Source organism: Phalacrocorax aristotelis, chromosome 8 (assembly GCF_949628215.1).
Source record: "Phalacrocorax aristotelis chromosome 8, bGulAri2.1, whole genome shotgun sequence".
In the NCBI taxonomy this organism is placed as follows: Eukaryota; Metazoa; Chordata; class Aves; order Suliformes; family Phalacrocoracidae; genus Phalacrocorax; species Phalacrocorax aristotelis.
The window spans coordinates 32,563,397-32,704,759 of record NC_134283.1 but is presented as its reverse complement, the minus strand read 5'-3'; the positions used below and the strand labels follow the sequence as shown (position 1 = coordinate 32,704,759).

At 52.6% G+C, this 141,363-nt stretch overlaps 1 protein-coding gene and 1 long non-coding RNA gene across 3 annotated transcripts; one reads left to right on the top strand and one right to left on the bottom strand.

The window, feature by feature from the left end:
* Positions 1 to 44,936: 44,936 nt before the first annotated feature.
* On the bottom strand, positions 44,937 to 46,108 carry LOC142060779 (uncharacterized). The gene is made up of 3 exons (XR_012661917.1): positions 46,039 to 46,108; positions 45,159 to 45,215; positions 44,937 to 44,982 (listed from the first exon to the last, which is right to left on the bottom strand). It is a non-coding gene; the product is annotated as an uncharacterized LOC142060779 (long non-coding RNA).
* An 8,871-nt stretch (positions 46,109 to 54,979) lies between these two features.
* PCDH1 (protocadherin 1) lies at positions 54,980 to 107,293 on the top strand. 2 transcript variants are annotated; one of them, XM_075102268.1, is made up of 6 exons: positions 54,982 to 55,126; positions 60,922 to 61,736; positions 63,331 to 65,523; positions 82,296 to 82,515; positions 104,550 to 104,592; positions 106,455 to 107,293. In XM_075102268.1, exons 1-5 carry the CDS (start codon positions 55,063 to 55,065, stop codon positions 104,573 to 104,575), a joined length of 3,318 nt encoding a protein of 1,105 aa, XP_074958369.1. In that variant the 5' UTR covers positions 54,982 to 55,062; the 3' UTR covers positions 104,576 to 104,592; positions 106,455 to 107,293. The 2 variants fall into 2 exon arrangements, with proteins under 2 accessions (XP_074958368.1, XP_074958369.1); XM_075102267.1 differs by lacking the exon at positions 104,550 to 104,592 and having other exon boundaries at positions 54,980 to 55,126.
* Positions 107,294 to 141,363: the final 34,070 nt, after the last annotated feature.

The following is a 141,363-nucleotide window of genomic DNA, read 5'->3' as shown; positions in this document are numbered from 1 at the left end:
AAATTTCAGGAATGTGTTATTTAGGAGACCTGTGTGTCTTACTCATTTAAATGAATACTGCTTGGTAATATTGCTCTTGTTTCTCCTTTTAAATAATTTTTGCTAGCTTTCTGCAAAACTGAATTTTTCTGATTATTTTTTCAGTTAAATTAGGAGAACACGTTCCATATGACGCTAGTCATAGTGCATGTTCACAGGGTGATTTTGCTTTGCTCCATCCATCATGGGATGCTGCAAGACCCAACATAGGATGCCCTGAGACCCAGAGCCACTGAAAGCATTATGGGACATCTCATGTAAAAAGGTTTTTCTTTATTATATGACTTTCTCCATGTCCTGTATGAAAGCAGACAGGACATGGCACCTCTTATATTTTCCCAGCAAATATCAGCCATGGGCTCAGTGGTCCAGGGCACTGCAAACACACATATAACCCCATCCCCAGCACAGGTCCAGTTTAAGGCAGGTTGAGCTCAGTGCAAATGTGCCCATCTACATGTCTGCAGAGCAGCACTTTGTGCAAAATGTCTGTCGGTGATGGGAGCTGTTCCCTGTATACATGGGAGGCCTGACCTTTGCACGCGTCCATGGCCTCCAGGGCCCTCCAGGAAGCCTTCTGGTGATGTCTTCTAAGTCAGAGAAGAAAATGCAATGAGTATAATTCTTGTCTTAAAATTGTGAAGACCTTTAGGACTCAAAGCCATTTTTGCAAGTACCCTGAGGGCTGTGAAAAATTCAACCCCAGCAAAATACTGTTTTCACACTGGAAAGTACCTGCGAATCCCTCACAGTTGGTTCTTCTGTTTACTCGCTCTGTCAAGATTATTAACGAAGGTGTTAAACAAGCAGACGTAGCACTGGTCCCTGTAGTTCCCCCGACACTGCCTGATTTTTATAATTGTCCTTTGTCCTCAGCTTTGAGGATGGTTAGAGCGCCTTGCTGGCACAGAGGTATTGGCAATTTCACGATCAAAGACTTCCCAGTGGAGATGCAGATTTTGTTGCTACAATGTGGGCAAAGTTTCTGCAGTAACTGTGGCTTTGCTAGGTAGGATGACCATCCGTGTACCAGTGTCTCCATCCCTGGGGCTGTCTGGAGGAGAGCACTGCCTTGCACTGTCGTTGTCTAAAGGATGGTGTTCACGTGGCACCTTTCTGGATCTCTCTGCTGAGTGGAGTCATCACATCACTGTGTCCTGTGAGAAGATAAGCCCTACATCTGCCCTTCTATATGTATCCATGCAGGACACGAGGAGGTGGTGCCACATGGAGTGGGGCAGAAGCTGAGGAGGAGTGAAGGGTGTCCTTTCCTGAAAGTGACTCTCTACGGCAGCTCTGGGGCAGAGAGGGACCAAGCTTGAGGTCTTCTGGGAATGAGAGAAGTCAAGCGGCTGTGGGCATGCATCAGAAGACTGGGAGATAAATTCAGCTGCGTTCCCATGGCATGATCCCTGGCTAGACTGGCTGCCCAACACCTGGGAGTCAGCACCTCTCCATCCCAGGCAGTAGCTCTTTGCCTGCATTCTTGGCTCCAGCAATCAGCTGTGATCTTGGGAGCAGGAGGGGAAATCCAGGATGTGCTTGTTCCACATTCCTGGTGCATTTGCTATGGGATGGAAGCTGGAGACCTCCATCATGTCTCCACCATCGATGTCCTCCTTGTGGATTTGCCCTCCCTTCCCTGCTCAGGTCCTCCAGCCACCATGGGAGTCACTGAGCAGCTACAACGTACTCTAAGGGGGAAAGAATGCATCTCTCCCCAGGGGTGCCAACACCCCATCCCTGCTTCCCCGTACCACTGCAGCCTGAGTGCCAGGGCAGTGCTGGGAAGCTGCAGCCAGCTCCTGGGCTCATTAATGTGGAGAGCATGCGTGCCCTGCTCCCCGTGCATCGATCTGATAAATGAAGAGCCGCCAATGATATTTTCTACCCTTTTAAGTGTTAAAATAACATTTTAGTGAAATATGAGCAGGTCAGAGTCGAGCTGCCCCCTTTCATTTCACAGCACAAAAGCAGGCTGCCTTGGGGAGGGGTGTCTGTGCATGTGGGTGTATGCGTGCTCACACATCTGTGGAGGAGGTTCCCAGGTCCTGAGGGTAGATGCATATGCAGCTGTGCACAGTGCCCTCTAGTCTGTGGGAGAGGATGAGAAGTAAATGTAGGTGTGCAGGTGTCAGTGAAGGCAGGATGCTGCACATGGACAAGTGCAGATGTCAGGCTGTGCATAACACTTGGCCACAGGACAATGAGGAAGACCCATACCCATACATACCATAGTGCAAACTTTCACAGGTGCAACGTTCTTACGGGTGCAGAGTTTTCTGGAAACTTTAGCAACTCATGGCTGCTCCTTGAATCTTTCTGGGTCTCCTTTTTGCAATTCCTTTGTGGAAACGCAATGATGTGTTGGGGATTGGGCAAATGAAATGACATTGTCCTTGAGTTTGGCTCTACTCGAAGGGGCCCCTGTGCACTCAGCCTCCAGCCACCACAATCCCTGCCTGGCCAAGGAGATGAGGGCTGAATGCAAGGGAAACCAAACCCCACATGAAAAATGTGGGTTTCCAGCCTAGTTAAACTAATCTATAAAATGGATTGGATGGCGGGGGGGAACAAATGCTCACTGGACTGTGAAATGATACGCTGAAAATTGGAGTATGATACTGACAGTTGCTCATGATGGAGTCCAATGTGTCAGGAAAGGAAGTGGTAGTGGTAGCAGGTTTGGCAGGTCCTGGTGGATCCTGCCCTGTTCCTGGAGGAGTGACAGCCTGACCCACCTCATCTGGGCTAGCCCGCCCTTTCCTGGCCTGAGGATCAGCTGGACCTGGTGACTGCAGGGCGTGAATGCCATTTTCACACCCTCAATCTGAGTGGCTCCTTCAATGCCCAGGATTTCTGTGCATGCCCTGGGGCCTGGCTGGAGTTGCCTTGTGCATTCTTTCCCTGCCCATCTCAGGCATCCATCCCCTGTCCATCGCCCCTCATGGCCCTTTGGTTTCCCCTCCTTCCCCTACCTGAGGGGAGCAATTCTTCACGAGGTCTTGCTTCCCTTCTCCCCAGCCAGCTCATCCTCAGGCCCCAGCCCCCCTTTCCACCCTGTTGCCCAATGTCTTCCTTCGCCACATCTCTGGAGTATGATTACACGCCCTGGGTGAGAGCAAGAGAAATATATGCTGAGATGACATTTTGGTTATACATGATGCTATTAAAATATGATAAGAATGCTATTAACATTAATAATCCTTTTCATTGTATCATTTAGGGAGCAAAACAAGCCATTAAATATTACGGAGTCATTGGTGCTTTGATGGCTTCAGGGAGGGGAACATTTGGCCGTATTTGTCTACATGCACTCTGAAAATATAACATTATCTCTGGGAAATGGGTTTCTCTGGGCTCATCACTTCCCTGTGGCTCAGTGGATCCAGGGCAGTATCTGATGTGTTGGGATGGGCAGGTGTTGCAGAAGGGGCAGAGGAATAATTTGAATTGCCCAACGTTAACCATGTGGTCCAGGCCAGAAGCTCTCAGGCAGGGCTCAGCTCTTGGAGCAGGCTGTTCCATTTGCACACTGAGTCTGCTGCTTGGTGCTCCCAGCCCTGTCAAACAACCTTCAAGCTCACTACAATTTGCCAAAACCTCAGCATAAATCTACCTACTCTCACTGATGCCTTGCTCAGCCCCAAAGTTCATCCATGTGGGAGTTCCCTGGACACTGAAGCATTAGCTCTTAAATGCTCTGAAAGGCACCTCACTCCCAGACAAATCCCCAGAGAAGACCTGTCTCTGCATGCCTAATGCTCTGCCTACACTGGTTATGTTCAGTCGGAAGCCTGGCAGCCAGAGCTGGTGACAGCAGTATCCCCTTTCTGCACAGTCATCCTCTGGTGAGAGGGCAGTGGGGCTTTTTTAGCCCTCTCTTTGGGACAGGTATCAAACGCCCAATCTACCAGCTCCACTGAATGCCTAATGCTGGACAGGAACCAGTGCCAGCTCCTTGCCCAGCCTGTCCCCAGGATCAGTCCACGTGAAATTCAGGCTGAGAAGTGGCACCATGGCACAGGGCCAGCGTCATGCCCTGGTCTCAAGCGCTGGGCAGCACTTTGATACCCACAGGCTCATTAGTGATGCTGCTGCACAGGGCTACACCAGGGCAGTGGGGCAGACAGACAGACTGTGCTGGGCTCAGGAGGCAGCCATGCATCCCCGGGCTCACCAGTGACCACTTGCTGTGCTAGGCAGGGACGTTGCAGCCAAGCCAAGGCCCCTGAGCTACTCAGATGCCACCAGGGTCATTGTTATCTGGATGTTTCCCCATGGTGACAGCAGCAAATGAGGGAGAGAGCTAAAAAATGTGCAGAAGCTTTTGACAGGACTGTCAGAGCACCGAGTGAACGCTAACAAGGACAAGTGTGGGCTCTTTAAACAAATCACTGTCATGTTGCAGGCATATCATTATTTAACACAGTCACCACAAGTCACCAGAAAAGGTTAAAGCAAGAATGGAAGACTTAGTCCTAGGGAATGTGTCACAGCCAGGCTGTCCTCAGGACTGATCGCTTCCTCCCTGTACCCCAGCTGGCTTCAGGTCTGGAGCCCACAGTCCTTGGAGCATCCTTGGGATGGACCTGCCACAGTGCTCGTTGTTGGAAAGACTCCCCTGTGCAGGTGTGGTGCTCACAGAGGGCATACCAGCAAAAGCAGCTGTGCTACACCTATTCCCTCTGCCCTGCACTGGTGAGGGGCTGGGGAAGAGGCTTGGTCCCGTGCAATGACAGCCAAAAGCAAGCATGTACCTGTAGCAACACTCCCAAGGTGCTCCAGTGATGTGACCCAGACAGCTCTGGGAAGGACACGCTCTCAAAGGCTCAGAGCCCCCAAGGTTTGCCTGAAGAGTCCTCTTTGGTATGTCTGACTTGCAGTTGTTCAGGAAGCCTTAGGTGGCTTCAACATCATGGGCTAGCTGGCTTCTCCATGGGGACCAGTGCCCTGCTCACAGCTGTGCATGGCTCTGCAGGACCAAGGTCTTAGGTGTGTGACAGTGGGATCCTGTTGGCAGCTGGCAACAGTCCTGCTCCATCTGTCCTATCTGTGGGGAAAGGAAGGGAAGATGTGTGAAATGGGCAGGGGGATCCCTAGCGAGATGAGCTGCTGCAAACCCAGTCCAGGAACAAACCCTGCTGCATTTCCCCCCCGACACAGCAGTTCAGTGGGAGATATGAAGGTGTGTCAGTCCTTGGAGACTTTCATGGCTTAGCTAGGTGTAACCATGGTCTGAGCTAGTGTTGGATATAGTCCCAAGAGAGGATCCGGGACTTCTAAAAAGCCTTCCCACCCACTGTTCTAGGATTCTGTGCAGGGGAAATATCCCAGTAATATGGGCCATAACACTTTTTAAAGTGTAAGAAATGAAATAACTGAGGTTGCTCACTGACACCCAGGGTCACTGCATGCAATTCGTGAGAAGCCACTCACTGCGCAGAACCAAATGTTCCTGTATATGAAAATCATATGCCAAGGTCACATAAGCAATCCGGACACCGACCTTAGCACTCTGCTCACGCACAAACCATTAGACATGGAAATATATAACAAACAGCCCCCAAAGATCCTAAAGGTCCTACACAGCTCCTACGATGCCTAGCAAGCCTGCTCTATCCATCACGTAGCATCTCCCAGAGCAGTGCATCAAACTTTAATATCTTACTCTTAGTCACACAAAGGCTGTAACAAGCCTGGCCTTTCATGCTACACAATCCACCAAATCAAAGGCTCTCTGACAGAACAGAGCACCTGAATATAATCTTTCTCTCTCATCTAAATCTCATCTATTTCAGGGCTCTGCATACCCCCTCGTCGCTGTGATACACATCAGCATTGCCAAAAAGCCCATTTTCCTACTGTGTAAAACAATTGGACATATTTCTAATTAGACAAATATCATTAGACATAAGGCTATTGTACAGAGATGAAGGAAACCCCTATGTGAAATCAGAGCCAAGCCCGCTGTGCTCCAACAGCAATCACTTCTTCCTCCATCCCTCCTTAAATGTGATGCTATGGGACACTTTGCCCATACTTCCAAAGATAAAAAACACAAAAAGCCCACTCCTAGGGGTGAAAAATGTTATAGGGAATCCAGGCTAAAAAAAAGAATGCAAATAGAAAGATGTGAAGGAAATGTCTTCAAAACGGCTGCAAGATAACAACGCTAAGACCAATTCCTGGCAGGCAGGGAATTCACAGCTTAAAGGAGATTTTATAGAGGAAAATTTGGCAGAGTGGCAATGACAAGTATGTTTCCCTACAAGAAGGAGTGGTGTGGGTATGTGTGTTGCTGCCGTGGCTGGTCACTGCGCACCCATGCTGGGTGGTGAGGTGCTGCTGGGTACCCCCGTGCCATGTGGAGACTGAGGCAAGCAGCCCAACCCCTGATGTCAGGATTTTCCCCTTGGACAAAGTGTCCAGAGTGAGAAGATGTGACTCAAACAGGTTATGACCTAGTGAGGGGCTTTCCAGGCTGTCAGCTGCTTTTGTGCAAAGACATGTCCTGTCCTGTAATCCCTGGGGCAGGAGCAGAGAAAGGGATGAAGTGGGATTGGTGTGTTGGCTGGGGTCAGGGCATCCCACTGCAGAAGGCATGTGCTGTATGGTACAGTTTCCAGTAGCCTGGAGATGCTTCCAGCTCCTTGCCTGCCCCTGTTGTGCCCACAGTTGCATGGGTGAAGCTGGCTCAGAAGCAAGATGCAAAGAGGGTGTTGCACAGATCTTGAAGGGTGTGCCTGGCAGAACAGAGCATCCCCTGCCCTTGGTGTTGGGTCTGGAGTTTGGTGGAGCTGCCTGGCCCTGTTTTCCATCCCACAGACAGGACACCCCATGGCTGGGGATGTCCTGGAGCCCACACACAACCTGTGTCCATGTACATCCATCCCCTATACATAAGTCAGTGTGGATCAGCTCTGGCCAGGAGGCTCTGCTTCCCATCCTGGTCTCCAGAGGGATGTCTGGGCTCTGTGCTCTGCCACAGGAACCTGGGGGTTTCGTGTTATGTGGGCATCTTTGCCTGTGTAGTGCTATGGCTTTACTTTCCTGGGCTCTTTGCTGGGTTCTGGGGTCCAGGGAGGGAAGCGGCAGGACTGGGGCAGTAGCGGAGAGCAGAAAGACATCTTTAAGATTCACTATCTGCATCCATTCCCATTTAGGTCCCCGCACAGAAGCAAAGTGTCTGGATTTGTGCAGTTGGCAGAGCAATCCCATGATTGCACTGAATCAGAGATTATCAAGGGGGGAAAACTCAAGGCTTAGGTGGGATCAGGAAGAGAAGAGGAGGATTTGGAGCTGGTCTGATGGGTTAAGTCATTTGTACTGGCTGAGATTAGGCAAAGGAGGAGTCTGATTTAGATGTGAAATCTGCTGCCACCTCCTCTGAGCCTTGCCCATGCATTCCAGCATCTTGTGGTGCAAGAGGGTGACAGCTTGTCCCAAAACAACAGCTCAAAGGGCAAGAGTGGGACCTGGAGGCTCTCCTGTGACCTCTCCAAGGCTCCTGTGAGTGGTTAGAAGTGTTCCTTGCTGTACTGCCATCCTCAGTGATCCCTTGTCTGCTATTGGTCTTGATGTCTGCCCATCAGGTTCTGCCTCTCCTCTGCTCTGCCCCTCTCCCCTCTGGACAAGCCCCTTGCTAAGCCTGCAGGAGAGAAATGCAAATAACTGGCATTTAGTGCTTTCCTTTCCTGCAGGGTTCCATCACCAGTAACATCACAGTTTTCTTTTTCATGTCTCCAGCCTTGTCCAAGAAAAGGTCACCTCCATGCCTGCTTCCCTCTTACCCAGGATGGTTCCCTGCTCCAATGGGGTCCAATTCACTTCTTGCCTTAAGTACTGCCTGTCTGAAAGGATGGGAAGCACTGAATTAATCTGGGAGCCCTGGGTCCCACAGAGATGCTCTGCTGTCCAGGGTTGCTACTGTTTGCCATGACCTCCAGTCTCTTCTTGCCTGGTTGCTTGGCCAGCGGTTGTTTCTAAAGCCCTCAGTCCCTCAGATTTGTTCTGCCATGGGATCTCTGCTGGGACCTGGGTGCTGCCACACACACCTCTGCACCTTGGCATTTGGCTGCTGGGGCACAGCATGGCACCCTGCTGGCTTTGGATCAGAGACAGGGCTGGCATGTGCCCTCCATTCCAATGGGTGGCAAGACCTTGGAGATTTTCAAGGGTGAAGATAGGATGAAGGAAACCTAAAAAGAGCCAGTGATGTGAAACAGCCGCTGAAAGCAAAAAGAGCAGTCAGTAATGACAACACCTCCTGGCGCATTCCTTTCCATGGTGCTTCCAAGCAGTGTCCCCCCAGGCTGCTGTGCAGACACTTCTGGGAGTGGGTCCCAGGTGCCGGGAGCATGCAGCAGCTTCCTGTGGGTGCTGGGAGAGGAAAGCAAAAGGGACTTTGTGTAGCTGTGAGAGGCAGCCTGGAAAGGAGACACAAAATCAGTCTCTGCAAGCAGTCCTTGTGCCTGGTGGTGGCCAAGGGTGGCAACACAGCCCTGCACATAGCCACCATCTTCAGTCACTGATGAGCACAGTCAGGAGACAGCCTGAACCCTGGGCTCACCCCTGCAAACTCTCTGGAGAGGCAGGAACCAACATAAGAGACCTCAGCATGCCACTATAGGAGGCTCTGGGCGGCAAATCACAAGTGCATCCCTTGGCCTCCTTTTGGACTTCCTTTGCATTCCACTGCTCCTGGAGGGTGGTGAACGCCCTTGTCCTGGCACACTGGCACTGCCTGGCAGCAGGGCTCTCATGAGCATGTGGAGGAGTGCAAAGAGAGCCAGGGGGGGTAAAGAGTCTGATTTTAGTTGTAATGAAGCCCCAGGAGTGCAAGATAAAAGTGCCAGCAGCCCTGAATGTGCCGCTGGTTCCCATGCAGTAAGTGGGACCGCATGGGTAAAGGAGGGCAGGTGATGGGCATGGGGTAATGCTGGTCCTGGTGGCTTTGCATCATGCTTGCCCCCTCTGTATACCCTGGGCATGGAGAGCTGTCCTGCAGGAACTGGGGGCTATAGGGCACTTGGGCGGGACAGTGCTGGGATAAATACCATCCAACCACAAGTTACCAGCCCAGAGCAGCACCCCACTGGTGACATCTCCAGCCATCAGCTGCGTCCTGAGAAGAAAATTAATGTCTCCTTATGGGGAGCAAGAGCACCAGCAAGATCCAGTAGTAGGAGCTGCATGCTTTTATAGGAAGGAGACCTAATGAGGTGCTTTATTAATTGCAGTGTGAACTTTTCCTTTAATGATTTTCCCCGCAACTCCCTCTAGTTAAAGCTAATGGCCTGTAGCATGTTCAGCAGACGGATTACTCATAGGTGCCCAGGCAGCTGGGCCCAGCTGATAGAGGGGTGTGTGGGGGCTGCCAGCAAGGCAGACACATCACCTGCTGCTCCCTGGCTTCCCAGGGCCCCAAGGTAATGCAGGGGCATTGCTGGACCCCAGGGGTAGAGGGGCTGCTAGGGCACCCTGTCCTTGCCCATGCATCCAGTGCAGCAGCCTGTGGCAGTGATGCTGGTAGCAGGATCTCCCTTGAGCCCTTGGTGGTTGAATGAGCAGGCAGCAAGACAGGCTTCCCCGTTGCTGCAGGTCATGGTGTTGGGGGTTGCTAGGCTTCATTGCCCCATGGCCTGAGTGTGGCTCTGTTTGGGCCAGCTCGGTCTGTGCTGCAATACAGCTTTCCCTTCTTTGCTTCTGCACAAGGCAGAGCTTGGCCTGGAGATGGCAGGAAGAGCCCCATCTGGGAGCTTGCAAACTTGGGTGCACAAGGGCAGCAGGGTGGTACTTAGTGGGCAGCAGCTAGCCACCTCCACTCATCCCGGGATACTGGTGTGGGGTCTTCACAGAGCCTGTTTGGGTTTAAAGTGGGGACTCAGCCTCATTATTTAAATTAAACTATAGTGGATGCTCCCTGGAAATTACCATATGCCACCAGATGATGCTGATGCCGTGCCATTGAGAACAGTGTGGGCAAATGGTTTGTGCTGCCCCATCCCATGCTGACCCTGCAGAGCATGATGGCCTTTCCAGTAAGTCAGCAGTCCACATGCTACCACACAGATTATACAGTGCCTTGTGAGAAGATATTGATTTCCATCGCCTGTGGGCTGTAGGGGTCACAGCAACCAGCTGCATTAAGCACTGTGCATTAATGAAACGTGGCCAGCCGGCTGCCTGCTGTGAAAGCAGAAAGCTGTGTTCCATAAAAACTCCCATGGGTGCCATGGCCAAGTTCATGATCCAGGAAAGGGCCACAGCAGTGTAGTGTGGCCCCATGTGCCTGCCCAAGCCCTGTGTGGTTTAACCAGGGGCCGTTCTTCCCTGAACCTTCCTCGGGTACCTCTCCATCAGATAACCCTGTGTTTTAGAGTTGCATCCTGCCCTGCATCCCTCCACAGGTGTTTAGCTCTTTCCATGCTCTCCCCTTTTCCCCTGCCCCTTCTTGCCACACTCTCCTGGCATCAGGGCTCTTTCCATGGCATTCAGTAGAGTTAAGGGTGGGCATGGGCAGCACTGGAGCTGGCTGCTGGGGCTCATCACACATGCTGGGGCATGTCTGCAGGCTGAGCAGCAGGAAGGGGAATAAATTAGCAGCTTCAAGTGGAGCTGGAGGTTTCCACGTGGGAGTTTTCTTCATTTTTAAAGCAAGTTCTGGTGAAGGATCTGCATTTCAGCCTGTCCACGTCCCATTAGCGAGTAACATGGATGTGTTTGTATTTAGTGTTGGCATTAATTAGTGATAGGAGATGGGGTGAGTGTGAGCTCTAGCTCTGCGCAGATGAGGTGACTCATCGATCCCCTCTTCTTCACCACGACTTTCTGCTGTAGCTCCATTAGCCTCAGCTGCCCCCCTGCACCTGGGGAACCTCTGCAGAGCAGCTCACACATGCCCACTGCTCCCCTGTGGACCATGCTATGGTGAGTGCCTGATGCAAATTCCCTTTCCAGATCCAGCTGTTGCTACATGATGAGCCTGTTGCTTTGCTGCCTGAGTCTGCACTGAAAGGTGAGAGTATTTTTAGCCTTTGACCGATTTTGCACAAACGCACCAGCCTATGCTGTGGGCCTCATGTAGCACCAGGTCACTCTCCTGTGTCTAGGGCTCTCCTCCGGCTGTGTCAGGGTGTTGAGGACTGCAGAGGTCCCCAAAGCAACGCCCCCTTTGAGCCAGGAGCCCTGCAACCAGCAGGAGCCTGACATGCTGCTGCTCCCCAGGTGCTGAGTGGTTTGCCCCTAAGTCTGTACTGCCACAATGCGCACCCTGGTGTTTCATGCAGGCACACAGGGCAAGGCATAGTTCAGATGGCTGTGGAGATGCTGTGGGATGTCTGGGCACTGCCAGGGTCATGTCAACCCCCCTGTAACCATCCAGCCTGCAGCAGCCCATGGTCTCTGCTAAGCACCCAGATTGTAAGTGTGGGCTGGGTATAGGGAAGGGATGGGCAGGATCGCTCAGGCTGGGGGAACTTGTGGCATGGTGGGTCTGGGGGCTGCTTGGAGGGGCAGGGAGCCAGCAGGGAGCTGAGGGGGGTCTGCCTTGGTGCAAGGGAAGTGACATTTGTTGAGATGGAGTTACAGGGCCACAGCAGATGGGGTAGAGGGGCACTTTATAAAACAGTATTTCTTCTGTTCTGCCTCTCCGTGAGGTCTCTGTGCCTGAAGCCAACCTAATTTCTGTTGAAATGAAGCCTGGCATTGAAGTTTAGAAGCTCTCTTGGTCATGGAGGTGGACAGACCCACTGCCTGGGTGCTGCAGGGCAGGGAAGGGCTGAAGGATGGCTGCAGGGCAGCAGGACGGCCAGGCTGTGGGTGTGGGCTGGCATCCACGCCACTGTCCAGGGGATGAGCCAGGAGTGGACTGAAAGCAGGCTTGGAGAGTGCCCTCGGTGGAGGCCACCATCCAGGGTCCTGTGCAGGTCTGCTACAGAAGCTACCCAGAGCCAATGTGAATGGGGACCCCTAAACTCCCCATGGTTTCCCAGAGACCCCCTCCAGAATCCTTGTCTGCCATCCACTTGCCCCTTTTGTGTCCCCACCACCCCTTTTTAGTGGTTGGGGGAGGCTGTAGGACAGCCCAGCAGCTCCAGGTGGCCATGGTGAGAGAGACCACCTCTCTGCAGTGGACACTGCGAAGCACTTCCCCAGACCAGCTTTTTGCTTGGGCCACATCCTCAGAAGGAGCCAGCATGCCTTAATGACACACAGCTTGTTGCACACAAGGACATCCATGGTGACCAATGCCATGTCCTCTGGTGTGAAGCTCTTCCACAGTGCAGAGCTCGTCTAGGCTCAAGCTCCCAGCCATCAGCAAATGCAGAGCTGCAGAGGATGCTTAGCTATGCCCTGCCAGGGAAGACCACCAGCCCAGAGGAGCTGTCTGTTGCTAGCCCAGGAAAGCCAAACCCTCCTGGCTCAGTGCTTGGCAGCAGAGCAGAGCAAATCCCACCCAGCCATCTCCATATAAAGGGAGAGGGAAAGCAGGGGTCGTGGGCGCCAGCCCAAGGGGCCCTTCTTGTGCATGTGTCCCATGAGAGTCTGTTTCCTGCCTTTCGAACACAAAGCAGCTAGGGTTTTTTTTTCCCCTCTTGTAGCTGGAATTTTGCTGCATGTTTTGTCCTGGATCAGCTGAAAATAGCTCCAGTCAATCTTAACAATTCATTAGCTCGTTTTTGTCGTGAAACTGTTGTTGCTGTTGCTTGCACAAGAGGAGAACAGCTCCAGTAGTGGCAAAGCACTGTGCTGCTGAGAGCTTCCCTACAGACTGTTGTTCGCTGAGGCTCTAGCTTCAAAGGCAATTTCCACGGGTTGCACTTGCCTGACCCCAGCACTGGCATTTATTATGTGCTCATTTGATGCAATGCAATCCAAGGCAATTAGCTCACCCATTATCCTGATGCCTGTCCAAATACCAGAGTGGCACTTTCCCAGCTTGTGCATGGGTACATTTCCTCGGGGAGTCTTTCCATGGGAGCCCAGGACAACACTATGATCAGCACCCTTAGCATGGCGGGGTGGGTTTTTTTTTTTTAGTTTTTGAAGCATCTTGGTCTAATACCATCAATTCAGAGCAGGGGTGAGCAAACCCAGCACACACTTTGCTTCTGGCCTTCCATTATCGCCATTCAGCTGTGCATTCTGAATGAGCACAGCCACTGTTGATAACTTCATAGCTTCAGCTCTGTGTCTCCCCATTTCCCGCATGGGGACCAGGGGTTTCATTACCAGCAATGTCCTCTCCTGGCTGCCCGTATATTTATGGCAGTCCTTCTTTTTTATAGCCAATTTTGTAGAGTGCCCAGCAGTTATCTCAACTGCTTCCTTTCATTTCTGCATTATTGCCAATTTCCTGTTCCACAGACTAAATTTATCACATATTTAATTGTTTGATAACTCCTAGAACCAGGTTAGAGTCATCCTTCCCTGTGCTGGCCCCATTCCCTGTGTGCAGGCTTCATGCTCCCATCCCCAGCACATGTCTCAGACCCCTCCCAGCACATAGCTGCAGAGAATATTCCAGCCTGAGAGCTAGTCTCAATATCTCTTAGGAGCTTTTGGCCTCCTTTCTCTCATTTTAATTTGCCAGTCCCAGTCCCAGCCTAGATCAGCATCCATACTTTGGTCCATTGTCGGTTATCCTGGGGGTCCTTGTGGTGTGCATGCGTCCGTCTGAAGGTCTTCCCCTTGCCAGCAAAGGCGGCGTTATCCTACGGACATTTGGTCTGAGCTATGCCCTTCTCAGCTCATGCCTGTCCCAGAGCAGATGCAAGGACTTCTGCCAGGTGTGAACAGCCTCTGTAATGCCTCCAGTTATTGCTTTAGTTTTGTTTCAGTTCTTCCAGCCTTCTCTCCACTGGCGGTATTTCTGAGCGCTTTCAGGTGCCCACTCCCTCCTGGTGCCACAGCACCACTGCTGAAGCATGGGTGAAGTGATTGTGCATGGTGGGCACATGCATGGGTGCACAGCCTCTGAGTCGTGCAGCCTTGGACCTCCTTCAGCAGGGTGCCAGCCTCCTAGCATAGGGTTGTGTCCTGGTCCCACGTGCCTGTCCTCAAAACCTGCAGCAAGCCCTCCACCCAGGTGCTGTGCAGGCTGGGTGCCTGAAGCTCACCCCCAAAGCTGAGTCCCACAGCTTTTTCAGTGGCCTGGCATGGAGGTTGTGTCTCTGTGCCCTGAAGAGAGAGCTTGTGGGGCCTCCAGGAGGGGCAGGGACAGTTTGAAGGCATCAGAGTGAACAGAGGCTTGCAGGGCAGAGGCAGATATGCCTCTGTACTGGGTTACCCATTTCAGGGGCTCCACCCCATGCCTAATCACAGCTCAAAGACACCAAGCAAGTATCATGCCAAGACTTTCTGCTGAATAACATCCAAACATCCCAAGCACATGCCCCACTGCTCAGCAGCCTGGCTGTGCTATCCCAGAGGGGCTTGAGCATCGCCTCTGTTCAGAGCCACAGGAGCACTGCACCCTTGCAGGAAGGATCCCTGTCCCATACAGCATGCATCCATCCATTTGGGACCAGTTTGCTGTCCTTGTTGCTTCGGGCTGGCTTTAATGCATGAATTAGATGAGTCTCAGTGCTATGCCCCATTTACACCTAATTGTGTGACATCCCAAAAGCCCGGGGGTGGGGGGAGCAGCTGGTCCTCAATCGAGGTCCTGCCCCAGCCTTTATATCAACCCTGAAGCAGCCCTAGCCCTGGAGGCGCTAGAGGTGACTGGTACCTTTTAAGGGTAATTTGGAGCCACAGAATTACTGGGGGGCTTCACGCCTTGCATTGTTAGTGCTTGTCAAATATTTATGAAAAAAACAATCTGAGGATAATTAATTCAGCAGCAATGGCAAAGCCTGGCTGAGATTTATTTGATGGATATGATTAGAGCATGGACAGAGCTCTGCCAAGTCCAGGAAAGTGTATCGTCAATAATAGATTTGTCAATAGATGAAAACATCATCAGATAAGTTAGCCTTGAGTGCCACCTGGCCAGCACATCCCCACAGTCATCCACGGCCAGTGCCTGAGAGATGGGCTCCAACCTGCCCTGGCAAAACAGCTGCCCCACAGCTCCCAGTGCCACCTTTCTGGGCTGGAATCTTGGTAGCCAGTGGCAGGGGACCAGCAAGAGCATCTCCAGGGCAACTCCACACAGATGGCCCCACAGGGGACAAGGGGTAGAACACAACCTGCTGCAGGGGGGAGAGGTTGGGGGTAAAGAGCCCCAGTGCTGGCCATGTGCCATCATTCCTCTGTTTGGTGTCACTGCCGTCCCCAGGGAAGCCCCTGCTCTGGGATACATGGCACAAAGGCAACCTTGAGCACTGGGAGGGCCATGCTCTTTCCCTGAATAGCTGCACCGCCACGCCATACCCGTGGGGTACCCCTGACCCTGGGCCCTCCCGCCCAGCCATGGCTGGTCTGGGGCTGAAGTGTCTTGCAGGGGGCTGCACACACTGAGCTCATTCATCCACCAGAAAGGGGTCCTTGTTCCCTGCAGACAGGCTGCAGGGGCCAGAGCAGCTGCGGCGGCACGGGTCCACCAAGGGCAGGACCAGCCCCAGGCACTTTGCAGCCCGGCTGGCTCCAGCAGGGCTGGTTGATGAGCTATGTGATGTTTCCCACTTCTGGCAGCTTCGGGCAGGGGTGCAGGCAGGGCTCCTCAGCCTCCAGCACCCACTGATCTTCCAGGGTTGGGACCGGCTGTGCTGGGACATACAGTCCCATTCCCAAAGCACCAGGCAGGGACAAGACCCTGCTGCTCCACTGAATCCAGGCAGGCAGGGGACCGTCCCCTTCCCTTGGCACGTGCCACACAGGGCGGTCACGGGGCAGCACAGTGAGGAAGCACTGCAGGCTGGCAGTGCTGGTGCTGCTGGTGGAAGCAGAAGGGATGCCAGGGGGCTGATGTAGTGATGACCCCATCCTGTCCTGCAGCATCTCTCAGCCATTGCTCCTGCTCTGACAAATCCCAGCACCCTGCAGCCTCTGGCACATGGGGCTGTAAGTAGGGCACCTTCCATGGGGCATCCCTCATTCAGGGGATGCTGGGCCTGACCAGACCCAGGGGGCCATGCCAACCTGGGCAGGGTTTTCCCTGCTCCCCACAGGCATTGGGGCTCCCCAGCCGCCTGGGTCGCTGGCTCAGGCTGCTTCTCATCCATCTGCTCTCCTGTCACATCCCCATCTCCCTGATTATTTTAATGAGGATAATGATTCACACCTGGGCAATTCAAACCCGCTAACAATAACAATTTTAATTAGTTTCCACTACAAATCTGAAATGTCGTCATTAACATTTAAAATGCTTGCGATTGGCAACTCCATATAAAGCAAGGCCTGGGTGGGCTGGTGGTGGGGTGGGCAAGGCTCAGGGGTGCAGGTGGGATGGGGAACCTGCTAGCAGGGGCAAGGCTAGACATCCACACAACATGGCCCTGAGCTGTTCCACTCCACCCCAGCTAGCTCAACGTGGGGGCGGGTGGCAGGGAAATGCATCACCCAGGCACTTCAGTGAGTGCAGACAGGGACCAGCACCTGCCTCTTGCAGGGGCACCTACGTGCCAAGCACATCAGGTAGCTGTGCCCATGCTGTGCACACAGGGCACCAGGAGAAGGGGGCATGTCCCAAAGGCTCACCTCACTTCCCCAAGACTCTCTTGAACCCCAGAAAACCTCCGCTTTGATACAGACTTCCCACTGCACCACAACCTCTGAAGACCATCAGCACTGGGGTCAAGCCTGTGTCAGTCCTACATCCAGCTGTGCGCCCCACAGAAGCTGCTGGTCCCTCTCTCCCCAGGCAGACCTGTCCAGCCCCAGCACAGCTCTGTCCAAGCAGCCCTGCAGAAGATGGGGAAGACCTTGGAGGAGACCAGGCACAGATGCAAATATTCCCCTCCCTCAGATAAGGTGTAAGACTGACTAGGGGAGAAGTGGTGGTGCCTTGAAGGTAGACAAAGGGGCCTTTTCATGGGGGTGGGAAGAGACAGTGCCCTGGAGTGCAGAGAGGGGTTAAGCAGGCTCTGGCTGGTGCGATCTATGTGCAGATCATCCATCACACATGAGACTAGAAAACCTTTCTGACCCAGGTTCTCCAAGCTCACCCTGCAGTGTACCTCTTATCCCCAGGGGTCCTTCTTACCCAGGGTAGAGCTGCAGCTGGCAGGGTAAGGGTTTGGGGGCTCTGGGCAGGCTCTTGCAGTGTCTGGAGTATGGGCATCACAGGCCTGGGGCTCTGGAGGAACTAAGAGCAGAGCAGGGTTAAATACAGCTGAAAAGGAGACCTGCTGCTGTCACCCTGCACGTGCTGGGGTCCTGTGGTCCCTTGCTTTTTCCTCTGCACAGCGGAGGACTGCCTGCTTCCCCTGACTCCTCAGCAGCCTGGCAAGAGCTAATGCAGCCCCATGTTCCCCATACTCTTGCATCTGCCTGTGGTCTTTCATCTACTGGAGACTTGCTTAGCTTGCTCAGGCATGTGCGGCAGGGGACCACACTCCAAGAAGTTGCTCCAGGCACTACAGGGAACAAGGGGAAAAGCCAGTGCCAATGATGCTTTGGTCCAGCTGCTGCCTCTGGGATGTGGTGTGCATGTCCTCTAGCATCCTGGGCTCAGCTTTTCCTCGACACCACATCTGCCTTTACAAAAGGGAGCCCTCTCAGGCTGCTCCTGCAGCTCCTGGCGCTGATTCTTGCCTGTCCCTGGAGGAAGCTGGAGGAAGAAACACTTCCACAGTGCCCAGCTCAGGCAACCTGTCAGCGATCACATCAATCATTCAGCCAACCCTGGCCTCACGGGATGTGTTTAGCAGGAGGATCTGGAATAATTCTGGGCAAGGATGTCGAGTGGCACATGTGAGGCCCGCGTGCGCATTGCCGCAGTGGCAGGTCAGTGAGATGCTCTCCCAAAGGCAGCAGAAACAAGCAGCAGAGCTGAAGCTGCAGTTTCAGGGTGATGGGGACTCAGCAGTTCCCTGAGGGTGCCCCAGTGATGGGGGAGAAGGCAGGGCTCCTCCAGCCCAAGATGTCCTGCTGGCTGGGGTGGCATGGGATGTGGGAGCTTGCAGGGTGCAGGATGGAGACTGTGGCTGCTGGCGGGAGATGTGACAGCTGCTTGGAGAAGGGTGACCTACAACCTGGTTGGGGACCTTGGGTTCAGACTGGGGACAGGATTGGGCTCCTGAGGCTGTCTGATGTCCTTGGAGCTGTCTCTTTCCAGGCTTGTCCAGTCCTTTGCATGCTGATCAAGGGAGCTGCCTGTGTCCTGCCTTGCTGAGAGCTTTCCCCCAACATGGCAAGCCTGGGGATCACCAAGGCTGGAGCTTTTTCCCTTGTGCCTGCCCTTGCCAGTTCTTGTGCAGGGACACAAGGGGCTCTCCTGGGGCTATGAAGGGGCCTGTGGGCTTGAGGTGCCTGTTGCCACAGTAGTGCAATGAGGGGCACCCAGGTGGGAAGGGGACAGGGACTGTGTCTCTGCAGCAGCCCAAGGCCACCATGGGCCAGGACAGGACCTGCAGCCCGTCACTTTCTGGACCCCCATGCTGGTGGGAAGGGCCAGTTGTGCTAGCAAATCCCCCACCCCAGCTGGATCCCAGTGCCAGCACTCTCTTTCTTGGCATGGTGAGATCCTGCCTGCCTTGTGCCCAGGGTGCAGTTGTCTCCAGCCCTGGGACATGGAGCAGTAAAGGGCTGTGCACCTTTCCTGCATCTCTTGTAAACAGGAGGTGCTGCGCAGTGGGGAGCAGCTTTGTGGGCAGGTCTTGGGCATGGTGAGTCCTTTTAAGGCCCTGACCCTGCATCCTTCCCCTGGGTAGAGATTCCCCTTTGCTGCTTCCCTCCAGGACCCTATGCCCAGGGAGCTGTGGAGACCAGCTCTTTTGCAGAGTGGACACTGGCAGGCTTAGGGCAGGGTAGGCAGTTGACCCCCTTGCCCCCAAGAGCCCTTTAGCCTCAGCACCATGCAGGGGACCCCTGGGCAGACTTGAGTGCTGCAGAGCATTCTGCCCTCACTGGCCCATAGCAGAAAGGAAAACCACAGGAGAGATGGGATGATGAAGCCAACACATTGGACTTGAGATAGGGTGGTAGCATTGCTGCTGAGAGCCCTGGACCATCCTTGCAGCCAGACACTGGCCAAACCCAGGTTCAGCAGCTTTCTGAGGGGCTGGCAGGCAGCAAGCTGCTGGGGCAGAAAGCATAAGTGAAGATTACAGCCACCTCCTCTCTCTCCCCCAGCTACACCGGCTGTTGTCTTAGTGTAAACAAGGTATTTAATATGCAGAAGCACTCATTAGCATCTCCTGGTTTCAGCAGCGCAGTGTCTGCAGCTGGACTCATGGGACATGTCACAGGAAATCTCTACACACAACTTTTAATTACAGACAAATGGGTGGACACGTTGTCATTACCAGCTCCCGGTGCTTCCTGCCACTCCAGCTCTGCCTCATCTCCAGAGGAGCCTGTGGCCAGGCTGGGGCTGCATGAGCTGTGGGCGGGTCCTAAGACAGCAGCAATGGGGTGGATGCTGGTGGTGGTGGGCACTTGAGGGGGTAAACAGAGACTTTCCACCAGCAGAGGTGCAGCCATGGCACTGTCGGCTTGCTGTAGTGTTGAGCTAGGTGTAGGAGACCCACCCTCACTTTTAAGGCTGGGGTCTTGGCAGGGTGGGTCAAACCCTTGTGAGCACATGGGGAGACATGGATGGAGTCCCTTCTTCTCCTGGAACCTCACAGACCCTGCTTCAAGGTGTTTAAGCCTCCCTGTCCTCCACAAATGCTTGCTGGACCACAGCCATGGACTGCAACCATCCTTGACCCCTTTGCCATTCCTTTGGGTCCTATGGCTCATGATGATAAGAGGACAAGGAAATACTCAGCCCTTTGCTAGGCTCAAACCAAAGGATCCCAGGATGGACCCTGTTTGTCCTAGTATGCCAAGGGGGAGGCAGTTGCATGGGCTTGAAGCTCATTGTGCAGACAGATGGCCACTGGTCATCCAAAATCAGAGGTGTTGGGCCAGACTGGACACTGCAGCACCCCAGTGCCTGTGCAATTCCAAAGCCTGGAGCTGCCCATCTGCAGTGAGATGGGTAGCCAGATCCTTTTGGCTGGCTGCACAGAGAGAAGCAGGAGGGAGAGGGTGGCTGGCTATAAAATCTGTATCTGCGGAGGGAGCAGTGTGCAGGCAGGTGCCAGGGCTGGTGCCGAGCCACCTCATGTGCTGGGGACAGCAGCCCTAGGCTGACCCACAGCCTGGAGCCCACTCTTCAGCCATGCATCTGCAGAGGGGAAACCAGGGGAGCAGCTGGATGGGGACCCTTCCTGCACAGCCCAGCTTTGCTCTAGTGCTGCTGGAGAGCACGCAGACCTCCTCTTCTCTGATCCTGGTGTCAAGCACGTTCCCAGGGCAGTGGTTTGGCCCGGGGCACAGGCAGATATGTTGATCACTCTTTCCATCACGGAAGGAAACCGTCTGAGCTCCAGGGCTGGTTTCTGATGCTGAGGTGGTTTAGAAAGCAGCTACTGTCCTCCTGGGTTCACCTCTGAGCTCTGGGACATCAGCCAGCTCACTAGCCCCTGCTCAAGCAGGGGCTGCCTGCTTAAAAGCAACAATTTTTGAAAGCAATCTCACGCAGGTTTGCTTTTGCAAGCAACTAACGGCTGATGATTTCTCACTTGCTTTCCCTTGGGGATGCTTATGTGCTTGAGGGAGGGTGGACAGCAACATGCAGGCATTTTTGCACACAACCTTTGGATGTTTTGGAGGCTGCAGTAATCAGTGCTCAGGCTGGGAGGTGTAAAGTGCACTGACACAGGGTGCAACAGATAGCTGGCACCAGCGACTGCAGCTGTACCAGGGCCCTTCACTGCACAGGCTGCTGCTCCCAGGTGGTTGCCTCCCCAGGGAGGCAGCCAGGCAACAGCAGGTTAAAATGCCTCTTTCTGCAAAGCTTTTAGCAAAAGCCATTTGTTAGCTATTGGAGTTATCTGCAATACCATCCCAGCCATGAAATAGTCATCCTGAGGTGGACAGCAGGCAGCAACCAGCAGCCTTCCAGGTAGCTGAAAGGATGCCCCACTCGCTCTGGCACCAGCATTCCCATCCCAGTACATCCTGGACAGCTAATGCAGGCTGGGATGTGGGCTGTGGGGTGCAGACTGGGATCTGTGCAGCATTGCAAGGAAGAACCAGCTCATTCACATGTAGTTTGGGCATCTACACATTGCCTGGCATGGGAGCAGCTGTGCCTTCCCCTTGTTCCTTTGGAGGGGCCAAATGGGGGGCCACAGAGGGACCAAAATCTTGAGGCTGGGCTGAATTTCAAGAGTCACACTCCGTGAGAGCACAAATCACCATCATTATGAGCTGCGAGGCCAGGGGGGTGTTATAGCAACTTCCACACAGCACACCCCTAAACACCTATGGCACACCCCTAAACACCTACAGCACCCCAGCCTTTGAGGGTACCAGCCACATTTGTCATGCACCTAGCCCAGACCTTAGAGGGCACCTCTTCCTCCTCGTCAGGGCTGAGCATGCTGCTGGCACCATTTTGCTGCATCCTCCCCAGGGACCACCAAGCAAAGTGCAGACAGAGCTGCTCTCAGGCTGGGGGTCACTGGAGGTGAGCAGAGAAGTGATGTGCAGGCATGTGTCCTCTCCTCCTGGTGTAGCTGGGTGTTCTCCCATTCCCTATCACTCTCCCCTGACTGTGAAGTGAGCTGGGATCCCCTGGAAATGTCAGAGATGCCAGATAAAAGGATCCCATCCATCCGCCTGCTCCTTCCCCTCTCCAAACTGCAGTCTGCTGTCCCTTAAATTGCACTGGCCCTGCGGATCCTCACTGCCAGCCACATCACAAAATCAGCTGTCTTAAAAATAACTGTCCCAAAACCCCAGCCTGGCTTGGCACACGCACAGCCCGGGGCTGGAAGTGAACAGAAGGAGCCAGAATATCTCTGTGCCCTCTTGGCTGCCTGGATGGGTGTGTCACTTCCCTGTATAACCATGCACTTACCTCTGGGTTTTCTTCACCACCACAGGCTTGGAGCTGCCATTTCCTCCCCACAATGCTGGCACTGGGGCCATGTAGCCACACTGGTGCCAGGGTGACACTTGTCCCCATCCCAGAAGAAAGGCAGGGAGGGACAAAGCAAGGACACGTGCCAGCCTGGCAGAAGGTGGGATTCTGGGGGCAGTGAGATGGGTGTCTGTGCAGGGGCGCCTGGGTGCTGGCTGTTTGGTGGGATGGCTGTGGCATGATTGGGTGGGAGCACAGAGAGATGAGGACTGTCCCAGGCAGGAGGAAAGGAGGCGTGATGCAAGTGAGGCTGGGAAAGTCTGAGAGCATTGAGAAAACCAGTGGGTTTGCTCTGCATGCATCAAGAGGGCAGAAGCCATCACGTGGACTTGTACACAAAGGCAGAGGTGTCCTACCTCCACCAAGAGCCAGGCAAGAAGTGCCTCCCTTGGTCCACGTCACTGCCACTGCCGACCTGGATTTCTCCCTGAGACATGAGCCGGTGACCTCAGAAATAAACAAAGAAGTGGAATAAAACCAGGGCAAGATAGATGCCTGTTTTATAGGCTCTTTAAAAGCTTTTGACTCATTCTGGCAGTCAGGACTAACCTTAAATTGCTATGTGATGGAACTGGTGGAAAATCATCTGGCAACATCGAAGCAGTGTACCGATCCATCAAGTGCAGGATAAAAATAAACAGCATGCAAATGGGCTCCAGGGGTGGCGGGAGGGGCAGGACCCGGCCTTAACCTCCATACCCTGACACAGCAAGCACCCTCCCTTCGCCCTCAGGGCCAGGGCACACTGCTTCACAGGGCTGAGCATCCTCATTCCCCTTACATACAGGAGGGCTCAGACCTGTGCAGAATGGGACCCGAGGGCTGGCATCTCCCCTCAACAAGATTCTCCACTGGCAACATTCTTGGCTGGGATCCCACCACAGCACCCAGGCCTCTGCATTGCCCTATGGGACTCAAAGCTGGCATATTTTCTTCCCTGGCAAGGTTTATAAAATAGACCCAGGGTAAACGTCCTTGCCCTGAGGAATGAGGGGGAGCATGATTCCTGATCAGAGCTGGGATGTCTGCTCTGGAGAGGGGGCACATCCCAGCTGAACCCATCCTCTCCCAGGGCCAATGCAACAAGGAGCATTGCCTAATGTTCACTCAACATCTGGCTGAAAGAGTGGAGCAGGAGAGTCCAGCCCAGCAGAGATGGGCTCTATGAACTCGGCATGTCAGAAAGCCAGACAGAAACCCAATCCCATGAGCAAGCCTGGCTGTGCATAGTGAGGGGCCAGCACCAGCTACTCCTGGCAGGATGGCAGCATCATCTGTCACCTCCCCATTGGGGTCCCACTGCCCTGACAGCAGCATTCCCAGGAGAACTGACCTGCTCCTAGCTGCAGCCTCAGGTCACAAACCCTGTGTGCAACCCCAGACCTGATCTGTCCCCAGCACCCACGGATGATTTACCCAGAGCACCCACACCAGACCTGCATCAAAGCAAATGTGCCAGGGGCTGGGACCTCCGAGGAGCTGACTGCAAAGGCAGGTCCAATCCCTTGGCACCCTCAGTGTGCCTGTGGGTGCTGGCAAGCGTGGCTTTTTCCCAGGATGTGGCACTTTTGTTGGGGTATCCAGAGCCAGGGTGGATGCACAGTCTTGGTACCAGCCCGCTGGCAGTGTGGTGGCCAGTGAGCCCGTGTCACCCTGGGGACATGGAGCTGGGAGCACCCATGTGACTTCCTGCTTTGCCTGCCTTTCAGTGGAGAGCATTTGCAGCATCAGATGTGCTGCTCTGATCTGAAGGGCTTTGAAGCGGCTTCTAATGCATTTCTAATTCCTGCTTATCACTGGAGCCTGTCGGAGCTTGTCTCTGTGGCTCTTCTTAGTGCGGTGCTCTAGCTCAGCTCTGTTACAGGAATATCTCAGCTTCAGACCTGCGGTTTTTGCCTGGAAAATCTCCCCAGAAGTCCCTGCCCCAGCTTGTACTGTGGTGAGGGAAGCTCACACCACATCAGCTCCGTGCCTGCCCCTCTCTCACTCCTTGCATCCCTTGGCACTGGGTGGGACGAGGTCCTGACCCTTGCCAGGCCCTATTAGCATCTCCAGGCTGGCAGATGTCCCTCTGCTCAGCTCATCACACCGTCTCTGTCCACAGGACAGGTCACCGCTAGGAGCTGCGGGAAGCACTTGCAGTATGAACCTTGCAACCCATCTCCAACCCCAGAGTCCCTGAGAGACCTTCAAGGGGTGACAGAAAGTCCCTGGTGGAGAGGACAAGTGAAATTGCACCTATGCCAAGGCACTTTCTCCCCCAGAGCCATGGCTGTGCAGCGGGGAGCTGAGTCCCAGCCCCTGAGACCTCCCATTTCAGCCCCTGGCCGTGCTGGGGGGGGCAGTGGAAGGAGCAGCCTTGGCATCCCCGCACCAGCCAGCACTCCCAGGTAAGGTGCTTCTGCGCTCCTCATATCTCACGTGACAGGGAAATGGCTCGGTGCAAAGTGCTCTGAGGCTGTGGATGGGAAGTGCCCTCTGCACTGTGCTGAAAGCTGTTATTAGCACTAATGGCTCTTTTGCTGGGGATATTCAAATAGCAACCACTCCATTTTCATTGCTAATCTTTTTCCCCTCCCTGCTCTTCCCCTCCCCCCTCAAGAGGAAGACAAAGGCTCCTCACTGCAGAGTCCCAGCAAAGCTGCTCTGGCTGAGGAAGCCTAGCTCCCAGGGACCATCAGCACTGCCAGAGGCCAAGCCCAGGAGGAGCAGGCTGCACATGGCCTGGATGTTTGCAAAGGAAAGGTCCAAAGCAGCTGCTAAACCAGCACTGGGGAAGCAAACAAAGCTCCCTTGTGCAAGGAGCAGATGTAGTCAGGCAGAAAGCAGGGATGGGGGAGTGTGCACAGACCATCAGGGCCACGGGTACTGGCAGGCGTCAGAAGCTGGCAGAGGCAGTACAGAAGTGCAGAATGTCTCCCCTCTGTACCCCACAGCAATGGGGTGGGATTGGGACTGGGTCCACGGTCAGCAGCAGCCCTGGGGCAGATGGCGACCCAGCCCATGTGGCACTGAATACTGTATTTGCGTTTCTGGGATTCACAGAAAATGAAAGTAATTTTTTTACTCAGTAAGCAAAGAGTTTATGTTAGTTGAAAATTGACTCAATAAATATTTCAGCCAGTATTTTAACTGCATGTGCAGTCTTCAAAGGCTATTAGGGGAACAGCTTTATACAAACAGGCACTGAATCACACTGGCCATAGCACATTATGGACTGAGGTATGAAGACTGCTCCCAGGGGAGCTGTTCTTGCTGCTGTCCAGTTTGGATAAAGTAACTTCTGCAAACTGGTAGGGATGGGACCCAGGACTTGCACATGTGGAGTGGATGTGCCAGTGGACACCACTCACTGGGGAGGATGCTGAGCTGGGGATCTGCAACATGAGGTGTAAGCCTCAATGCTGCCTTGCTCTGGGAAAGCTGATGTGACCAATGCCTCTGCAGGTTGCTTGAGACCTGTCACCAAGTGATGAGGAGACCTGGGTGCTGTTATGGGGCTGGGGGGCCTGAGGCACTGGGAGAGCCAGGAGCTGCTGCTGCCAGGGTGCTCCATGGTGCTGCAGAAATGAGCTAAGCAGTGGCAGTGGAGGGCGCGAAGCCCTGGGGGAACTGTCTTCCTCCTGCCTAGCAGGGAGAGGGAGGCAATTACTGCTTGCAGAGCCCTCCCTGTCTGCCTGTGCACTGAAATGGCCCCATGGGCAGGCTGCCAGGCATGGGTGGCTTGGCCAGCTCAGGCTCTGCAACTCCTAGCATTGCTCATGTCCTGTGCTGCTTCAAGCAGCCTCAGCCCAGCAAGGCACAGCTGGCCGCGCTGCGAAAGCAGGAATCTTGTTTTGGGCACCTTGACACCCCTGCCACCCCCACCAGGCCCTTTGTCTCCGCTCCCTGCCCGCCTCCCCACTGGTGCTGGTGCAGACGTGCATGCTGGGGCCCAGCAGACTTGGAAACGCTCACAGCCATCCAGGCAAGTGGAAACCACTCCTCTCCATTCGGAAATTAAATGAAAGCTTTAAATATTGCTGAAGCCAATCGATGGGGTGGGCAGGAGCCCAGCATAGCCCTTGCCAAGAGCTGTCCAGCATGGAGGGAGAGGGCTCAGGTGCCCAGCTGCCTCAGTCCCAGCATCATCACCTTGTATGTTCCCAGCCCTGTTCTCCTCAGCCAGTGCATCCACACAGCTGCATGGGAACACCCCATCATCCCAAACCCTCCCTCATGGTGACAGCATCCATGGGGTGACAGCTAAGAGTGGCCCTGGTCCATCAGTGCCCCAAGAGGGTCCACCCCTGACTCACAGTGCAGATCGCTTACAGATCCAGCGGCAAGCAGGGGGCAGGGAGCTGTGCACCAGGATTAGAGCAGTTTGTTCTGGGATTAGAGCACTGTTTAGCCATAGCAGGGTGCAGTAACCCAGCTCTGCTTTACTGAGCTCTGTGGGATTAATACTTTGTTTCAAAGGATTAGGGCGATTAGGAGTGTTGTGGGGAGTGCTGCAGAATGCAGGGTTGCTTAGTGGTGCCACACAGCAAACAAGCACTGAGTCAAAAGATCTCAGTCCCTCAACTGGCTGGGAGCACTCCAGAGATGCCCCAAACTCATGCTCCCATCTCTGAGAGCTGCAGGTCCCTCATGGGTTCCAGCCCAGGGCATCAGGGCCATGCACAGAGCTGCAGAAAACGCACTCTGCCTAGCCTCCTTGGTGGGATGCAAACCCACCCTGTACCATGCCAGCCGAGCCCAAGCCTGGCCTGATGCCATCTTCCCCATCCACACGTCTCAGCTGCTTTTTACCCAATTTCTGCACAGCCTTGGCCCAGAGACGCATGCAGCAAGCAGGAAGAAGAGGCAGCAGGTGGGAAGCCCTCGGAGAGCAGGAAAATGTGAAAAAACATTATGAGCCTGTCCTCAAGTCCCCACGTCCAGCAGGGATCTGTCATCCCTGGCACATTTGCCAGCAGCTTCTGGCCCTGGGATCCTCTGTACCACCATGGCACCACAAACCAGCTAACCTTGCATACAGGCTGTGTCAGTGCAGCAGCTCCTCTCTGGCCCTACACAGCCCTCAGAAAGGATGCTGCAGCAGGCAGAGCTAGCACCTAAATCCCATGCTCACCTCCTACCACTCAAGGCTACTGGGCACATGAGGTGCTCTCTCTGCCTGGTTTCCTAGTGAGCTGAGGTGCTCCTGTGAGTCCGTTGCTTCCCTAGCTGTCCTCAGAACCCCAGTTCCCTCTCTGAAACACTGTCCTGAGGTAGGAACTGCTGGAACCCAGCACAAGGAAATCAGCTGGGCTAGAATCTGGGCCAGAGGAACAGCTCTCCCCCAGTCTATCAGTGCAGGACTGAAGCTAAGACTGCAAAACCCACCCAAGGTTAGAAGCTGGAAAAGCCAAGGAATGGCAGCTGGAGACTTTGACCCTGGGTCTTCATCTGGGTGTGATGCTCCGTTTAACTGGTGCAACAGCAGGCAGCCCTACACAATGGTGGCAGTGCCAGGGACAGTTTCTGGGCTCCCACGTCTCAGCCCTCTTTCTGTGCCAATATATCTCTTTGCCACATTATGTTGCAGCCCAGATCACTGAATTGATCCAGCTACAGAGGACTTGGCTCCATTCCTGGAAGCCCCACCAGTGGCATGGCCAAGGGCAGGCGAGAGGCTGGAGTGAGGGGGGGGGGGGCAGTGGGACCCTCGCCCTGCAGCTCCTGATGGCTGATGCTCCTAGGCCAGCAGCACGAGAGCTTGGGCGGGCTGCAGGGAGTAGAGCAGCCCCCAGACCTCTGCTCCTTGCCTGCAGCCAAGATACCGAAGACACCAAGCTCTTTGCTCAGGTCCCACCACCCTCTTCTCTCCCCTTGCTGCCTCACAGGTAATGCCGTGGAAGGGGGATACAAGCTCTTGATGGCCCATGACCCATGTTGCACGAGGTAAGGCTGTGGGATTTGGGCTGGTTTATCTGGCCAGGAGGTAGCTAACAGCAGCACAGTATGAACTACCTAAAGAGAAGTGGTAAAGATGTTGGAGGTGAACATTTCCGTGGTGGCAGATGGTATCCCAGGCAGCCAGACGTTGCATCTCAGCAGCTTGTGCTGGATGTAAGGAAAAAATTCTTCCCCTGGAGCATGTAGTTAGAGAGGAGGGAGGATCTGCCTCTTTGGAGGTTTGGCCAGGCAGACAAGGGCTGACCTTGCCTGGTGCTGGCAGTAGTACTGTGCACAAAGACACACAGGCAGCACACCCCCAGCACATGTGTGCATGCAGGTGTGCACCCCCAGGGAAGTTGCATGTGTAAATTCACACTTGCATGTGAATTTGCATGATTGCACGCACCGAAGGAGAGGCATACACCAGCACACACACTGGGAAGCACACATGTGCAGTTGCTGTGAGTCTCACTGACATTTTGCAGAGGGATGAGTTGCATGCAGGGGAATTTTCTCCTTTGCAAAGAAAATGTGTAAATTCTGCTTTGGACAGCCACACTTGGGCCCCAGAGCAGACCCAGCAAACTGGGACTTCAGGCCTCTCCCCTGGTGACACGTCAGTGCCCAACTCCTGACGAGGGCCAGCCCATTCCCAGCCACTTCTTTGGGAGACGACTGGTCTGTGCTGGGGACCAGCCATGCCTGGAGAAAGGAGATTTGCAGGTCTGGGGTTGAGCTGGAGAGCATCTGCAGAGGAGGGAGGATTGGGTGGGTCAGGGTGGGGGGCCACTGCCTGCGCGCTGGGGTAAGTAGAGATGGTTTTCATCCTTTCCCCGCCTCCAGCCTGTAAGGAGAGCTTTCTCTTAAGTCCTTTTCCGCTGCTTACTCCCCCTGAGCTCGCACTGTGCTAGAATGGTTTAATATTGAAGAGAGACAAATGAGTGACTCATGCACATATGCAGAGGATAAAAATACTTGGGCCCCATGCATCCCATGGTCTGGACCCGTGTGGAGTAGCTGTGCAGAGCAGGGTGGCGAGGTATGTCAGAGCTAACATGCCCACTCTTGTGAGCAGAGGGACAGGACTTGGTGCTCCGGAGACTTGGCAAGCCCTACCGATGCTGTTTCAGTGTTTGGATAATGACGCTCTCACCCCAAGTGGCTCCAGCTCTGCTGGCCATGAACGAAGGGGATCAAGGGCCATGTGCTGTGTGGAGCTGACTGGGACTCATGTGGACTTTGTGTCCTTCATCAAGCAGATGAAGATGTAGCTTTTGGCAATGATGCAGGATCCCACTGCTGTGTGAGCACCAAGCCACGTGGTACGCTATGTTGAGAAACCAGCAGCATGTACACATACCCTAGCTGCAATGTTGCATCCAAGGGATGGCCACAGGGCAGGATCTTGTCTCCTTTGGCCTCTGGAGGGGTAGAGAGCCCCTTTGGGCAATGTCAGCAAGGTGTGCCCAGCTTTTAATACCACCCTGCCTTGCCAGATTTGCTTAGCCTGGCATGTGTGAGGGTCAGACCAGAGAAGCTTGTACTAACCATGGCTTTCGTATTCCCAAGTGGAGGAAGGAGGTTTGAAAGCAGAGACATAACTTTGCATTTCTTGTCTTTTGCATAGTCACTTTTGAATGGGATATTTTGCAATGGTTTTGCATGCTTTATGCTGCTTTTTGCATGCTTTATGATGAAAGACTCCCATGTTTGTGAGCACACACTGCTGTTAACACCCCAGGGACCATTCATGCCCATGCCTCCTGTTTGTTTGTCTCTGGGTGCAGAACTGGTGAGTGACAGTTGTCCTATTTCCTTGCAGAGTTTGTTGTTGGGTGTGTTTGTGTCACACAGTGGCAGGATTGGGAGGGGACATCACCCAAACATCTCTGGAGGCTGGTCAAACCTTGTTGAGCTTCAGAGCATGGCACTGCCCAGACAGTGGGAGCACACAAGACACAGAGGAGTTTGCCTGTGGGGTAGTTTGTGCAGGTCTGTGTGATAGGGAATGGGCAGAGAAGTGTCCTGGGAACCGGTGCTGTGGCTTACAATCCCTTGATAAGCAGTGATCAGTACTAGCTTGGAATGATGAGAACAAGGAAAAATAGGAAAAGAAGAAAAACCCTTGACACAGTAGGGTATGTCACACTGGTGAGAGGAGGAGATGCCCCTTGGGTGAAGGTTTCCATGACAAAGCCTGGTGGAGCTCTGGGCCAGAGCATGGCTGGTGGCAGCTGGTCCTCTGCTTTGCACTGCTGCATCTTCCCTGTTGGCTGAGGAAGAGGATACCAGCAATAGGAGCTCCTGCAGGTGTCCCTGTGGTGCCCCAGGGTGCATGGGTGGTGCGGTAGGAGTCACTGGTGACACCGTGCTCTGTCCCCAGGTCCACACAGCATCTGACTTCCCATTGGGTTCCCTGGGCCCACAACCTAGGAGGCAATGGGGGGGCAGTGGGGATGTAGGGATGGGGTCTGAGCTTCCCACAGTGCCTGTGCCTCATGCACTCAGCCAAGTCACCCATGTCCTGGGCGTTACTTGTCCAGCTGGTGGTTTTCCAAGGAAGAGGATGACCACCACTGTTTTGCCCTGGGAAATATTACACAAGGAGCAGGAGACCCTCCTGGCTTGGGTGTGACCTCAACTCTCTTCAGGCTTTTTTAGGGTCCTGCCCCATTCTGCCCAATGCCTCGGAAGCATGAGCTGCCTCCCTCTGCATGCCTGACCTGCTGGTGCCCATCAAGGGGTTATTGTGCAAGCAGCTCTGAAACTCAGCAGGTTCCAGTGGGTTTTGGTTCACCAGAAAGTTCCCAGGCACGGGAAGAGGGGAGGCCCAGGTGCTCATGCCAGTGGGGCCACTGGTAATACACCCCATGGTGAGGCATGGACTGCACCAGCTGCTCCTTTGCCTAGCTGTGGGTGATGGCATGGGGTGGCAGGGGAAAACATCCCTCCCTGTAACCTGGCAGGCTCTGAAGATCACGTTTCTGGCATTTAGCTGGAAGCTGAAGTGCAGGAGACAGGGCTCTGGCAGTGATCCCAGCACTCTCCGCTTTACTGGTAGCGGGGTGGGGAACTGCTCTGGCTCGGCAGGAGGCCAGCTGGGGGCTGGGGTGTGGGGAGGAGGATGCTTTTGCAGGGATGCAGCCGTGGTAGCTGGCTGGAGTGGGAGAGGGCAGAAAGCAGGGTGGAAAAGCAAGGAAGGGTGCCAGGCAGGAGCAGTGACTGAGGTGGGAGCCTGGCTCAGTGCAAGGCTGCAGTCCGCCTCGGGAGGCTGTGCAGAGCTCAGGCACGTTAGCAGATGCAAATTGCTCCAGCCCTGTTCACCCTCTCTGCTTAGCTCTCCTACATGGCTCTGTGCACACGCCTGTTCTCCCAAAGGCAAATGTGAGAAAGCAGAGGCTGTTTGTCATCCCCTTTAAACCTGTGTGCAAGTGAGCATGGCGACGTGCTCTTGGGCTGAACGCAGCTCACCTCCATCACAGAGCCCTGGCTGGAGGAGACTGAGCAACAGACTGCGAGGGGGATTCCTACTTTGGCTACAGTGTCTTCACGATTTTGTGGGTCCCCTGTGGTGGAGGGGTCCCTCTCCACTGCCATCCTTGCTCACCCCACTGGCAGTGCTGACAGAGGTGTAATTTCCTGCTGCACTGGTCCTGAGCAGGCATGAACTGAGCAGGGTAGGACAGCTCTGGGCACTCCTGCTCCTGGTTGTGCGCTCCCAGGGAACATCAGCCTGGTTGGCTAGGGGTCATGCAGGGAACCAGCTCGCAGAACTGAGCCAGGTTAAAATACATGTGTATATATGGCAGAAGAAAGGGTTATTTTAAGCCTGAGTTAGTTCCTGGATCTGGATCTGACACCCCTGGCAGTCTGCACAGCTGCACCCAAGTGCTGGGTGGTACTAGGGCAGGAATGAGGGGATGTGGGATGGGATACCCTGACCTGGCATTGGTGCCAGTACAGGCAGGATACACACCAGAACACAGGGTCGCCTCCCAGAGGCATTCACACCAAGCTTCAGCTTGCCCAAGCCAGCTGGAGCACTAGAAGGGGCAGAGCTGCTCTGCGACCCCATACCTAGCTGCATTGTCCTGCCACCCCAAATCATGACAATGTGGACATGAGTCAGTTTTGTGAAGAAAAAAAAAACAACGCCTCTTTTCTCCTTTTCCCTTTGCTGTATCGCTTCCTAACTGGGTAGCTTGCTGAGTTGTCCGCTCCACAGCCTCCCCGTGGCCAGTGCCAGCACAAGGAGGGAGTGAGACTGTTCTTGGGGCAGATGGACATGCTCTGCAAATGGGAGTATTTCTGCAGCCTTTTTCCCTAGGGCTATATCCAGTAGCAACACTCCCCACACTGCTCCCATTGGTTTCTTGCTCTTCAGGACACATTTACCTGTCTTTCACGGGAGCTTAAACCCATCTTGGCAGCCAGGGAGTGGCCAGTGCTCCAGCCTCAGAAACACAGGGTAGGCAGAAGCCTCCTGCCTGGAGCACCAGGCAGCTGACAAAGAAATCCATGATACATTTGAGGGCACTGCATCTCACGTCAGCTGCTTGGCGTGATCTGTGCCCCTGCCCTGCTGTGCCCGGCTCATCAGCAGGTTGCGGGACTATGCATACCCCTTGACCAGGGCTGTTCTGCCAGGGCGAATGCTCCTGCGAATATCTACCCTGTCTTTCTCTGTGGTATGACTACCTCCTCTCCAGGGAGGGGGGGTTACCGGTGTGGAGCTGGGTGCACCTTTGGGAAAGCCAAGAGCTAATGCTGCGAACCTCACAGGCCCCTCCAGCAGGGGCTGAGGCTCAGCATTTCTTAGCACATGCATGAGCCATCCACAGCTGCTCTCCTCCCCTCTGCTCAGGACTACAGCTGCCCTCTCCCCAGTCCTTGCAGGGGTGATAATGCTCACTTGCTATGGCTCCTGCATATTTCTTCTCAAAACACCAACCTCAATTTGGCAGGAACAGCCTGCACTGCTTGTTCCTGGTTATAACTCTCAGCTGGTTGTATTAAATGGAACGGTTGGATCAGCCTGTGCTGGTCTGAAGACTGCCATCTCTTCATCACTATTTACTGCTCTGCCAGGCTCATGTGTCAGCTGCAAATATTAGCAGCAAGATTTTAGATTTACTTCCAGACCACTGATGAAAATGTGGCATAGCAATGAACAGCACTTTTGCTGGTTTCCACATCCTCTGAGGAGGTGTCAAGTGTGAGCATTTCAGGGTGCAGGGGTGGACTCACAGGTTGAGGGGGCCACACCTGCTGGTGGGTGTGACACCCCCCACCGCGACCACCCTGCCGGGTCCCATGGGTGCTCCCACTGTGGGGTGACCCCGCTGCCTGTGCAAAACTGCTGTATGGCCATAAATCACTGCCCAGCATGTGGAGGAGACCTGACATCTGTTTGTGGTGGCTGTCCTCTGCTGTGGCAGTTCAGCATCTGCTTCAGCAGCAATGCAACCAGTCTGGCAGTGCAGGCAGAGGGTGGAGCAGGGACAAGAAACACTGCCCTCAAATTAGCCCACCTGGGTGGTGAATCAGACCCTTACCTAATCCCCACTATTCAACTACTTATTGGTTGAATAAATATGCCATAATAACAGCTCATAACCTGTAATGTGGCACCCATTATGTGCAGGTACCCTGATTCCAGAGCAGATAATGGCAGAAAGCATCTTGCCTGCTCTGTACCTGGCGAGGAAACTCTGCAGGTAAGAAAACCTCCAGACAGCAAGGTGAGACTCTTACAGGCTTTACAGAGTTGAGCCTTGTCCCAGAAGGAGTCACACTGGTCCTCACCGTGCCACCAGCACACACGTCAGCGTCATCACTGTGTGAAAGTAGGGAAAACCAAGTCCTTGCTTTTTTTTTTTTTCATGTCCATTATATTTGACATGAGACAGCAAGAAAGACTGTATGACTCAGTTCCTTGCAATGCAGCTTCTCTGTGGCTTCCTGTGTCTGAGGACTGCCACTGGCTGAGGGTTGTTACATCAGTTTTGTCTTTCTAGCTAAATTCCTCTTCTCTGGGAAATGCAGGGTCCTCCGGGCTTGACTTCCCCTGGGCAAATTGCCTGTCCTGCTGGAGGATGGGGTGAGCTTGCATGAACCCCCAGATCTCACAAACACAGGCAGCAGGACACAAAAGCCTGAATCCATAGAGGATGTACCGGGGAAGAGGGGTCACAATTGGGAAGTGAAATGCAGCCCAAGCAAAGCCATCCTGAGCAAGAGCTTGTCTGCAGCTTTGCAAGGGGCTGTGGGTCCTGCTTATCTGGTGATCTGGTGCTGCTGCAGGAAGCCATGGGCTTTCTGGTGCTGATGGGATGCATGCTGCTCACTGGGGCTTGCTTGCATTTTCTCAGCATTGGCATACAGAGCAGGTTTGCTATGTGGGTCTGGTGTGAAGCATGGCAGGCATTTTCATGCACTGATAATCTGTAACAATAGGGTGAAAATCTCTCCTGCATTGTTGTCAAGTTTCAAATCTCTGATGGGTTGGAACAGAGACAAAGCTCTTCTGGTTTGCTCCTTTTCCATCTCTAATCATTTGGGCTGAGTGGGCAGATCTCTCCAGAGCTAGGTAGGCAGGGGGCTGTGAGATGTTTTCTAGTTTCATGCTCTTTACACTGTCATGTGTCCTCCAGGACCTCTTGTTTCCGTTTTATTGGATGAAAGGCAGCCTGTGGCCCATTGCTCCCCTTCAGAACCATTCCCTGAGGTCCAGGTGTTTACCTGAGCAAGGGGAGCTGAAGGGAGAAGCTCCAGCATACCCAGCCCTTATCTTCCCACAGCTCCTGAGGTGCTGCCTACCCAGAGATCAGAGGAGTTGCAGTCTGTATCAGACATCCCTGAGAGTCCAGGAGCTTTCAAAGTGGGAAGCAAACCATGCTCTTTATGGGTACTTTGATGAGTAATGATTAGAGGATGGTGGGGAAGGGTTGAGTTTGCAGGATCTTTCTGGGGACAGGAGTGCCATGCAGGGCTGGAACCAGCAGCTCCTGCTCCATCTGCACCTCCATGTGTCTCCATGGCTACCCATGCTGCCCATGCCTCCCTGCTTTGTGGGTCTCCGCAGGTCACCAATGCACTTTCAGGCAGCCACTGGTGGGAATGGGCCATCTCCACCACCTAGAACCGGGGATACATTGTCCAGGGTGTTGTAGGCTCAGGGGCATCTCCCTGCTGTTCTCGTCCCTACAACCCCATCATTGCTGGTGCTGTATTCATCTGCTTCCAGTGCAGAACAGGCTGCACCAACGGAGCAAATGTCCCTACCCTGACTCTACAGCAACGTCTCCCCTCTAGACCCCACTGCAATGACCCTATCCCATCAGCAATGTCCCCCCACTACAGCAGTGTCCTTGCCAGCTCCCCAGCCCCTCTGCCATCAGCCCCAATGACCTTGCTGATGCATTTCTCCCTGGCCTGGCAGTTCCTCTCTGCCACCCTGGGGAGGAGGCAGGGAAGGATATAACTCCCCTGGTATTTTCCAAGCCTGTCTCCCCAGTAGCTGCACCTCCCGCGGCATCTGGAGGCAGTGTGGCGAGCTGCCAGCTGGGCTGAGATGCCTGGGCACTCATCTCCACTGTGAGGGCCATGCCGTGGAGCCCATGCCAGCAGCACCAGGTCACGCTGCAAGACTAATTTATATTCCTTAGTGTGCAGTGGGTGCCTGTCTCTGCTCTTGGTAGTTCTGGCTCTCCACTAGCAGGTGGCCTGCTGGGGTTTGCTGGCAGCCGTAAGGGGAGGATATTTTTAGCTTTCCACTCCCTCTTGCTGTGGGCGGTATGTGGCGTTTATTTGTCATAAAAGTTTTTCTAATTAGGGTGGCAGGCTGTTTACACGGCAGGAATGATGGCACGGAGCTGAAATGCACTAAAGGTACCATCACTAACCTCCAAGCTCCTGGGTGCTGGGGAAGCAGACCTGCACGCTCTCCCCACTCCTGTGCCCAAAAGTCCAGCTGACTCTCCTCATGTCACAGGGGAGCTGCATGGCTTGGTTAGAAATGCAAGAGACCCAAGCCAAATGGTCATCTGTTGTTGGTAGAAACACAGGTGGACTTCCAGGGTCACAAATCCATCCCTGTTTAGCACAGGCACCACCATCAAGGCTATGCTCAGGCTCTGTGTGAAAGCATTTTGGTGATCTGCTTCCCCACACACCCTGGAGATGCCATCTCTAATCAGGCAAGAGCTGCCTCCTCTTTCTAGCCTGCATGTGTTCATGCCCTGTTTGAACCCACTTTTTCTCATGCCAACCCTTTGGCTCAGCTCCTGGTATTCCCAGGCCTGCATCCAAACTCCCTGCCTGCCTGTCCTGCTCCTCTGTGCCTGCCTGTGCACCTCCTGCACACGTGTCTGGGGAGAAAACACCTTGTAGCTGTGAAATGGTGCCCTGCAGGAAAATGCTATCTAACCTGTTGGAGTAGCTTTCTGCAGGGAGCCCCGTGCCCTTCCTAAATCTCTGCAGGCTGCCGGAGCCTCCCTGGCACATGAAGGCCTCGCTGCAAGGATCACACATTCCCTGGCATAGGGGACAGCCCTGCTGGAGGCAGCTCTGGGGCATGGGGCCAGGCGTAGCATCACGCTTGCTGGGAATCCGAGCAGGAAGCACTGTGCCTGCACATGGAGTGCATGCAGGCTGCCGGCTGCACCAGCTTTGTCCTGGTGCAGGGCCAGGCTACCGGGCTGCAGGCAAGCCCTGCACTCTGCAGCACAGTGTGGAGGGTGAGTCCAGCCTCTCTGACAGCCTTGGCACCTTCTTGCACAGGAGTCACACCTCTCGCTCCACTGACTGGATCAACACATGCTGCTCCCCCTCCATCCCCTCTCTCCAAACCTGATTGCAGGGGTTGAGTCCTTATGAGTGCACTGAGGTGAGGTATGTCAGAGCCAGACTTTCAGAAGCTGGCACCAGCCCAGGTTTGCTGCTGCAGCTCCTTGTGCTGGCATTAGAAACCCAGATCAGAGGCAGGGGGAGCATTAACTGGCGTTTGCAAGAGTACCAGCAGCGGGAACGGTGTGGGAACTGAGCACTGGGGAGAAAACAGAAGATGGGAAAGCAGATGCCAAAATGAACCTTGGAGATATCTACAGGAGCTGAACAGGAGGATGGTCTAGTTGTTTGCCTGCCCTGGACCTGCTGTTGCTCCCCCCATCTATGTGCAAGCATGCGCATGTGTCTGTGTGTAAGCTCACAGGTATCTTCCCTGCAATGACACAGCTCTGGGGAATGTCCAGGCATGGGTACCCTTCTTAAAAAGGATCTGTTGCAGCAGCCTGTCCAGTGCCTGCATGGCAGAGAGCCATCACAAAGTGACTGACTCACTGCAGGTCCAGACACTGTAGGAGGGTTGGTTTCAGGTCCTGGCTCCACCAGGCTTCAAGTATGACCAGTGACAGCTTCTGGCTGTGCCTATACCAGCAGCTGTAGCAGGAACCCAGGTTCAAAGGTGGTACCTCAAAGTCACACTCTTTGTATGGGGCTCCACCTAAAAGCCTTCATGTTGCCTAGGAAGAATTGAGGGCAAAATCCCTGCCATACGGTAGTGCATTTGGCCTCTGCATGTCCAAACGGTATCCCCACATGGGTGGGAATTTATGCCTTCATATGGATCCATGTGCGTGTTTCCTCAGGACCTCAGCCAATGCTGGTGCCTCAGCAACACTAGTGCCTGTATCCACACAGTGGAGCAGCAGAAACAGAGGCATGGTCAGGGCAGGTTCCTGCATGTTCCCAGCAAGCCAGGCAGCATCACAGAGCAGTCAGGCATCACGAGCAACAAAAGAAGATCCTCTCCCTGGAGACCCTTGAGCCTCCTGCTCTTGTTGCAGCTGGGTGTCTACAGCACTGGGTCTGGAGTGATACCCCCAGGTGCTGGGTTATGGATGAGCAGGCAGAGAAACCTTCTTGATGCAGGGTGATGCAGTAACCGTGGATACCAGAAAGGTAATTGGTGAGAAAGGAAAAATCTGAAAAGGCACCTGCTGCTGAATTCAGCCATTGTGAAGCTCTTTGAGGTGGCTGCCGATTTACATATCAAAAGAGGAAACTGAGAAAAGGCTGCCCAAAGGTTGCAGCTGAACTGTGCTCAGGTCCTCACCTAGATGGCTACTGGCTTCAGCAGATGGGGTAGGATGAGTCCCTCCCTGCTCAAACTGCCTGCCTATTGAGTCTGCTCTGAGTTGTCCCTTTATAGGCTGTGGGAGAGATGGACAGCTCTGGAAGACAATTTGTGACATTCTCGGGTAGCAGTTGAGGTCTCTCAGCTGCTTCTGGAGCAATCCATGAACACAGATTCTGGGGCTTGGCTATGTGAGAGAATGATCAGTGGGATGGAAAGCACCACTGCAAAGTTTTTATGGCCAGGGATCCCACACATGTTGGCCAGACAGCCACCATCTCTGATGCCTTAGCTGCCTTTTGCCTTGTGCTTTGTGTTGTAGCCTTGTCCCAAGCTTCAGAGAGGGATGGGCAGTGAAAGGGGCATTCCCCACCCAGGGTGCTCATACCTACAAAATACCATAGTCCCTCTCTTGCCTTCCCACCATCAAACGTTTTCAAGAGAGCTGGCACCATATGCACAGCCCTAGCAGATCAGGATGAAGGGGGATTGCTTTCTGTGCCATGGAGAAAAAAAGCTTTCTGAAGGGTTGACTGGAATCAGCCAGATGTTGCCACCAGGTGATTATAGTTTTGCAGGGCAAAATATCTTCTCTGGACCATAACCATCACCAGTTTCAGTTATAGCCCTTTTTTCTGCTCATGGAGTTGAGCCTGGAGGAGGAAAAGAATGGATTGCAGAAGGAGAAGGCTGAGAAGCAGTTTCACAAGGGACCTCTCCTTGAACCAGCTTCATCCTGTATGTAGCTGGGCTGGTAACAGGGTGGAGGCTCAGCTGCAGGCCTGGGCTCAGCAGCTCTGGCTGCAGCACTCCAGGATGACAACAGCAATTTCCATGGTGTTTTTCAACCTTGTCAGTGGGGCAGATTGGCCCTTGAGGTCCTGCTGAAGGGGACAGGCATCATGTGGTCCCCACCTACTGTTAGGTTTGTCCATCCAGCTCCTGTCTTGTCTTGTTTCCTGGCTAGTCTCCACACACACTGGGCTTTGGACCTGCAGCCCTGCCTTTGCTGGGCCCTCAGGAGGCTGTTGTCCACCAACAGCCTGCACTGTGCTTTTCCAAAAGCCAGCTACCAGGAGCAGACAGACAACAGCTTCTCTGGCACCAAGGGTGAGGCCAGGGTGAAGCCTCCTCTGAGGTCTTGGTGCTTGCAAGGGATGCACCTTTCTGTGCTCACCCAGCGGCCCCTGTCAGCCCTGGCTATGGCATTTCCAGTGAGCAAGCATCGAAGAAGCTGTTGGCTAAGTGCAACAAAACCAGTGCAGCTGATTACACCGGCTTGTCCTCCTCCAGGGACGTAGGGGTGAGGAACAAATGTCCAACACCAGCATTGAGAGCCTGCCTGTCTCACGGTGCAGGGAAGAAGGGAGCATCCTCTATCACCCTGAGACCTTCTGCAGCTGGTCAAAGCCAGGAGACCTGCTCAGAAACTGGGGCCAAGGTGGACATTTCAGCTGCTCTCATGGACTAGAAGGAACAAAGTGGTGGCCTGGTGAGGCAGAAGCAGCAGGCAGCTGGCTGGCCCCGGCCTTGGATGCAGCCCCCATTAGCAGCCTGCCTGGAGTATGTGTATTAGCCATGAATTAATGTCCTGCAGAGACTGGGAACCAGGATCATGCAGGGATTAAAGAGGCATTACCCTTTTGTTAAAGCTGATGTTTTTGGGATAATCTGGAAGCTTTAGCTAATACATTATTACAGAAACTCCTTCAATCACAGTGGCAGACAGTAAGCAGATTTGGATATTACTGCATCACTGTGCGCAGGCCTGCTGCTGCTATTCTTTTCTGCCCAGGCATCATCATGGCACAGCTGTGTGTGTTCTGCCCTGGGACCTCTGCAGAGACCCTGCGGTGGCCTTGTCTTTTAGAAGAGATCCCTGCCTGGAGATGCTACGTGCACAACCAAAGGAAGGCTGTGTCCTGGCCGGGGTGTTCAGGGCTCCTCTGGGGAAATCAGCAACTTTGGAGCCACTCAAGAGGCTTTGTCTGTGAAGAGCACTGGGAGCTCCAGCCTGGTTAGACAGCTCAGCCCATCCAAGCATCCATTAGCAGTGCCATTCAGCTCACAGCTGCAAAGAGATGGAGGTGGCTGGGGCAGAGGCCATGGGAGTGCCAAACCTGGCAGCCCTGGGAAGATGCCCTGGCCTGATGCCTCCTCCTACCTGACAGATCAGCACGGTGCAGGGCTGGGTTTGCAGTGGAGAGGCAGCTGGACAGCAGGATGCTGTTCAGAGGAGGCCAGAGGGGCCTTGGATCCCCAGATCAAGCAGGGAAAAGCATCTCTGGAGCAGGGGGAAGCTGCTGCTGGCAGCACACATCTCCCCTTGGTGCTGCTGCTCCATCAGATATGCTGCTGCTTGGATCCCAAAATTGCTCCTTTCTGTTTTCTCAGGAGCCACAGCAGATCTAATACAAGATAGCCTTTCTTCATCCCAATGTGGACAGCAGCACCAGTATCTGGCACTTGTGGAAGAAGCCACTTGTCCATGCTTCCAATGGTCCCAAGCGCTCAGGGCTTCACAGGTGGCTTCTTGGCACCGCATTCCTAAGCTTCTCTGGGACTTTTGTGGAGACATATTCCCAGTTTTCTATTATTCCATCAATATTTTATCTCCCCAGGTGTGACCCCACAGGGCACAGAGGGCTGCCAGGGATGCTTTCCTAACTTCTGACAGTCTGGGAGGGTACGGGAAGCTCGTGGGTTCAACAGATCATCGCTGACCTGTGCAGGTGGGGCCAGGCCCTCAGGTGCTTATCAGCAGAAATCATGGGAAGACACTGATGATCTGCAATGTCAGTCTCCTCTGGCTCAAGATGCTGATGTTCTGCAAGCAATCTGTCTGTGCTGAACACAGCCAGCCTCCCTTCCTGGGAGCCCTCCACCCTGCACAGGTTCCTGCCTGCTGGCACACTATCCTGAAGCTCAGCACTCCCCATCCCTCCACAAAGGCTTATGGAAATTGGAAAGTCATGGGGAAAGATCACAAAATTCTTCTGGGAGCAGTCCTCTGGGCACATGGCATCGTCTCTTCAGAGGGGCATGTGGGGCAGAAGGCAGGCAGGTTCTGGCAGTGCCTGTAAAATAAGAAGACGCTTCTGGTGGAGGTGGGAGGAAACAGCAATTGCAAGAGCTCTTCCTGCCAGGGTCTCAGCTTGCTGCTCCAGTACTGTCCATACCAGGTGATACCACCTTCCCTGCCTGTGTGCCCCTGTGCACCCACTTCCGAAGCCTTGCCACGCCACCTCAGCTGGAGAGCTACACAGGGCACGCCATTTATACATTGTCAAAGCTTACCCTTGCCCTAGCATCAGCATGAGCCCAAGCCCTCTTCCTGAGGACGGTGGCATGCCCTTTCCCTTCCCATGGAGGTTCCAATTTATGCTGTCCTTCCCTGTAGGTCTGTCACAAGCCAGAGCCGGGTTTAACCTCAGTCCCTGCTTGTGACTTTGCCTCTGATCCTGCCTCTCAGGGATGCTGTGACTTGCACAAAGCAATCCTGGAGACATGGAGGCATGTGATTAAAGCTGCCCATGCCTGGGATTGAAGGAAGGGCAGTTCTCACTGTGACACATCGCCTAGGAGTGGTGGATAGAGATGAAGGAGGCTCAAGCCTGGCCCTGCAGAACTGCAGGAAAGGCAGAGACGCAAATGTGGCAGTGTGCAATGTGATGGGACTGGGGCTCTGGCCTGCTCAGCAGTGCTGTGAGGACAACTAGGAAGAGAAACAGTTCATATTGCTTTTAGTGGCAGATGCATGGGATTGTTTGAGCCAAATGTTGAGAAAATAGATATTAACCTCCAGAGAGCTAACAGAAAGAAAGTGAAAATGCAGCGGCGGGTAAAATGTGGGATGGAAACTGGGAGGCAGAGATGGCTGAGAGCGCACACAGCCAATGCAACGCATGCACAGGGGAGCCTGCTGGGGACCACAGTGTGGCAGAGTTGTAGGAACACCCAGCCAAACAGGGGGGCATTCCAAAATGAAATCCTTGTGCAGAAGCAGGAAGCGGTGTTCCCAGATTAATTTTCAGGCAGGGAAGCAAAAGGCAGAGATGGAGGATTCAAAGCTGTGATGCTGGAACACACAAAAGGTAGCAAATTCCCAAGCCCGGATGACACATCTGGAGTCCTCAAAGAGCTAAAAACCAAGTGACTAAGCTCTTAGCAATTACACACAAATTCACATCCTTCAACTATTGGACCGGGGGCAGTAAATGCTGGGCCTACATTTTAAAGAAGGCCCCGGGGTGTGCTAGGGATTACAAACCAATAAGCTTTGCTTCAGCATGAGGAAATGGTTGGAACAATTATGCAGAAACGTAATTGGAAATCTCGTAGAGCAGGGGTTCCTGAGCTGCCATATCCAGCCACTTCAAATAAGTGCACATCACCCGAGCAGCTCCTCTTTTCTAGGCCAGGTTATTCATAGGTCTGATCCCCTCATGGACACACAGGTTGAGTCTGGGCAACAGAAGGCACAGTTTGGGGCCAGGATGGAGGGGCTGGCAGCAGGCAGAGCTGCCACCAAAGCTGTGAGCAGACCCCAGGACCTCGGAGGGAGCAGGACCCTTATCAGACAGAGGAATTTAGAACCTGCCAAGCTGCTGGCACCCACTCTAACAGCAGCAGGTCAGACCCAGTGTAGCCCAGGGCATGTGGCTTTTCCCCTGCACTCCGAAGTGTCACCTCCCTCTTCAATTCCCCAAGATGCTGCACCCAGTGCAGATGCTCTGCACAAACAAGGGAGTGCTTGCTGGAAAGAGCACATTCAAGCATGGAAGGGAACCTACTGTTCATGCACAGACAAGGAAGAGGATGTGGGAGCACTGAGCAGCTCCATCCTGGTGTTTCTGCATGTCTGGACATCAGTATCTGGCTCCTGACTGAGAACTGGCCCCTGCTGCCGGCACTGTGGCTCAGGGGTACTACAGTGCTGGGAAGATGCTGGCAGCCATCAGGAGGTTGCCATTCACTCATGTTGTATCTTTTCCTCCTTCAGGGCACCTTTTGCACCTCCCCATATCCAGCCACCAATTCTGGGGATGCCTCAAGGAAGGTAAATCCTGCAGAGGTCACCCCCATTGGTGGAATCAGCCAAAATCTGATTTCTCTCATTCAATTAATCAAATTCATCAAATGAGTTGCCTCATTGCCCTAGAAAACTAGGCTGAAATATAACAAACATAAAGTAAACACCCAAATGACCAAATAGCCATCAGCCCCCTGCAGCCAGCCAGGGTGTCTCTGAGTAGGCTGGTTTCACGAGCTAGAATTGGGTGTGCTGCCTTCCATTGATGCTGTTTTGGGTCATATTTTTTCAGTGCTAACAATGGGATTGCAAAAAATATATATATTATGGGATACGTTTTATCACTTCCTCCCTTCCCACTTTTCCAGCTAGGTGGAGGGACATGGAAAGGTCCATGGGGTTTTAAATACCTGACTCAGATTGAAGAAATCTCACCCAAAAAAACAGCTGAGAAAGACTTTTCTGCAATGCCTTTTGTGACAAAGCCCCCTGCAAGGAACCTCAGGCCTCAGGACCCATCAGTAGAGGTCCTGACGCTCAGAGAGTACCTCTGTGTGCTCCAGTCCTTTGGAGCTCAGTGTGTCCCCAACCAGCCCTGCTGAGCCCCCCCTTTGTTATGAGGTGGGGGTACAGGCAGGCAACCAGCACAGAAGAATGTTTCTGCCCTGGGCTTTTCTTGGCAGAAAGAAGAGCAAGCACCTTCCTCAAGGGCCTCCTCTGCCTGCCTTGTGCCCCAGGGCGTTCATGTACCTTTCTCTAGAGCATTTGCATGGGGCACCACAGAGACTGCAGGCGGGTCTGGAGGGACACTGGTCTGGAAATCCCCACTGCAGCTTCCCACAGCATATGCCAAGGGGCTTGAGGACAACAAATCAGAAGGGACCCCCCCTCCCCCCACCGCTTTTAACTGTTGAAAAAGTAGGACAGGTCTCCCAGGCTCTTCTGTGCTCCTTCCATCGCTCCCAGCATCTCTCCAGTTCACTCTTGCCTAACCTTGCCCTCTCTTGCTGTACCAATGTAATCTTCAGACTCAGTGGGGTCCCCAATTTAACTGCATCCCCTTTGAGCTAGGCCTGTCTGGTGTCTCACTGGACAATAATACTGCAGGTGTGGAGTCACAAAGAGCAAAAGAAGGGCAAAGAAGAGGAACACATTGCCCAGCCTGGGAACTGCCCCTTCAGCCCAGCTAAAACTACCACTGCAGGCAGCTCAGGAGCCTCTTGGTGCTCAGTGTGGCACTAGTATTCCCAGGTATTCCCAAGGCAGACCACATGCATCACCAGGCGGTCTGGTGCTGGTGTCTATGCGGGGCTGGTGTGGCAGAGTGATGGTGTTACAATTGCCCTGTCCTCCCCTTATCTCCTCACCTTCCTTAGTTGCACTATCACAACCGTCTGTGGGGCCACACTGAAGTGGAGTGGGTTTTGTACAAGGGCTGATAGCTGAGCTTTCACTTGGGATGAGCCCCACTTCAGCCTGATGGGCTTTGAACCCACAGAGCAGCAGCCCCTGCATGGAGTAGGGGAGCAGGGCAGGAGCACAGGGTCCTCTTCTCACTTGCATTTCAGCAGCCTGTGCTTCGGCTGTGTCTTGCATCCACCCTCCCTGTGCTGCTGTTTCCCATCATGGAGCACCCTGGTGTCACCGGCATGCTGCCCCCTTCAACTTCCTCACCACTCATGAGGGGCTGACCAGCTCCTTGCACCACTTCACAACGCCTTTTGCGTACAGCTCTTCATCCCACTCCAGGTCCAAGTGACACTGCTGTAATCAGGCCAAGAGATTTAATTTTGTGAGCAAAATGTAATGCCATCAGGTTCACTAAAAACATCTGTGAACCAGGCCAACGTTCTCCAGTGTTTTTCCTTTCTCTGCTCATCTACCCCTTTGCTTGATAAAGTGTATCTGGCATGCACAGCCCTAACCCCAGTGGTACTTACCATGCTTGGCTCCACTTGCGTTGCTTTCACGTCTCATACACAGAGCCATTGAATTTGCTGGGTGGGAGAGACCACGGTTTCTTGCCATGCAGCACTGAATTCACTTTCCTACAGCTCTTGCCAAAAGCTGCATCACCCTGTGACATCCCTCCAACAGAGCCATCTCCATGCTCAGGCTTGGGATGTCATGATTTCTAAAATGCTTTCCTTGCTGCCTGGTGTCTGGGTCATGGTTGTCTTGCCAGGGACCTCAGCTGGACGGATGGGATCCTGTTATCCAAACCTCCCCATCAAGTTGTCTGAGTATATTAGTTTTACTTCTTGCTACAGAGAAGACCCAGACACCAAAATATCTTTTTCTTCTTGGCCCCTAGATCCTGCAGCTCAAAGGCTCTCGTGATTAAAGCCTTGATTACTCCGGGTCAGGATGAGGCTGGAGGGCTGGGGCAAGGCTCTGGCCACAGGGAGGGTAATAGGAAGAAGGTAACCCCCGTGGTTGTGACTGTTCCCATCATTCCCTAAAGACAGACAAACTGCCCCAAGAGCCTGGTCCCTATCCTCTTCAGTCCCCATGAGGCTTTTCACACCCCGCTTTCAGCCCATCCCATCAATCTCTCCCTCTTGTACTTTCTCATTTCACAGCTCTCAAACCCGGACACACTCCACCCATTTCCAGAACAAGCCCCTGGGCTGTGGAGCTTAAAGCTGGGCACAGCACCTGGGCCGCTGTACCATCGCCCCTACAAAAGGCCACACCAGGTGTGCTACGTGCCTCCTTCCCAGACCTTGACAAGGAGACACCTCCCCATCACCCATCACAAACCCTGTCCCGAGTGCCTGGAGGTGGCCACCCCATTTCCCAGAGGCTGAGATGGCCTACCTCTGGGTCACCCCACACCATCACTGGCCCTGGCAGAGGGCAGGGTCCAATTCCAGCAGTGCAGGGCCAGCTCCTGTCCTGTGCCAGGCCACCAGTGATGCATGCTGCAGGCAGTGGCTGTGGACTTGTTTGCCTGCCTTGTTCTCTCACCCCTTGCTTGTCAGGCTCATATACACGTGGGTTGCAGTGCCTCTCAGGGGCCCTTGCACCATGCCAAGGGAGCTTTTCTTATCTTCGCAGGAATGAAAACCTTGCCCAAATCAAAGTGCTTATGTGGCTTTGAAGAGTTTTCACTGGAGATGAAATAAGGCTGTTTGCAAGCATGAGCTATCACTGCTGAAACTGGAGCTCCTGGTGGGACAGTGACTGGGTTACTGGTGTGCATGTGTTACTGGTGAGCATTGGACCAGGTCAGTCGTCCTGCAGCTACCCCAAGCTGGGCACTTTGGTGACTTCAGCAGGCTTGAAGCCAAAGGAGCCATCCTCCAGGCTGAAACTTTCCCCCTCAGTCAAAGCCCACCAACACAGGGCTTGACTAATTCATTTGTAACTGGCTGCACGCTGGCAATTGTGTGGCATGAAAGACAATGAACAAAGGAACACTTTAGAGGAGTATGTGGAGATGCTATAGATGTTCAAATGGCACCCTGTGCAACAATGTGCTGCACAAATCCTCTAGTGCCCAGGACCCACAGGGCCTATCTGGAGGGGAAAAATAAAGGCAAGGGCCAGTGCAGCAAACAAGTCTGAAGAAAGCCTCACCTCCTGGAGGGAACTACCCACACTAGGTTGTTCTGCTTTGAGATGCTGGATGAATGCTGCATATGGAGGGACTAGAGACAGTCTTGCTGTGGGCTTGGGGATAGGCAGAAATACTTATGTGATCTGGGACTCACCAGCACAGGCTGTACCCACCAGCATGCCCCGGGGAGCAGAGAATGCCTGGGAAGCCAGTGTGCATGTAGATTATTTGTTGTTTGATATTTTCCTTTAATGATTTTGTCCTAAAATAAATATACAAAAGTTCAGGGCCCTGCAGGTTGTGTCTGTTAGCAAGAGAAACGGATGACTGAGTCAGTTATTGCTTTGGAGCAATCGATGTTATTTGTTTACCAGGATGGGCAAAATCTAGTCTCCCTGGACACATCTTGCTAACAGCTCCTCATGAACCTGTCCGAAAACTGTCTTGCCACCCTGCCCACACAGTCCTGCCACCCCTCCTCTGCCTTCTTGGCCTTCCTGCTTGTGGGGAGAGCACGCTTATCTGTGTGGCAGCAAGCAAACTGGCTGACATGTTGCTGCACAGGCCAGGGAGTCTCCTGAGCTTTGGGGAATAGAAGTACTTTGCCAAGGGGCAAGAGGGGTGAAGTTTCACACTGGATCCCAGCCTGGGGCAGTAATTCTCAGGGGCAAGGGGAAGCAGGATGTGCACTCTTTATCGGTGATGTGTCCATCATCCTGGGACTCGGGCACAAATGGGGAGTGTAAAATGGTGGACCCCAGTTCAGAGCAGAGCGCACCACATCCCCAGTATGCCACTCACTGCATCCAGCTGATCCCCACACCAGCACAGGCACCCTGGCACAGCCACCATTCCCATGTGCCCCATCCCCATGTGAAGAACCCAACACAAGGATCTCACAATCCAGACCTGCAGACCTCCTAGTTCAGGCTTGTTCTCTCCCTGGGGATATGCCATTTCTGCATGGGGCTGAATCAGGCCCACTGTGGCCAACTCTGCTATGCAGGGTTCCCACTGCTGTGAACTACATCTCTTGTGAGAGAATCTTGGTTAGACTTTTTCAACAGAGCACAGCTTGTTGTCACTTGTTTATCACTGCATTCCCCTTGGAGCATCACTCAAGTGTCTCTGGATTTTGCCCTGGAAGAGTGTTGGCTCTGCAATATTGCAGAGCAAACAAAGAGCAGAGATAAAAGGACAGCATGATCCCATCAAAGCAAACACAACTCTCCAACCTCCATCCTAGTGACTACAAAGGCCATGCAGGTCCACCACTGCCATCACCTCCCACCCCAGCCCCTTGCTGGCCCCAAGCCTCTGCCTGTGCTCCTGCTTGGTGGTGAAGGGAGGCGATATGCCAGCCCCAGCAGGCAGCACACTGACCTCCCACCAGACACTGTCCGCATGGCCTCAGTGCTTCTCCATCCCCAGCCTGTGCTGTCCTGTTCTCCTCCATCCATGAGGTCCTAGTGCCAGGGCTGCCTGTTCCTGCCTCCCATGTCCACAGTGATCTTGTTTCTGCCCTGCTGATGCTCATGGCACCTCGGGGTCCCTGTCTACCTCCCTTTTCCTTTGCTGTCTCCATCCACTAACCTTGCCTCAGGCCCCTGCCTCTCAGTCTGTCCCTGCCATCTCCTGCCAAGTGCCATCTCCTGCCAAGTCCATGCTGCCCCCGAGATCTCCATCTTGTGGTGTCCATGCACATAGGCTGTCTGCCCCTGCCATTGTCCCTGCCCCATGGTTGGTACCTAGCACCCTCCCTGCCATGATGCCTGCCCCTGATGCAACCCTGAGCCCTACAAAAGCATGCTTGACAGCACAGCTGGCCTGGGCTCCCCGGGATGTGTCTGCCTTTGCAGGAGCAGGCATGAGGGGAGCCCAGCCTCTCCCTTTCTCTGTATGCAGAGCAGCTCCTCTCTTGCCCAGCCCAGTCTCTGTGGGCAAGTCAGAGCGTGAACCAAGTTTCCTGCTGTTGTGTCTTCCGTCCCCCGTGTAAGTCACGCTGGGCAGGTCTGATCTGGTCTCCTCTCCCCAGGTTTCCTCCTGCCTCCCTTACACTGCAGCCAAAAAGGCAGAATTTGGTGGGTAGAGGTCACAGCTGCCCCAACAGCTGACAACTCCTGTTCTGAGGATGTGAAAACCTCCTTTCACCGGTCCCTGCTTGGAGAGACTGTCTCCAGGGCTGGGCCATCTCCCAGCAGCAGCTGGAGGCTGACTGGAGGTGGACTTACAAGCAGGAGACTGTTGGACCCTAACAAAATCAGGAAATGGGTGTAGTTCTCCTTGCAGATGAGGTATGAATAGCAGATTCCCCATGGGTGGTGAGGCCAGCTTCGAAAGCAGCAGGGATGTGGTAGATTCAGCTGATTCCTTGCTAAGTTGTACTTCCAGACAGCTTCCCTCTTCCTGCTCGTCTTCAGCCTCTTCTCCCTTTGGGCCACCTCTGCCAGACCTCAGCAGCTCCCACTCCTAGACCTGCAACCTGCCAGATCCATTGGTGTAGGGGTGGAAAGGCAGCAAAGGGGGACAAAGAATACCTCATGCATAGCACAGCTCACTGCTTCCTACCCAGGAGCCCCTGTGCTAAGCCCCACAAGCAAGAATTTGAGTCTGTAGGGCAATAAACAGAGTGTTAGAGGCAGGGGATGGGAGGGAGGCCACCACAGCCCAAGCCCCTGACATAGGTGCTGGGAACAGCAGGAGCTGCCCCTTGGGGGTGGCTCACAGCCTGGGGAAGCTAAGCATCCCCACGGGCTTCCAATAGTCTGATAGTCTCTGGGAAGCTCCTCTTAAGTCTGAATCCCAAGATCAGCTCTTCCTTTGAGCACCAAATCTCAATTCGCCAAAAGGGTTTAATTTTTGGTGCTTTGCTCCTTCTACTTGGAGAAATCTCTAGTGCCACAGAGGATGGGTGGAGATTGGAGAAACCTTCCTGTTCTCTGCAGAAGTCCACCTGAACCCTGAAGTAAGAGATTGATTAATCATTGCTTGGATAATTGCAGGGCATTGCAGACAATCTGTTCCCAACAGCCTGTGAAGGGAAGGGATGAGGTGGACGATTGGGCTCCTGTGAGGCCAGGGGCGGTCACTCATCCCAGCCCATTCACACGTCAGCCTCAGAGTTGCTCCCAGAAATTGGATTAAATGGTTTCTTTTTTTTAAAAAAAATCTAATCTCTTTACAAATGCTTGAGCAATGTTGTGAGCCCAACATCTCCCTGGGAAAAGCTCTTCCAACCTTCAAATGCTTTCACCACTAGGACACTGGCTTTCAATTCAAGGCTGAATCTGCCTCTCTTCAGCTCAAGCCCTGCTCCTATTACACCTTTCTGTGGGATTTAACGGTTCCCCACTGTCTTTTCCATGTGGGAGGACACAGACCAGGTCCTCCCATCACCTGACAACATACCTTTTTAACAAGCATCACATCATTAGGCCTGGCTTTCCAGCCTGTGGTCAGGTCTGTGGTGCTCCTTCAAGCTCTCCTGGTATTTCCCTGCCTTCTCCGAGTGTGGGTGCCAGACACAGTGCTTCAGCAGTGAGCTACTTACTAGCCCTCCCATTTCAGGAGCCCACAGCAGAGTGCACCAAGTTAATTTTGGGGTACCCGTTCATGCTGATCCCTAATTCCTCTTCCACAGACAAGTTGTCATCGCTGGATGAGGCATATACTCCTGGGAGGGCTTCAGATGAGGTCCCTTGGTTGTTGGTTAAAAGCCAGTGTTCTCACCTCCACCCTTTATAGGCATGCCTAGAGTCATTGCTTTCCAAGATCTAGCCTGCAGGCCTAACATGCAAGCTCCATTTCCAGATATATTCCTGTGTTTATCTGTATTCAAATGCACCCTGACCATTTAACCAGGTGATTCAGCATGAAACCATCCTTGTTCATTTCTATCTCATCACTCTTGGTGTCATTTTCAAGCTTTACCAGGAAAGATTTCATATCTTCATCTACATCATTGATAAATATGTTTAATAGTAGTGGACGAAGAACAGGTCTCTGGGGGGAGGTAGGTAGAAATAGCACTACTTACTGATATCAACCCATTAGCAACTACCTCTGAGATTTGCCAGGGAAGCATTTTTAATCCATCTAATATGTGCCCTGTTAATTCCTTATAATGCAAGTTTTAATCAAAATGTCAGGTGGAAGTAAGTCAAATGCCTCGGAGAGATCCGAGTGTACTATATCAACACAATTGCCTTTCTCAACATGACCAGTAATCCTGTCAGAAAAAGACAACAGGTTTGTGTGACAAGCCGTGCCATCCATGCCACCACACTGGCTGCAGCTCCTGATTCTGGGTACCTAACATCACCATTTGTTCCTCGACCCAGGGATCCACATGTGGACCGAAAACCCACCAGAGACTAGCAAAACCCCCTGAGCAATACCCTCACCCCTTCTCCTAGCTTATACCCATGTTTCCTCCTCATTTGCAGTAATATTTTGGAGACTGTGGTCCCTGAGGAAGGAGATGAGATTTCAAGGCTGGACATGGAGGTCTGTGACATTCAGCCTCAAGGGTCCATCCCAGGAGGAGCTTCCAGCCTGGAAATGGTGAAGCCCGTGCAGCCCTGAGATGCGAGGTGGGCTGAGCACCGTGGGAAGACCAGAGCTCAGGGGCTTCCCCGGCTTGCAGAATCTTTCATTCTCCGTCACCACAAAGCCAGGCCAGATCTGCATTTGCAGCAGCCCACAGAAGCTGCCTCTGTTGTCTTATTTTTGTTATTTTTGAGAGGATATTTTAGCACTGAGCACATTCCCTCCTGTTGCCATGGCAGCCATGACAGGGGTTATATACCGTGAGAAAAATACCAAAATTAATGAGTGAGTGAAAGTGCAGCCGAGAGAAAAACAAGGTTAAAAAAAAAGAGTTAAGACAGTAATAAAAACAATCTCCCAATAATTTGGCTGCAAGTGTCCCACAGGCAAGACAGGCAGTGACCATCCAAGCCGTTCAGCCCCTCCACTGATCCCGGCGCGGGGTTCAGCTGTCTGCATCCCGCGGCCAGCACATCTCCCAGCTGCGCTTACCAGTGTGGCATGGTCCGAGGGATGTGCCTCTCCCACAGCATCCCACTTACGCTCCAGATCCGGATCGGGCTGAAACTGCCCAGCCCCTTCCCCTGCAAATCTGCAGCCCTTCATTATGCGGTAGTCATGCGGAGGAGCAGTTCTTTAATGTGCTCATTTCCTTGCATTTGGGTTTTGAGGATCTTTTTGTTTTTAATTGTAGAAACAAGCAAATTGTCAGAACATCTGTGTTATTAGCATTTGCTGCCCAAATCCGTGCTGCTGCTTCTCCTGTGGAGCCCAGAGCTGATGAGAGAGAGAACAGAAGAGCCTTTGAACTCCTTGCAGCAGACGGCAGCCAGGTTGCTGCGTATGTGTGTTGGGGAGGGGGTATTTATTCTCTTGTAAGGTTCATTTGCTCTCCGTGTTTCCCTTTCTTCTCACTTTCCCAGAGATTTAGCTGGATGCTCTTCCCTCGCAGGCTTTGTTCTTCTGACAAGGCCCCACTGGCATCACGAAGCAGCTGTCTCTGCATGATGCCAGAGCATCCCGGCACGGGATACCCACTGCTCGAGGCGAGCCAGCACCTCCAGCAGCATCTCCAGGGTCGGTGGCACTGTCAGCACTGGGACAGGTGGGTGGGAAGGATCTGGAGAGTCTTATGAAGTAACTGTGGCCAAAACTGCAGACGGTTTCCCATTGCTTAGACTGGCCCTGCTTTCTAGGAAGTGGTGAAGACAAGGTAAGGAACAGTGACTCATACTATAATGCCCAAGCAAAGGGTGGACAGGGAATGGCAATGATGGCATCAGGCTTTCCTTGCTGTCGAGGGCACTCTGGGAGGAGCCTGGCCACTTTCAAAGGCAGTAGGCAGAGGAGGAAGGTAGAGGCAGACAAACCACCCCTGGGATGCCAGGCCTCTGGTGGCCTGGATGAAGCGTCGCTGGCTCCCCTGGCCATCAGGTGCTACTGGCACTGCAGAGGACTTTGCCAGGCAGCTTCTCTGGGCTGCAGAGAGATGGCTCCTGAGGCTGGGACACTTTTTCCCCCCATGCTCTTAGACCCTGGATCTGCCTCTCAGAAATGTGCCTGAGCAGAGGCTGCATACAGCAGGCAGTGGCCCCCCACAAATAGGTGGCATCGAGTAAACTGTGTGCATGCACAGCTTCCCTGGCTGCTCCTTGTGCAGCCTGTCTATCAACTACCTGTGCCTCTTGTGAAATGGAAACCTTTGGTCACCAGCAATCTCTTAAGTTTGCCTTCACTGCTCCACAGACAGCCTTGGATCCACAGGGTCACTTCCTCAGTTCTTCCCTTTGCTACAGCTCTCCAGCCATCCAAGGAGGGCTGCCAGTGACTGATAAATTAAATCTCACATTGTCTCCAGAGAGTTTAATTCCCTCTCTCTGTCCAGATCCTCAGGTCATGCTGTATCAGTAGGGTAAACCCTGACAAACCCCACAGCTCCTTCCCCTGCCATTCCATGGTGGGCTTTGACCTTCTCTGGGTTCTCACTTCTCATCTTCTGCTAAATGGGCTTCATGAGAATTGACACCCAGAAAAAAAAAACCCCAACACACAGACGCAGAGAAGCCGACATCTCTGCAGGAGCAGAGATGGCCTTGCTACAGGGAAGTCTCGAAGGAGAGCAGGGTTTTCCAACCATAGGGGATGACTCTCCAGCCTCTTTCTCCTGCCCAGTAGGAAGAAGCCCTACCAGGGGCTGATCTTCCTCTTGCAGGGGAAAAGCAAAACGATCTGGGCTGAGCTTGGCAAAGCCAGGGCTCCTCCAAGCAGGCCAGCGCAGCCTCTAGATGGTGCAGTCATCGCAGCCGAGCTGAGCATGTGTGCAGTGAAGGGAGCTGCGCAACAGGTTGGCGTAGCTCAGCGGGAAGCAATGCTCCCATCCTCACGCTGCGGCGAAACAGAAAGGACTTTCCAGCATCCTGGAGAGAAATCTGCGCTGCAGCTGGCCAAGAAGGCGGGTGCTGCTTGGTGAGGGGCCCTGCAGCCCCGTGGGGTGCCCAGTCCTTGCAGGGTGCCTATAACCACCCCAGCATCTCCATGTGAGAGCTGAGGCCTTTGGCAGGGCCAGGCTGCAGGTGCAGCCTGCTGGCAGGGAGCACTGGGTCTCCTTGCAGTAACGTGGAGGCCAGCGGAGGCATCGAGGGAAGAGGCACCCCTGGGGCATGTTGTCCCCAGGCTCCCTGGGACTTGCACTCGCCCATCTGAGGTCCCATGGGGGCCAGCAAGCGAGGACCCAGGTGAGGTTGCACAGCTTGCAAAGGCATTGCAAGGGCAGCCAGGAGCTTGTAGGTGCTTTTGGGAGCTCGCAGGTGCTCTCTGCTCCCAAGTCCTGACACCCTGCAATAAAAGCATGATTCACCGAGGTATGATGGGAGGGGACAGTTGCTTTTCCAGGCCCCACTCCCTCACCTGGGCAGGGCTGCAGGAGCCACTGCTTGCAGCCTGCCAGGAACCCTTCTTGGCTGGGGAGATCTGTCCAGGGATGGGCACAGCACCCCAGTGGGCTCCCTGCCACGGAGGGGTTCTCCCCTTAGCACAGCAGGGTCCACTGCCAGCCGGGCGCCCTTTCCCAGTGCAGCGAGGCTGCAGGGGTATGAAGCACCGGCTGGAAAAATAAGTAAGTGAATAAATAAATAAGAGCACCGGGAGGGGAGCGAAACGGGAGACCCGTCCCAGACGTGTGCGGGCGAGGAGTGGAGGGGTCCCCGGGGTAAGGGCGTCCCGGGAGGCTGCAGAGACCCCCCCCCCCTCCACTGCCACGGGGCTTGGCGCGGTGCCTGCAGCCCGGAGCCGGAAGGTGCAACGGGCAGGCGGCTCTGTCCAGCAGCCGATACCCGCTCGTCCCGGCCCGGCTGGGCTCGGGATCTGATAAGGAGCCGGAGCTCCACCTCCCCGTGGTGGCAGCGGGAGGCGGAGGCAGCGGGCGGGGGGAGGGGGGCGAAGGGGCCGTGCCTGCGCTGCGCTTCCCTTGCACATCCTCACACACACCGAGGGACGGAGGCGGGCACGGACGGAGCTGCCCACCGGGGCTGCCGCCAGCCCTGCCGCCGCCGCTCAGCCGGAGGAGCCGCAGCCCCGGCCCGGGGGAGGGGGGCGGTTCCCGCGGGAGATTTTTTTTTGCCCCCCCTTTCTTTTTTTCTTTTTTTTTTTTTTTTTAAATTTGGTTTTCATCCGTGGATAACAATCGAGAGGAGTCGGGGGGGTGGGGGGAGCCCGGTCCCGGCGGGGAGAAGGCGATGCAGACGCCGCTGGATCAGCGCGCAGGGGGCCAGCGCGGAACGCAGCGCCGTCCGCACCCAAGTAAGAGCTGCGCCAGGGCCGGGAGCCCCCGCCCGCGGCCGCGGCGAGCTGCGGAACGGTGCGGGGCGGTGCGGGGCGCCCGGGGCGGGAGCCTGCCGCTGTGCGGGAGCGCGGGGCCGGGCGGCAGCGGGAGCGGCTCTGGCGAACATCCTGCGCCCCTTCGCGCCTCTCCGCGCCGGGGTGCGCGGGCGGCGGCAGCGGGGCGCGGGGCTCCGTGGGCAGCGGCGGCGGGCGGCTCTCGGTTACCGGTCCCGCCCGGCGCTGCCACTTGTTGTGCGGCGCGGAGCGGGGCCGAGCCCGGGCCGGGCAGTTTGGGCGGCTTGGGGTGGCTGTGGGTGTGCGGCTGTGTCGGGGTGAGCGCGTGGGTTTATTTTTTTCCTGTGGGGGGTGGCTCTGGGTGTATGTCCCCCATCCACCCCGGGGTGTGAGCGCAGCTCGGGGTGCGCGGGTGCGTGGGAGCGAGAGAAGTTGGGGGTGAGCTGGGAGCCGTCTGGGAGCGGGGCTGTGCGTGTGCGTGTCTGTGTGCGTGTGTGCGGGCGGAGCGGGGTGAAGGCGGTTGGCCGGTGTGCCCGCCTGGGTCCGTGGCAGGGTGCCTCTGCGTGTGTGTGCGTGTGCCATTGGGGTGCGGGTTACAGGAGTGGTATGCATGTCAAGAGCGGGCTGCGTGTGCGTGCGGGGAGTGGAGTGTGCGTTGGTGTGTGTTACAGAGGGGTGTGTGCGCGAGTGAGAGTGTGTCAGAGCGGCGTGCGTGCCTGCGCCTTAGAAAATCCCTGTTTCTCTGCTGGTACGCGAGGCTAAGTGTGAAGCCGGTGCCGGGAGAGCGGTTCCCGTGTGTTTTCCGCGGGTGTCTGCGTGTATGTGTGCGTGTGCAGTGTGTGTGTGCGGGGCTGGCGGGAGGCGCCCCGTTCAAGCCCGGGGCTCGCCGGGGAGCGGCGGAACGGGGCGCTCCCTGTCCGGGGCCGGCGCTGCTGGGGCGCTGCCGGCTGCGGGAGCCTCAGCCCGGGCAGCCCCAACGGGGTCCGGGTAGCCTCGGCCGCGGCGCCCGGGGAGCGGGGCCCGGCCTCCATCCTCTTCTCCCAGCTGGCGAGGGCGGATGGGAGCCGGGAGCTGCGGCTCCCCCCGGCACCCTGCGAGGTAGGGACTCCTCTATCCTCCCTCCTCAAGGCCCCCCCCAGCCCCTCCGGGCTGCGGTCCTGGGGAAGGGCCGCTCTCGCTGTTGCCGGCTCCCTGCGGCCCTGCCGGGGCGCTTCAGGCCCGCGACAGTTTTACTTTCCCCCAGGACTCCCCTCCAGGCCGGGGGTGGCGAGCAGGATGGTGGCGGGGGGGGGGGGCAGGAGCTCGCAGGAGACCGGAGGGTCTGTGGGGGACCCCCGAGGTGGGGGGATGGAGGCTGCCGCCCTGGGGAGGCTCTGACAGGTCTCTGCCTTGCTGGCTGCTGGAGTTCGAAAGGTTGTAGAGGAGGAGGCAGGAGCAGGGAGGGCCCTGGGTTTCACCCTCTTTTCATCACATTGCAGCTCCTAAGACATAATTTTGGGGTAAAGCTGTTCACAAGCGAGTGCGGTTCCTCGTTGCAGGGTGCTCCAGCTTGGGGTGCTTCGGCCCAGCCTGCATAAATGCTGAGCAGCCGCAGTGGCAGCTGGAGCTGAAGGAGACCGTGGGACTTGCCACAAAATAGTCAGGATTCAGCCCATCCAGATCGTAGAATCAAGACTGAACATTGGTGGCCGTTTTTTGGACAATATGGTCCTTGATCTCAGCCCCTTGAGCAGACTAGAGCTGGTGGAGCTGTGATTAGCATTTGCTGCTTCCTCCAGTGTTGCTCCAGCTCTGAGCATCAGAGCAGAGTTGAGGGGGGTGGGGGGGATTAGTACTTGTGTGCAGGGTTTGGATAGACTTCCAAGCATGGCTTTGAGCCATGCCATCAGCCGTTGGGAGCAATAAGAGGGTGGACTTTGGTGCCCGTTCCCGGAGCGGTGCTGCTTTTTGTGGAACAGGGCCAAGGGGCTGTGGGAATCACAGGGTGCACAGGCTTGTTCAAGCAGTTGCTTAAATTCTTGGTGCTTTGTAATATCTCTCTCATTAGGGCTTGTTTTTTTTGGGGGTGGATGGCTGAATTCTGTAGGATTTTGCATGCCACTGTCCTCCGAGATCTTCCCAGTCATGCATTAAGCAGCGTGACTAACGCCTCTCTCATGTGGTTCAGTCTCTCTCACACTCTCCCCGTAGGGAGAATTGTGTGTCTATAGGAATAGTTGTTTTGGGAGGGGTTTTTATTTTTAAGTGCTCTGTACTCTGCCAGCAGGTCGGAAAAAGGTGCCTGGCACTGGAGAAGAAAGTGTGGGATGGTCCTTAGATCCCATGGGAAAATAGCCTGATGCCTTGGACTGGCCCCTGGGAAGCCTCTGTCTCCTGCACAGACGTGCTTTTCCCCAGTGGTGGAGGCTTCCGCCTCCTTCTCCTCCTCACGCCCAGCTCTGGGCTCTCACGTCTGTGCTGTGTCATTCGCACCCCTAGGCGCCAAGCAGGATTCCTTACCCCAGTGAATCCAGGACCCCTCACGCCCACCGGCAGTCCCTTGTGGGACAATGATCCCACTCAGGTTCCCAGCCCCTCTCTTCCTCCAGCCTCCCTGCTTTGGAGGTTTCCTTCACCTGTGGGAACGGGGCTTGGGTTTAGGCTCCAGCCCCTTTTTTGGAGCAGAAGGCATGGGTTCTGGGCACCCTTGGGTGACTCCCTTCCTCCTCCAGGCTGGCACAAGGCTCCTGGCATTTCCAGCTCCTGGGGCCCTCCCTCGCAGCCCAGTCAGGGCCACGTGAGGCATCGCCCCACAGTGGGACTTTTACCTTTACCTGCGATCTTCCACCTCACTCAAGGCTTAGTCAGGACGGCGCTACGTCATTGGCAGTCATGGCCCAGCCTAGTGCAAACAGGCTTGTGCAAACAGTTCAGTGGCAGGTGTGGGTGCCTTTCCTGGCCAGGACATCCTCCCAGTGGTCAGGGCTTTCCCTTCTCATCCTCGCCACACAGCCATTTCTAAAGGCAGCACAGGGCAATGGGGTGATGGAGCTCAGTGTGGGTTTGGACATGCTGTGAAGGCAGGTGGATGGCGGGGGGGTCCGGTGCGAGTACACGCACATGCTGCAGGCAGGCATATGCATGACCCAGTTGGGGCGTGCACACACACACGGTGCAAGTACCCCTGCACGGGGTGACATCACACAAATGCACACCCGGTGGCGACAGGGGCATGCGCAATATGCTCCCCCGGCGCAGGCACACGCGTTGCTTGGTGCACACACACGTGCGCTCGGTGCAGGAATGCAAACTCGTGTCTCGTGCACAGGCTCTCCTGGTGCAGGCACAGGTGTGCTCCTCGCAGTGCATGCATGCCTGCACACCCTGCTAGTGCACATGTGTGCACATGTACACTTTTTCCTACAGTCATGCTCTGAGCAGGTGCACATATACCCAAATGCTCATGGTGCACATGGATATGTGCACTCAGTGCAGACACGTGTGTGTGCATGTACATGCATTGCTGGGCTTTGTCTGTATTGATGCAGAGATGTGTTGTGCTTCTGCTCAGCTTCTTACCTCCTCCATCCTCAGCCCTGTGCAGGGATGGAAGAAGGCTTGTCTGCCTCTTCCCTTCCTCCTGGGGACATACATCTCAGAGGTATCTGAACACAGTGCCAGTCTGGACTGTTATACGTGCCCTCAGCAAGGTGGAAATACCTCTTCTTTGCATGAAGGATGCTTGCAGGACAAGGGAGCAGAGTCAAGCCAGGCTTCAGGACTATAGTTTCATCTCCAGAAAGAGATGTATTTTCACCCATGGAGGGAGAGCCCTTCTCTTCTGTGCCACCGATGAGGCACTTGTTTATGGGGAAGTGGAGGGGTGGAGGGAAGGAGAGCTGCTGGCTTGCGGGAAGTATCAAGGTGGATAGTCCAGGATGCTTCACTTGTTGAGGATCTGTACAATGATGGAGTAACCAGGAATTAGGCACTTGCTGTGTGGCATCACAGAGAGGAGATGGTGGAGGAGTGCTTAGCCATCCTACAGGCTGGGTGCAGAGTGTGGAGAGAGTGAGCAATGGGAGTGGCGAGAGAGGGTTCCTGCTGTGGGGCCATGGCAGCTGCTTGTGGCTGTTGATTTTAGGGCATCCAACCACTGGGCTTTCTGGGTGCTGGTGAGCTGCTCTGCATCCCTTCATGTTCATGGCTCAGCAGAAGCTGCATGGGTGTGCCTGGACCCTGGAGGAAGGTGTGTTCTCAGAACAGAAAGCGGGGCACAGGAAAGCTGCTGGCCAGGCACAGCACTAGGCAGAGGCTTGGTGACAAGGCATGTGGCTTGGCGCAGAAAGAGGCAGTCTCTATGGGGCTGGTGGTGTACCTGTCACTGCCTCTGCAGCATGTGCATACTGGGAGGTTTCCAGTGGCTGGGTGCCTGCAGTGCAGTGTGTGCAGTGTCTCTGCAATGCAGGGGGGCAGTACTTCTGTCACTGCCTCTGCAGTGGGTGGAGTGGACATTGGCACTGGGTGGGTAGTGTGGGGCTGTCCCTTTGGGGCAGGATGGACACCCAGTGTGTGCGTGCAGTGTCCCAGTCTGGAGTGGGAGGGAATGAAAAGGAACAGTGTGTCTGCAGTGAGCAAAGGGAACAGTATTTGCTGGCACAGGGTGTGGGGTTGCCTAGTGACTGTGCAGCAGAGGGGAGATGCTGTGCCTACCATTGCAGTGTGCTGGGATTGTGCAGTGCTGCTCCTCAGGAAGACACGTGGCCTGTCCTGTGGGGTATGTCTGCACTGCAGTGCAGGGTGGGCAGTGGGTCTGTGTCCCTCTAGTACAGTGGTGGGTAGTGCCCCTCTTTCTGCAAGGGGTGCAGATGGATGGCAGTGCCCTGCATGCAGTGCAGGATGGATGATGCACAGGGCTCCTGCATCCCTGCAGTGCTGGATGGGTGGTACCTTTGTATCACGCAGTGCAAGGCTGGCAGTGCTGCTGTGTCAGCAGTGCAGGGAGGGCAGTGCTGCTCTGTCCCTGCCGTGGCAGTGCCCTGTGTCCCTGCAGTGGTGGATGGGAGGTAGCTCTGTATCCTGGCAGTGCCCCGTGTCCTTGCAGTGCCGGGTGGGTGGCAGCCCTGCATCCCTGCATTGCCCTGTACCCCTGCAGTGCCAGGTGGGTGGCAGCCCTGCGTCCCTGCAAAGCAGGCAGAGCCCCTGCCCCCGTTTTCATGCTCCTGTTTCTGCAGGGCTGGCAGACGCCTGCAGTGCCTCTGTGTCCCCACCGTGTGTGGCAGTGTGTGGCACAAAATGCTCCTGTGTTTCTGTGGTGAGAAGCTGTCTCTGAGCCTGGCTGGCTCCCACCAGGTTGCTGGCAGCAGGCTGCATGCAGTCCGCCCTGTTAGTGTGCCTCATTGGGTCTAATTATAGTTTGTGTGGGGATGAAGAGGGTGTACAGTGGCAGGAGTGGCTTCCTGCAAGTGACAGGAAGCCACGGCTGAGGTTTCGATGACTGGGTTGCTCACCTGAGCAGGGTGTTGAGGAACTTCACAAGCCGGGACCAGTCCTCCCAAGCACTTGCTTGTGGAGGCTGCCAGGAGACCACGGCTGGGGCCAGCTCTGCCAGGCGAGCCCTTGAAGCCCCGTTCCCTTTGGGGGGCTGCTTTGGCACTGTGTTCAGTCCTGTATGGCACAGGGGGTGAACCCAAAAGGATGCACCACGGAAGTGGGCTGGGGCGGAGCAGTCCCCAGGGGCCTGGGTCTGCCTAACCTCTGGTGTCTGTGTCTCTTTCCAGCTCCCCTGCAGCACAGGATGAAACTGCTGGCATCCTACCTGGCCCTGTGGCTCCTTTTCCAGCTCCCTGCCCTAGTCTCTGGGACACGTGTGGTCTACAAAGTGCAGGAGGAACAACCCCCTAACACCCTCATAGGGAGCCTGGCCTCTGACTATGGTTTCCCAGACGTGGGGCACCTCTACAAGCTGGAACTGGGGGCCCCATACCTACGTGTGGATGGCAAGACTGGGGACATCTACACGACAGAGACCTCCATTGACCGGGAGAGCTTGCGTGAATGCCAGCACCTCCTGCCTGGAAAGCCCTGCTTCCTAGAGTTCGAAGTGTCCATCACTGACCTGATCTTGAACAGCAGCCCACGCCTGCTTGAGGGGCAGATAGAGGTGCTCGATATCAATGACAACACCCCCAACTTTGCCTCACCTGTTCTCACCCTCTCCATCCCTGAAAACACCAACATTGGGACACTCTTCCCCATCCCTCTGGCCATGGACCGGGACTCGGGCCCCAACGGTGTTGCCTCCTACGAGCTGACAGCTGGTCCAGAGGCACAGGAGCTCTTTGGGCTGCAGGTGGCAGAGGATCAGGACGAGAAGCAGCCGCAGCTGATCGTCATGGGGAATCTGGACCGGGAGCTGTGGGACTCCTATGATCTGACCATCAAGGTGCAGGACGGAGGCAACCCGCCACGGGCGAGCAGTGCCCTGCTTCGCATCACCATCCTGGACATGAATGACAACGCGCCCAAGTTTGAGAAGGCCCTGTACGAGGCAGAGCTCTCTGAAAACAGCCCTGTGGGGCACTCTGTCCTCCAGGTGAGTGCAGGAGCCGCCTTCTCCTCCCCAGCTCCCCTCCTGCCTGGCTACAGCAGGGACAACCTGGGGAGCGTTTATATGGCTACTTGCTGCCACGATTCCTCAAGAGAGGAGGGAGCCTAGAAGGGTTGCAAGCCATAGGAGCCCACAGTGTCACTCATCCAGGGCCAGCAGGCAGACAGGTCCCTGGGATGTCACATCTGCTAAAACAAGGTTGGAAAGGCTGCACAGGAAGGCGCAGGCAGAGCAGGGGCTGCAGGACACAATTGAGGGGCAGCAGCAGGGCTGGTGGATATATGGGAGCAAGGGTCTGGGTTACAGGGAGGGCTGAGACCTGAGGTCCACGGGGAGTCTGGCTTCATGCCAGACCAATCTCAATGCTGCCTGCAGACAAGACATAGACCCTTTCATAAGTTGCATTCCCTGGGCTGCTCCATGGAAACACAAGCTTGCACTGGAGATGGGGGGCAGGCAGCATCCCTGCTGCCCATCTGGGGGGGCTGCCCATGACTCTGGGGTTGCCCTGCTGTCTGCAGGGGCCAGGGTCTCTGCCCTGTCTCAGGCAGCAGTGCAAACTGGCTCAAGGAGCCCGAGGGGGTGGATCTCGGTGGATTTGGCTTGGAGGGGGCATCGAGATGATCGTAGCCGACATCTGTTTATCTGCAGCTGCCATCTTAATAAGCAGAGCATGGCCAGTTCTCATCTGCTTGCTAATTCTGATGTGAATTTTTTTTTAAGAATTCATTTTTCACTGTTAAGAGAATGGAAGTTGGAAGCAGATAAGGATGCTGCACGGCCAGGAGGAGAATGGGCTGAGATGCTGCTGCTGCCGTTGCTCAGCTTTTATCTTTCAGGGGGAAAATGACTTCCGCCTTTTTTGTGAGTGGAGGTAAAAGGTGGAATTTACATTTAACAACTTTCGTTCTCCATCCAAATCTGCTGAGCAAGATAACGGTGGAGCAGCAAATGGTGCAGAGAAGAGGCTGCTCGGAGAGCCGATTAGGGAGGCAAATGTTAGACAAACCTCATCTTCTTTAGAAAGCAAATAATAGGTGCAGAGGCAGGTTTATACGAACACAGAGCTCCTGACAGGCAGGCGGGGATGGCTGGTGCCGTGCAGAGCTTAGGCAGCCCCGGTCCCTGCTTGGCTGCATACCTGAATGCTGGGATGGAGTTGCTGCAGCTCTGCACATCCTCACCTCCCTCCTCATCCTCGCCTCAAGCCCTTATTTGGGGAGGGTTTTGCGGAGCGGGTGCAGCCAGAGCTGTACCTCCACATTTCTGCTTGGGTCATGGTGGTGAGGCATCCCAGAGGATTCCCTGCATGCCGGAGCTGGCCAGGAGGGGAGCATGGCCAACCGGCCTAGCCAGTTTTGCTGGAAGAGCAAGGAAAAGCCTCTGTGCCGGAGGGCCACTCCCAGCTGCTCTGCCGGTCCCAGGCTCTTTGCCCATAGTCATTGGCCCCAGAAGAGGAAATCCTGGTTTTTCCCCACCAGCCATCCCCAAAGGAGGCTGCAGCAGGCAGCATGGTGGCTTGCGGAGGGGCTCGCACTGCCTTGCCCTCCTGCTCACCGTTTCTCCCTCCATCCCGCAGGTGAAAGCCAACGACTCGGACCAGGGTGCCAATGCCGAAATCGACTACTCCTTCCACCAAGCCTCAGACATGGTGCGCCGGCTGCTGCGCCTAGACCGCACCACGGGGCTCATCACCGTGCAGGGCCCCATTGACCGCGAGGACGTCAACATCCTCAAGTTCTCAGTCATGGCCAAGGACAAGGGGGCCAATCCCAAGAGTGCCCGCACCCAGGTGGTAGTCACCGTCAAGGACATGAATGACAACGCGCCCTCCATAGAGATACGGGGCATTGGGCTCGTGACCCACCAGGATGGCATGGCAAACATCTCGGAGGATGTGCCAGTAGAGACAGCAGTGGCTCTGGTGCAGGTGTCTGACCGAGATGAGGGTGAAAATGCTGTGGTGACCTGCGTGGTGGCTGGTGACGTCCCATTTCAGCTGCGGCAGGCTAGTGAAACCGGGAGTGACAGCAAGAAGAAATACTTCCTGCAGACCACCACGCCGCTGGACTACGAGTCGGTCAAGGAGTACACGATTGAGATTGTGGCAGTGGACTCGGGGAACCCACCCCTCTCCAGCACCAATTCTTTGAAGGTGCAGGTGGTGGATGTGAACGACAATGCGCCTGTCTTCAGCCAGAGCTTCACTGAGGTGGCCTTTCCTGAGAACAATGAGCCCGATGACCTGGTGATGGAGGTCACTGCCAGTGATGCTGACAGTGGCTCCAATGCCAAGCTGGTTTACTCCCTGGTGACGGACCCCTTCTCTAAGGGCTCCTTCACCATTGACCCCGATTCTGGGGAGATCCGGGTGAAGGCGGTGCTGGACCGAGAGCAGCGGGAGCGCTATGAGTTCTTGGTGGTGGCAGCAGACAAGGGCAGCCCCAGCCTCAAGGGCACAGCGTCTGTGGCCATCAATGTCATGGACAGGAATGACAATGACCCCAAGTTCATGCTGAGCGGCTACAACTTCTCAGTGATGGAGAACATGCCGCCCCTCAGCCCTGTGGGCATGGTGACAGTGATCGATGCTGACAAAGGAGAAAATGCCCGCATCCAGCTGTCGGTGGAACAAGACAATGGGGATTTTGTCATCCAGAATGGCACTGGCACCATCCTCTCCAGCATCTCTTTTGATCGGGAACAGCAGAGCACGTACACTTTCCGACTCAAGGCAGTAGACGGTGGGGATCCTCCCAGGTCTGCCTACGTGGGGGTGACCATCAATGTCTTGGATGAGAATGATAATGCCCCCTTTATCACTTCACCCTCCAATGCCACCTACAAACACATCCTGCCCCACACCAGCCCTGGCCAGCAGGTGAGCAAGGTCAAGGCAGAGGACATTGACTCTGGTGTCAATGCAGAGCTGACCTACAGCATCACAGGAGGCAACCCCTTTGAGCTCTTCCAGATCTCCCCGCACAGTGGAGACATCACCCTGGAGAAGGAGATTCTGCGCAAGCACCATGGCCTGCACCGCTTGGTAGTGCGCGTCAATGACAAGGGCAAGCCCTCACGGCATGGCACGGCGCTGGTGCATTTCTATGTCAATGAGACTCTGGCCAACCGCACACTGCTGGACACACTGGTGGGGCACAGCTTGGACACACCACTTGACATAGACATTGCTGGAGACCCTGAATATGAGCGCAGCAAGCAGAGAAGCAACATCCTCTTTGGAGTCATTGCCGGCATCGTGGCTGTCACCCTAATCATTGTGCTAGTCATCTTGGTGCGCTACTGCCGGCAGCGGGAGGCCAAGAGTGGCTACCAGGCAGGCAAGAAGGAGACCAAGGACCTGTATGCACCCAAGCAGGCCAGCAAAAGCAGTAAGAGCAAGAGCAAGGTGAAGAAGAGCAAGTCCCCAAAGCCGCCCAAGCCTACAGAGGATGAGGAGGAGACGGGGCTGCAGAAATCGCTCAAGTTCAACCTCATGAACGACTCTGTCAGTGACAGCCCCCGAATCCACCTGCCCCTCAACTACCCACCGGGCAGCCCAGACCTGGGTCGCCACTACCGCTCCAACTCGCCACTGCCCTCCATCCAGCTGCAGCCTCAGTCACCCTCTGCCTCCAAGAAGCACCAAGTGGTGCAGGACCTGCCGGCCACCAACACCTTTGTTGGCACCGGGGACAACAATTCAACAGGCTCTGAGCAGTACTCGGACTACAGCTACCGCACCAATCCCCAGAAATACACCAACAAGCAGGTAGGAGAGCTCATCCTGAGGCCGGCAGTGGCCCCTCCCCTGCACCGGGGAGCCATCTGGACAGAGGTGTGGGAGTGAGCGTGGACTGGCCCCCAGCCCTGCATGCGTGGCCTTGAGGGCTGGCGAAGGACTACCCTGGAGCCGAGCCAAGGAGCCTGGTTGTGGGGCAGGGAGGGGATAGGGGTGGTGTGGGAAGGCCAAAACTGTCAGAGCCCTTGTCAGAGCGCCTGGGGCTGGGTCCTGGTGGCGCTGCCTGGGTGACGGTGATGCGAAGGGCACTGCATGCGTGTGCCTCTGCATGTGGAGCTCTGGGGAAGGAATCTCACCTGCCTAGGTCCCCTTTGGGTACTGGCTTTAAGAGCACTGATGAGGGCATGCCCACCCTCCCATCCATCCTTCTGCTTGGGCTGACTCATGGGGAGGAGAGACTGGTCCTGCTCCTGCCACAGCTCTGGGCAGCCAGGTTCCAGCCCTGCCCCTGTCTGGGGAGCAGTGAGGAACGCACTAGCCTTGCTGTTGCCTGCCCAGCTCTGCTGGTACAGCTGAACCTTTCACCATCCTTGTGCAAAGCCGCTCAAAAGGGAGTTTTATACCCACTCTGGCTGCCCAGGCAGGTGGAGCTGGGTGGAGGAGCAAAACTCTGCCTTTTTCCCAGGCTCAGGCTCTGGCTTCCCCCAGGCTTGGGCCCTCTGCCATAGGCAGCATGGTGAAAATCAGGCTTCCCTTAGCGTGAGCATCGGGCCTGGAGCTATGGCTCTGCAGAAGCCGTGCTGCAGCCGCTGCGGAGGAGGAGAGCAGATCCTGGCAGCCAGGGTGCTTCCTCCAGGTGGCATGGGTCCAGCCATGTGCCGGGGCTGGAGCTGGGTCTCGTGCTCAGGGCTGGAAGAGTGAGGCACTGGGGTCTCTGCTGTGTGCTGCAGTCAGGTCACTGCTCTTGGTCTAGCTGGGGGTTTCTGCTGTGTGCGGGGCAGGGTGGGGGTAGGTCTTGGCTGCGACTGGGAAGGGATGCTCGCTGGTGTGCACTGGAGCTTGGACTTCTCCCCAGAGGTTGTGGGATGAGCCTGGAGCTTGCAGGATCCTCTTTCTTTGGGCTGTCTGGCCAGTTAGCTTGCATCACGTTTCTGCTTTGGCACCCGTCGGGTCTATCCTTAACTAGCTAGGAAGGGAGAGGGGGGATGAGTGCCTGTGGCTTTGCCTTCCTTCTGGGGCCCCGTGGGTGAGGACCACCCACTCGCCCACTGTGCTGTACCCTCTGTGCCCTGTGGAGACCCCTGCTCCCTTCTTTGTATCCCGGTGAACGGCAGGCTGGGCTACTGCCGTGGGGCTGAGCTCAGCTGCCCTGTTGGATTTGACTTCAATAAAGTTTTCTATTTTTGACCAGTTGTGCCTTATTTTCCCTCTTGCCCGTGAAGATGCTCTTGCTCCCAGCAATTTTCCAGGCACATTTTCCATGTCCTCAGCCACTGGAGCACCCAGGTTCCCCAGCACCTAGAAGTGATGCTCACATGGGCCAGCCATCTCCACAAGCCCTCCACCATGCCCCAGCGTGGCCAATCCAGAGGCCTCATGGTACTGACCTCCCTCCCCCGATTGACATCTCCCATCTCCAGTCACTACCTGGTCCTCTAAGGAAACCTCTTCCTCCAGGACATGGTTCACAACACATGCATGTACATACACACACACGTACATGTGTGGACATGGAGGCAGTCTGAGCCATGGACCAGCCAGCCCAGCTTTCTTCTACCCCATCATCCCCCTGCATAGCTTCTCTTGGTTCATCCCCATGTTGTTTTGAGACTCACCCATGTCCCAAAGCCAGTGCACGGAGGAGCAGATCTCTGCTGCACAGTGCCTGGCTAGCCTGACCCAAATCCTGCTGGTGGGGGCTGGAAGACACCTGCCTCTCGCCCGCCGCAGTGCTGGAACAAGGACGCATGTGATTGCAGATGGAGACCCTGTGTGTCAGCAGCACCGGGGGAAGCACATGAAGCAAGGTGCTCCCCCTATCCCAGGATGTGATGGGCACATTTGCAGCAGAGGTCCTCCCAGGCGGGGTTGCTGGCAGCGGCAGGGCTGCAGGATGGAGCCAGGTGGCCACACTCCCAATAAAGATGGCTCTGCCCCTCCTGGTGTGCAGGTTGGGGGTGATGCTGCTGCTGTGGGGCTTGCTCAGTCTCTTGTCTCCAGTGGGCTGAAGAAAGGATGGATCTTGGTAGGCAGGAGCAGTGCAGCACCCCTTCCCCAGGCCCTGGATGGGGCTGTCCTACACCCCCTTCTCCAGCCAAGCATTACATCTCGGGGCCCCTCCCCAGCCATCCCTTCCTCTTTCTCACGGTTTTTTCTTTCAAACTGGGACAGACATCCCTGCACCCGTCATGCCAGCTTCACCTCTTCCTTAGGGGCTCCAACCAGCTGCACCAGGCTGCAGGAGAAGAGGAGCTCTGATGCTGGGAGAGATTAGATCTTCTGGGGAAACCAGTGGTTCTGGCTTTGGTGGTTTCAGCCCTGTGCCAGCCTTGGCTCTCACAGCCTCCTAGTTTGTTTTGCTAACAGCATAAGGTTTTATCTTGAACTGTCCGGGAAGTGTCTGGGCCTCCTAGGCAGGCAGGCCTGGGACCTGCGGGAAGATACAATGGCTGCAGAGGAGGAAAGGAGACACCAGCAACCACCTAAATAAATAGTCCCTGCAGGGCTGGGCAGGGCAGTCTGGGGGCTTGGCTCAACGTTGCTATCTGCTTCCCTTTGGGAACTTTTTGAGAGAAGTTTCCCTCCTTTCCTTGTCCCCAGCAGCTCTTTGATGAACCTGGGGCGAGACTGCAACCTCTCAGAAGCTGGCATGGGGAGCGTCTCTTTCTTCTGCCTGTCTCCTAGGCTCCACCCTTTGGGGCTTTTTTATACCTGGGTTGGGGGCGCTCTGCTACATCCTTTCCTGGCCGCACAGACCCAAGACTGCCCCGGGTCCTTACAGCCCCCACCATCTGAGAAGCTGGCTAGAGCGGCGTTAACTTCAGCATGCTACTGCGAGCTCAGCAGAAGTGCCTGCACCTGCCTGCAGGCTCAGGAGCACACTGCAGGATTAATTACTGTCTGGGCGGGGCTGGGGATAAGAGGAATATTATAACTGTAATGGACAGAAATGAAATTGTCTTGTTTTAGAACTTAGCTTAGAGTCTCCATAAATTGCAGGTTTAGGTGCTGGCAGGTGTCTGGGAAAGTTTTCTGCTATCCTGGGTCAGTGGATTTTCTCAAGGTTGTTCACATGGATCTTACAATGAGCTGCAGATGGAGCTGAGGGTTCATGGGGGAACCTGCCCTGTTTTTCCCCAGTTTCAGAAAGACACTGTGCTGGGAGCAGTTCCCAGGCACTGGAAATCAGCTGCTGCTCCTGGGATCAATTGCACTCAGTTCAGATTTGACACTGGTGTGCAAAGACCAAATGAGGGAGCATGTCGGTAACGTCCCAGGGGCTGCATTGTGGGGGCTGAGCCCTAGCTGTGCTGGGAAGAGGGGCTGGGCTCTGCAAAATAACTATGAATACACAGCAGCTTGTAAGGATTAATGGGGAACTTGTGGCGGGGGGGGGGGGGCGGGGCACAAGAACGGGTGAGGAGTGGGTTGTACACCGTTCTGGCTTCTGGGGAGTTGGTGAGGATGCTGAGAGCCCCACAGACAAGGCAGGAATGTGCAGTTGCTCCTGGAAGATCTGTGCTGGGGTCTTCAGTTTATGGCAGGGAGGGGTGCCTATGCCTGGGAGAGCACTGTGGGGCTTTTGGGGCCTCAAAATGAAGAGCTTCAGCCACAGGAGATGAGCAACCCCGTGGTACAGTCTGGCTTGTACAGCCAGAGACAGCCTGGGTGTGTGCAGGCTGTGCTGCAGGGGCAGGTGACAGTGGGGTGTACTCAGTCTGCGCTCCGTGCGTGGGAGGTGACAGGTAACAATGAGATGCTCTCAGCCTGTACCCCATGGAGGGGTGGCATGGAGATGTGTGTAGTGTCTGTGGCAGGGGGTGGCGGAGGCATGTGCACAGGCTGTGCGGCAGGGGTAGGTGATGCAGGGGGGTGCAGCCTGCGTCTACTCTGGACAAGCCGTGTCCCAAGAGGAGGTGGCATCGTGGTATGTGCAGCCCGTACTGCAGTGGGAGGAGGCACAGAGGGGGTACACAGCTGGAACCACAGGGAGGGGTGGCACAGGGTTATGTGCAAGCTGTACTGCATGGAGATGTGGCAGTGGGGTGTACACAGCCTGCATACAGTGAGAAGTGACAGTAGGGTGTACATAGCGTGCAGCCTTGGGCAGGTGACGACTACTCTGTAAGCAGAGGGTCTGCAAGGAGGCAGTAGCACTTACTGTCCTTATCCCATTGAAGAGAGCATCCGGTCTCTCCTGCCAGACAGTCCCTGGCTCCACCATCACTTGAGACCTCATTCTTTGCTTCCTTGCAGGCTTGCCCAGCCTGTACTACCTGCCTGGGGCTCCTCACATTGGGCTGGGCTGCCCGGGTGGCTAGCAGCTCTGGCCAGTTTCCCTCTTCCCACCTTGCTGAGCCAGGCGCTTCTCAGACCCCCAGGCTCTCCCCTGCCTGATACCCCTGGAGCCATTGCTGGTCTGTGATGAACACAGTCTTTCCTAGCTTGAATCTGGGGGCTTCTCCTTCCCCCTGCCCACCCTTCTCTTTCACAATTGTATCTGCTCCCTTCTATCCCTCTCTCCTGATCTCTCCCCCTGCTCAGCTAAGGCAGCAACCTCCCTCTTTCCTGTTGTTTTCCCCTCCCCATCAGTCTCTCCTCACCGGCTGTCTGCTGGCCTGGGTATGGAGGGATGCTGAGCCCTCCACAGCACAGGGCTGAGTCCCTGGCTGGCTTCAACAGCAGAGCTGTGGATCCACTGTGCAATGAAAGCGCTGGCTGTGTGGGCAGCCGCCTGGTCCAAGCCATGCTGATTGATATTCCCAGCACTGCTCTGCCCGCTCGGCTAGGCTCTCAGCTGCAGTGCTGTTCCCTGCATGCACAGACCAGCCTGGAGCAGGGCCCAGCCCTGCAGCCTGCTTAATCAGTCACCCAAATCCTGGGGCAAAGCTGTGACAGGGTGTGTCCCAGGGCACTTTGTGGTCCCTCCGCCCAGAGAGTAGTCAGGAGGCTGTGGATGGGGTGAAGGGTAGAGGGTGGGATGCAGCTGAAGGGGGTGGAGGGTGTGGTGCTCCTGGATGAGGACAGAGCTGGAACGTTCTGGGACAGGGTGGAGAGGAGGCTGGGGTAATGAGAGGGTGCATGATGTAGAGCGGGATGGGGTGGGGTGTTGCTGGGGTGAGCGAGGGTTAAAGGATGCATGGAGCAAAGGGGGCAGAGCCACTCTGCCTAGGAACTGCGTCAGCTCAGGGTGGGGAGGGCAGCCCCAGGAGGGCATGGGGCAGCAGCAGAGGTGGATGCTGTGCGCTTGTGTCCCTGTCCCTGGAGCCGGTGTCCACCTGGCACCCCTGGTGTGAATAGTGTGCAAGAGCCATGCAGCTGTGCGTGGGTTGACTTATGTGGGGCGGTGCCAGGGTGGGTTGCAAAGAGCAGGAGCTCCCCTTCATGGTTTGTGGGGTCTTGAATCTTCAGCCCCTGCAGTACCCTGCCAAATCTTTCTCTTGCTGGCATGTTCCTTTGAATGCTGCCCCTGGAGCTAAGCCCTGTTCCAAGCCCAAAGCACCTTCCTCCTCCTCCACCCTCCATCCCCACACATACCTGTCATGTGACAGCACATGCCCATGAAACCCCGGGCACAGCCCATCTCCTTGGGAGACCTGTGCTCCTATGTACTGCCCTGCAAGCTGGTCCATCCAAGCTGCAGTTACACAACCCAGCTCTGCTCTTGGGAGAAACCAAGATGGTCAAGGGAGATTACTCCAGAAGGGACTCTTCCCACAGCCCTCTGCTCCTTCAGTGCCCCAAGAAGCAAGCAGTCTGCTTGGCTGAGGCAGAGAAGGGTTGAACATGGGTGAGCAGGAGCAGGGGCACAGGCCAGCTCTGGCATCTTGGTCCCCCTCTTCCTGTCACTTCTGATGCTAGCTGCAGTATCCATCAGTCCAACCTGGATGAAGCTTGGTCTTGGTTTCACCTCTGGGAACCAGGGTCACCCGCGACTCACACCCACTCAGCCTCCCCTCAGTAGGTTCCCCCGTTGACTTTTTCTTCTCTCTGACTTTCTGGACTTCTCTGGAGGTCTCAATCTGCACTCTTGAGGACCTGCTTTCCATATCTCACCAGTATTATACGTTGATTTTCCTAGTGGGGTTCCAGACTCAACACTGTGGTTGAGGGCACAAGAGGAAGGGGAGGTCAGACAAAAATCCAGAAACAAATCAACTCCCCAAGATACCTTAAAAATGTTCCTAGTTGCTTTGCATAAACATCTTCCTGTGGTGTAAGCTGTTTGCTGCCTCAGTCCTTCAGATGCTCACAGGAAAGAGTGCGTGGGAGAGTAGGTTTGTGGCAGTGACCTGCTAGGAGGGCAGAGGAAAGCTCATACTGGTACATTATCTGATCATTTACATCCATTTTGGCATTCACAGCCAGTGTCTTGTGGATCCTGCCCAAAGATCCCCAAAGATGCCCCTGCCTGGGGAGGTAAACATCTTTCTGATCCCCTTTTCACTTGCAGAATACCTGCCTCCTGCTCCTGATCTACTATCTAAACATGGCACAGCTGGGCAGCCATCGATCTTGGCAGGTTTCATCAAAGCTGTCTTTGGAGCCATCATTTTGGGGGGGCAGAAAATCACCACATCTCCCTTGGAACTGATCGTGGTCCGTAGTGAAGTTGTGAGAGCAGAGTGCCCTGATTCAGCTCCTCTGAGACATCTCTAAAGGCCCGAGCAACCTGAAAGCCTGGAGCTATTTAGCTCCCACATGGACTGGTTTTCACATGCTCTAAACTCCCCTATGCTCTTGAGCAGCTGCAAATCTGCTGCCAGGGAAAGTCTGACAGATATCCATCCACCCCTGCTGTGGGGGGAACTTCTTGTCTGAGCTCGGGACTGAGATCGTGCTCTAAATGTCTTGCTAATGTGATGTCTGATGTTCCTCTTACACTAATCTGTTAATCTTTCTGCTTCTTCATCAAAAGCACTCAAGCCCAGTAGAAAGCAAAATCAGTATTTCAGATGTTTGAAGAGCCCTTCGTTATTATACAGGCTGGGCAAGACCTTATGGGGTATTGTGATTCAAGGCCCTGGGAGTGCCTGGAGGAGATTGGGCTGTTTTTTCCAAGGATTTCAAGTAGATCACAGTTTATTAGGGACTATCAGGATATCTCTCACCCAGAGAAGAGAGCTCAGAAACCATCTCTGATGTTCAGGAAATTTTTCCTGAGCCCCAGCCTGCAAGATCTGGCCCAAGGACTTGACAGCTCACCCAGGATTTGAGGACAGAGTAAAAGAAGGCTGTCCTCAGCTCATCCATACCAGAAGTCCTGTGCCAGTAAGAGTGGTAATGCCAGACCAGTGCAGGCAAGATAAGTGGCCTTAACAAGCTTTACAATATTACTTGTCTTACCTGTTTGAGTTCTCCAAATGAAGGCTTGTCTTACCCAGTATCATCATTCACCATTAGGCGCAGGTTGTTGCAGACCACGAAAGTGAGGGCTCTGCTGGTGTTTAGAGCATGTTGGTGCACAGGCTTATGGAATAGACGCAGTTCCTCAACCAAGCAGGAAAAGATTCGTTTCTATGGAAGTAGAGGTGGCTAGAAGACAGGGTTGCCGTCAAAGAAAAATTTTCAATTTGAAAACAAATCAGTGAGAATTTACTTTTTTTTTTCTACTCAAGTCAATCAACAGATATAGATGCATAAATATATATATCTTAATAATTTCTAAAGGCACAATTCTGACTGACCTTTTTTGAATTTAGCTTCATATTTAATACTTGGCTTGAATTCTGAAGTGAAAGTTACCTTGCAAGAACATAATTTTTTCATTTTTACGTGTCAGCAAAGATATTCCCCTTGCCCAACTTTGAAACAAGAAACTCACTTGAAAAATGATCTGATTTCAACAAATTGACATTTTTTTCTGACAATTTTTCTATCTTCCGTTAAAGCATTCCTAGTTATCTCTCTTTTTTTAGAGTCCTGACTCTGTGGCTTGGGACCCACTGCTCTCTCCCCAGAGCTTTCAGTACTATCTGTCAGTTCTACTGGGTGCAACTGGGAACCAGATTAGCTTATTATTTTCCCAGCATTATTTTCCCGCTCTACAGCTGTTGGATTCCTCGAGGGCTTTATTCAAGTGTTACTCCCAGTCCTGGAACCTTTTTCTCCCTGGGATTTTCAGATGGTTTTAATGGGATTATGAGACCTCCTTCTGCATCCTGAGCAATTTCCACTCTATACCAACTATCTAAAAAATGGCTCTATTATCAGCTTGAAGATGATAGACATTTCAGGACACCATGGTCAGTCCAATTTAGACATTATTCCATAAAGATTATGACCCCTTTAGATTTTATGATTCACCCTTCAGATGATTTATTTCCATATTTTCCTTTCCAGTCTTCATTTCAACCGAAGAAAAGCCAAATTGCACATCACTGAAGGGCCCAGAGCTCTGATAGGCTGAGAGGTTAGGCAATCTCTGTCCTGAGGCTGTCTAAATGGGTTTCTAATTGCGTTAGATCTTGCTATGAGTTAGATAAATTCGATCTGACCAGGCAGGTTGGCACCAGGCTTTGGCGGCTTCTTTGAGCATCATGCAAATTTCAGGAGGCTTCAGGGCACCTATGTGGAGTCAGCCCACATTTTACCCAGATTTATTCATTAAATAGTGCCTTGGGATCTGATGTCCATTTTAGGATGGCTGTTCTGCTATCATTATTTCACCAGGACTTGTAGCACCTCTCTTCTGACTGCAAGGTCAGCACTTGCTAATTGTCAGTGGTGGGAGCCATGCGAACAGCCAATTAGAAGAGTTGCTTTTCAGATAATACCTGGTTTTGGGAGGTGTGATTCACCTGGATTCATGTGCATCTTTCTTCCAGTTGTGGATTCCTTCTGTAGCTTCATTTGTCAACAGTGAAAGAGCTAAAGCATTGTTGGGAACAACCCTCACTTCAGACACTGGGATGGGGATGGACATAAGGATTTGTGGGCAGAGCACAGCAGTCAAACGAGACCTCATGAACATCAGATGTGCTAATGTGCCTCGTGCAACCAAGGTAGCTGTGATCAAGGTGACCCCAGCAAATCGTCAGACTGATAGATCAGAAAACTGGGCCTTTAATTCTGCTAGTAGTCCTGTCCAGAACTATCAGTGCTCATTTGGAGACACCACCTTCAATGGCAAAATTTTGTGAGGGTCTGAATGATTTTTTTGAATGCAGAGCGGGTCTTACTGGTGTGCATAGACCATACCTTTGCTTAGAGCTTGTCTAAAGTAAGCAGAGCCCCTGGGACCAATTTCCTTGCTCTGTACCCGCTCTTTCTTCAGTTCCTTCATGTTGTGCTAAAAGGGAGCAATCCAGTACTGCTGGGAACTGGAGCTCTGGCATGGTTCACTCCACTTTACGAAGTGATAGTTAGCCCTTGTGCCTCTGAAAATCTGGACCTGGAGACAGTGTGGTAGGGCAGGGGTGTGGGGCAGGCAGGATCCCCAGACCACAAAGGGGAGCAGAGGGGCACAGAAGGGAGACGCACAGTCCTTGAGGAGCAGAGGGTTACCATAGGTGCCAGAAGGCTGACACCAAGCCAGGGCAGCATTTGCCTTTGCTGCTCATATGCAGACACTCTCCCTCGTCATGCTGCTCTGCCTAGTGCCATGTAGGCAGGTGAGCTCTTCAGATCATGTGCAGGTATGGCAGCCCTGGGTGTGAGGGTGGGTGCAGGAAGAGTGGGGGATGCTCTTGCGGGGTCTCTTCTCCAAAAGTCAGTGCAGCAGCCAGACAGCATACTGCTGGGGTAGCTTGGGAAAGGACGGGAAGAGCTATCTGCACTGACTCTGTCCTCACCCCAAAACACCAGCAGAAGCACATGCTGTTGCCCAGACAAGCTGTAAAATGGTCGACTGTTTATGGCCATGAGCTGAGCTTGTGTCCTATTTCCTAGAGATAGAGTGTTGCCCTGGACTGTTCTTGGCAATTCAGGTCCAGCTTTCCTCAAGGCTTGCCCTGGTTTCCATGGGCATAATATTCCCTTCAGCCTCCTGCTCTGAAGCCTGTGTTGCATTGCACTGGAGCCATGCTTCTCTCCAGACATGACACTAGCAAATAAAATAATTGCCACATGCAGCAAAGCCTCCGTACGTGAAAAGTTGGATCTGTGTAGTTTGGAGCATGGTCCCTCGGCGTTTTTGGTGGTTTGTTTTTTTTTTGTTTAGTAACCAGGGATGTTGCATAGCTCCAGGTTGGTTTGTAAAAGAGAGGGGTTCATGAATTAATCTGAAGTTGACTAACTCATGTGCTACAATGGCTCCCTTGTCACTTATTTTTATATTCTGGGCATTGGGTCTGACATTGCCTTTCACTTTCAGCCTTGTGAGTCGCTGCATTGTGGTGGCTGTTGAGGAAGCAAGCTCCTTTGGCAGCTGGCTGAAAGGCCGTTGAGGCTTCTGGCATGTGGGGAGGTGCAGGAGCAATTGGAGGCTGCCAGATGAGCCCATTATCCATGGATCCTGCTTTTGGATCAGCAGCGAGGTAGTTAACAATTTGGATATTTTCACCACTCCAGCGTTAATCGGCGCTCGGGACTGGGGGGAGCAGGGTGGCTCACCTCTGTGGGAGCTATTGCACTGCACCATTTCTGTTGTCAGGAAAAGGGTGCCTGGGGCAGATTTTAAGGTTTCCTTTGTGAACAGTGAAATTTCTGATCTGTCAGATGGGACCGCATCTCCTGCTGTTTGGTCCATGCTGTCTGTGCAGGGGGTGATGCTGTGTGTTTTGGGGGAGATGATGTGACACCCTGCAGCCTTGTTCCCTCACAGTGCTGCTCTTGTTTTGGCTGAGTTTGTTTTCCCTGTGTTTAGTCAGGAGAATCAGCTTGGTGCAGGTCCTGATGAGAGCCGGAGATGTTTGCAACGAAGGGAAGAGGCAAGAGGGAACAGAGGGGGCCTGAGGAGGGAGGTGGTACCCTTAGTCCCCCTCCAGCATCCGTGGGTGCAGACCCTCATTGTAGAGGGCATCAGGACAGAGTATCCCCTTGGCAGGGACTGGTGTTGGGAGTTTTTGGGGTGTGCAGCCAGGACCAGACAGGCTGGGGAAGGCTGTTGGGGAGAGCCCAAGAGAATTTCTCATCAAAACAAGTCCCTGCTGTCAGATGAGCTCCAAAACTGGAACCATGGGTGTGGCCCAGGCTCCCCTGTTGTGGAAAGGCTGTGGCAGAGCCAGAACAGGCACAGGGAAGGGCAGCAAAGCTCTCCTGACCTGCCCGGTGTCTGCAGGAGGACAGGCTGCATATACTTGCGTGCTGCAGCTTGCAGAGGACACAGCAGAGCAGGATGCAGTGCAAATCTGTGAAATTGGAAAGGAGTAGAGCAAGGAGCAATTACTCATGTTTTCTCATAACCCTGCAGGTAGGAGAAGTTCAAGGAAAAATTACTAGGCAGCAGATGTAAAACCGAAGGGAAGTGCTTTTCCATGTACCACATGGGCAGAGGGTTCATTGCTGCGGGATGCCAGGGGGACTAAAAGCAGGCATGGACTCAAAAAGGCATGAGAGCACTTCACAGAGGATGGGGGGTCATTAAACTTATGAGCTGCGAACAATTCCTTGCTCAGGGTAAAAACCTCAGCTGCAGCACAACAGAAACCCACAGGATTTACCAGGGGGTAACGTGAATGTCTTCATCAGAGCATCCACTGTTGTTGGAGGCAGCCTCCGGTGTCAGTGCTCCCTGCGGAAAGTGGGGGACAGGGGCTTGGTTTGCTCCTCAGATGTACAGGCTGGCACAGGCAGGTCTCCCCATCAGGAATATAAGAGCAAGCATTGGGGGGTCTTTGAAAGAAATTTTTTCAGAGCCACAATTCCTCAGCTAAGAAAATAGACAGCTTTGCCCAAAATCCCATTCCAGTGCAGTGGCAAAGTGGAGGCAGTAGTTAGAAATAGAAAAACAATAAATACTGGGGGGAAAAAAATGGGAAAAAAAGGAGGGAGTGTATAGCAATTAGTAGAAATGAGCAGTTATGAAGTATAGAAAATTGACAAAGCCAAAAACATTGGGGGAAAATCAATTTTGACAAGCTAAACACAATAAGGAGTACTTTTAAAAATGTGCTAGGAAGTGGTGGAATCCAGTAATTGTTATTTCCAAATGGAGATTGCGAAATTGTTAATTATGTAGAAAAATGCAGAAGTATTCAATAAATAGTTCTAGTAATTTGGACTGAGACATAACAATGTAGGATGCAGTACCTGCCAATGTATTGGTAACAAGCAAAGACATTAAAAATATAATTTCCTTGAAACAGTGATATTTGAAATAATTCAAAGCTCTGGAGCAGGAGCTCTCTGATCCAGGGTATTAATGGAGCTGGGAACCCCAGGATGGGCGGGGAGGAGTGGGAGGGCAGTGATACTGTGAGCCAGCTGGAATAGTGATGGGGATGCTGTGTGCACTGCACGCTGGCCTTGCCAGCCCCAGGGAACAACTGGATTAATAGTTTAGGCAGGAAACTCAATGATGGAAATAGCATTGACGTCAGTCAACGCAGTTTGATGAGAAGGGTTACTGGATAGTGTCATTACATGATAGGTCCAGCTCTTTAACATTTCCTTAGGCATCTGCGCCTGGCCACTCTGAGGAACACAGTCTGCTCAAGGCATACCTATGGGTCTGAAGCAGCAGAGCTGGTTTTATGTTGGTGTGAGATTACAGCATGCAGCTGATCAACCTGGAGTTTGATGAAGAGGCCAAGCTGATAATGTGTTACATTACTATTATTATTATTACTATTTTGTATTAACACTACTCATTATGAGTAAAGCATTGTTAGATAGATGAAGATCTGGTTTATCAACAGCTTAGTGAAGAAAAGCAGTGGTTCGTTGGGAGCCCTCATGGAACGAGAGTCCCTTGGAGGAGCTCTTCGGCAGCTGTACTGTACCCGCTGCCATTCAATGTTGCAATCAACGATCTGGAAGTAAATATAAAATCACTGCTGATAAAATTTGCAGCTGACACGGAGATTGGTAGAGTGGGAGATCATGACGAGGATAGAGCAGTCATGCAGAGAATCCAGATTGCTTGGTAAACTGGGCCCATTTAAACAAAGTACATTTTAACACAGCCAAATGCAAAGCTGTACATTGAGAAATAGGGAATGCTGGTTTATATCCTGGAAAGCAGTGACTTTAAAATGGATTTAAGGGTCACACCACATGAGCATCTCAGTGTGAGCATTTGCTGTGCTCCCACCAAAGGGCTAATACAGTTCTCTGATGAAAAACCCTGAGAGGTAGGAGGAGAAGCAAGGCTTTGCAGAAAGGCCTGGTGAGATGGCACCAGCAGTCCTGCAGGGATTGCCTCTGATGAGGAATGGGGAGAAACTGGGGCAAGGAAAGATGAGGGCCACAAGACTGATTTGCTGGCTTGCTGGTTGAGACATAAGGAACCCAGTTTGTTTAACTTCTCAGAAAGAAGATTGAGGGGTGTCTTGATTGCACCGTACAAGCAACTTCTTGTGTAGAAAACACTGTGTGCTGAAAGGCTCTTTAACCTAGCAAAGAAAGGTCAAACAAAACCCAATTTCTGTAAGTCAGTGCTAGACAAACAGATTCAGTGTCTTTCTGTGAATCCAGAACAAGGCTGTCTGGGTGGAGAGCTTCAGCCAGACACAAGGTACTATTATTTTTGAAGTGCATTGGTCATAGCATGGTGGGGACTGTGCAGAGTAAGAGGGGGGCACTTACCCCTGTCAGTGCCATGCTGCTGTGCAGGGTCAGTTGGAGGGGAGTGGGGTTCAGTGTGGGCTGCCTTTGCCTTGCAGTGAGGCAAAGAGCCCTTTCAAGGGCTGCCAGGCAGGATCTGACATTTAAAGGAGGTGTTTTTTAGGTAAAAGTGATGCTACTTGGAAGAAGACCCCTCAGGAGAGGGATAGTAGCTGTCACAGGCTGGGGTTTCTGAGGCTGTTTGTTTGTATTATTGCAGGCATCCCCAAGGAGCCCTGGTTGTTTGTCTGGGGTTTACAAGCACGGTGGCAGAGGAAAGCAGTTTCAGACAGGCAGTCGGGATGCAGGAGGAAGCTGTAGAACAGCATTGCCCAGCGTGGTGGGCAGTGACATCTGTGCAGTGAAGGCTTTTGCAGGCTTTACACAGCTGTACAGCCTAAAAAAGTGGGCTGGGAGATGACCTCTGGAGGGTCATCTGCATACAATTCTGCTGTGGGCAGGACTGCCTTGACCTCAGCTCCTCCAGAGCTGAACACGAAGACCTCCTGAGAGGTGCTTACCTATCCCTTCATGACAAAGACTGCACCTTCTGCTTTGGCCATCTACCGCACTTGGCTAAACATACCATTGTATTTTCTTCCGTAGTGGCTAACCTTGGTCTTACATGTTGCAGGTGAAGGTCATTTCTTCTTGTATGTCCATGGCCAAAAACAGCAGCTTTCTCTTTGCAGGAGGTTTTGATGATCTTTAAGAGTACTGCCTTTGCCACCCTTCACCTTCTCCTCCCCAAACCAGTTTCATCAGTCTTTTTATGTTTTGTCATGTTTTCTAACAGCTGCTTGTTTTGATTCCTCTCTGCTTCACTGGTGCATATGTTCTTGAAAGTGGTGTCCAGACTGGACGCATCTCTGCCTCTGAAGTCCTACCTGAGCCCAGCAGAGCAGACAGATCCCTGTGACTTAAAGACAAAGTGCCTGTTTACGCATCTCAATGTAGATGCATTTTTTGGTGAGAGATTGACATCGTTGACAGATACTCAACCCATGATCTGTTGTAACCCCCAGTCCTTCAGCCAGCCGGCTGCTTGTGCAGTGATTCTTTTTCCCAAGTGTGCAAATATGACAGATATATTCCACTTCTGTCATCCAAGCAGTTAATGAAAATACAGGCTAGAAATGGACTTGGGACACAACTCGAAGAATTTAATTTGATACTTCGTCCCAGCTGAAAGGCCTGTCTTCAGTAATTACTTACTGAATACAACTTTCTAAATGCTTTGTATCCACCCTGCAGTGCATTGCACTGTATTACCAAAGCAGAGAAGGATGATGCTGCACCTACGCTATTTTCCTGCATTACTTATGAGAATATTGTCTGAAATAGTGTCAAAAAACTTCTTAAAGTCAAAATATAACACTTACCGCTCCTCCTCCATCCACAAGGCCTGATGTCTTTTCAAAGGAAGAAGTTCAATGGCTTGACATGTTTGTTTGTGACAAACCTACGGTGGCTGTTACTCATTTCCTTGTTATCTTGTAGGTACTTACAAAGAGTTCTTTTATCTGTTTCAGTATTTTTCCAGAAACTGAAATTAAGCTAACTGTTTTATAATTCTCCAGCTCTTCTTTTTTCTCATCTTTAAAGACAGGCACTATTTTAGCTCACTTCCAGTCTTCTGGAAGCTCCCTGATTCTCTACAAATTCTTTTTAAAAAAAGTATTTAAAAAAAAAAGCCCTAACAGCTCAGAAGTTACTTAAATCAGGTCTTTAAGCTCCTGGGTGAATTTAGTCATGTCCATCCAACCTAGAAGCAGATATCTCATGTAAATGCTCCCCGTGTGTTCCTTCCTTTGGTTAGTCTCAATCTCTTCCCCTTCCTTGTTGGTGCTAGCTGTGTGGGACGCTTGATTGCCACTCAGTTGTGGTAAAGACATCAGCAAAAAAGATATTCAGCCTAAATGGTGTGTTGGTTCCACTCTCTCCTGATCACCTTCAGATCGCCATCAAATATCTCCTTTCTTGGGCTCCTTCCTGCATTTATGGGTGATTTTGTGTCTCTTTCTCTCTCTCTTGGTGTTTGTGTTTCATTCTCTGTGCTCATCATTCTGCTCTTGCCCTATGAACTTGTGCTACCCTTTCCACTCCTTGGTAATCTCAACAAAGAAGGGTTTTATGGAAGGATTTGGAGGAGGATAATGATGTAGCTTAATGGCTGTTTGCAAGGAGCTCCTCCCAGGCATGAGACAAAGCTGGGGAGAGAAAGTGTGAAGCAGAGTCTTTGAAATATGTAACTAGCAGACAAAAGAAGCAATGGTGACCCTTGTTGGAGAACCTCTTAGGATGAGAGATAGTGTCAGGCCAGAGGCTGGAAGGTGAGGGATGATGTCACCGTAGCTCTGCGCTGGGCAGTGATCCCATTAGAGACGCTCTTGGGAGAGATGGGCTTGGCCAGGTGGGTCTCTGAGAGCACCAAGACTGCATGCAGAGTCTGAGTCCAAAGTGGAGACCCCAGATGAAGGGTGGGGTAGGGGCCAGTGATTCAGGATGATGTGCTGACAGGAGACCTTCCTGAAGCCTGCCTGTTATGGGAGGGGGCTTCTGCCCAGGGTTGTCTCTGGGTGGAAGAGGAGGCTGGGGCATGAGCCGTGGAGGTAGCTGCTGGATCAGGGGAGAGCAGGGACCATGCAAGGTGCGCTCCCTGCATGGGGTGGTATCTGATGTGGTGCTCTTGGCTGGGGTGGAGTCCAGTGCTGCGTCTGTTGGGCTGGCTGTGGGGGTCTGATGGCAGACCCTGCTGTTGTCAGGAGTGCTGGGCAGGAGCACTCTGCCTCTGTTTAGGGGCCAGATTTGATGACCCCCCCCTTTGCCTTCATCTGCTGGGTGGGTGATGCAACAGTTTTTCTCTTCTCTCCCAGTTACCTCATCGCCGAGTGACGTTCTCTGCAGCCAGCCAGGCTCAGGACCTTCAGGATCCCTCCCAGCACAGCTACTATGACAGCGGGCTGGAGGAGTCAGAGACCCCAAGCAGCAAATCATCATCGGGGCCCCGCATTGGGCCTCTAGCCCTGCCTGAGGATCACTATGAACGCACCACGCCCGACGGCAGCATCGGGGAGATGGAGCATCCTGAGAACGGTAGGTGCTCAGGGCATGTGTGCCTGCCCCCTCCCTGGGGACCCTGTGCCTGAAGCTTTTTGTCCTCGATGCTGCACCTCCCCTGGTGTGGGTGAGATGGGACAAGGAGCTTGGTTGGGACAGGCTTGCCACGCTCAAGTCTAGTGGGGATGGGAAGTTGGAGAAGAGGTGAGGCTCAAAGCAAGACAGCAGCAAGGACTTGGCGGGGAGGGGAGAGGTGGATGATGGGGAGGAGTTCTGGGGGAGGCAAGGAGATGTGGGAGTGGGAAGAGCCAGGGAAGCAGATGGGTTTGGCAGGAGTCAGAGGGGTTCGGCATGATGTAGACAGGGGGCCCCACAGGATGGTCTGAGATTGCAGCGCAGGTGGCTTGCAGAGGGGGTTGTAGCCCAGCCGATGGTGAGCTTTTGTGGTGTGGCAGGGCAGGGGTGTAGGGGTGATCAGGGCATGATGCAGCTCTCTGTGCTATGGTGGGTGTCGGAACTGTGGGAGTTTCCTGGGGGCAGAGGGGGAGAGCAGGTTTAGTGGCATAGCCTGGGTGAGGAGACAGGTAGAGTGGAGGGTGATGGAGCGTGATGGTGGCAAACACGAGAGTGATGTGCCCTGCCTCCACTGGGCCCTTCAGGTCACCTCCTGCTTGGGTCCACCTTTATCTGAGAACCCCTCTGGAGGTGTCTGCAATCTCACCGCAGGAGAGCTGGCTTTCCCCTGCCCTGGCACAGCTTCAACCCCAGTTCTGCTCCTTGTGCTGCCTGCCTGACTACCCTCAACCAGCCCACTCCCTCAGCTATCTTCTCTGGTCAGTTTAAGTTGCTTCCTTGGACTTGGCTCTGGCTGTGCACATAACATACTTTGCTGTACCTGCTGCCTTCTGTGCTCTAGTACTAAGGGGAGGTTGCAGTGGAATTGGCAAGTTCAAAGAAACCTCTGGGAGTGAAAAAGAGGAAGTGCAAAGGGTTCTTCTGAAGTCTCCTCCTACTTCTGGGAGCAACCTTGACTTTGGGACAGGTCTGTATGTGGTGTGAAAATTACTGAGAGTGTGTCCAGCTGGTCTAGGGAGCTGCAAACCTGCTGGGTCCCCTTATTAAGGAACACAAGGGGCCCAGGGTAATTTGTGGTCTTGAAGGTCAAGTGGAACATCTCTCCCTTCTTCCCTGGTTAGTTCCTGGAGTAATGCTGGAGTTTGCTATGCTGTGAACACTGAAGCAAGGCGGTGCGGTGGTGCCAGGTGTGGCAGAGTTCCCAAAGCCCTTTGTTGCTTTTGCAATAAGAGGCACCCTCCTGTCTAGGAGTGTTGTGCAGATCACTTTCTTCCCAAAAATACCAGCAGTGTGGAGAGGTTCCTGGAGTCCTGGTGCAGGACGACAGTACTGGACTTCCCAAGAGTCCTCAAGTACCAGCCATGTACAAACTAGAAAAAAGAGAGAGAGAGGAAGACCTGGAGGGTCTGCAACAGGAGGTGGAGGACAGAGAGGGCTGCCTGTAGTCCCTGGGATTGTTTGTTGTCTGCCCGACAGGGATGAGCAGACCCAAGGAAGGCTAGGGGACACTGCCTGGGGCAGTGGGTCTCACAGAGACACAGAACCTGGGCATGGCTCCTTGCCCACAGCATCACAAAACTCAATCTATCCCATAAATTAGGCTGCTCCCTCCTTTTGCACAAGAGACCCTGTGTATGTTCACAGCCCAGGAGGACTGAAATCACCACACACCTACCCATGAACAAATCCGCATGTGACATAGACATGTGCAGAGGCTCCCAGGGGATAACCACAGCCCTGTTCTGCTTGCCATCCCCCAGCCTGTCCTGGCTTGGCTCTCTTCATGTGGCAGTGGTTGGGAGTCAGCCTCTGGTGCCGCCAGCAGCTATCCTGACCTGGATAAACCCAGTTCAGTGCAGAGGCCGTGGCAGGCCAAGGCTCTGGGGAATCCACTGGCATTAACTCTAGTTGGTCCTGGTGCTCTGCAGATAATCTGGCAAAGGCAGTTCAGTGAACTTGAGGAGCTGGGGTCAGGGTCATGATCTGCTAAGCAGACTATTAGGGGGCCCTGGCACCAGGCCAGGTGATTTGTAGATGATGAGTTACTGGTCAATTTAGATCTGTTCATCAGTGTTGCGTTTCCCATGGTCTGCCTGCCTGAGACGTAGCACATCAGACCTCTCTGTGGTGCAAACAAGACCTCTCTGTCTTGTTTGTCCAGAGAAGGGGCATGTCTTCCTTCCTGCAAAGAGTCTCCAATGATGTGGGACCACTGTGACCTTTTGGGGGACTGTCTTACCATGCCTTTGTCTTGGCTTATGCAGCTGCTCAAGCAGCACCAGCCCCTCAAAGAGATCAGATTTTGGGTTTTTGTGAAGCTGGGAAGACTAAGCCATTCTTGACCTTATATTAAACTGAAGAGACTAATTGGATCCCACACACCCTATCTTGCGGCACGAGCACAAGACTGACACGACTGTGCATTTTCTAGGCTTTCATCTAGTTATAAATATCCAACATAACAGGGCTTCCATTGCTTTCTCCAGGAGATTATCCCTGCAGTTGAACCAATCTGATAAGCAAGTATGCAAGGCTATTTATAGCTTTTCAACTGGAAGACAGATCCATGCCTTTTCTTTGTAGATGGTTCTTCGCTTGATTAACACACATATCAGTGTCCTCCTTTTTTGGACACCTTTTACTGTGCAGACTGCAGCAAAATGCTGTATTGCAGGGGCTGAGCCAGGTCCTTTTCAGGACGAATTACAATGTTTCTAATGAAGACTTCTCCAGTATCTTGGCACTGATGTGCCAGCTCCTCAGTCATCCCAGGCATTTGTCATCCCTGGTATTTTACCTAGCTGCCCACTGTTTCCTCCCCAACATTTTGCCATGCTGTTATCCACTTCTGTGGGGTACACTGAGCTGGGAACTGAGCTTAGTCTCCCACTTGGCCACCCGTTGCTTTCGCTAAAGACATCTGCTCCCCCTGTATCACAGATTTGCTTTAGTTGGAAGGAGCCTGGGAGTGATTCTGCTCTGCAGAGGATCTGCCCTGCCATAATGCATGCAGAGCTTGGATTATAAAAGTGCCAGTCTCTCTCTATTGATGATGGAGAGAATTTAGTAAGATTACAGGACCAAATATGTGCAATTTAGGAAACATTACATGAAGACTGTTTCACTCTGTCCCTGTGTGGTACAAAGGTACCTAAGATACCAATACATTGGATGAAGTATTTCTGAATTGTGTTCTTTAGCCCACAGAACAGGGACAAATGCTTAATCTGTTTTACCCCCATTATTTAAAGCGGGGACCCCATGCCATTTTTAATGCATGCCATTACAACCCCACACTGAATATGTAATTAACAATCATCTCCTGAGCTTTTGCAATGCACTTAGTGCAGTAGTTTCTGTACTTCACAGATGTTAATGAGTTTATCCTCACAGCTCCCCTTCTAGGGAGGAAATTCCACCATAGGTGGGGAATGAAATATAAAATTATAATCTGAATTTCTGAGATGTCTTCTACCTTTGGGTGACCCCCTGGATGAGGTGGCAGCTCCTTGGTCTGCTCTTTTTGGAAGGTGAGAGTCACTGTAGGATCCCAGTGCTACTGAGCCATGAGGCAGGTCCCCAGCTGGTCTTGGATGGTGAAGCTGAGGCTGCATTGGCCACCTCTGGGCAGCTGCTGGTGTACGAGGTACAAGCAGCATGGCTTTGGGACTTTGTGGCATGGCTGGATTTAAAACCCTCTAACCTGGTTCATAGCCATAGGCTCTTCTGACAAGACCAGCCTTTTTTTCATGGTGGTCTACCTCCTCTGTACACCTCAGCACAACTTGACCAAATGACTTGAGATACCATTTCCAGGTAAAACCCTTTCAGTCCAGATTTTTCTTCGTTTTGAGAGAGTTTGGTAGATTGATGCATTGTAAAGCCAGAAGGAGCAGCTTGTCTAACCCCTGTGTGACACAGGCCATAAAATTTCACCCTGTGATTTCTGCATGGCTGAGCAGGAGCGCTCCTTTGGAAAGATCCCATTTTGATAGCAGATTGCAAATGGTGGCAAGTGTGTGAGACCCCTGGTGAGCCCTTCCAGTGGTATATCCTCTCTGCCCCCAGTTTCATAAGCCTATCTGAAATTCTGCTTGAGCTGCTCTAACTCCCATTTCTTTCCGTTGAATCTTATGATATTAGAAGGCACCCACTTCATGCATACTTGTGGATCACATGTAAGCAAGTCAACATTTAAAGTTCTCTTTGATACACTCAAAAACTGAGTCAAGTCCCTTACTGTGAGCAGAGCCAAGGCAAGACGTTTTGGAAGCTGGGTCTTTCTTCTTTTCCTCCCACTGTTCCTTGGGCTCCTCCCAGCCATTGCCATCTGCTCATGACACCACCACAGACCTGCAGCCCCATTCCTGGGCAGCCGCAACATCTGGCACATCTTGGATGTATGTGCTGCTTTTTGGCAACCCTTGCAAAGGCAGCCTGAGGAGATCTTTTCCTCCTGCTCCCCTGTGCTACACTTCTGATTATAGTTCAAGTCTTCCATTCCTTCATATCATTTTTTTTCTCTGCATGATCACCAATTTGCCAACAACCTTTTAATGGTGTGGATGTGTCCAGATGATAGCTCACAGCTCTCCAACAGCACTCAGTGGCAACCATAGCAGCACCAGGCAGAGAGTTAATGTTACTGCTAGTGTTTTTCTTCACAGCCTCACAACAGGCATGTGTGTCCATCGCATGCAACCAGAGCTGCTTCTGGCTAGCACTGGGCTCAGTGCGTGTCCTCCAATATTGCAGCACCCTGCGAAGATGGGTGGCTCAGAAGAGGACTCCCAAGGCAATGGTCCCTTCTCAGTGTTCATCGTGATGAGATAGATTTGCAGCACTGGCCAGCCGCTGCTTCCTGTCTTCTGCTTAGTGTCAGTCTGGTCATGAGCTTCTTTTTAAGGTTCTCACTGCTATTGTTGTTCAGTTCCTTCCAGACAGCAGAGGGGACAAAAAAATAACTTTCTCCCTCCTCCTGGGTTTCAAGCTAGCTCTGTGCCGTTCCTGTTCGAACACCAGTGAACCCAGATAGGATGTCTGGTACAGACACCTCTTCTGTTACTGAAAGATCTCACACCTTGTGGCAGAAAACTGAGGGTGTGGCGTAAGATAGGATAAATGCTGCTGTCTGTGCAGTAAAGGAAAATTATCTCTGGCTGGTACTGTGTACCAGTTTCCCCTTTGCTGAATGAGAACCTGCAAGTCACACATCTGACCAGCTGAGGACCAGTGGCTTGGGTCTGACTGGTGCTTGGACTCTTCTCTAGCTGAGACATTATAGGATTTTTTTAAACTGATCTTCAGACCTTTCCTTTTTAACACTGACTATTGACATCAGGGCTGGAATTACTTAATGTAGATGTTTTGTCATTACTAGTAGTTTCCAAGTCCTGCTCTTGTTTAGGGTATGCATACCCTCTGTGACCACCTTCTGCATCTTGTCTACTACAAATTATGTCTGGGTTTCTCAGAGATCTTCAGCTCTACAGGTATCTGCATTTCTTCATAAGAAACTTTGAGCTTTTCTACTTTCTTAATTTACTGTTGGTTCAATCCCAAAGACAGCTTCTGATTTTCCTAATCGCTACTGAAGAGAGATGTGGGAAAAGATTCTTATCATGAGAGATGACATCCAACAGATTGCAAATGGCTGTGTATTACACCATCTTGGTTTCAACACGCCATTTCTGTCTGAGCTGTAATTTCAAACTTGTTCTCACCCTATTTCTTCTTTTCCATATTTTCCAGCACCTCTGCCTGGGTAAACTCTCTCTTATGAAAGAGCCGTTCAGGTCAGAGCGGTTGTGGCATGCCACATCAACCAGATCACCTTCCTTAATTGTATGGAGGATCCCAGAGTAAACAGGGTACAGCTGTTTTTTCTTCCCCAGACTGAGTAACAAGTACATTGCTACTAGCTACAGAAAATGCCTTTAATCGTCTCAAGACCTTCTAAGAAGGGTGCAACTTGCTTCCAAGGTTGTCCAAAGTAGCTTTAATAATATACTTGACAGTGTTTTTCTTGTCTCACAGGATTATGTGGTAGAGCACATGTAAGATTGTCCTCAAGTTTTCCAGAGATCCTTGGCAGATCCTGGACAGTTCTGGAGGAGTTATTGAATGAACCAAATTTCCCTGTCAAATTTTGATGACTTTATTCACCCTTTCTGTCCCTGAACTGTGGTTGCATTATGTGATTATGAAAAATCTAGACAGGACAGTCATTGTGAGTCAATGCCCAAGAGACAAAAAGCTTCATATTTCAGTAGGAAGGTGCCTTCTCTCATAGAATATATAGGTCCCTATGGGTCTATGTGTACCTCCTGCATTTGAGATTGGATTTTTTGAGTTTTCTGCTATTTCTTACGATCCTGGGCTGGGCTGTGACATCTTCCATTCCCTTTTGCTGTCTGTGGCAAGACAATGGAAATTAGTGAATGTCCTGTCCCTTCTTTTGTGTCTTTCACATTCTTCCTGCTCTGAACCTACTGGGTGAATAAAATCCTGTCATTTTTCTTAATCTTTATTCTTCCATTTGGAAGCCCTACCCAACATGATCCTCTCCCTGCACTATAAGTGCATATCTCAGGGAGGTGACCGTGCTCTAAATTTGCTGATTTACTCAGCAGTACTGGAGAGACCACAGGCTTGGAGAATGTGCTGAGAGGTAGCCCAGAACTCATCTCACTTTTTGGAACCACTCTTCCCTGTTCACTAGGCCTGGTCAACTCCTCAGCAAGCTTTGAGGCTTTTCTTAGAGGAACCAATTGCAAACAGGTGGGAGCATATAATTTTTATCTAAGAACTATAAATGAGCTTATGCAGGGAAGATAACTTCTACTGTCCCAGGGAAAGGAGAATTTCCCAGTCTGTCAGAGCAGGGAGACGAAGGAATATCATGTACCTCCTCCAGTCTAGGGCAGGAACAATTTCCACCACCATTTCATCTCAGTAGGCCTACGTCTGTGTTGTAGCTCTCACCTGGACATGCACTCCTGCAGCCCTAGTGACATTAAAACAGGGAACTCTTCACCTTTACAAGGCAGCTGCAAGGTGAGATATAGGCTACTGCCACTCAGTCGCACAGGACATCATAAATTTTTTGTTTCTTTGGTATAAAGTCTATTTTCCAAAGAGTAGTTTATGTCATTCTCAAACTATACAACTCAATTCACTATTACATGAAGAACCTTTCGGAATTAGACTCGCAACAGGCACAAGAGGGTGGGTCCCTTCTTTCTTTGTACCATGTTGCTCTCCAGGGAGGACATTTCCTCAGAATGTGGGGTGGATGAAGCTCATTCAGAATCTATTGTGTATCTGTAACATTTTAAAATATGCATTTGAACAGGGCTTGAGACCCAGTGTCCTGCCTTTGGACAAGTGCTCTGGAGTAATTGCAGATGGTCCATGTGATATCCATGGGGAAGAGCCAGCAGCTGAGTTATGAGCATTTGTGTTGATAAACCCATTAACCACAGCCAGCAGCTAGTGTGTTTTGTTAGCAAGAGTGCCAAAACAAGCAGCTCCCCTCCTCTCTGTCTTGGTTTGCTCATCCCTGTCCCTATGCCATGTGGTCTGTTGTGCCAACACAGCTGTTTGTCTGGCTGCATGGTGAACTGGACTGGGGAGCTGATGAGGCTGAAGTTTTGCTGTATCACTTTTTTGCTATGTTACTCTTCAGTCCAAGCAATTTTCCTAACCTGACTACTCTGTGGCTCCACAAAGAGCCGAACTTGCAAAAAGCAGGGATTTTGCAGAGGGGCAGTGAGCAGCCAGATGAGGTCGGCATTCAGGTTTAGAGTATGTCTAAACCAGAAAAAGCAGCCAACTGTAAAAGCAATAGACAACCAGGATCCCTCAGCAGTCGCAGACTATTTGTTGTTTTCAAAGACCTGCTTCCTTAGAAAGCTCCTTTTGAAGCAATTTGACATGTCATTTCCAGCTCCTGTGTGATCTAACTCAGTTATTTCCCCTTTATCTGCCTCTGAATGCTCCTGAATGTCTCTGTAAACCTTCCTGCTTGGCAGTACCACTTCCCATGTAAAGGGACCTGCATTAGTGTGGGATTTAAACTTAATGCTAGAGAAGCTTATGAAGTCTCCCATTTGAGCTTCTTGAGGACTTCACACTGCATTTTCTTTCTCATAAAAATAGCATGCGCCTGAGTTTGAAGGATCGGTCAGGTGTAGATCCCTCAGGTGCAAAATCCCTCTTGTAGGCATGAGATAGAGGATAAGGGATTTATTCCTGTCCCCAGTGAAATCAATGTGAGCTTTGCTATTGAGACAGGTCAAATGTCAGTCTCAGTTGTTCACTCTTCCTCAGGATTTTATGCTTTGTGCTCTCACTATCAATGAATCTCTCTTCCTGTCTCCTTCCCACGAGCTCTCATCCATCCTGATTTGAAGTCACCTCCATTAAGTGGTTGTAACGCTAGTTCTTTGCTTTACTTGCAGAGAAGACACTCCATAAATCTAACATTAGTCATGGCATCTGGTGAGAGATACCAAGGATAGGCTGCTTTGACTCAGAGGTTATCTAACCGTATCAGCCCTTGCATTTGCCTTTCTTTTCAGAGAGCTGAGGTTCCCCTGCAGGAACCAGGGCTCATTTCATGTGAACTGATGCAACCATGCAGTCTGCTCAGGGCCAGTGCTGAACAACAGCGGTGTAAAGAAGCCCCATAGTGGGCAGCTCCTTCTTCCCTGGGCAGTGTGGTTGGACCTGGGCTCCCTTTACAACACCTCAGCCCTCTATCTGGTCTGAGTAGGACAAGAAGCTTTCAACAAGCAGAAATGGGGGAAGCTCATGTGCTTCATGGCTGGCAGCCTCCATTTTCACAGGCAGGTGCATCTAGACAGGTCTCAGAGGCATGCAGCAATAAGTTGTCCATGTTTGTTGTTACGGGAGACCACAGTGGGATGGAGAAGGGGCTGTGCCTTTGCACTGGGTACAAAGCTTCCCAGATAATCTCTGTGAAGGGCTTCAGTCTCGTTCCTTGTGGGAAAGGTGGGCTGCACCTCACTGATGGAAGAACAGGTCTGCCCAGGGGCTGATGGACATCGGGTCCTACATGGGTGTTCCTTCTACTGCCATATCACTAGAAACAAATTGCCAGATCTTGTTCTTGGGCTTTAAGGCCAACCTCCCCTGTACAGCTTATGTCTACTAGGTTAAACTCTTTCAGTCAGTGTTGCTTCATCCATCCTGTCCATGGGAGAGGGTTCTTCCACAGTGCTCACGGCCAAACCTTGCCAGGGCTCTTGTCTTGCAAAAAGCTGCTCTGAACCAGGTGAAAGCAGGCTAACCTCAAAATGAGCCAGATGATAAGGACAGTGCGCATGGTGGGTCTTGGAGATGCTTAGATTTACACTCAGGACCCTTACTCCAGCATAAGACTGGCATTATCAGGTTTAACTTCACTTTTAAAATCATTTAGGGTAAACTGGCAAAAATGCTGTGAGTCAGGAATAAATCAGTTCAGACGGCCTGTGTGTGAGAGGATGTGTGCCTCTGTTTCAGTCTATGTGTATTCATATACTTATTCAGCTATAAAAGGTAAAACATTCTTACATGGATGGCCATAAACCCTCTATACAAGAAACACTGGGAGAGGCTGGGAAAGGGATCTGGCAGAGAAGAGCAGGATGCTGGGATACATAGGCACAAGTTCATAAACCCAGCTGTTCTCAATCAGTTATATGTCTGTGTCTGTTTTAAAACAACCTTGCTTGGAAGTAAAAAACCAAGAAGGCAGCAAGAGAACGGAGAGGGTTAGGATATGATCTTTGTTCAGGGATGTGTCAGAACAGCATGTTGTGTTGTTTTATAGCTGCTGAGGAAAGGGAAGATGGAGTAGGGAATGTAAAATGACAGAGAATGAGTAGATGTGATATTTGCCTGATGTATTTTGCTGGTAATTAGTAGAATGCCAATTAGACATAAGTCATCTTTTTTTATTATTCTTGAGCTGTATAAGTTATTGCTTTAAAATATGCCACTAAACCCAAGATATTAAACTTTGAGGGATATGGAGATCTCTGTTCCTTGAGGATCTCTATATGAAATTACCCAGACAACAGGGATCTTGACAAAAGCAAGACTTATTATATCTAGAAAGAAAATGAATAAAAGCAAAAGAAATTGTGTATTCTGTGTCTAGCGTCTTGCTGCTTATTAGCCACACAGGAAGGGGCACCCACAGAGGTGCAGATAAATCAGTGAGAGAAGGCAAATATCTTGCCTTTCCTGAAAACAATGCTGCTTCAATGTTATTGTTCACCCTATTGTTTCCCTCAGCAGCCAGATCCTGAACCCTTCCCATGTTCAGGCAGTTCCCTGCTGCAGGTAAACCCTGCTGCCCACCTGCATTTTATTTTTCATTCTCCAGGCCCTGTTTTCTCTGTTTGCCAACCCACATCATCAGACGCAGGACTTGTGCTGTTTTGCCTCTTGGTCCCTCGGGACATAAACCTCCTTAATGATGATTAATGGCTTCCTTTGAAGGCTTAGTTGCTGATCCTAGACCTCTCAAATCACAGATCCTTTTGAGCTCTCTACCTGTCCAGTTCTGGGCTACTCTTATAAACAGGTACACTGCTGCTTTGCTCAATGCTATACACATATTTTCTATTGCTAAGGACAGGCCTGCTATTACTGTCCTCTCCCTTTTGAAAAATATTCTGTAAAAATTATGCCCTTGGAATGATTCTGGAAGTTTTTATACATCTCTGTTGGACCATGAAATCAAAATCTTCTCGTGATCATCCTCTGCTCCCTTGTGCTGTGCTTTGGGGGTGGCAGAGCTGGCAAATCGCCTTTGCCAATATGCCTCTAACACAAGGTGATGATGTATCCCGATTGTCCTGCCAGGATGTTAAGCAGCAGGTTTAATCCTTGCTAGTTCTTTAAAGTGTGTTTTATTCATTTGGCGCCTTTAGGACTGCCTCCAGCAGGTCTCCCTTGAGTGGTGCAAACTTTATTGCATCTAACCTCCAGCAGTCTGTAAACTGCAGCACCCAGGGGTAGCTGGAGATTGATATTCCCTATCGGAAGCAATTATCCTTCTTTTTCCCAGTCTCCCACAAGAGCACCTTTCTGCCATCCAAATAACAAACATAGGGCAGAGCAGTGCTTATCAAGATCTAGGTTTTTTTCCTGGGTCTTCCCAAACAAACAATAACCAGTCTGCCCCATTCCTAAACCTCCCCATTTGCATCAGCACACTGATTTCATCCTGTTTGCTCAGAGCTGCACCTTTTGCAAGCTGCGTTGGCATTGATACCTTCTATTTTTACATAAGGAGGTGACTTTTCCCCACCCATGGCCATCAGCACTGCAAATCCTTTCAGTGCCTCAAGTGGGGAACCATGCCAGCAAGATGGCAAGTGGTTCAATTCAGGAATGTTAACCACCTGGGTTGATTTCTTGGCATGTATTTTGGCTGCACCACAGGAGGATTTGACCAGTGCATATGCTGCTTCTGCTGTGTGCCAGCCACAAAATCTCTCACCATTTAGCTTCCACTGCAGATTTTCAACCTCTGAGTCTGTGGGTGCTTAAGGCATCAATAATATGAATTTTCAGCTGGGTTTATGGCATGCCTCTTCACTGCAGAGAAATGGGCTGGGCAGTTCAGAGGTTCAGGCCCTCCTGTGTGGGCTGCTCTTGATGTTCAAGCAATCAGCAATTAGGCACCCTCATTTGGTGTTGGATCATTCCTCCAAATTTTCATGACCATACCTCTGGTCTAATGCTTACAAAACTGTATGTTGGATTTCTCATGCATTTGGTTCTGTGTGGCTGGGTGTGGTATCTGGGTCTCTGTGTGCGTCCTCCATCAGCAGACAGACATTTCCTTCTCAGGGCAGCCCAAGAGCATCAGCCCTGGATTTAGTGCCTGTCTTGAATCCTTCAAATATCCACTGTAAATTCTGGCAAGGATCTGCCAGATTCAGGCAACCAGCAAGTTTCCTCAGTCAGAACAGACTGTAAAAAAGCTGATATGATGATGTGCTCACTTTACTCTTAAGCAACTCAGGAAAGATCTGTGGAAAGAAAACAAAGTGTATGCATGCAAATCCATGCTGTCATTTCCCCTCTAGTTTCCTTGGGGTTCGGCTTGACTCTCTTCCAAGGGCTCTTCCTTCCCCCTTGCTCTGCTTCTCTCTGAGTGGTCTTGGTTTTCTTTGTTTCCAGATCCCCTTGTTGAGGCAAGCCCTTTTCAGAAAGTTGTGATTTCTTTTGTCAGTTAAACACCTATGTGACTTCAAAGGCCTTGAACAGTGCTTTACTGTGTGGCTACAGGCCCCCCTGCAAGAATAATTTCCCCAATTCATTGTCCTGCTAGTGAAAGATTATTAAATTGTTGATGGAGCTTAACAATGGCTTTGTTCAAAGGCAGACATGCGTATGCCAGTTCTTTTCTCCTTGACATAAGAGCTTTAATACAAGCGTACAATGAAAGGCAGCCACCAAGGAGCACACACACAGAGAGTGCTTGTAAAACCAGACCAGTATTCCTATGTCCCTGTGCACATGAACTGGTGTACCTTGCAATACACTCCTAGGCGGTGCATGTGGCTACCTGCTCACTCCCCTCTGACACAAGCCTGCAGGTGAGGTGAGACAACTGGTCTTGCTGAAAATTAATTACAAAAAAATTAAAATGTCATGTGTTAATTCTTGCTCATGTGATTAGGACACTAGGAGGATTGAAGAACTAGCACGTGAGCAATGGTGGGAGAGGACCGCCCTTTTCAGGATCAGTGGAAGGACTGTACAGTGTTGGCATAAGGCTGAAACTATTGCTCTATTCTTCCTGCTCAGAGCATGCCAAGCACACGCATACATCTCCCAGCCAGGTTGTGCCTTCAGAGCAGCTTTTGGAACTTGCAATGAGGATCATTATATAGACTGTGCAGCCTCAGGCTGCTTGACATTTTGTATTATACAGACTTATTTTTGATTGCTTATCACTTCAGCAGATTTCCAAGACTGAAGCTTAAATTTTCCATGCTGGGTTTCCTTCAGGTTGATTACTTTTTCTTTTTTTCTTAAGTTTTAGCAGAGGTGTTCCAGCTGTTCTTTGAGAACAAGACATGCTGTCTTAGCCCTGCTAACAAACTGATTATAAAAATTTCTTTTTGAGACCCAGTAGCTTAACCATGCTTTGGAAAAGAGGTGTGGAATTTGGCATGGAAGCTGTCAGCATCAGTTGGGGGTGTTTGCCCCAAAATGCTGAGTCTCTCATTCAATGTATGCCAGCATGCATCCCTGTGTAGCTGTGCCCACACACTGTTGTGTGGCCTTCAAACAACAGCATTTCTCAGGGCTTATGCATCCATGTCGTCCCCCAGAGACCTGGTGCAGGAGCTTGCTGCAGTTGCTGTTCCTTGACAGATATCCCTCCTGTTGCTTGATGGCATCCATCTCGGACATGCTCCTTCCCCGCTACTCTGGGGGTCCCCAGTTTTCTTTGGGGTGCTGGGTACTGCATGGCATGGGTTGTTCCTTGCCTAATGGGAGGATTGAGTGTGGCTTGCTCTGCTACTGGGGCATGTGGTGCACATGGACTCTGGTGTCAGGGTTCATCTGAGCATGCCTTGCTGCTTTGTGGCAGAATGGGGGATTCAGGTCATGCTGCTGCTGGGAGAAGGAGCTAGCCTTTAATACCTCCCAGCCTGCCTGTGGTGGATGCAGCTTTCTTGGCTCCCAGGCTGACATGCAGAGGTCCATCCAGAGCTCAGAGGACCCTGTGTCCCCCTGTGCACAGCACTGTGGCTGGCAGACTAGCACTGAGGCTGGAGCTCGGTCCCTCGCTGCCTTCGTGGTCCCTGGGCTGCCAGCCAAAGGGACTCTTTCTTTTACCTTCTTCTCTCTTTTCTTGTCCTTCCTGGGGCATGTTCCCTGCCCTTCTCCTGCTTCTTCCCTGGTGAACTGGCAAAGGCTGCCTCAAGCTCCAGTGCCCTCCCTGATTAGCTGCTGCCAGGAAGGAAAGCACGACTGCAGTTTTAATTAAATGATAAGGGCAGAGCCCCGGAAGTGGGGAGATAAGTGCAGCAGTGTCTGCCACCACACTTGCCCAGGCTCTTTCTAATTAGCTTTGAGAAGCTTTAGAGGGGAAGGTTAACCCTTGGAGGGAGGCTGGCTTGGGGCGGTGGGCTGCAGCAGACAGAGGGTGCTGAGGCCAGCCCCAGGGATAAGGGGCTGCAATTCGCCTGGAAGCATGTGTGGGCTGTGGGTTGGAGGGGACCCCTCTGTGCAGTCCCTTTGAGCCCCATGCCTAAGCAGAGGGGCCAGGTCAGCAACGATTATACCCCTGCCTTTTACAGGCTTAGGCACAAGGTAAAGCTCAAGGATTAGCCACTCCAGTTCCTTCTGTAAGAAGTATTTGCTGCTTTAATACATCCCATGCCTGGCAGCTGTGGGGTGGCCTGGGGCATGTGTGTTGCTGTGCTTGTCCCTGCTGCTGCCCCAAGGGTTTCAGTGCAAGTGGAGGAGTGTCAGGAGCGCAGGGCACAATCCTCCTGCACGAGCTGTGGGACACATCTCTAGTCCCCTCCAGAAGCCACGATGTGTCTCAGTGATGCTCTGAGAGGGGAGGAGGGAGATGGGGTAGAAGAACCACTGTATGTCAGCAACCCATAATAATATGGACCAGGAGCTCCCCAGGACCTGGTGCTGCAAGGGCCACAGCCTCACCTCTCCTGCTGTTCACCCAGACACAGCAGACCCTGGCTGGAGAGTGCATTGCACTGGAGGGCTGGACAAGGGCACCTCAGCTATAGGCACCCTGTAGCTAGGTCGGCAGGTAGCCAGAGCTCTCACTGGCATGGGTGGTGCTGCTCCTGGCCCTGTTTGGCCTGTCCCCTTCTGGTCCCATGAGCTGGCAGCACATGGGTACCTGGGGCATGCCAGGAGGCTCTGGGCCATGCATCCGTATGTCCCCAGGGAGCCCCTGGCTGGACAGGGAGACAGGTCAGCCCCACAGATGCAGGCTGGGACCCCTACCCGAAGGGTCTGGGAGGAATCCTGTGCATGGTAGGCATTGCAAAGGCAAGGTGGGAATGTGGAAGGAGCAATTGTGTAGGTATTTGGGGAGCAGGAATGCGCATACAAGGCATGCATGAGCTGACAGCCCCTGGGGATGGCAGGTGGTGTTCCTCTGTGTATTTACATAACCATCATTAGCCCTTGCAGGAGAGGACTCAAAAGCCAGTAAAAGCCTTGTGTTCTGACCTGCCCCTTCTTCCTAGGGAGGGGGTGAAGAAGGGTGGCTGCTCTGCTGTCCACAACTTCTTGTCAAAACCTTTGTGCACTCCTGAAGGTACTACAGGAGTTGTTACTCACCTGGGCTGGATATTGCAGGGGCAAGTAATGAGACTGGGAAGATGGTTTGGTTATTGCTCAGTTTTGTTTGGTTATTGCATAACTCCTCGACCTTTCTGGTGGTTATTTGTTGAATGTCTGTTGTCTGTAGGTGTCACGAGAAGTTCTTGGTTGGTCAGAGGACAGTGTTTGGATATTATAGGAACCAGGACTTCATTTTTGGAACTAGACTTGTAACTGTGTTTTATACAATGTGGATGAAGAGGGTTGCCCAGTAATGTTCATTACCTGACTTTGTTTTCAGTTGCTTGAAGTTTTGGCAAACTTCAAGGACACAATTTTGCATAGTGGACATATGCCACTTACCAAATATTTTGAAAAGTGGCATTGAAATCTGTCCAGATATTTCACTTTGAAAAGGAGGTAGGAAAGGAAATGGGTAGTTTTTTCTCAATAGTAAAGCGATCCCCCTATCCTCCAGCCCCATGCTTTAGAGAAGTAATTTTCTGTCATCTCTTGACCCTTTCATTGTACCTTCCCCAATTTCTGCAGCCTGTGGGGTAGAGTGTCACCGGCAAAGTCTCTTCTTCCCAAAAAGCCTGGTATATCTCCCAGGTGGTTCTGTCCTCTCCGCGGTGTTGCAAGGGACCCCAGGGAAAATATTTTGCATCACAAAGCAGACTTTCATGAAGCAAATTAAGACTGCATGGACAATCCTAATTTTGGCATTTCCTATCCTTTGAACCCTGTAATCCTATTAAGGTAATTCTTAACATAATTATTCAGTAATTTAATGTAATATTTCTGCTTTTGTAGTCCAGTGAAGGTTGAAGCCCCACTATGCCAGGGTAGGAGATCATATAAGCAGCACCAAAAGCACAAAATCTGTTATAGGTAGATTGAATTTGTTTCACTGGGTATCACAGGGATTGCACGGAAGCTGGGGGGCAGATGGTGCTTTCGGGAGTCCCATAGGTGCTGTAGTCTGTCGCTGAGCCTTGTGAGCCCTGCCTGGTTGCTGCAGGAACACAGTCAGTGTCCAGAGCCATCCATCTGGGTGCTTCTGCCACTGGTGCAGGGTACAGATCACCTCCTGTTGCTGTGGTGATGTGGCTGTGGGATGCCTGAGTTTCCCAGCCATCCTGCTACTGTCGTACAGCCGCCTGCAGTTTGCAGGCATAACGACAGCAGGGAGGTGGTCCCTCAAGCTCCAGCTACTGCAAGCAAGGGAAGAACATGTCCTCTGGGAGCCTGGGCTCAGGCCCTCATTGTCAACAAAGTCTTTTAGCACTACCTGTGCTGGTGAGGCTGAGACTGGTGGGTGCATCTGTCCACATTAATTACATGCTGGTTCTGCTGTGATACCCTTAGCAGGATCTGGGAAGTAATTTGCTTTGGTGCTGCAGTTAGTGTGTGCTGTTGTAATATACTCCAGAGGCCATGGTTTGATCTGCGTGTGCATCTGGGGGCTGACAGGCCATTAACTTTGGAGGAAGCTGTCTGTACTGGTGTTTAGATGCTATTGTTTAGCATGAGGGGAGAGATGCTTGGTGCTGTAGGGTCTGGAGGAGATGGCTGTGCACATTATATCTTTTGACTTTGGTGCCTAGGAGAAATCCATCTGTCTACTGGCATCAGCCTGAGGATCTTTCTCAGTATTTATCGTAAGAGCGGGTGTTGCTCATTATTGCCCTGAGAGCTGTAGGTGTGGCGTTGACCTGCAGTAACCACCTTTATGGGCAGTGTTGGGTCGTTCTCAGATACCAGAAGCCATCTGTCTGTGTGCTGTAGTGATGGTGTTAAGTTTGGAAAGCCATCTGTCTGGGTGTTGTAGTGCTAGAGTTAGCCCCCGAAGCTGTCTGTCTGGGTGTTATAGTGCTAGGAATGGTCCTGCAAACCGTCTGCCTGGGTGTTGTAGGGATGATATTAGCTCAGTCTAGGAAAAATAGGGACTGGCGTGGACTGCAGGGAGCTCTCCGCTTGTGCTTTCAGCTTCCAATATTTCTGTACTGATTAATCTCTTGAGCATTGCTGTGGAAATGGGTGGCAGTCCAGCAGCCTTCCCCAAGGCCTGGAAAGTGAAATTAGTGTTGTGCTTGTGCTGCTCTGGAGGTAGAGGGCTCTGGTCACATCCATATGTGATGTAGGAATCAGGGACCAGAAAAAGGAGGCAGACTGGGGAGCTGCAGAAGGTGACCTTGCTGCTCTGGAGGGTGGGCGTTACCTGCTGGGGATAATGCACCGGCCATGCCCACCTCATCTGGGGACCTTGTGTCTGTGTCTGGGCTTTGCAAAGGACATCACAGCTCCACAGCTACCTACAGGGCAGCTCCCCTCTCCCAAATGCCCTTGCAAGGGGAAGATGTGTTGGGAAGGAGACACCAAGCTCCTGTACACCAAAGGAAGCCCATGCTGAACTGGCCAGGTGGGAACTGGCTGTTGAGCATCTCTTGCTGCCAATGTGGGGGGAATTCTCCAGGCTACTGAGTTAGGCATGCTGCTGTGGGAGAAAAGCACAGAGAGGGGTAAGTCAAGGGGTGGGATGAGTGCAAGGCACTCATTCCAGCAGTGCCGGGATACAAAGATGTGAAGAATAGAATAGAATAGAATAGAATAGAATAGAATAGAATAGAATAGAATAGAATAGAATAGAATAGCGATGTGGCTGCTAGTGTAAGAAAATTAGATTTTGGGGCACACTATCCAAATAGGTGTGCTGTTACAGTGTAGTGAAGAGGGAACAGACCATGAAGCAATGGTGCCTGGAGGAAGCAGCACCACAGGGGAGTGGTATCTGAAGGGAACAGTGCTGTAAAACATGGTACCTGGAGGAAATGGCACCATTAGAGCAGCAGTGCCTGGAGGGAAGACAGCAGCAGGAGGAGGCAATACCTGGAGGGAGCAGCAGCACAGAACATGGCACCTGGAGGACGTGGCACCATGGGGGACCACTACGTGTAGGCATCAGTGCTGTGGAGGAATGGTGCTTCCCAGGAATGGCGCTGTGGGGGAACAACACCTGTAGAGAGCAACGCCATGGGAGAGTGGTACCTTTGGTAACCACACTGTGGGGGACAGTACCTGTAGGGAACAGTGCTGTAGGGGAACGATACCTGTAGGTAGTCACGCTGTAGGGGAGTGGCACCTATAGAGAACAGTGACATGGGAGAATGGTACCTGTGAGCGGTATCGCAGTAGGGGAATGGTGCCTGTAGGGATTAGCACTGTAGGCAATAGTACCTGTAGGTGTGAGCACTCCAGGGATTAGTACCTGGAGGGAGAGATGGTGGAGGAGAATGGCACCAGTGAGCTATGGTGGAGTAGGGGAATGGTGCCTACCCTCAGGAGCTGTGCTGTAGGAAGGGGATTGTTGGAAAGAGCAGCACCAGGGAGGCTGTTCTCATTGCATAGATGCTGTAGGGGCAGGCAGGGAGGACAGTGCTGCTGGAATATATCATGGGAGGTCATCACTGTAAGTGATGTTCCAGGAGTGGTCTGCAGAGCGCTGAGGGCTTGGTGTGGGAGAAGGGGGGTTTCCAGGTGTCCACACCAGAGCAATAGAGGTGGTAAAGATGCCTGCACTGGAAACACTGCATCCTTTCCTGGCTGAAAGACAGCCATTTTGAAAGAAATACCTTGCATCCCAGCCCTCAGTTTGCAGCATGGGGCATGCTCCACCCTTCTACCCCCTGACTGACGCTAGGAGAGGTACACTGCTTTTGGGCTCTGAACAGGGGTAGCTGGTTGAAATTATTGCCTGATGTTCTCTGTGCCATCAGGTAGGGAAGATGAGCCTTTCTGATCTAATACGTGGGGTTCTAATACTTGGGGAAGCATCCTGCTTTGCCTCTAAGCCGTGCTCCCTACACTGTCTTATTCCCCATTTCTCTGTACCACTGAACCTCGCCAGTCCTTCCTAGCATGCTGAGCTTCCCTCCACCTCCCTTCCAGGCTTCTCTGCATCCTCTGCTGTGTCACGTCCCCACAGTCCCAATGTCTTCCCTCCCAGAGCTGCTCCACTACATCCCCTCACCCGCAGGATTTGGCCTTCTGTGCTGCATCATCCCTGCTCACCCAGTGCATTCGGTGCTGATGTCTGACGCAAATGGAAGGCAGGGAGAACCAAACCAGACTGCAGATGTTGCAGATGGCGGCAAAAAAAAGTGGTTGGGGCTGGCTCTCAGCCTCTGCTTGAAGCTACCTGGCTTGCAGTGGGCAAGTGAACCTCTGCACATCTACTGCAGGAGATAGAAGTGCCTGCTGAATGAGACTGCCTGCTTTTGTCTGCTGTCTAACAGTACTCAAGTGCACTGTTGAAATCCCCCACTAAGAGCGATAATACTATTAGAGGAACCCTTGCAAGTGGCTGCAACAGGATGTGTTCCTGCCCTGCATGGGGATATATAGAGAGAAATAATTAGCAGCATCACCAATATGTGCCTCTTCCCGGAGGAGACAGCCTTGCACAGTCTCCTTCACAAAGAGCAGAGGTGCCCTGGATGTCAGGAGACGAGAACAGCCGCGTCAGGACTGAGAACAGAGCGTGGCTGAAGAGAGCTTCCCCTCCTCCAGCTGTAACAAGGGCCCAGGGTGTATCTCTGAATGCATCTTGTTGTAAAGCCCTAACTGTGCCCCCTTTTCATCCTAAAAGTTCAAAGGGATGCAACTTTTACTACCCTGGGTTCCTTCCTGTGAAATGTGCAGAGGCAGAGCAGCCCCATGGCAGCTAACAAGACGATGCCAGAGAAATGCAAAACTATAGAAAGGTGGGACCCAGAAGACTGTGAGGACTGTGAATGCCCAAACAACCACACAACCCTCCTGGCTGTGAAGTAGAGCCTTCTGGCATGGAAATGCTGATAGCAGCCCTTCCAAAGGAGCCATGCCTCTGAAGGAACGCAGTGAGAGGGCAGAGCTCAGGAAAACATAGCAGCTGCACACACATAGCTTTTATTTTGCATGGCCAGAATGCTGTGGAGGAATGAGATGCTGGAGAGGGCATGGCCATCCTCTTCATCACATGAGAACTTTGTCAGATTTCAGGTGTTGAGTCACAAAACTGCATTCCTGGGGTGGAGGAGGGATCCAAAATCCTGAGTACAATTTGTAAGGTGAAGTGGGCACCTTGACCCTGAGGTGACATTTGGGCTCTGCCCCCTCACATCATACTGCAGGGCATCCAGAATCAGCACTTTGAGGGCAAAATTTCCACCTGTGTTTACCCCCAAAGAAGGATTTTTGTTTGTCTGCAGTGGCACATTGAAGTCTCTGGGCCACTGGCATATGCTGAGAATTAGGCCATACGGTCATGTTTGCTCTAAATCACAGCTATTCAGGAATTACACCCTGCCCTGTTCCTGGACTCTTAAAGTAGAGCTGGTTGTGCTCATGGCACATAATACACTCCTTTAGCAGCGGAGCTCTGATGCCAGCATCTCACTGCAAGCAAAGGGACAGCGCTGGAAAAAGACTTTGGTGCCAGAAACAGACAATGGGAAAAACAGAATAAAAGACCCTGAACACAGCGTTCCTGCTTGATCCTGCGATTTCTTAGCTGCCATTGGCGCAAGGAAATCACCACAGCTTTGGTCACTGGAGAGGTAGCTTTTATTTTGGTCCTGCCAGTACCCTCCATAGACTTGGCAAAGCACCTTCTGCCAGGGCAAGAAGAGGTGGCACTCACCCACTCCCCACCCTGGGACTGTGTAGCACCAAGGCATTTCTGGAAGTGGAAGAGTTGAGCTGTCCCATTTGTCTAGTAGGAAATTAGATGAGAGAGAGACAGCGATATTGCCTCTTGGACAGAAATGAAAGACAATGTAACACGACTTCAAACTGACCAATCTGGTGGTCACCAGGGCATCCTGTTGTCCTGAGAGGAACAGCTGGTGTATCACCTAGACACAGGCTCCAGTCTCTCCTTTGACTTGCACAAAGTAGAGGCAAAAACTGAGCTGTCTTGCCTCTGCTTTTGTACCTTGCTTTCTATCTGTAGCGAGAAGAAAGAAATGAGACAACTTTCCACATGCTCAGGAAATAGGACAATTGGTCTGTGTCCAGCCCTGAGAATGACCCCCAAGACATGCACTGGCAAGCTATGCTCTCACACTGGCCTGTGCGGGCATCTTGTCCCCTGTGATGCTTGGGCTTCTGCTTTTGCACCCTGCAGCATGAGCATGGCTGTCCCCTGTGCATGAGTTCATTTGAGTGTGCCAATTTATGATGCATGAGCATGTTAGCGTGCACCCAGCTGGGCTGTACATGTGTATGTGCACATTGCCATATGATGCACAGCCCCAGTCCCTCTGTACACAGGGGCTCAAGGTGCTACAAGCCAGGTGTCTTCAAGCTTTGCCTCAGGTTCCTGTGTGAGTCCTGCAATGGCCAGTGGGCTCCAGGGAGGCTAGGGTAAGGCTGGAGAAACTGGTGAGAGATCAGCAGTGGTGGCAAAACAGCCTTAAGGAGATTGGAGCAGGACCAGGAGAGGCCAAGGGACTCCTGGAGGCAGTGGGTACCAGAGGGATGCTGTGGGGCTCAGTGCAATGTGATGGGGAGGTTTGGCAGAGGCTGAGGGGTCCAGGAGGATCCTAAGGGTGGGTGTGGAGGCTGGGGGCTGTGTAATGATGTGACCCTCTCGTCCTTTTTCTGCTCCTCATTAGAGTCCCCTGAGCGGAGCAGGCTGTGAAGGGGGTCTGCGCTGAGGTATGTCCTTATGGCTTCTGCCAGGATATCACAGCTTACATGTGTGCCAGGGGACGGGACACAGAAGGTAGCTCCCAGCACGGGGAGAGCATGAGTGCCAGAGTCTCCACAGGAACCAGGGGGAAAAACTGGGGTGCCTCAGCCCCTAGAGGAGCTGAGAATTTGGGATACAGTCACTGGGGGTTGTTTTAGGGCAAGATATTCTCACACACTGGTTTGCTGCTAACTTTGCCCCTTCTTCCATGCCCATCTCTTAGCTCTCACTTATGACCCCTGTCCACCATTCCCATCATTGTGTGGTGCCTTCTTCTGCAGAGACCTTCCTCACATCCTGGGGTTGCCTGTATGCAAAAGCTGTGCCAGGGTGACTTGGGGATGCCTGTGTCCAAGAGCCCCGAACTGGTGGCAGGAGGGACGTGCTGATGAAGGCAGAGGCCCCAGCATGGCTCCAGTTTTCTTCTTCCCAGGGCTGAGGGAGTGCCAGCTGGTCTTTCCTTTTTTGGGAGGAGGGGGCTATGTGTACCAGTGTGTATCTGATGGGAAGTGGCATGCCCTGAGCTGTGCAAAGCCCCATGTGTCTCAGGTCCCCAGAGCTCCTTAGTGTCTCCTTCCATCAGGCAACAGAGCTGTTTGTCAGCAATGCAGTGGAGTGAGCTCCTGGGTGGAGAGATAGTGAGGACTTCTGTGAACCAGAAGAGACGTCTACAAGTCAGAGCAGTCTCAAGGTCATGAGCAGTCCCTGCTTTCATCCCAGCATCAGCACCAAGCTTCATCTGCCAGCAGGTCTTGTAGTAGTGGGCAGTGGTGTGTCCCAGGCAGTGGCAGGGGTTATGTTGTGCCCCAGGTTGGGGTAGATGGCAAGGAATTACTTGTATCTGGGATGGCTCTTGGAGGGACACTCACCTCTGCATGGAAATGCCAAATTTCAGCCTCTGAAGACTTGTGACAGGTACTCCTTGTATAAAGGATGTGTGGCCAAGGCTGGTGGTCAGAATTTCCCAGCTCTGCCAGGAGCAGGGAGCTATTGATGCCCTCTGATACCTGGCTCTCTCAGGGGCAGGTGTTTGGTCCACAGAGGGGCTTGGGCAATCCTGGGGCAGGGACTCATGAGTATCAGATATGTCCAGCCTCTCTGGGGTAGACACGGGTTTGCCCATATGTGCTTTGCTGTGCTTGGGGATTTCAGGCTCTGTGGGAGACAAGCCAATGTCTGAGGACTTCTGGCTGGGCTTGGGGCTCCTGTTAATGGGTGCTTGGGGAGGCTTGCCGGTGGCCTGGCTTGCCTGATAGTGAGCAGGGCAGGGCTGCCCAAGGATGGTGCTCAGGAAATATGGTTATACCTCAGGGCAGTGAAGAGCAGTTCCCTCCCTCTGCACAGTGAAGCTGTCAGTGGTGCCCAAAGGCACTGGAGCAAGAGAGTTCCTGGAGCCTAGCAGGGTCCAGGTGGTGCCCATGGCTGTGGGGTGATGAGTCCAGTGGCAGCCTGTCTCCTGCTGTACAAATCCAGGCTGTGGGGCCCCTCCTGTGCAATGCCCGTCTCCCAGGGGGGTGGGCTCAGTGAGGCCTGTGCTCTGCCTCCCATTTCTCTGCACGCACCACTGCAGGAAGGATGCTTGTCAAGGGGGAACTGGGGCTGTGAGCTTGGATGGGAGGTGTTGGCTTTCAGGAACCTTGGGTTCTTCTTCCAGCTCTGCCTTTGCTCCCTGGGTGGCCGTGGGTCCATCTGTCCCCTCCCACCACAGGAGGCTGCGGGTAGGACAGAGACATCCAGGCTTTGCTGCTCTTCCCTGTGCTTCAGCCTCATGTCCGAAGCTGGTGGTACCCAGGTGTGCTTAACAATGCTCTTGCTTGCTTCTCTGCAGATCTCCGGCCTCTGCCTGATGTAGCCATGACTGGGACCTGCACCCGGGAGTGCACAGAGTTTGGCCACTCCGATACCTGCTGGATGCCTGGCCAGTCCTCCCCCAGCCGCAGGCCCAAGAACGCCCTCAAACTCTCCACTTTTGTGCCTTACCAAGACAGAGGGAGTCAAGAGCAAGTCGGGAATGGCAGCCCCAGACTCTCAGAAGAGCGCAGCACCAAAATGGCCAACCTCCGCCTGCTCCCCACGTACAGTGCCTTCTCCAATAGTAGCCATGAGCCCTGCAAGGACTCTCCCATGGAGGAAATTCCTCTCACCCAGACCTCGGACTTCCAGCCAGCCACCACCCCCTCGTCCCAGACCACCAAGAGGGAGATATACCTGTGAGGCTGGGTGTGAGGGGCAGGGAGCAGATGTGCTTCTAAGGCCAGTGTCCAGAGGAACATTTTAAACTTCAATGCTTTATCGCTCCAGTGGCCGGTTCTCCAGGCTGTGGGCTCGGCGGACAGCAGGGCAGGGCAAGGCAGGGATGAGAGGAGCATCTTTTTATTCCTTTGTTTCCTGGGGCCAGGGGTGGGTGAGAAGGTTGAAAGCATCTGAAACCCGATTTCCAAGCACTTGTGGGTGCATGTCTCCGAACTGCTGCGTCGCTGGGGAGGGCTGGGCAAGCTTCAGGTGTGGAGGGCACGGCTGGGGAGAAGGGCTTACGTACCAAAGGTCCACGCAGAGCTGGTGGAATTCCTGGGCATAGGACAAAGGGTGTCCCCACGCATGGGGAGTGAGCTGCCTGTCTCTTTGCTGTAGACTCCTGTAAATATGAATCTTAGGAATGACATTCAAGTCCTGCCTGATTGAAACTTTTTATTGTCCTTGAAACAAAAGACGTTTAAAAAAAAAAACACAAAAAAAAAAAAGAAAAAAAGAAAACAGAAACAAACTACAGGGAGCAAATTCCAGCTTTGAATGGTTTGCTGTGTAGAAGAGCCCGCGGGAGCGCAGTGTCCGGCCCACACTCGTGTTCTATATTGTAAATAGAGATGTGACCAGTCCCTGAAACAGCAGCTGGGGAGCTGGAGGAGAGGGGCAGTGTCCTAGCTGGACTGTAAGGACTTTGCTATTTTTCAGCCTGAATCTCTTTCTGAACGTTGTCACTGTGCCCACAAGCTGCAGGGCCCCTAGGGACTGTCCTGTGCCATAGGTGGGGTCTGCTTTGGGAGGGGGTTCCCTGGTGGTGGCCCTGCACCTGGCAGGTGGAGGAGGGATGGAGAAGCCCCCAGTCAAGGGACCGGCTGGGTCCGGAGAAGCCCTCAGTCCAACTCTGCTGGCAGGAAGGTTGTCATCGGCTGTGGTATCTCAGCCCATTGCCTTGTGCCTCCTCCGGGGCAGGGGATGCCCATGAGGCCGGCTGTGCCATGCCTTCGACCTCCGTCCCGTCCGCCTGTAAGCCACCATTGCCTTTGTGAGGAGGAGCTTTGTCTCAGGGTCACACTGGGGGCCACCGAGCCCCTGCCTGCTGGACTCCCACTGCCCTTAGGCCACAGGGCCACTCTCAAGGGATCCAGCTTTCTCTTCCATTGTCAAAGGTCGACTGGTCTCCCTGGCAGGTTTCCGCTGCCCTGGCATCCTCTGCTCCCTTGCAGGGTACCCAACTGGGGCAATGCTGTGCACGCAGTGGGGACAGGACCCCCTTACCCCTCAATGGTCTCCCCGGAGGGGGACTCCTGGGCGCTTTCCTGAGCCTCTCTGCTCCCTTGAAAGCCAGGACACAGTCCTGTTTTAGGGGGCTTCGCGTGCACCCCTGGAAGAAGGGGTGCAGGGGACTTTGCCTCATTCCTGGGTAGCCCTTCCCGGTCCTCCCCTGCCAGGATGTGGGGAGGGGCTGTGCTGCACCATTGTTCTTCCTGTACTTGCGTGCGCATCGATCGTCTTCAACTCTGGGATCTTCCTTAGGGAGTGAGGCCAGTAGTAACTGCAGGATGGTTCCCCCTGCAGCTCATCTTTGGTCCACATGGTCCATCACTGCAGGGCTTGCGGATGGCTCTGCCGGGCTTGACTGCCACAGGGACACCGCAGGGACAGGGCACCCCAGCCGCTGCAGGTCAGAGACGGCCCTGCCATAGCTGTAGTGCCTGTTGGGGTGCAGCGTGCTGGGACTCCACCCTGTGCAACCTCCTTCCCCCCTCCTCCAGCATCCCTCTCTCTGAGCAGCTCCTCTCCCTTTGCTATGGTGGTGGTGGCAAGATGCGGCCAGTTCCCTGGTGCAGCTCCAGCTGACGTGAGGGGACATGGTGCAAGCCAAGCTCGGGTGACAAGGGAAGGGCAGCAGAAGGTGCCTGCTCGCACCTGCTCTGTCATGCCCCAGCCCTGCTCCTCACCTTCCCTGGGCGCCGTTGTGCCACACTGCATCACCCATGGCCCTGGCACCTTCGGATGCTACCTGGAGGAGGCAGGACCCTCCTCCCGGCCTCCTGCTGCTGCTTCCCACCAACCAACTGGCTGGGGGTCCCTTGAGACAGGCGCAATGCTCCCGGTGGATGTCCGGCCTGCCTGTCCGGGCATCCCTGCTCTACCCTTGCCCGCTGTGGGTGCCCGGCAGGGCCCACATTCCCCTGGCCTGGCTGCCTGAGCAGGTCATGCTCCTGAACTTGTTTTTATTGTAGCTCTGTAGTTTCAGGGCCAAACTGGGCAGAATGTGCAATTTGGCCACGCTGGCCAGGATCTTTGACTCCACTGCCAACTCGACTGCTCACGCCTCCCCTTGGCTCAGGCAGTGGCAGTGTCCAGTGCCCCTCTTGGGGACCCCCCCAGGAGAGTGACGTAGCCACATCTGAGGGGTGCTTGTCCAAGACTTGCTTCCCCCAGCCCTTTGCCTGTGGGTGGGCTCCCTACCTTCTTATCGGGGTCACCAGAGGGACCCTGAAGCTCGAAGACCTGTGGCTGGAGTAGCTGTCTTGTCTCCTGGAGCACCTGGCAATGTTCTCAGTGTGGTGCAAGGCAGGACTGAGTACAGAGGGGGTCCCCAAGGGGTGGGAGGAATGGGTGCTGGGGATGCGTGCCATGGTGGGGGCGGATGAGTCTCATTGGGGGTGCACAGAGAGATGTTGGGGCTGGGTCTTTGGAGGGGTGCATAGTGGGGAGAGGGCACGGGTGTCTGGGGGGGATGGGGAGGGGATGGGTGTCTAGGGGGAGCATGGCGGGGGGGCGAGGGTGGGTCTGTGGGGAACAACAGGTGGGGCAGTGGGAGTGGGTCCTCAGTGGGGTGCCAAGGGGCGGGAGGCTATGTGGGGTGCAGCGGGGATGTGTCCCTGGGGAGGAGAAGGCTCTGGACATTGGTTCTGGGAGAGGGGGCGTTGGGGATTTGTCCAGGGGTGAAGTTGACAGTGTGACTGGGGATCAGTCCTGGGGGAGGGTGAAGAAGAGGTGCTGGCAGGAAGAAGCTCATTTGCACAATTATAAGCCAGAAGGATAAAGCCTCTGTGCACGTGGAAGGGGGGAAGCTCCCCACGGGCTCCAGTCTAGACAAGCACAGGGAAGAGGAGGGGGGTTCGATGCCTCTATGGAGGGGTTCACTGTATCTGACACTGCACTAGGACAAGCCAGGGGTAAAACCAAAGGTGGGAGCCAGGGAGCAGGCGGGCTGCGTGGGAAGGATCTAAGTGACCCCTTTGTAGCTCTTCAGTGTTGGTTCTATTTATACGAGATTTCATTTCCTTGCTTGTGATGCCTTGTTTTTTGTACAGTTTTATGTACATGCAGGTGTAGCTTTTCTAAAGGAGAAGTCCTATGGCAGAGTAAAGTACCCAACTATTTTTCAGATGGTGACCTATGTCTAAGGCAATGCCTCTTGCTAAGGTTGTATTGCTCTCAATGTGTGATGCATTTCCCTGTGCGGGGAAGGCTTTGGGCCTTGGGCTTGGTTTTCCCCGGGCGCTGTGAGCACAATTGATTCCCTTGTAATTCTTTCTGTTTGGAGCAGTGAGCATGACACCGTCGTGATCCCCTTTCTGTTCTCTCCTGTTCTGTTTGTTTGCTGAGCTGTCAGATGACCAACTCCATTGTAATTAGCCCTTCCTAAAGCTTTACAATAAAAGTGTGAAAACCTGGGTGTCTGTGCCTGACATTCTTCCCATGTGTTGCATCCTTGGGGGCAGCCAGGGGCATCCTCAGGGAAGAAAACACATAGAGCCAGTGAAGAACCTTAGAGGCTGTGGGGAGATACCTGCTCCTACTGCCCTCCTTCAGGTGCAAGGAACCCTGGCGTCTGCTCTTGTCTCCCGGCTCCTGTTTTTCAGCTTAAGGATGGTTCTGCACAGGTATGAGTAAGATAAACCCACAAAGCAGTTTGCCACAGACAAATCTCCTTTATTTAAAACCAAAATGTTTCAGTGAAAAGACATCTTCAGCCCCAAGGGTGCCTGCACTTGTGCCTATCACCAGATAAATTGGGAACTAGGGAAAGTCCCACCAACCAGCTCCAGACTCCCTCCCACCTCCATCACTGCTCCTTGGAGACCCGATGTGATTTCCCACCATTTCACCTCCTCCTTTACCAAGCATAGTTGATTTTTTTAGGTAGTTTAGACCTTCTAGAAACAGCTGGGCCACTTCAAACCAGGGCATATTTGTGGCTGCTTCCTACTGCAGCTGCAGGGACCTTGTTCAGCTGTAGCTGTTGTGTGTTCCTGCTTGCCTTTGCACCAGATTGCGCTAGGCAAGATCAATAGCTGTACAGGGTAGTTCCCTAGCACAGAGTACAGATGCTTCCCTTATTAGTCAGGTTACATACACGTGTCTTGTCGGTGTTGGGATCACACACAGCACTGCACCTCACTCTGCTGAGCTGCAGGCACTGGGCTTGCCATGGTCTTAGCACTGGGAAAAGGCAAGACTCACCCCCAGCTTGGAAGACACTGGCAAGCATCCCTGGGAAGGAAGTTTCCAAGTGAAGATGTAGACATTCATCCCCTCAGTGGGGTTTTGTAGGGACTTCTTTTCTATCGTCCCCTTCTCCCTGGGCTCTTCTCAGGGCAATGCAAAGGGAAGCCAATACCACCCAATTCCAAGGGATCATGTCCGTATGGGTAACGGAGTGGCCTCTCAGCTGCCCCTCTGTGCAGGCACGCTCCAGCTGGGCCGCAGGGATTTGTCTCTAGGGGCCCTGGAGAACCAGGTGGCCTTGCTGTCTGCTGATGCCCCATGGCAGGGAAAGAGGATCCAGATGTTGAGGATAGTGCCTCCCCTCCCACAGGTAGCACCCACACAGAGCTCTCAGCACCCAGCTGCCCCCAGGATAACTGGGATCACCAAAGAGTGTCGTCCGAGGCAGAGACACAGTCCCATGACCTTCCTGTCCCTCCTGAGCATGCCTGGCCTTGTACCATGCCTTACAGTTGCTCCTCATGCTCCCACCCACTCAGCCCAGGCTGTGCAGACCCCCTGTGCCCCCATTCATGACTCCTTCCCCTCCTCTGCTCTACCCTCCTCTGCCCCCCCCTCCAGTATGCCCATCCTACCCACTCCCCCACCTACTCCGTTCCCTCCTTGCCTCTCCTTCCCTACTCCACTGTGCTCCCCCCTGGCAGACCCTGCCCTCCCCTCACCCCACACCAGTGCAGCAAGCCTTCTCAGTCCTCCGGCACAGCCCTGAGCATCACATCCAGCCAGCTATGTGCTGGTCTGGAAACTGTTTGTTTCCATGGCAGCACACATTGATTACCGGGGTGGGAAGGGGCCTTGTGGATCCTGCTGGTGAGGATGGTGAGGCTGCCCAGCATGGCATGGCATTTGGACACAAGGCTCCCCAGTCAGTACTGCCCTTGGGATGGGTTTCAGTGCCCAGCGAGGCAGGTGGATGTGGAAGGAGTATTATCCAGCCTAGGATGGTCCCACTGGGCTGGGCCTCAAGAGCAAATGGAGCTGTGTGACATGGCCTTGGTGTCCCTGCCAAGTCCACCCATCCTTGGAGATTTGCACAGCCTGGGGCTCCACAACAATCATTCCTAGCCTAATGTGGAGGGGTTGGGAAGCTGCTCCTCCTGCCCGCTACTTGGCAGCCTCCCCTGGGGTGGGAGCACCTGCAAAGAGGGGCAACTGGCTGCCAGGTGGGGATGGCATGTAAAGGGAGATGGGCTGGGCAAGAACTGCTTGCTGCATAAGCTTTGTTTTGATCTGGTGGGGGGACAAAGTGAGCCAGCAAAGCTCTGCACAGAGTTGGCTGAAGGGTCCAGACAATGAATTCCCATGAGGGTGGCTTTCTTGCTGGGGTGAGCAATGGGACAGCAGACTTTGCTGCCTACCTGTGCTGTGATGGTGGCCACAGATGAACTCCTGGAATGGGAACAGGGTGCTGGGCCACTGCTGTGCCAGCCTGATGCTTGGGGTTCAAAAAGAGCTGAAAGCAGTTTAAGAGCTGACACCATCTCTTCTGGCATAGTATCTGTTTATCCCATGATGCCCACAGGCAGCTGTGGACAGCTGTGGGGCCACAACAGCAGGGCTGTCTGTGGAGATGGCAGTGATAGGCTTCAGTAACCTACCCCATGGTGAGATGCTGAGAGGAACAGAGCCCACCATGCAGGAGGAGTGGGACCATGGTACAGGGAAGCTGCAAACACCTCCTTCCCTGGCTGGCTTTAGGCTGCGGGGAGGTCATGCCTGCCCAGCTCATTCCTCCCGTGTACTGCTGTTAATAGGATAAGCAGGGCTGCCTCTGCTCGTGGCAGCCATGGAGCCCAGCCCTGCATATGTTGCGGTGGCCTCTGGGGGAGATTGGATATTGCGCTACAGGAGAAGGCCCTGTAATCGCCCACAGGATGATTGGGATTTGCAAGCAGCTCGGGAGAGGCGGGGGACCCAGCCCCAGGCAGTTTTCTGCCGTGTCTCTGGTTGTCTGGCAGTGTGATGAGGGGGATTAGGAGATTTAGAGCAAGCCCAGCCCCCTCTCCAGGGGGCTTTTGAACTGAAGCCCCAGCAGAATACGCAGCTCAGTTTATTCCCATAGGCAGATTGATAGAGAGAAGTCTGGGGTGCTGCTAATAGCAGCGAATCTAAGAGCAGGAGCTTTCCCCCCCTCTGCTAGCAGGGAGTTGGCATCATCCAAGACAAGGAGAGTCTATCAGTTTCCTCCATGGCCAGATGCTCAACCCCCAGCAGCTTTCACCCCACACTGCTATTCCCATCCCTTTCTTGAGCTGATTCAAGCCCCACCCTCTGCGGTGCTGCAGTCACCCCTTAGCCTGGAGTGAACCTCTGAGCTCCCACACCAGAATGGCCTGGCACCATGTTTTAATCACACAAGGAGGCACAGTTGGTTGGACCATGCTCTTCTTCCCCATCTGCTCGTGGCAATTGTAGAGCTAAGCCTGGCCCACACAAAGGCAGACACTCTCTCGACAAGGGAACACTCTGTGGGGGCTTAGTGCAAACAGGCCTAATGGGATTAGTACAAATGGAGGCCACACTCTGTTCCTGTGGAGAGGGAAGTGTGCCTGCCCTCCCTCCCTGAGCTTGTCTTTCCCTCCCTTCCTGTCCATCAACCCCAACCGGGTGCCAATCACCAGGTATCTCAGCACCTATAGAAAAGGCAGCTTTCTAAAACTTGCTGTCCTGGGCTCCTCCAAATCAACAGATGCAATGCATCGGATACCTTAGCTCCCTGAGCCTATCTTCCCACCCTGATCTCATTATGGACAGCCAGCTTCTGTTGCAGAACCCAGCTGAGTGCCACTTTCACTTGTGAAACATCGCCAAATTGTGAAGTTATCAGATTTGACTCTGGAGAGAGAAGTTTTTTCAAAAGGCTTTAAAATGGAAGCTTGCAACGTTAGGGTGGACACCAAACCCCCCCTCAGTTCTCTTTGCAGAAGCCTTGTCACAGCTCCAGAGCTGCAGGGAGCCAGGGTGCTCTGGAGCCCTATGATGCTCTGCTTCTCTTTTTGGACAGTGTGGGAGGGTCCGGAGGGCTGTTAGCACCTACCCTTGATAAGTTAGCATTGTAATAACATGGAGGCTCCCTCCATAAACCACTGTGGTGTTACGACTGGCACCATACAAACACGGACCAGAGATGTTTGCTTCTCCGACATTGTCACACTGATGTGATTTATAACATGATTATGCTGGGCTGTGGGCAGACTACCAACCCATGCAACCACAACCCCAAGCAGATACCTTCCCCACCAGCTATCCTGTGTGGGAAGCTCAGCTGCCTGTGAGAGGGCAGCTGCACGTATAGACTGAACCTGGGCATCAGGGTTTGTAACCCTGCAGTTGAGATGAGCCCTTGGAGATGGCACAACAATGGCTGTTAGCTGGGAGGGGGCTATAATTAGGCAACTCTGATTGATAGTGGCTGTCACACAAGGCAATCATGGGCAGGGTGGTGTCCTGGCAGTGTGGTGCCAGCCACCCTCTCTTGGCTGCTGCAGCTTGGAAAGGACGGAGGGATGCTGCTACAGAAACTGCTCCTGGGTCTCCCACCACACAGGAGAAGGTGTCTGTGGGCAGCTGCATGGCTCACCATGGAGGTGAGATGTAGCAGCATCTCTACACCCACGAGAGATGAGCTTTGAACCTCTTCACAGTCAACAGGGGAAATTCATGGATGTCTTGCTGCTGTGTCTCCTAGCCTTGTCCTTAGCTGCTTTTCACTTCTCCTCCTGCTTTATGAAATAACTCCATATCTGAGGAAAGGGCTGCACAGGCTGCCTTCCAGACTCAGAAACATAGCAGGGAGTGAGTGACTTAAATGGCTTTTCCAAAGACCACACAGAACTGGGATAATCCTGAATTGTTGGTCCAGCAGATGAAGGGCTCTCCCAGGACTTTGTGTGGCCTTTGGGCACCATCTCTGGAGTCAGCTGGAGCAGGTCATGCCTCAGTTTCCCTGTGAATACATGGATCTGATCTGGAGAAACCATTGGGGCAGGCTGCTCTGCTCACTAAATTTGTTGCCTGCATGGAGATATTACAGCCCAGTGGCACATCCTTCACCCAGGCAGACTCAAACACAGATAGATCACTTGTGAAGCTGGGGAAAACCCCAAAGCTCAGCACTTTGTACCCAAGCACAGTGGAGGTTTGCAAATGGAGGGTGTCCATCATTAGGAAATTATTAATAAAGATCATCTTGCCTTGCCCACACACTAAACACATCACCCTGATGGTGCATCCCGTGTGCTTCACTCTGAGCAGCCACTTCCACCTGCCCCCACACGCGTACTGCCTTGCTGCAACAAAAATTGAGCTGAGCAGGAAAGCCTTGAAGGAAGCAAACAGCTGTGTGCCAGCAGTGCTCACTTGAAACTGTGCCAAGCCTGGGCAGGACAGTGGGGAATGTGCTGGGCACAACTGGATCAGCAAAGCGCTGGGCCTGGGCTTGTTTGCAGGGGACGGATGGCCAGGGGAAGCAACGAGGCAGGTGCAGAACAGTGAGGAGAGTCGGAAGGTGTCAGGAGGATTGAAGCCTTCTTTCCCTACCTTATCTTACCTTGGACTAAAGCCTTACTCCATGCCATCTCATCCAACTCACTGCTCTGCTCCTGTTTGTGTTTCTGCTGTCTCCAGTTTCGCAGGGGACCTTCTTCTTCATCCCTGGCAGGTCAGACTCTTCCATGTACACTCAACACACAGATTGAGCAGCTCCCATGTGCCATGCTTGCTCCTGCAAGCAGACCCATCACTCATGTGGGAGATCTAGTGGCACCACAGCCCCTGTGTTATTTATATCACAGCCCAGCAGCCACCTCCAAGCATGGCCATGAGGGCATGGCACTCCTTTCCTGGGATAAGCTGTGCTGCTGGAGGTAAGACAAGTGGGAAAGGACTGGCCATTTCCAAAGAATGAAAAACAAAGGAGAGGCTGTTTTCCCCTGCCTTGCACAGCTCTCCATAGCCTGGAACCTGCTGAATTATGCTCATGACTCAAATTTGCAGGAGGTGAAGAGATGATAAAATCCTACTTGCTGTTCCAGGGCTCCACCTCCAGCCTGATGCAGTGCTGGCATATGCTCCAACAGCACAGCCACCAGCAATGGCTGAGTATGGCAGCACACCAGAGACAATGCTTGAACCCTTCACGGATGTTGCCCATCAAACAGCCTTTGGGACATGGTGAGTTCCCAAATGGGTCACATGTGAAATAAAATGAGCCACAGCTGAGCCTTCTGGGAGCTGATTTTTCCCACTCCTGGCAAGGCTGAGCACTTGCTTGGTGACATCCTCATCCCTCATGTTTGTCCTCTCATCCTCTTCCTCCAAAGCAGCCCAACACCAGCCCCTGAGGACCCCTAGAGCCTGCCTTGTGCCTGGACAGAGGTCCCAGTCACCTTGGCAGCAGACCCCCAGTCCTGGTGACCTAGAATGAATCACCACACAGAGGCTGGCCAGTCTGAGGTCTCCCTTCCTCATTCCTGTTCTGTGGCACCAGAGTTTTCTCAGCCAGTCTGAAATCAACATCCCACCTCCCCAGGCCAAAGTGAGAGACAACAGAGCTCCCACATGCTCCGGAGCTGGACTTGGTTAATCAACTCCTGCCTTGTCTGGAGTTGGACACTCTCTGGGAGTTTTCCAGGGCCACAGGTCAGTGGTGGCAGCACGGGTCGATGCAGGCGAGACATTGCTCTGGGATCAATCCTCCGCTTACCCTGTCAGCTCCTGTTTAACCTATCAGCCTGCAAGCCTCAGTGGAGACAGCAAAGGAGTGGGAGGTTGAGTCTGCCCTGCCAGCAAACATGGCATGCAGCCCTTTTTGGGACAGCTGTCTGTAGCCTGGCATTGTGCATAGGGAGAGGTAGCCAGAGCAGCTCTCTTCCCCTGGCCCATAGCCTCCCTGGGGCAGGAAGGGTATCCAAGCAAGGGCTGAGGTAGAAGGAAACAGAGAGAGGCTGGCTATGAAGAGAAAGGAGCAGAAAGGGCACGTCCAGGCTCCCTCAGCATCTCAAGTTGTAAAAGAAACAGAGAAGCAGTGGTGGGACCAGCTAGCTGCAAGTTGCGCAGAGACCAGGTGGCATGAGTAGATCCACTAAAGGAAAGACAGTGTTGAATGGAGTAGGACAGGCTTCGTGGGGTCCTGAATCCTGGGCTGTGCAGCTGAGTCTTGCCAGCTAACCCAGGCAAGACAAATGCCTTGAGAGCAAACCTTCCTCCAAGCACCATCTTTCCCCTGTCCTGGGGGGAAGGGTTGTCCACAGTAGCCTGGGCACTATGGGGGTACATGTCACACTGCATACAGCACATACTGGGGAATAATGGCCAGCATCAGTGTGTGGGCAACAGCTGCTAGTGGTGCCTGGGTTTGCACACACATGCCACCCTCCTCCTCACACAGCTGAGAGCGCTCCCTGTGTTCGTGCATGCTTGTGCTGGCAGAGGTGCTCTGTGTATGACCAAATATCTGAGCAGGGGGCCATGCATGCGGCCAGCCACAGAGCGTGTCCCTGTGTGGCCTCCCTAGATATGGGGTGGAGGGGCACATGCTGCCTGTACTCACACATGCAGCCACAGGCAGGTGTGTGTGCTGCATTCAGCCAGGGGCGGTTATTATTCTTTATTAGTTTTCCTGTCCATCTGACATATTCTTTATCACTCTGACTCAATCTTTCACTCGTTCTCCTTCTCTCCCTCAATCATCCTCGATTAGTTTTTCTGTCTGCCTTCCATTCCCGTATTCTTCATCAGGCACTCCCTCTTCCACCCTCCCCCACTCTCCCTCTCCTTGTCTCTCTCCATCTCCCCTCCATGCAGCTTTCCTCGCTCCTGTCTCATCACCCCCACAGCTGTGGGAGACCGTGAGTGTGGAGTGGTCAGGAAGTGTGGAGTCATCATGGCTCTTTTCCAGGAGCTGATGGCTGCTCAGCCACCAGCCCTCCAAGTGCTCCCGCTCTGTCTCCATCGCTGCCCTGGCTGCCAGGCGCTGGGGATTTTCCTAGCTGCCAGGAGCAGCCTGGGGATGCTGAGTGACTCCAGCCCCCCAACTGGCACAGACGCTGCTATGCTGCTGAATTGTTTGCAGATTAAACCCCTGTCTCGAAGCAGCTCAGGAGCCAACATCTCCTTCAAGAGGGAGCAGATACCATTGGATGTTTGTGCCTTGCTTCTGCTTCCCCACCCCTCTGCTCTTCCTCCAGTCCATCCTAGCATGCACCCTCTAGCAGGGAAAACACTTGTCTTATGCTTCATCCCCATTCCGCTTCCAGGCTAGCAGCAGAATTCCCTGAGTAGGCTGGTGCTGTAGGACTTGTCTGTGAGACTGAAGGCAGCTGGCCAGATGCCAGAAGAGGCCCTGGCTGACAGCCCCAGGCCAATTCACAGCCTTTACTGCCTCTTATTTCAGCGTCTGTGCTGCTCCTGCTGGGGTGCCCCTGCCTGCACAGACCTGCAGTCACCAACCACAGATGGGGGAAGTCGGAGAAAGGATACGGCCATGTGGTAGGATGGGGTTGCATGGGCAGAGACTATGGAGACCAGAGAACAGAGCTGCTGGTGGACCTCAGGCTTTGAGTCATGGTGAGAAAGCACAGCATAGAGGGATGCTCTGGAAGGCACCTTTGACTAAAGACAAGGATGGATGAAGACATACCCTGCATCCCCCAGCAGAGAAGGCACAAATATTGTGCCTCGCCTCCCTCTCTTTGAGGGCCAGAAGGTAAAATCTGGAGCGCTGGAGGACTCAGGTAAGTGAAATGGGCTAGCAGTAGCTGCTGTTGATTTGTGGAGACAGTTTCTGCTCAGTTGCTCTCCCCCCCAACCCAGGAGGAAGAGGGTGCCTGCAGGACCCCGTGCTGGCTGCAGCTGGCAGCTCTCTGCATCGTTGTCCCTGTCTCCCAGCATGGAGGAAATCAGAGCTGGTATTGAAGGAAAAACCCTCATGCCACAGCAGTCTCCTCTGTGCTGCATGTGCGTGGCAAGGGTGGGTATCTTGACCCATCAGTTGGGGAAAGCACAGCGTTTCTGCAGCTGGGCCCAGCATGGTGCTCAATTTTGGGAGTGAGCCGTCCTATGTAGAGTCTGATTTCCCGACACTGTGCTTGCTGCTGTTGCTGGCTGAGAAGCCTTGTCACTGCCCAGCCCCAGAGCTGCCTTTGCTCTTGCCCACAGTGTCAGAAAAGTTCATTTCAAGGGTTGGTGGGGACCTGAGTTGGAGCTGGGAAGCCACATTGGATGGGAGACCTCATTAGTGCCCAGCAAAGCCCCAGGACCCTCATTGTACAGTGGCAAGCTCCCCTCTTGGCAGAGGGGTGCTGCAAGAGGCGATCGGCCCTGCATTGCATCTGCTGCTGATGCTGATGTATGTGACAGGAGCGGGGGTTGCCAGGAGACAGCATCCTCCTCCTCGGGTGCTGTGCAACCAACACGGCTCTGTGCTGGTGATGTAATGCTCCTCCAGCGCCGCTCATTGCCAGCCTGCCCTGTCTCTCCCTGCCAGCGATGGAGGGGAAAATGCAAAAGCCTTAAACAGACATTCCTGTCGCCTTCCTCTATCTGCGTTGTGCTCCCTCACCTCCTACGGTTACAGTGAGCAAGGCTTTGCAGAAACCAGCTTCAGCATGGGCACCAAAAGTCCTCTTGTGCCCCTCCGTCGTGGGTTGCCAGTCCTGTCTCCCAGTGTGCGAGGTCCATCATGGACCTGCTGCTCAGGTTTTGCCTACATACACAGTCCACAGCAAGATCTGAAAAGGTCTTCATCGTTTGTTCAGATATGGAGGGGAAAGGGAGAGGCAGATGGCCACTCACACACACAGAGGCTCATTGAATAAATATCTGGCTACAAATTATCTGCTGATCTAATAAAAAAGATATTACCTACCTCTACAAACCTAGTTTCAAATTATTCCTTCTGCTCTGTTCAGTAGCCTACTGGGAGATCACTGGCAGGTTAATTTGCTATTGAACGGGTCCCAACTGGAATTAGCACTTCAGCCTGCCTCTGGTTTCACTTGACAGTTAATGAAAGTCGCTGTTATTCACTCCTGGCTCTGAACTTTATGCACTGCACCATGTTTCACGGGTGTGAAAGAGCTGACCAGGATATTTTTCTTTGGACTTGCAAGGTATTCATTGCTTGCAAAACCCAAAAGGTGCTGAGATAGAAAATAAACTGCCATGTGTATGCTTTTACATGAGAACTTAGTGTGTTTCTAACAAAAGTGGCCTTTATCTGGTGACTGTCATTTTGATTGTTTTATATCTGTACAGTGCCCCAGAGGTGTGCATAGAAAATGCAAACAGATAAAGAGCATGAACAAGGTAGAGCTCTGGCAGAAGCCCTAATAAACCAGGAGGGTAGGCTGGTGGGGGGAGGCTGGCATGGGGGCGTAAGTTAAAATGGTCCGTCCTGCAAGTCAGCGCTGTTGCCTGCTCTGCACCTGGGGAAGGTGGCATGGAGGGCAGCAGGTCTGGTCCACAGCACAGGGATATGTGCCCTGCGAATGCCACTGGGGAGGAGAGACAGCTCTCCTCTACTTGAAGGGTACCCAAAACCATACCTCCCCAGCACCATCTGGGCTGAGCTCTCTCCATGACGATGAGGACATGGGTGACTTCCATCCCTGTGGCATTTGAAGAGGGTATAGCCAGGAACTGCTGGTCAGAGGACCACCTTCCCCTGTGCTGGTCTCGCCCACCACAGCTTCTGCCCAGAGATCTCCAGGACAGACAGCTGACTGAAACAAACTCCATGCAGGCATAATGGCAGCAGCCCATGCAGCCAGGTTGCCAAAGTCAAGGTCTGTAACAACGCAGATGCAACAGAAAATGCAATCTTTGCAATTACTTATCAGTCCCATCCCCACTGCTCTCCTTGCACAGCCCTCTTATCCCACAATGTTGCCCTTGCTCCATCACCCTCCCCTCATCCCATATACAATTTCTGCAGGCCTCCTTGACCTGCCAGCCATGGGCCAGAATCTTCCCTTGCAGCCCAGGCATGGTTTGGTTGGGGCTCAGTCCCATGCTGTGCCCCTGAAGACCAGTCATGAATAGCAGGAAGAGCTGAGTCAGAGGCACTGGTATTCCTCTCCCCTTTCTGACACCCCAAAGCCCCCTAAGTAATTTCCTTCTCCCTCAGAGTTTGCACCCTTCAGGCACTCAGAGACAGTTATCCGGCTCCTGCCTGCATGATTGATCAGCAAAGCTAGACAGATTTAGTTCATTTAATCTGCCTCCTAAATCCCATCCTTCAGCCCCTTCATCATTTTCCTTGTGTCTCTCTATTGTGTCCGTATCTCATTGGGACAGCAGTGTCTCCAGCTGTGCCCAGGCATACAAGCTGCAGGCAGGGGCTGCTGGTGCCAGCATGACTCCCGGCAGCCCTGGTGTGCGTGGCACAACTCCTGCACCAGGACACCCCACGTCCCTGGGCTATCCCTGCAGAGTGCCATCCCAGGAACCCAGGGTCCCTAAGTATGTTTGGGGTCACCTTGCATGCCAGGCACTATCTGTCTCTGGCTATCCCCTCTCCCTGCAGGAGCCTCCTTTGCAAATGCTGCTCCAAGCCCAGGACCCTCCAATGTGACTGGCAGTCCTCAGTGCCCTCGTCAGACACCTCATTGCTTGCTCCTTGACGAGTGCTGCAGAAAAGAGCTGCCAAAGCAGTCAGCACCAGGGCAGGGAGAGGATGCATGGGGCATGGTTGCAATCACTCAGCTCTCCATGCTGGTGCCTGTTGTGCCAAAGAATCCCCTCCCTGACACAGCCCTCTGTGCACCCTGGTGGCTGCTCCATCCCCAGCCAAGCAGTGGGCACCAGAAAGCAAATCCAGGGCTCTGTTTTCCTAAGTACTTACTGCTGCAGAGTCTTCCCTCTGCAAAATTTGGGCCAAAGTTTCCATTCCAGGCTAAACCAAGAGATGTTTCTTGTACTTATGGAGAAAAATCTCATGACGATGAGAATGTATGACTGATCTGGTGAGGCTTGCCTGATCCTGCAGAGTCCAAGACTGCAGGTCATGGAGCAGGAACTTGTTCTGCCCTCTGGGTCAGGGCTTTGGGGGCTCTTCTTCCATTCCTGTGCAATAAGACATATTGTCCAGGTGACCTAGAATTCAATATTTCTGTCCCAGATTCATCCAACAGATGTACTTAAAATTGCTGTTTCTGCCTCTCTGCCTGATTAGGACCTTCCTCTGGCTGCCTCTGTCCAGATTCCCTGAGAGCTGTCACTTTTCCAGCACCAGAAGCCCAGTGTGGCTCCATCCAAAGCAGCAGGACTGTAGCTTCTGCTGAGGTCCCCAGAGCTGGCTGGTCCACAAGGAAGAAGCCTGAAAGCAGAAAACACATCTCCCCAATCACCAATGGTGTGTTTTGCATCAGCCCTTTGATGGCTGGCACAGAAGATTGTGTGGGGAGAGGGAAAGAGTGTGGGGGTAAGTTACAGGGGCAAAAACACATGCACAGCCTACAGATGCTGTGGGTCGTGTGCTTTGTCCCCCTCTGCTCTCACAGTCCCACTGGACACTGCTGCAATTTTGTTATTTTCCAGAAGTCTATCGGCTATCGGCTCCATTGTTGGGTTGAAGATGGAGCCGTAAAGTTATCACTGCTGGGATCACTGTCTTTTCATGAAGGCTGGTGTACTTCCTTTTTCCAAATCCTCTGGTAATTTCCTGCTTCTCTGTAACTCAAACAACTCTATTGTTGGTTGCTGCTTTATTTCATAAGCTCAGTCCCACCCCATTCCCTGCTGCATGCCCCCAGCCCTGCTGAGCCATACAGGTTCACCCTGCCTTTGCTCAAGAATTATATTTGACAATTTGACAAGGTTTTCTTTGTTTTCTTATTGTCTGTAAGACACTTTTTAGATTTTCTTTCTTTTTTTTTTTTTTTTTGGTTAAAGGCAGATTTTAGAAGGCTGTGTGGCAGTTCAGCCATTTGAGAGTCATCACTAATTTAATCTTCTTCCTAATTTATTAATGGCTCCTACTTTCTTTCCAGTATTTGAGACTCCCTTGGTATATTTGTGAAAACCATCTTATTCCCCTTAACCTCTTTGGCAGTGTTAGTTCACTCTGCCTTTCCTCCCCGTCTCCGGCAGGTTCAAGTCAGTCACAGTCCTCCCTGTCTCTGATACAGTCACATCCCATCCCACCAGATCTCCCAGCAGTTTTGCTGCCTGCTTTTTGTGTGCTTCTTGGTAGGTGACTAGCTGGAAGCTGCCCCCTTATTGAGGGAGTATGTCAGACTCTCCCCATGCCACCCCAAAAAGTAACGTCCTTTCCTCCTCACGTCTCTCACCAGCAGGCAGGGGAGCAGGGGACATGATGCAGGGTCTGTAGCTTGCTGGTTTATTAATTACAGCCCCTCAAAGGTGCATCCCTCTCTGAGCTGGAAAGGCAGCCCTAGACCTTGAGAAAAAAATCTCTCCTAATCAACAGTACTCTGCAGGCAAGACCTGGAGTTGCTAGTGCACACCAGCTAACACATAATAAATGGAGTAAACTGATAAGCAAACATCACTTGAAGAGTGGGAGAAAAGTACTGAGACTGATCTGCAACAGTAAATATATTAGGCTTAATCCATCACTGGTTGAAGTCCCTGGTATGGCACAAGGTCCCAGTGGCTGCAAATCTCTCTGAAGCGCTCCAGGGGCTAGCAGGGAGCCCTGAAATCTCCCCATCACTTGAAACATGGTAATAACTGATACACTGGTGACCAAGCTTGTAAGAACTGGGTCTTGCCAAAGAGCCGGCTGGGAGAAGGACGGGTGGCATCTGCCAAGGGTGGCTTCTGCTGAAAAGAAACTTGGATCAGACTGGGAGGTTCCACCGCTGGGGACCAGGCCAGCCCACATCCTGGGAGCACCCCAGCCTCCCAGCTCTGCCCAGGTGTGGCCTGTACTGCATCCCCACCACTATCCTCATGGGGCTCTGCACCAACAGCCCCAGCTCCAAATGCACTCACAGCCAGGAAGCAGCTGGTTACCCCATGGAGACAGCATTTCACATCTGCCCCATGCAGCCTCAGAGACCATGAGGGGAAAGAAAGGAACTGTATTCTTACAGGAAATGCTGAGGATGTGACTTTTTTCTTCTTCATTTGCAAATGAAACAGGTCCATCAAAGTCTGATTTTTTTTTTCTAGAAATGAAGTTCTGGAAGCATTTCTTTTGGATTGGTCCAAATGTTCAGTGTCAACAAAGCCAAAATACATCATTGCAGTTTGGACTTTTTCAAACAAAAGTAGAAAGAACACTTAAATTAAATTTGTTCCTAAATGTCATTTTGAACAAAGAGAGAAATTCCTCAGCCTGGAAATGTTGAAACAGACATTTTGATAGCACCAGAATAGCTAATCCTATTAAAATAAAATAAGATGGGAATAGACACATTTTATTCTGTGGGTTTTTTTTTTTTCTTTGGTTATTTATTTAGTTAGCTATTTGATTTGGGCAAAACCACCATAAAAGATAAAATACTAAACTTTTTGAGAGAGCCGTTAGCATTGTGTGTTCCAAGCAAGGTGATGGGACCCCTGGTCTGTGCTGGAGGTATTTGGCACTGTAGCAGTGACTGGTCAGAAGAAGGGAAGCAGCTGCGCGGCTCCACCACCCCACCTCCCACAGGATGCTGTATCAGGATGTGCCAGCTCTGCTCACGGTGTCTTGGGTGCACCCACGGAATCATCCTATGGATGCAGCAGCTCTGTGTCACTGGGCATTGCATGCTGTGCCTGTGCTGTTAAAAGCGTCCCTGAAATAATCCAAGAGAAAAGCATCCCTTTTCAGGACACATCATGAAATGCTGACTTGTTGAGCAAGAAATGTTTTGCTCAGAGCACCTCAGGTCTGCCAGATTTTCACCAGCACTGCAGCTAAATTCCTTCACATGCCCATAAACCGCCCCAAAGCAGGAATCTCACCCCAGTGCTGCCTCTCTAGAAAGACTCTAGTCTTGTAAGACTGATGAACTTCTGTGTCAGTTCATTTCAGAGCAAAATCAAGTTAGGAGAAAAAAATATTATCATAAGCTGGAACTGTCAAAGCACAAATTGTGTTCCCAGATTGCTAGAAATGAGCAAAATGGAGTCTGGCTGGCAGCAGCTGGGGCTCCTCTGCCCTGTTGTTTGCTCAGGATTGTTTTAGGTCTCTCCTTGTGATGCAGCTGCCCTTCCCCATGCTGCAAATTTGGACATGTGTGACAGCCCCTCACATTTGCAGTGCCCATTCCCCCAGCATGTTGGGTGCTAGGTCCCTGCCTTCCCCTCCAGGACTGCTCCCTGGGTTTCAGCCACCTTGCCACCCACCAGCTCTTATTTTCAAGCCTACCTCACAAGAACTCCTGGCTCCAGAGCACTAAAAATCCCCATCTTTCCAGCTACCATGCCTCTCTATCTCCAGGCTCCCCACGTTTTCTATCTGTTGACCAAAGATTTACTTAAAATATCTCTTTTTCTTTTCACCCAAAGTTGCATTGTATTTAGCCAATGTGTTTTGACTGCTGTGATGAGATTGTTTGTCTAAATTGCTAGCAGCTGTAAAATGCAGACCTTGCTTAAAAGGGAGCCAAGACTGCATACCCACCACTGCCATGGACAGCAGGCCAGGAGCTCCATGCCTCCCTGCCTGCTCATTGCTGCCGGTGGCTGCCTGCATTGCCTTGCCCTGTGCCGGTAACAGCACCATTCACCCTGCAGCAGCAAGGATCCTGGTCAGAAGCCGGGCAGGAGCCTCTGTCCCATGTGAGCCTATATAATTTCATTACTGGCCATCAATGCACTTGCAAATCTGCTGCCATTCTCATGGTGCTGAAGAGACACCAGTTCCCTTTTCCAGAGCATCCCCTGGAAATGCAGACAGGAGAGGGACGAGCACAGGCACCGAGAGGCCGAGGGCAAAGACCTTCTCTTGTGCACAGCGCCACGCAGCACACAGCATCTCTTATTTCCATAACCAGCAGCAGAGGTGGCTTGGGCAGTGTGAGGGCAGCTTGGCTTCCTCCCCTCCCAGTGCTCCCCCTGAGCAGGGCTGAGCGGCAGGCATCTGGCTGCGGCGTGGACTGGGGCCAGGACTGGCATGTCAGTGTATTCATTCTTTTTTTTTTTTTCAGATGGATAAAAGCAGAAATCAACAGCACTTGGACTGGAATGCCCTGTGGTTGCCTGACAGCAGAAGCCAACCTCAGATACGGTCACACAAACACCAAAAAAACAATGAGAAGATCTAATTATAGAGAGGAGAAAAGCAGCCATCTAACCAGGCAAAGATTTGTATTTCTACTGGCAGACTCGGAGTGGAAGGCAGGAGGACAAAAGAAAGAGGGAAATGCTGCTTTAGGCTGACTCATGGTTCACTTGACTCCCAAGGAACAAACGTCCCTGTCTGCAGGAGTGAGCACACACAGTGATGACAAGCAGGTGTCACATGGGTCCACCTGGGTGCTGGCAGCTACCTGTGCCACCAGCCATGCCTCATGCCAAGCAGCCCTTCCCTACCCTGGCACAGGCAGCTAGACATAGTTTCAGTGCCTCCTAACCCACAAATCAATATTTAACACTGTGGAAAAAAACATTCGTCTCTGCAGGATAGGCTCTAAGGGCTTTAAAGGACTCACTCCCAGTGAGTCCCCTACGGAGGATGTGGGGCATTTGGTGCCAGGGAGGACCACCGGACTGACCAAGGATGCTGAATGCCCTCGGCACCAGGGGCCAGATGCACTGCTCAATCTGCACCTGTCCCCAAACTCTCCCTGGTGGAAACAGCACAGGAAGCAGAGGTGGTGGCTGCAGCAAGCTGCAGGGAAAGCTGCTGGGAGATGACCATTTGCAGGTGGTTTGGGGGACAGGCTGTGTGTGGATGCTGCACCCCATAGTGGGTGCACTGGCTAAGACAGCCCTGTGCTGCAGGGTGATGGGTGCTGTTGCTGAGCTGGGAGCTGGAAGCTCATGGGGACCAAAGTGCAGACTGGATGAGTCTCAGAGCTCCACTTCCAGCTGATGTGTACCTCCCAGGACCAAAGTGGACTCCCAGACCATTTTGAAAAAGCTTCTCTCTGCAAGGTGCCTGCTCTGGCTGCTTCCATGAGCAGAGTCTAGGCAGTCCACAGTGCTTTCTTTGACCAAGGATTATGGTAGTTTGGGTTCACTGTCTGCTCACAAGCACAGCAATGGGGCTGTGTTTTCAGCCCTAAAACATGGAGTAAATATGCTTCAGCAGAGGGGTGAAATACCCTTTGGGAGGAGGTGAATGGGGGTTGCCTCATGGCTTTTCTCCAGGAGTCCAGTTGGAGGCAGCAGCATCAGCAGCTCCCATCTGCCCTCAGAAAGTGGTTGTTCCTCTAATATGCCATGGGGCTTCCCATCCCCTCTGGGCTGGGATGTGCAGACCCAAGCATCCCAAGGGCTGTGAGCACCTGTGACCCTCTCCTGGCAGAGTTTCCTCTCCAGGCATTCCGCAGCCAGCCTTGCATCCTGCCCAGGCAGCTGCTTTGCTGTGCTGTAGAAGTGCCATGTCACTGCAGGATGCCTGGCAATCCCTGTCTCTGGCCTGACACAGATGCACAGGCTTTCTCCAAGAGCTGACGTCCATGAGGTCTCGAGTCAAGAAGCTGCTGCTGCTGCCAGTGCTGAAGAGCTGGTCCAAGAGGAGTGATGAAGTGGAAGCAGAAACAGCTGGCGCCGGCGCTGGGACCTGCTGCACTTGGCGAGCGGCGTGTGCGTCCTGCCAGCCCAACTGAATTTCCTGAGCTGTCAGGTTAGATGGAGAAGTGCCACGTCAGCCTCATCAGGTCACATTGTGGGGAGAATGCAGCATGTCAGCAGCAGCTTGTGCAGCTCTTGCCAGCTGCAGAGGCCCATGGGCTTTGGGGAGGGCAAAAGAAATGACATCTTGAAGGGAAACAGGGCTGCGGCTTGGGACAGGGAGGTGAGGTTTTCAGCAGGGTTTGGTAATGGCTGATCTTCACACCTGCATGGGTCTACTGGCATTTTATCACCCATCAGTAGAAGCCAAGACATGCCTACTCTCAATGACTCTCCATGGAGGAGATTTGGCCACCACCGACACTGAGTCTGGGCCACCATGTCACATAGTGGCTCATCTTGTCAGGTTTGGCGAAAAAGCCAAGTGTGTAAAAGGTGACATACTTCGATAGCTGTCCTTTTCACCTGGTTTAGTGTTAAACCTCTGGGCAGCAGTTAGGGAAAAGAGCAGTGATACGTGGGGGCAACAGCATTATACCAGCTGGCTCATTCATGCAAACCTGGAGCATGGTGTGTAGCAGCTCTGCATGGTCACAGGGCTGGAGATCTGAGGGGGGTCAGCAGAGCCACGGGGGCCCAGGCTCTTGCAGCCTTTACACCACAGTGTGTAGCCCATCGCAGAAACTGTTCAGTACACCTTTGCTGTGACTTTTCATACCCGTGCTGCTAGCAGGTTATTCTAGAACTGCCCCAGTGGACTTGTGGCTTGTTCAATCCTATTTTCCTTTGTGCCAATGTCACCCATTAGCTCAAAAGATTCTCCTCCATGACCATCCCTGGTGCATTTTTGGGGAGCAGGATGCCTTCTGAGCCATCCTGGTGGGAAGGCAGGCCAAACTCTTCCAAAGACAGGGAGGGGGCCACGCTGGGCTTCTCAGAGTGAGCAGGACTGGCAAGACTGTTCCTGATGAGGCCTCACTAATGCATCATCTGCAGCACTGATGGGATTCTCTCTCCAGGAAGTATTGTAGCTCAGCTCACACATGCCTTTTTGCTGCTGAACCAAATTGGCAGTTTATGGCCCTTCGGTGACTGACTCCCTCAGCCAGCTCCTTCTGCTTTTCATTTACTTCCAGCTACAGTTGAAGTTCCTGCATCAGTTCCTAAGTACCTGACCTCACATTTGTACTATTGAATTTCCTTCCAGGTCTCTTACTGCAGTCTCTAAGGTCACCCAATTGCTTCTGTTTGATATTCCACTGCTGCCATGCGTTGGTTTCCTCCTTTGAATCACCAGCAGGTTTTATCAGCAGTCTCCTACCTTTTGTGCAAAGATCATTAGTGGAAATATTAAGCAAAATCAGACCCCAAATGGATCTTTGAGAAACTCCATTAGTAGCCTGCCTGCAGCTTAATGCTTGCTGTTTTAACACTATCCATTGCTGCCTCCCCTCCAGCCATTTCCCATCTTACCCTTGTTCCTTATCATTTCTCCATTAATCCCCCTCTTCACCAGTTTAATTAATAATTTCTCATGTGCATTACATCAAATGCTTGACTGAGGTTCAGGGAGATGAGATCTACTTCAATTCTTTTGTCTGGGAAAGCAGATACCTTCTTAAAGAAAGTTATAAAGCCAACCTGCCACAGTATGCCTTTGGTAAATCCATGTGGTATTTAATCCCGTTTTCTATTTACTTCAATGCTTTTAATTACAATTTCCTTTAAAATCTATTCTAAAGCCTGGCCTATGGCTCAGGTCAGTTCTCAAGTTGTCTTTTCTTCAAATCCTGCTTTTTTCTGTTTCTGGTCAGCCAGCTCTTCAGACCAGTGAATAACTCCTGTGGGCACGAGCACCAATTGTCTGGGAGAGAGTTACATGAAATGCAGTCTGGGCAAGGTTGGACAGCTTGGAGAAGACTTCCAGCTGTGTCCCACAGCTAGCTGCCAGTGGGGTCCTGTTCTGCAGTGGGAGTTGGAAGCCTTACTGGGAAGGTGTCGATGCTTAGTAGCAACAGAGACTATCAAAGCCCAGAGCATGGTTGCTCTGGGGCAGGGAACCATGATGCCCACACAACCACTGCAAGCAAATATCTAAACCTTCCCAGGAGGGAAGGTCTTGTCCAGATGTTGTTCCCCACCATATACTGTGCAGGTAACAGCGTCTCCATGGAGGTGAGCTGGGGAGTTCAGTCCAGGTCAGCATGTGTCCCCAGGAGGTGACAGTGCCAGTTAGTGCTGCTGTGTGCAAAGATCATGTATCTGCAGACATGTTTCTGTGCTAGAGGTTTCAGAGGTACCAGAAGGCTTTGGGCTTCATGGGACCAAGCTTGGCATGTTGAACAGGATCAGTCATTACATGACACCAGAGTAAGGCTAAAAGGACCCACACCATCTCTACATCTGATTCCAGTACCCAGAGAGAAGAAATGTAAAAAAAGAAGAATGGATGGTCATCCAGGAGAAAGAAAGTGTGGACAGTTGTAAGGAAAGCACCCAGGTGAATCCCTGATGAGGAAAGTCATGTGTCTAACCCAGCCCAGAGATGTGCAGAGCTTAGAGAGGAGAGACTGTTAGCAGTATACTGAGATGAAGAACCTAAGAGAGGAGGAACCAGTGCAACTTGTGCAGCACATGAGATGGGTCACCACGAAATTACTCTCCTTTCCTGCTGAGACTCCTGGCATAGGCCCCCTCCAAGCCTCCTACTTGCTGGAAAATGGTTCAGGGATGTACTGTGCCCACAGGGTTCTCATTAAAAGTGGGTAACACTGTTCTTTTTGTTAGTATTTCATGAGACTGTTGAGCTACTTCAGTTGTGGGATGCTTTCCTTCTTGTACACCTCAGGCTGCTCAGTGTACACGCTCACTGGAGCCACTGGCCCTGCAATAGACTTCTCCTGGCTCAGCTCATGTATAAACCATGGGACTGCCCCATAATGTTTAACCTACAAAAACTATGGCTGAAAGACATGTGATAGTTTTCTATAAATATTTTGTGGAAAAAGAGAGAGGGAAGGGTAAACATCAGCATGGCAGCTTGTTATTTAAACTATAGGCCAGTGTTGGCACAGGAGCAAATGGGATAAACTATTCATGAATATATTTTGAGTAAAAATTGGGAAAACTGCTGAAGCCATCAGAAGATCAGGGTAGCTGTGAAAAGCCTCCTGAGAGGATCAGGGAGGGGTTGGTTCAGAGCCTTTTTTAAATGTTTCTGAAAGAGTCCTTCAGAGCTTCTTGGTTTGCCCCTGGCACCCTGCTCCCAGGAGCAAGGAAGGAGGGTCCCACACCCTGGGGGTCCACATGGGAGGAGCTACACCATGCCCTGTTGCCTCCCCATCCCTCTGCCCTACTCAGACACCATCACTGCCCCAGGAGGCTTGTGCTGTGCCTTGCTGTGGGGCTCAGAGCTTTCCTCTGGAAAGGTGGGAAAAGACTTATGGGGACCAACACCCCTGGAACTACAATGTCTGAACATGGCATTTTCCTTACTTAACCAGCTCTTGATTTTCTTTGCTTAAGAAAAGGGAATTTTTTCTTTTCTGTTAGCAACAGCTAGAAACCACCCTCCTCTAAGCTGGGCCCTCTGTTCAATCAGGACAAGAAAAATTATTTTAAAATGCTAAACTCTTTGCTGGGAGAGGTGTCCCTGAAATGCAAATGGGTGCAGCAGTGAGGGACAGAGGTGGTGGTCATTCTGTGGGAGAGGAGCGGGGCTGGAGCCACCAGCACTGTCACCCAGGAGGGGATGGAAATCACTCCCAAGGAGTTATTTGGTTTGGTATGGGGCACTGTGGTGATGCTGACGGGCGGTGGGTGAGGAGAGGATGTCTGATCTTGCTCCTGCTCTTCAGCTGATGAAGAGGTTCCACTGACCCTGTGCCCAGCTCCCAGCAGACTTGACTCCGAGATTGCTATGCAGGGTACAATCGACAGGTCATCTTCCAGCTTCACAGAACCCTATCCTGAATTGGCAGAAGTACCTGTGAACCAGAACCAAACTAAAAGACTATGTTTGTATTTATGGGTTTTTTTTCAGCAACATATGTTTAGTAGCAGATGCTTCCTATGGGAATGTGACCAAAGAAAGGATGCCTTTGCCTGACCCTCTTTCCACACTGTGCAGACCCAAGAGGAAAATGGAGAACAAATATTTGTTTTCAGATGTTCAGGAAGCTGCATTTCCACCCTGACAGCCCCTTCACCCTGCACAGAAAATCTCTCTGTGTTTGCAGATATATGTGCTTACCAGCTCCAGTGTATAAACAACTGTGTCCTCTTGCCAGTCTGCATTTATCTTGTAGCAAAACTCAGATGCAGATTATATACATATGAGGTGTAGCCTAGAAATTTTTGGTTAGTTCCCAAAGCAGCCTGAAGTACTGAAGTCATTGCACATCTTTGAACTAGGGAATGAAAGAACCAGAGGAGTTCCTGGAGCTTCCTCAGATCCTGAATTTTGGACAGCTATTACTTATATGTGCTCTTCAGACACTAAGAATTTGCCAGCCCTTCCTAATAAAATCCTGAAAATACCTTTTAACTGGACCAGGCCCTGGCCTCTGAAGCCTGGATCACAAGGAGCTCCAAAGCAGAGGCTACTCACAGGGAGCAGCTCCTCCATGCTCCAAGAGCATATCTCCGTCTGTGGGCTGGTGTCCCACTCCTCACATGGATCCTCTTCCATTTCTTCTCCTCCAAGCCCCTGTTGTGTTTAAACACAGAAGGTGGTGGCACAGTATGTACCAGTATGGGCGACTGGAGGAGTGGGATGGGGGTGGAAAATTCAGCCTCTCTGTCCAGATCCCAGACAGCGTCTTGGTCATCTCTGGAGTTTGCAGCCATGTGCTGGGGCTAAACCATGTGCTGGGGCTAAACCATGTGCTCCAGGCTAAAGTCATGAAACTTCTCTGCAACCTGGTTGGTAAAACATGTTGGAGCAGCATGTAACCTGTTACAGTCATCAGTCTAGTTCAGCCTTTCCCTGCGAGCAATGCCTGTATCTCCTAACACACACATACATGCTGTGCCTCATTGGCTGCAGAAGCAAATATGTTGGAAGGAAAAAAGGGATTCTCTGAATCCGCCTGTGTTGCAGTGGCATCAGCTCCAGGGCAGGGCCTCCAGCAGTGAGCTGCAGCCATGAGAAATGCTGAGTGGACCATTAGTACCAAGAACATCTCCTGCCTTGGCAAAAGGAGCCTGGCCTTTGTCACTTCCCATTTATCAACTTTCAAAGGCTGGACATTCAACTTTTAGTCTCCAACCATCTCCTGCTGACTACTTCATGCTCCCCATTGCCACCTCCAAATAGGAACCAGTGCTTTCATGCAGCTGAACTAGCAGGTGGTGTCAGCAGGTCGTGTTCCCCCATCCAAACATGCCTGTGCACAGCCCTGGCTCTTGGGTATTTTTTCAGCTGGTGCAATTGCCCAGCATACAAGCAAGCACCAGGAGCAGGGTTTGTCAAACTAAAAATGGAGCTCTTCTGTGGAGCTCCTGAGTGTTAGATGACAATGCTGCAGCTTGTCAGCTGAAGTGTGACAGAGCTCCTCACACAGGTAAACCCTGCAGGCATCTTCAGGCAGGAATGCTGCTGGGAGAGGGGACAGTGTGGGATCACACAAACTCCCTTCTGCAAAAACAATTCATGGGCTGAGCTGTGCTTTCTGTGGTCTGGATGGGTTTGCTTGCTTGGTTTGGGTTTCCTAGGGTGGGTATAAAAGGCTGCTTCCCTGTGATAGCTTCATTTGTGCAAGGAGTTTTGCTGGTATAATGTGGCAGTATTTGTGTACCAGCAAGGCACTCCTCCAGTCAAAAATCCGCAATGAGGTTGTTATAAAACCAGTAGCTTAACTGTGATGCTAACCTCAGTCAGGTGGCAACAGGCAGCTGCCTGCTCATATAACCTTTTCCATGTGCCTTTGTCTCTCTGGTTTCCACTAATGAATTACGATCAACCAAAATATATAGCCTTACAGCTTGATAATGCAGCTATTTGCTCTCTGTCCAATGGCAGAGTTTCACTAAGGTTTCAGGGATAGCCGGGGAAAATGGCTGGATCTGTAGGCCTTGGGAGCAAAGGAGCCTCCTCAAGAAGAGAAAGTTCCTTGGACCATAGACCCATTTGATCCAGTGCCCTGATTCATAGAAAGGATCCCATGGCAGCAACCAACTCCTAGGAGAGAGGACAGATTTCTCAGTTCAGGTCCTGAAGACAGATTTGGGAAAGAAAACCCCTCTGGGATGACTGTCAAAGCCTATCTGTGTCTCCTGGCTCATGAACAGCATCCGAGGAACCTTGCAGCCCAATGGCTGGAAATAACAATCCTCCAGGAGGCAACAGCCATGCCTCAAAGAAGTACAGTGCAAAGGGCTCCTCTGGCTCTATGCCACTACCTGGTCCTCCATCCCAGGAGACTACCAGCATGCTTTCACCAGCTCCAGAGCCTTTTGCTCATTCTCCTTTGGCAGATGTTGCTAAAACCTGAGGTCCACTTAAAGAATTGCAAAATATGGTCACTTGCAAAAACAGAGAGGAGCACCTACAACCATTGCTTCAGGTCTTTTGATTGTAATTAACACAACTGTACTTCGATGAGCTATTTTAGATAGTCTTTTCATGACAATCTGTCAAACTCTGGACATAAAGTCCTCCAATTCACTTAAGCTTATGCCAGCACAGAAATCCTATATCTGTAGAGTTGCCTGTGATTTAGATCTGAGATTTTAAGGTGCTCCAGACTAATTTTCCTCTGCTCCTTCTTGTCAGCTCAGAACTTCAGTCTCACAGACACCTTTGCCTTTGTTGTGCTGCAAACAGCTGCCATATTTCTTGGTTTTGCTGGGGTGGTCTCAGGCCTCAGAAAGGGCACAAATATCTTTGGAGTTTCTTACTTGGAAATGCTTTGGGCGTATTCATCTCATCAATCTAAACACCTATTTTTAAAATATTATCTGTCAGCAGCTGCAGAAATATTTGTGTTGGAGGCATAGCCCCCCCACAGGAGACCCAGCTCTAAGACGGCAGGAGTGAGCCATTCAGGGTCACAACCACTCTGGGTCATGAGCAGTGAAGGACAGTGTGTGGAGCTGTGATGTGTTAAACCCAGGTTGGCATGCTTCTGCAAAATAACCTCATATTCTTGCTCTACTTTCCAGAGCCTTCAGAGCCACCAGAAACTCCCCAGGCCAAGCAATTTATCTATCTTCCTGCAGAAGCTGACAATTTCAAGTCCAAAAGACATTCTAAAAGACACATGAATTTAGAGGGACACCAAAAGGTGCCTTTCTGCCTCAACTACCCCATAATTTGGAGGCCAGAGTATTTCTTTCCCCTTCAGATCTGCTCTCTGCTTTACACCACAGGCAGCAAACCCAACATGTACAAAAGACCTACCTAGACATGTGTCTTGGGCAGGGCACCAAAGGCGGTTCCCTCACTGGTGCGATGGTCATCCCCAGGTGTACTTCAGACACCACACTGTGCAGCTCGGGGCTCACTGGGTCCTGCCCTCATTCTTGCAGAGGAGCTGCCAGCAACGGGGCACTGGCTGAGGCGCCCCCTTGGCTTGTGGCTTCCCTCAGCCACCTACGGATGGAAATTAGATCTGTGCAGATCTGCAGTGGGGTCTGCCCTGTGAAGAGTTTGGATAACCTCATGGGCAGGTCTGAAAACTGCCTAGCTGCCACAAGGGATTTTAATATAGAAGGAGGAATTTTGGGAAGTCCCACAGAAGTCCAGCAGGGACCATATGATCCAAGTCAGGACCTTCCCGTGCACCCACAGGCCTTCTGCTCTTGCAAACCTCAGAGAAGGAGTCCATCAGGCACCCTGGGAAATGGGTGTTGCTGGTTTTCTTTTCTTTTTCAAAACACTGACAACTACGATTTGTCCCTGGATGTTTTTTTTGCTTTGGACTTTTCCTTCAGTTCTTGTGAAACTGAATCATTTTGTGACCAGGGGAACCTGGACCTGCTCTGAGCCTACAAACAGAGCAGCAGCTAAGACTTCTGCTGCAGCTCTTGGCTCCCAGCCTGAGCTGGTGCCCATGTGTGTCCCTTGCTGGGCATCACTGGTTCTGGAGCACCTGGAGGTGTGACAGCCTGCTCATGGCAAGGTGGTCGCCTGCCAACCAGGTTCTTCCATCATCCATTGGTTAAATTAACCATGATGAAATTTGGGGCAGTTCCTATCTCTCTCCCATCTCGTCACCTGTTCCCTGCAGCATCGAGGGTGCTGTTTTTCCACACACCCTTCCTCACCACTGTCCTGCCCAAGCACCCCCATGCTCTGCATCCCTCAGCACTTCTCACATGTCTGCTCTCATCACCATTTCCCACAAGCCACTGGCTGTGGCTCCCAAGTGCTTCCCAGGCACCCTGATGCATGCTGTAGCCAAGCTACCACCCCTGTTGTTCAGCTCCCCAGATCTATGTGAAGACCATGGGACCACTGCCTACATTACTGGTCTTTGCTCTCTCTCCTTCATGCCTGCCCATTTCCCAAGCAAAGCAATGCCTGCCCTTGACGTTTGTGACACTCTGGCCTAGATCACTTTGAGTTAATAACATTCATTTCACAGTGCCGGGATTTCACTGAACCCTTTTCCTTATTTTTCACATGATTGCCAGTCTCTTTTGTTTCACTAGCCGAGTCTAACAATTTCTCTAACTGTCAAAAAGGGCCATTAATCAAATGAGCAGCCCCTGTTCCACACCATATGTGAGACACATTTGTGCGCACAGCCCCATGGAAGTCAGCCTCTCCTTTGCATGGCCAGGCTCGAGCTCTGCAGCATGTCCTGCAGCCTCACCATGGGCATGCTCTTTTCCATTGACTTTGGCTGCCATCCTGGAGATGGTTTGCAGCATGTGGGCCTGGCCTCCTTGCTGGGACCTTGTTGCGCTGCTGCGCCATGCTCATCAGCTCCCCAGCTAACACAGGTGGAACTTCTGCTGACCATCCTTGCCTGGACCTCTGCTGATCCCTGACCAATGCAGACTGTCATCTGGTCCCAGGCAGCATGCAAGGATAGGTGCCAGCTCTGGATAAGTCAGTCCAAGGGAACTTCTGCAGCATTATCAGGACTTGGTTGCTCAGCTTAGAATCAGCCCTCTGCCCTGGTTCATCCCCCTGCCTGACCATCCTTGGTTCATCTTCCTTTCTGGTTTGAACTGCAACATGGACCTGAGCCACTACTCATGGAGGAGGGTAGCAGCACTGGGAAGAGAAGGGGGTGCCTTGCACCCGAGCAGGGACAGCATGATTTCATGCTCCTGTGGAAAGCAGAGAGGGCAGAAAGAGTAGGGCTGTCATGTCTCAACTGGGCTCTGTATGTGGGCTGTGCCAGATGGTTGCCTGTGCACAAGGGTTCTGCACAAGGCAATCCTCTGGGCCCCTCATCCTCATCTCTTAGCAAGTGCCAGGAAGGCCAGGGCATGCTAGCTTCTTCCTGTTTTCATGAAGCCTTGTGGTTCCAGTGAGATATTTTGCAGGTCAGCCTTTCAACCCCCTTTGCCAGCCACAGTGGGCAGTTTGAGGCTGCACTTGAAACTATTCCTGAACATCTCAGCCCTCACCAGAGCTTTTACTTCCAGGCTATTGGCTTTGACCTCTTTGTAGCTGTAGGCCATCTCTCTGTCTCCTAGAAAGCCTCTAGAAAGAGCTTGAACTCCTTCCAGCCCTCCTAGATTTTTTTTCATTTGCTTCGGATATTTGCTTCCTCTCCATTTAGGCACAAGAGGTCCCAGCTTCTTCCAACACAGTGTTTGTACAGAGTCTTTTTTTGTCACTGGGTCTCCTTGCAAAATGCTTCATCGAAAGATGAAAATAGGTACAGGGTCAGTCTAATCTGACGAGAGGTAGGCATCTTCACCTGAGTTAATCACTCTGGTCTCCTTTTACAGCAGGTTTGGTGTGTGTGCCAGAGTAGATCAAACATATCTTGCCTGGAAATGTATTTTTCTCTGCACTGAGTGCAAATGAAACAGAAATGAGTAGCCCAGTTGGCAAGATGTACACTACAGACATCTAAAGTCAGGTGAGATGAACTCTGCTCAGGCGTCTGAGCACGCTCCTTCCTCTCCACACTCACACCCACATGCACACATGCTGCGTCAGGCAGGGCAATATCTTTTTCCAGGAACCATAGCACAATATCAGCACCTGCAGAGGGGAACTCAGCAGCAGTGAATTGATTTTCCTGCAGGGCTTTTAGCTAATAGATGTCCTGTTCTCACCCACTCCCATCCCACATGTACTTTATTCCAGAGGCACTGCCTTGCCTTCCCAAAGCTAAATGTTTTCTCCTTTGCTAGGGAAAGTCTGAAAGACTTTGTCCAGTGGCATAATGTAGCAGCTGTGGCACAAAGCCTTAGCCAATAACATGGGGAAAAGGGGCAACAGTGACCTTGCATATGACATCAATAATTAAGCCAAGTCAGGCCTGTAGAAGCACAAGAAGAATGACCTGAGAGTGTTAATATGCACACCAGCAATGCAAAAAGCATGCATCTGAGAAAGCAGGTGAGTATGACTGTGAATTCATGTGCCATGGCCGCGTTCACCATGGACGTCCTCCCCCAGTCACATCGTCTTTGATCAGGGACCCACTGACCATGCCAGGATTCAGTAGAAATGAGATGGTGTATGCTATGGATCTGTCTTCATGCTGGAGGTTGGGTAAAAGCTGCCACAGGCATCGTCCTTGAGTTGCAGCTGATCACAGGCTCAGGTGAAGCTCACAGTTTTTCCAGGAAAACTGTAATAAACAGCTAGATGTCCTGTTTTGTCATGTTACCTGGAATAAAGCAGGCTAGGAAGCAGCCAACATCAGGGTGATGGAAGTGCTGCACTTCAGGGACTTGGCATGCAGGGAACTGGAAAAAAAGCTGGGATCACTTTGTCTGGTTTGATGAGTGGGGATGTGGTACAGGATAGCTGTTCATTACAGGTATCATGTAATAAACAGCCAGTTCCCCTCCTCGCCTTTTCTCAAAGTGAAAAAGAAAGTGCCAGACCATTAAACCAGAAGGCGACCTAATTAAAACTGATAAAAGGAAACAGTTTCATATGTACAGCAAAAGCTTAGCTGGGGGGACTCATGGCCACAAGGCATGCCTAAGGATGTGGATTTAGCAGGGATCAGAAGAGGGTTAGATCTTTAAATGGGTTAGATGAAGTCCCTGGTGGCTACCCTTGGACAGGATCACACATTTGGCTTAGCAAGGAGATAAGCCTGCATGCTTTGGGCCATAAACCAACCACTTGTTCATGCTCTCAGGCATCTGCAAGGAAAGGGATCCCTGCTTGGGTATATGGCAGAACTTTGGAGGCTGGAGACGAGGCCAGACAACAGCCCAAAGAGGGCATGCGGGCTGCAACAGTAGCAATCAAGACTGAGAAACAAAATGAGAGTGTCATGAAGAAGAGCAGCAAAGTTGGACTGTCCCACAGGATACAGGACCCTGACCACCACTTCCCTGGATCCACCAGATGCCTTGTCCCTGCTGTGGGACCCTGAGGGCTACCAGCTCCCTCTTTCTGGGGAAGATTTGTCATTGGGTGAAATGTGGTGAGATTAGAACAGTAATCTGCTTCTCACTGCAGAAATGAGGAGGGAACAAATAGCAGGAGCTGGATTCTGAGTGAGATGTGGCTGTCAGCAGCAGGGGGACTCCGGGCAGGGTGGGAAAAGCCCTGGTGGTGCAGGAATACTCGGCCCTTTGGGGAACAGGCTGATGCGTACAGGAGAATGCAACTGTGCTTAGAAATCCCAAAGATAGAAAACCCCAATATTTTAAATGGGAATGGAAACGTGTCTGGCACAGAAGTCAGGCTGCAGAGCCCATGCCTTGTAGCCGCCAGTATCAGTGCCCATTTGACCTGAGATCTCTGGGAGGAACCCTGACACATCTTCATGGACATCTGGGACCATGCAAAATTGGTGATGCTTACAGATCCCTTGACAGAGCACAGCCACCACATGAGCACTGGTGAAAGACCTGGTCCCACAGCCCCTTGGGGAGGATGCCCATGGCAGGCAGGGATGCCTCCAGCCAGGGGTAGAAGCAAAGGGCACTGTCAGCACTAACCAAGAGAAAGCTCCACACAGAAAGAGCTGCACCAGTGGAAAATCTATACAAAACCCCTTCTAAACACAAACAGACAGATCATTATATGAAAGAGCTATAAAGAATAGAGAAAGGCACACTAATAACTCTTGGTAGGAGCCATGACCACAGCGATGAAAGCATCAGTCTGGCTATTTGAATTGCAGGGATTTTCAAAGAGACTCCAAGTGTGGCAGGGACCCACAGGCATTTCAGAAAGGGGGAGATGTGAATGGTAAAGTTTGGGCTGCTTTGACACGCCAGCCTCTCTGGCATAGATAAAGGATCTCTTTCTAATCAGCAGTGCTGGGACCCAGTGGAGCACACGCAGTGCGGGGGTTCCCAGGGTACATTATGAACATTGAATTCACACACCAAATAGCAACCAAAAGGAGGAAAAAAAAGCAGTTCATATAATTAAACTGCGACTGAAGAGAGAAACAGCCTCGGTGCTGGGTTAGCTGGGGAGTGCTGGAGTCAGGCAGCTGGAAAGAGGGAATGAAGGGGCGGGGGGAGCAATTGTGGTAAAAACCTGGAAAATTCATTTTGAACAAACTCATTAGAAAGATTGCAGCCCTGTCCTCAGAGGGGCAGAGGAAGAGCTATTGTAGAGAGCTATTGTGCTGCTCAAGAAGGAGTCGGTGCTGCAATGGCACCAGTCTATGGGAGGTGGATGGCAAGGCTCCAGAGCTTTCTGAGCTGGGAGCATTAAACCCTCTTTGGCCAGCAGCTCCAAGGAGCAGGTGGATTAGGAATTTCCTTGGATGCAGAGCAACTACACGTGGGGGATTTTTCCTATTGAGCCACTGTGCTAGCCAGTGTCGAGCACTCCCATTGGCAGAAATAGAGGCTGCCTCTTTGCCATTTTCCTTAAAGCTGCCCGCCAGTGCGGGTTTGCAGTTTTGATCCAGCAGTTTTACCAATGCCGCAGGGACACTGGGGCTGGAGGGAGCGGCAGAAGCGCTAGGAAAGAACAGAGCAGGATGCTGAGAGAAGGCAGCTGTTCCAGTTTAACCTGCATGAACCAGTGCTTTATCCCAAAATCAAGCTAGTGCTTGTTTTGCTCCCTGTAGACATAGGCCCTTTTTCTCACAGCAAAGGTTTTAGCCATGAGGGTTGACAGCTTTCCGCATTGCTCTAAGTTGCCTGGAGCACCATCCCTG

What these genes read in the sequence shown, in the direction of transcription:
- PCDH1 (XM_075102267.1), top strand. Translation starts at nt 55,063, where the DNA reads ATGCAGACGCCGCTGGATCAGCGCGCAGGGGGCCAGCGCGGAACGCAG. An exon ending in AGAAATACACCAACAAGCAG is followed by an intron (nt 65,524 to 82,295) that starts GTAGGAGAGCTC and finishes CTTCTCTCCCAG; the next exon opens with TTACCTCATCGCCGAGTGAC. An exon ending in GATGGAGCATCCTGAGAACG is followed by an intron (nt 82,516 to 106,454) that starts GTAGGTGCTCAG and finishes GCTTCTCTGCAG; the next exon opens with ATCTCCGGCCTCTGCCTGAT.